This window comes from Lonchura striata, chromosome 10 (assembly GCF_050655825.1).
Source record: "Lonchura striata isolate lonStrDom1 chromosome 10, ASM5065582v1, whole genome shotgun sequence".
In the NCBI taxonomy this organism is placed as follows: Eukaryota; Metazoa; Chordata; class Aves; order Passeriformes; family Estrildidae; genus Lonchura; species Lonchura striata.
In genome coordinates this window covers 2,505,401-2,632,217 of record NC_140712.1, presented here as the reverse complement: position 1 = coordinate 2,632,217, position 126,817 = coordinate 2,505,401, and the positions used below count along the sequence as shown (strand labels likewise).

Genomic DNA, 126,817 nt, shown 5'->3' with positions numbered 1-126,817 from the left:
ACGCTGCCGTAGCCGACCCCGGTGAGCTCCAGCCACTTAACATCAGTGAGCAGCCAAAAGAAGACCCAAACGATGTCTGGTTTGACGAGGATGCCAAGGACTCTGTCTCCCCAGTTTAAGGACTTGTGTTTACCTCCCTCTCCTTCTTTTTCATTTAAACACAAAAGGGGGAGATGTGGTGGTGCGTTTTTATTTATTTTATGTACGGTTTTACAATTTTGTATTTCCCCAATGGTTTGTTCCTGGTTTCCCCTATTTGCTATGTTGGTACATCCTTTTGTTCTGTTTTCCCGCCTGGTCCTCCTTTCCCGCCTTCCCAATACCTGTCCGTCATCCCCAAAACTGCCAAGTCATCCCCCTGTCCCCTCCCAGGTACCTTGTCCGTCACTCGGTGTTCCTTCCCCTCTGTCCAGAAACTTCTCCACTGGGCACCGAGTGATTGGACGAGGGCCTGGGACCACTCCCATGTCCCCTTCCCACTGGGCCAGGCGGAATCACCCCACCGTGGAGCCATTCCCTTTCCCGTCTCCCATTGGTTTTTCCCTCCCTGATGTCCACTCCCATTCCCCTCCTGAAACCTATAATTGCCTGCCCCGAACCCCACTCGGGGTTCCAGCTTGGGGGGGTTTCCAGTTGTGTATCTTCTTTGTGTTGGCCACGTTGGCCCCGGATTAAAGAAGAGTTTTATCCAAGCTGGTTCCGGCTTTTCCTTGCCGCCAATAGGGTAGCCGCTGCTAATTCAGGACCCACGGGGACACCTCTCAAACCCCACTAGGGTGCAGCGAGAGGTGCCTCATTGCCCGTCCTCACCCCAGGTGCCGAGCTAGCCGGGGTTGAGCGAAACATCAGAGGGCATTTGGGGCTGGGGAGCGCGGCAGTCTACCAAAGGGTACTTTCTTAATTAACTAATGGTGATACTGTTTAGACAAGAAAAGCAATTAAAATCAACCTATATCATAACTATCCATAAGAACAATGGGTTTCTTAATAAAGATTATTATTGATCAGACTTCTGAAATATATGGAGTCAGTGATAATGATTACCTGGCTGAGGGCCTGCTCCTACGAAACTAAGACCCTGACCCGGGGGGGAAGCCCCTCCCAGGACAGACTGATGCAGTTCTTGTCTTTACCCCCCACCCTGCAGGGGGACCTGGGCCTTTTGAGATGTGGCTGCTACTGGGCACCCTCCTCTCCCAGCCTTTCCCAGTCTGCTTGGCCGTCCCTCGTGCCTCTGGCCCACAGCCACAGGGACTGAGTGGGATACCCCAGACACAGAGCACAAATGCCGGGAGCAATGGGGAGAAGGGGGTCTCACCTGGCCAGCAGACCCACGGCATAATGGTGGGTGTCAGCACAGAGCAGCGTGTCCCAGCCACGCTTGCGTTCCATTGACACCACCACATCCTCATAGTCCATTTGGCACAGCAGGGACTTCAGGGTCCTCACTGCAAACCTGAGTGCAGAGCAAAGCCCTGGTCACACTGGGAACACTGGCTACTGCCCTGGCCGTGTGGCAGGGACAAAAGGACTGGAATGGAGCACCTGTTGGGGCTGGTGGCAAGGCTGTGTTCTTCCTGGCATCCATTCTAGAAGGTATCACCAACCTCTGGCATCTCCTTGGTGCTGAAGAACACTTGGAAGAGCAGATGTACAAATAACTGCAGGAAATGCTCCACCACTATATCTGGGACACAGCGCTCCTGGAGGATCTTCCATATCACCACAGTTGCCTGCAAAGGACAAAGTCCCCCGAGGCAGCGTTCAGTGCCAAGGTGTCCGTGTGACAGGGCCCGAGCATGGCAGGGAGAGGCCCAGAGAGACACAGGGGGAGCACTGGGCCTGGTGGCCCTGGAGCTGCCCCGAGGCCAGGTTTCAGCCCAGCGCCTGAGGCAGGGAGACGCCGTGGGGGAGGGAGGATGGAGAGCTGCTGGAGAGGTGGCCTTGGGGCTAGCAAAGGCAGACACTCACAGCCAGGGTAATGACACCCATTTTGTCCCCATCGGAGGTGCACGTGCTGTGCTCTGGCCAGCTCCCCAGCACATCCAGGAGTATCTGCTGTGCCAGCTCTGCAGTCCAGGGCGTGCACATGATGCTCTTCCACATGGCCATGGCAGCTCTGCAGGGTTAGAGCTCTGTCTCAGGGCATCTCAGACACAGCACCGTGGTCTGGGCATCTCTAGGGGCCCAGGATGACCGACGGCTCTGCCTTTGCCCACTGCTCCTCTCCAGCAGCAGCCAGGCAGCCCAGCCCTGTGGGGACAGGCCCCTGTGGGGCAGCGAGGGAGCATGGCAGCAGGCTTGGGGCTGACATGCCAGGGCCTGGAAAGGGAGCAGCCAGAGGGCCCTGGGACTCTCTGTGGGTCAGACACCTGGGACAGGCTGTGCAGGGCGATGGGTTGGGGTGAGCCCTGAGCCCTCTGGGCAGACGGGCCCCATACCTGTCACAGGATGGGGCCACACGCAGGAGTGTCATTACTGCGTCATTTGGCTGCGCTTCTGTGAGATACAGCAGGGCCTTGTCCAGCCTGTGCTCAGCAGAATCATTGGCCATGAGCCACTGGTGGATGTACCTCACCATGGCAGGCACCTGGAGAAGGCACAGGGAGACTTGGAAAGCTGCCAGAGGGAGCAGTGTTCCCAGGGTCCCCAGAGAAGTGCTTCCCTTCCCACCGCACTGCGATGGCCTCAAAGGCTCACAGGGGCCAGCACTAGTGGCTTGGGAAGCCGTGTGACTCATGGGGGAATTGAAGCCTGGCCACAGCTGCCTACTTGCTCTGCTCTGGGAACACCCCTCTGCACAAGCAAATCCAGCAGGGTGGCACTGGTCTCATGTCCAAGGAGTTCTGAGTATGCTCTGAGCCCAGGGCCCATGGCGCTGCTCTCTTCCTGCCGAATTCTCTTCATGAATTTGCAAATGAGCTGTAGGAGAAGGGCAAGAAGCCACGGAGTGCTGCAGGTGTGCTGCTGCCTGAGCAGTGCCAGCAGGCCCAGCCCAGGTGGGGATGGCTGCAGGTACCTGTGCTGTTCTGTGGAAGCGGCCACGGGTGCGTTCCTGCTCTCGTGTGCGCTGCACGGCTGCACCTGGCAAAGAGCGAGCGCAGCCCGAGCTGAGGGGCTGCGGGAGAGGCCGGAGAACACAGCCCAGCCCTGCGCTGCCCAGGCAGGGACAGCCCCGCGACGGCCCAGGGCATGGAGCACGGCTGTGGGGTGTCTGCCCGGCCCCTATTCCATCCTGTCCATGGGCACGGTCCCAGGGGAGGGGACGGGACGGGACGGGACGGGACGGGATGGGATGGTATGGGACGGGATGAGGTGGGATGGGGCCAAGCTGGCTGAAGGCACCAGCCCTGCGGCCTGGCTCTGCCACTCACCCTCCTGTGCTGGATGGAACAGCACCACCTCTTCAGTCTCTTGTGGCTGGGGCAGCTCCAGGGCTGCCTTCTTCCTCTTCCATCCAGGTCAGCTTGGGCACTCTCAGGGCTCCCTGCCCCATGTCACTGACCGGATTTCTGGCTACCCTCAGGAGAGATAACTTGGAAAACTCTGGGGTATCAAGTTCCATGCTCTGCCCTCGAGGGCACCTGCAGAATTGAAGCCTCAGAAGGCCACAGGTCAACGAGTCCTGTGGTCTGGCCTCGAGGTCAGCTGCAGGAACAATGCCTCAGGAAAGCTCTGGGTAGGGCAGGAACGAGTGCGCTGTGCGGGGGCTCCTCACAGCACCGCTCTGTCCCGTCCTGTCCCTTCGCCTGCTCCGAGCACTGTGGCGTGCTCTTGCCACTTCCAGCTCCTATGTCAGCACGTGTCACAAAGGGCCCTTGGAAACCCAGCTCCATTCCATGCTGCATGTGTCACAAAGGGCCCTTGGAAACACTGCCACCTGCCCTGGGGCCACACCCTGCCCACCCAAAGTGGTCCAGGTTGGAAGGAATCCCTGGTCTCAAGTGTCTGAGACAGCCCAGCAGGATCTTTAGGAAGGGCTCAGACCATCAGCAAACGCTGCCCTGCTCTGCGGGCTCAGGGCAGCAGAAGGAGCCCCCAGGGCTGCCGACGCAGCCACGCTGGGAAGGGCACAGGGTCTTCCACAGAAGCTGCCACGGCCTCCTCGGGACACGTCCCGGCTCATGGTCATCCCAAACCCGCGAGTGTGACACGGACAAGGAACTGTGGGCCAGGGCAGGAATGCTGCTCTGAGCCCTGGGGCCCGGGGAGCGCTGGCACCAGCAGGTGAGGCAGTCCCTGCCCAAGCAGACCTGCCACCCCCTGAGCCCTTGCAGGGCTGGTGCCGTCTCCTGCCCCAGAGACCTCTGCCCCTGGGGGGCTTCTGTGCCAGAGGGAGCCAAAGCCCAGGGGCACTGGGGGCTGTGCTCCTGCCTGCAGGGGCTGTTGGCAGGAACACCTGGAGCAACTGCTGGCAACAATGAGTAGATGGCAAAATGGTTACCCCTGCCCCGGTGTAGAGATCTAAGTGGCCAATAGAGTACAGCTCTCCCCTCTTGTTCCCTGCAGCAGAATCAGGACCATGAACAGAAACAGTCACAGATATTCTTTCTGCGCCCCATTAGCAAAGCTGTGCAAAACCACAGATGCTGCCTTCAAACTGACTCAGATTCCAGCCTAGACCTCTCACCTCCCAGACAACTCCTTCCCCAACACACCTCCAACACCAACACCCTGCAAACACCGCACAGAAGCCCTCAACATCCCGCCAGGACCCCCAGCTGTCCCTGTCCCTGTCCCTGTCCCTGTCCCTGTCCCTGTCCCTGTCCCTGTCCCACCTTCCCGCAGATGCCCTGGTTCCCTGCACGTGCCGTGGGATGGCACTCAGGAGGATCTGCTCCAAGGCCTTCCCCGGCAGCAAGCTCAGGCTGCCAGGCCTATGGATCCTGGATCATCCTTCCCACCGAGCCTTCCATTGGCACGGCTCTTCCATTGGCACATCTGCGCTCAGCTGGGTCTACTCTGCTTACCCAGGGCTCCTGGTAAAGGATGGAGAACAGCCTGGCAAGCTCTTTCTCCAGCTCCCTCTGTGCTCTTGGGGAAGGTAGAACCTTCCACAGGAAAGCAACTGGTGCCACAAGGAGTGGGTGGCATCAGGCACCTCTGGGGAAGCCCCTCAGGAATGCTGTATCCTGAGGGAACACTGTTGGCCTTGACCTGTTGGCACCTGCAAAAGCTTCAAATCAGCTGCCTCAGCTCCCAGGGCCTCTCTTGGCCAGAATCCTGATGTGGATGCAGGACGGCTGCCAGGCACTGCTGGGACCCAGCGGGACAGGACCGGCTGTCTCGTGTCCAGGCAGCAGCCCTGACACAGCCAGGGCCATCCCGAGAGCAGACAGACGCTCACGGGCCAGCAGAGAGGAGCAAGGAGCCCTGGGCTCCTCTCAGGGTACCTCAGCTGGGCTCGCTCCACAACACGCCCCCATTGGAAGGCCTGCTGATGCCCAGCTGCCAGAAATGCCTCCCTTGTGCTCTCCAAGATGCACAGGGAGAGCCAGTGAGCAGGACACTTGGGAGGCAAACCTTCCAAGCCTTTGCTGAGGCCAGGCACACACCAAGATCAGCCAAGACTCTCCACCACACTGCCTGGCCCTCCCAGCCCAGCTCTGTGCTGGCCCTGGGCCACAGCAGCTCCCAGCAAGCAGGAGGCAAATCTTGCCAAGAGTTGCAACACAGCAGACAGGGAAGATGTGAAAAGTGAGTGTGCAAAGGCCTTTTAATTCACAGCTCCCACAGAGACTTTGGGGCTCGTGGCTGGACAGAGATGGTTCTGCTCACCCCTCTGTCCAAAGGGGGGTAACACACGCTGCTGCAGGTGCTTGGGTTGGTCAAATACCTCCAAATCCCAAATCCTGATGTGTCCAACAACCCCAGCCCCCAAAGTTTGGGGTTAAAACCCCCAAGCCTCGACTCCTGGGGATTGAAATATCTGGGTTGTTCAACCCTCCTCCTCTCCAAAGTTTGGGGTCAAACCCCTCAATTCCCAAACTTTGGGGTCAACCTCCTCAATCCCAAACCCTGGGGTGTCAAATCCCCCTGATCTCCCCCACTTTGGGGTTAAATCCCCCAAAATCAGTTGGTCAATCCCCCCAGTTTCCAAATTTTTGGGTCTAAACCCCCAAACCCCAAATCCTGGGGGTTGAAACACCTGGGTTGTCCAATCACCCTGATCCCAACGTTTGGGGGTGAAACCCCCTGATCCCCAAATCATGGGAAAAAAACCCCAAAATCCCAAACCCTGGGGTGTCGAACTCCCCCAGTTCCCAAAGTTTGGGGTCAAAAACTCCCAAACCCCGAGGTGTCAAACCCCCCTAAACCCCAAATTTTAGGATCAATCCTCCCAGTCCCCAGAGTTTGGGGTCATGACCCCCCCAAATCCACTCCAGCCCTGGGGGACACAGTGGGGTTTGTTTGGGGTTATTTGGGGTTGGTTTGGGGTTATTTGGGGCAGCTCCAGGTGCAATGTCTGCAGGAAGACCCTGGGTACAACACCGGGAAAAAAAGGGGAATGGGTGGGAATTGGGGGATTCAGGATGGGGAAAGATCCTGGGTGGGAAAAGGGGATTTAGGGTGGACTGGGAAGGATTTGGGATGGGAAAAGGGGATTTGGGATGTGGAAAGGGGAACAAGGCGGGGAATTGGGGTGGAAAAGGGAGATTTTGGTATTGGAAAAGGGATTTGGGGACAGACAAAGGATGTGGGGACTAAAAAGGAGAATTTGTCATGGGAAAAGGAGGATTTAGGTTGGGAAAAGGATTTAGGGTCAAAAATACATTAGGGATTAAAAATGATTTTGGGGTTAAAAAAAGGAGGATTTGGAATTAAAAAAATGAGGATTTGGGATAGAAAAGGAGGATGTAGGACAAAAAAGGATTTAGGATAAAAAAGGGAGGATTTGGGCTGGGCTGAGCTGAATTTACCTGGGGGAGTGGGGGCGTGCAGGCAGTTTGGGGCAGGGTCAGGACCATTTCTGGGGCAGTTTTCTGAGATTTTGGAGTATTTTCTTGGGATTTGGCGGGAGGTCTATGGGATTTGGGTGCAGTTTTATGGGATTTAGGGTGTTTAGGGGTGGTTTTGAGGGATTTTCGGGTGTTCCTATGGGATTAGGGAGCACATTTATGGGATTTCAGGGGTTTCTACAGGATTTTGGGGCACTTTGAGGGATTCCAGGGTATTTCTATGAGATTTTTATGTGGTTTGGAGGGACTACAGGGTGTTTCCATGGGATTTTGGGGCAGCTTGAAGGCATTTGAGGTGTTTTGGGGCAGCTTTAGGGTATTCTGGTGCAGCTTTGAAGAATTTTGGGGTGATTTGGAGGGATTTCAGGGCATTCCTCTGAGATTACAGGGTGGTTTGGAGGGATTTGGAGTGTTTGGGGGCACATTTTGGTTATTTAGGGGTGGGTTTGAGGCAGATTTTTAGGGATTTTGGGGTATTTCAGGCCCGTTTTTTGGCATTTGGGGTTATTTTGGTGGGGTTTGGGGTGTTCTGGGTCACTTTTTGGCGAAGGAGATCTCCATGGGTGGCTCTGGGTGATGCTGGAGCCCTGCAGGGCCTCGCGGGCGGCGCCCGCCTGCACCTCGGTGTCCAACTGCAGCGAGGCGATGTCGCGGCGCCCGGGCACCAGCGCAGCTCCTGGAACCCCGGGAACCTGGGATGGGAACGGGGCCAGGAGAGCCCGGAACACCCGGGAACCTTCCCCAGACACCCGGGAACCTTCCCCAGACACCCGGGAATGTTCCCCAGACACCCGGGAATGTTCCCCAAAATCAAGAAATGCTCAAAAAAAAAAAAAAAATCCTAAACATTTCCCCCAGAAATTCAGAAATGTTCCCCAAAGAAATCCAGAAATGTTCCTCAAAAAACTCCTAAAATATTCTCAAAAAACTAGGAAATTTACCCAGAAAATCCAGAAACATTTCTCCCCAAATCCAAACCCAACCCTGTTCCCCATCCGGAATAATTTCCAAACAATACAGAAACATTCCCAAAAAATCCAGAAATTCCCCCTCAAAAAAATCCAAAAATCCCTCCCCAAAAAACCAGAAACTCCCCCACCAAAAAATTTCAGAAATTCCCCCCTAAAAAATCCAGAAATTCGTCCCCAAAAATACAGAAATTTCCCACCAAAACTCCAAACATTTCCTCCCTAAGAAGTCCAGAATTTCCTCCCACTCAAATTTATCATTTTCCTCAAAAAACTCAGAAATTTCCTCCTAAAAATCCAGACATTCCCCCCCAAAATTCCAATATTGTCCAAAAAAAATCCAGCCCCAAGCCCCCTCAGCCTCTCACCCTCCAAGCCCCAAAATCCCGCAGTGCCCCAAAGCCCGGCCGGAATGCCGGGATTGCCCCAGATCTCCCTGGCTGAGGAGCAGGGGGAGCATCAGCTCCTGGGGCTGCTCAGGGAGCTGGGCAGGAACAGGATGTGCTTCGGGGCTTTGCCACAGCTGGGGGACACGGGAGACAAACCCCAAAAGCTGCCCCAGAGCTGCCCAAAGTCACTCTGGATACGCAACACAAAATCTGCCCAAAATCCCAAGAGAAAACACCAAAATCCCAACAAAATCCTGAAAAAAAAAACCACAAAAAAATACCCCACCGAAATATTAATAATTAAAAAAAACTCACAAAAATCTCCCCAAAATCCCCCACAAAAATATCACCAAAATCCCATAAAATCCCCAAAAAAACTACCCAAAATCCAGCAAAAATCTCCCAAAAAACCCCCCAAAACCCCACCAAAATCCAATAAAAATCACTCAAAATCCTCACAAAAAATCCCACCAAAAATACCATTAAAATCACATAAAAATTCCACCATAGAATCCTCGAAAATGCCAGAAAATCCACACAAAATCCCAGGAAAATCTCCACAAAAATTCCACCCAAAAGCCCACAAAACTCACCCCTCCTCACAAAACTCCTCACAAAAATCACCCCAAGGCTCATAGAAATCCCTCAAAATCCCCATAAAAAATTGCCCTCAAAATCCCCAGAAATCCCACAGAAAAATCCCTCAAAAAGTCCCACTAAATTCCCACGAAAATCCCACAGAATCCACACAGAAAAAAGCTGTACAAAAATGCCCCCAAAAATCCCACAATCACACAAAATCCACACAAAAAAATCCCACCAAATCACCCAAAATATCCCACCGAAATTTCCCCAAAAACCCCCCAAAATCCACTCCAAATCCACTCCAAAAATCCGTACCGAAATCCCACCAAACCCCATTCAAATCCCCCAAAAATGCCCCCAAGTCCCTTCACATCCCACCCAAAGCCCGAGGAAATGCACCCAAAAAATCCCCACAGAAACTTCCCTCAAAATCCCAGCCAAACCTCCCAGGAGCAGCCCAGGAATCCCGCCCAGATCGCTGCGAGCGCCCGAATCGCCCGGAACAATCGCCGAGCCATCCCCGCCCGGCCCCGCGCTCCGGCCCCGCTCTCTGTGGGGCCGGGGCCTCTCCCCCCTTGGCTCTGCGCTGGTCCCGTTCGCGCTCCGCTCCCGCTCCCGCCCCACCAGCGCTCCCTGCCCTGGGCCGCGCTGGCCGAGCCCGGCCGGGCGCGCTGGATCCGCTGGGACGGCGCATCCCGGCCCCGGCCCCGGCCCCGCGGGGCTCCCGGGGCAGCTCCGGCCGGGATGCGGCACTGCCGCGGGGCTTTGGGCTTTCCCGGCGCTGCCCGGCGGCTCCCGGGGATCTGCGGCTTCCCGAGGGACTCGGGGAGCTTCCAGAGGGGACCTGGGCTGGCTCCGGGGGGATTTGGGATCAGTCCGGGGGGAGCTGGGGACGGCTCGGGGGGTTTGGGGTTGTTCCCGAGGATTTTGGGGGGATCTGGAAGAGGCTCCAGAGGGGATCTGGGGCTTTCTGAGGGATCTGGGGGAATTCTGAGGGGGTCTGGGGAGGATCTGGGGCTTTCTGAGGGATCTGGGGGAATTCTCAGGGATCTGGGAGAGTTCCAAGAGGGATTTTGGGGTTTTCCAAGGGATTTTCAAGAGTTCTGAGGGATTTGGGGAGGCTCCAGAAGGGATCTGGGGCAGTTCCAGGAGCAATCAGGGACGTTTTTGAGGGATTTTGGCAAGTCCTAGAAGGAATTTGGGGAATTTCAGCAGGATTTTGGGGGAATTTAGAGCAATTTTGGAGGTTCCAACAGGGGTCTGGGGTCATTCCCAGGGGATTCGGGGTGGATTTCTGTTTCTTCCCTGGATTTCAGGCTTTTTCCCAACATTTCCTGTTTTCCCAAGGATCTGTGGATTTTCCCCTGGATTTGGATCTCACTGTGGGGTAGAAGGGGAAGGCTTGGGATATTCAGGGTGAATTCTGGGGGGGTTCCTGGCTGGATTTGGGTGCTTCCCACAGGATTTTGGGTGGGTTCCCAATTGAATTTTGTGCTTTTTTTCCCAGAATTTCAGGATTGTTCCCAAAATTTGGGTATTTTTCTGAAGATTCTGCTGTTACCACGGGTTTATCCCAGAAGGGGAAGCTCTGGGGAGTTTTAGGGTGGATTTTAGGGATAATTGAGGCTGGATTTGGGTTTTTTCCCCAAGGATTTTGGAGTTTTCCCCAGGATTTCAGAATTGTTCCCAAAATTGCAGGACTTCTACTCTGATTTCTCTCTCACCATGGGCTTGTGGTAGAAGGGGAAGCTTTGGGGGGCTCCTGGTTGGATTATGGGGATATTTGAGGCTACATTTTGAGTTTTTCCTCCAGGAATTCAGAATTTCTCCCAGAATTTCAGGATTTTTTCCCCAAAATGTCAGGATTTTCCCAGGGATTTGGATCTCACCATGGACTTGTCATAGAAGGGGAAGCTTTAGGAGGTTCCTGGTTGGATTTAGGGGGTGTTTCCAATTTGACTTCAGGGATTATTGATGGGATTTTGGGGGGAATCCTGGTTGGGTTTGGTTTTTTTCCCCTCAGGATTTTGGTTTTTTTCCCCTGAGAATTCCAGGATTTTCCCCCAGCATTTCTGTCTCACCACGGGCTTGTCATAGAAGGGGAAGCTTTAGGGTGTTCAGGGTGCATTTGGAGGGATTCCAAGCTGGATTTTGGGGATAGCTGAGGCCAGAGTTTGGCGGGTTTTCCCCAGCATTCCAGTTCTTTCCCCAGTGCCAGAACTCCCCCAGTCGCTGTCTCCCCACGGGTTGGCCGCAGGAGGGGAAGCCCTGCAGGGAGCGCAGGGCGTTGGTGGCGCTGCTCATCTCCCTGAAGGTGAGGAAGGCCTGGCCCCGCAGGCCGAGACTGCGCCGCACCAAAATGTCCAAAATCTGCCCAAACGGTGAGGAAACGGCGCAGAGGGACTTCTCCAGCTCGGGGACACCCAGGGGACAGCCTGAGCCCCTGGGGACAGGCACGGACACTCTCAGAGCCCCCAGGACCCCCCAGCCATCCCCGTCCTCCTTGGTGTCCCGGTTCAGGTGGTTGATGGAGATGCTGGGCTGGGGCCGGGGGTCCTGCACCGCCAGGGCCGGGACCCCTCTGTGGGGACAGGGGGGCTTCAGGGGGCGTCTGGGGGGCTGCGACCCCTTCACCCCCTGGCACCCCTTTAGGTGTCCCCAGAGCCCCAAATCCACCCAGACCCACCTAAACCCCCCAGGTACCCTCAGACCCCCCACTTTACCCCAAATTGACCCCAGACCCACCTGAGACCGCCCAAATCCTATCGGACCCGCCCACATCCCCCTTACACCCCTGAATCCTACCTAAACCCTATGAAATCCCCTCAGACCCCCCAAATTCCTTCAGATCCCCTCAGAACCCCCCAGTTCCTCTCACAACCCCCCCAAAATACCCCCAGACCCTCCAATGCCCTTCAGATCTTCCTAAACCCACCTGAGAACGCTCCAGACCCTCTCAAGCTCCCTCCTAAGCTCCCTAAACCCCCTCAGACCCACCAAAGCCCCCTCAGACCCCTCATTCCCCCCAAACCCACCGCACACCCCCTATTTCCCGTCAATCCCCCCAAAATCCCCAATTTCTCCCCAGACCCGCCCCAAACCCCCCCAGCTCCCCCCGGCCCCCCCTCAGCTCCTCCTCAGCCGCGCTCCCCTCACAGTTTCCCGCCTCCGCCGCGCGCGCGGGCTCCCCAGCCAATAGCGGCGCGCCCCGTGCCGAATCGACCAATCAGCGCGCGGATCCCCTCAGCAGAGCCCGCCTCCCCGCGCCGCGGCAGCCAATCAGAGGGAGCCGGGAGCGGGCTCGGGCGGGCCCTGCGGGCGGCGCTGCCAGAGCGGGGGAGGCGCTGGGAGAGGCCGGAGCTGCGGGAGCGGCTGGGGCGGCGCCGCTGGGGAGGGGGCTCCGCACAGGGGCTGGGGCTGGGGGGGCTGGGGAGGGGCTGGGGGGATCGGGGCCTTGGGGGAGGGATCCGGGGGGAGTTTCGGGAGGGGTCTGGGGGGTCCTGGAGGGGTTTTCGGAGGGGTTTTGGGAGGGGTCTTGGGGGTCCTGGGGGAGGGGTCTTGGAGGGGTCTTATGAGGTCTGGGGTGGGTCCTCAGAGGTTTTGGGAGGGGTCTGGGGGGGTCCCGGAAGGGTCCTGGGTGGGGTCTTTGGAAGGGTCTGCGGGGGTCTCAGGGGACATCCTGGGCTGGGCTCGATTGGTGTCTGGGGGCTCTCAGGGGGTCCTGGGCCAACCTTGGGGGTCTCTGGCTGGGTTTTCAGTTCCTGGAGGGGGTCCTGGGGAGATTTGGGGGTCCCGGGGGGTCCCAGGCCCACCCTGAGCCGGGGTCTGGGGGTTTGGGGGAGGAGCACAACAGGGGTTCCCCTGCCCCGATTTTGGGGGTCTCCCATGGTGCCCCCTCCCCAAAAAGCTCCGAGGGCCCCTGAAGTGGCTCCTGTTCCACCGGGCGGTGCCCCTGACCCAGGACAGCCCCCAGTGAGTCTGGCGGGCTCTGGGGGGTTTGGGGGGATTTTGATGGGGTTATTGGGCTTTGGAGGATTTTGTTGGGAGTTTAGGGGGAATTATTGTGTTTTTGGAGAGAATTACTGGGTCTTGTGGCAGATACAGGATTTTTCGGGGTTTTGTGGCTTTGGGGACATTGGATTTTGAGGGATTTTTTTTTAGGGATTTGGGGATTTTTTTGGAGGCTTTATTGAAGTTTTTGAGCGTTTTTTTGAATTGTGGTGGGTTTCACTGGGATTTTGTTGGATTCTTTGTGGTTTTGAAGAGTTTTATTGGGATTTTGGGGTGTTTAAGAAGAATTTTGGGGGGACTTTGCAGTTGTCCCAGGGTGTGGGGAAGGGCTGAGAGGCACCAAAATCTCCTTTAAACCCCTGAAAGTCCCAATAAAACTCCCAAAATCCCAATTAAATCTCACAAAAACCTCATTAAAACACCCCAGAATTCCAATAAAAGCCCAAAAAATCCCAAATAAACCCCACAAATCCCCCCCAAAAATGTACCCAAAACCACAAGAAAATCCCCCCAACACCCAAAGAAATCCTTGCAACACCCAAAACCCCACAAAATCCCCCAAAATCCCACCACAAAAAAACCAAACAAAGCCAAAAACCAAATCCCCAAAGAATGCCATTAAATCCCCCAAAAATTCCAATAAAATGTCCAAAATTCCAGAGTTCCACAAAATATTTAGTTATTACAAAATACACACACCAGCACTGTGAGCTGCCCCCTCCACATACTCGGTTACACCAGAGCCAGGTTGTTTTTGGACAATGCCTCATTTACAATCCAATACATGTGGCTGGTCTGGAGATGGGCTGTCCCAAAAGGCGATTCTGGAACACCTGGGAGCTGATCATGCTGGTAGTGACCCAAGATTGGGATCGCTGGAGTCCTCCAGGCTGATACATCTGAATGCCACGGTTCCCATAACCTCATCAGGAAAAACTGTCCACACCTGGACCTGGATTGTTCAACCCTGGCTCAGAGAAAAGAACTTTATGACTATGTGGGACTCTGAATAGAAAGAAAAGGCAGATGACTGAAATCCTGGCCTCGGGCAGAAAATTTCCTATAAAGAACTGGTGGGTCCAGGAGGGTGGTGTGTGTGTCCAGGGGAACCTCTGCCGAGAGGCTCCTTCCTGTCACGCACCCAGCGCCAAACCCGGGCTCAGCGCTGTCCTTTTCCTTGTGGCTGGCTCAGAGAGAATTCATTCCTAAATAAATTTTATATTATTTCATTTTTAATTTGGCTGGACTAATTTTCATTTATAAAAGGGGAAAGGGGACTGTGGGGAGAACAGAGAACATCTAAACAACAAATCACAATAACATAATTCTACATCAATAAAGCTTCTCTTAAGATACACACAATATTCATCCCTTAATTGCGAGAGCCAATCATCTCATTATCTATCTATTACAGTTTGGATGGAGACCAGAACTAATACCTTGCAAAAGGAAAAGAGGGTACAAAGGTCCCTGCAGTCCCCTGGCCTGGTACCCCAGCCAGTGGGGAAAGGAAGAGGGCAGCATGTGGCCAGGAGTTTAAAAGGAGGCTGTGTCCTCCAAAACTTTGGGAGAGAAAACCCCAGCAGCAGATGTCCCCATGGACTCTCTCCCTTTATTCAAATAAAGATGCAGGGCTCCTCTGGCTCCCTTATGGACACTGGCTTTTCACTGCGTGGTTTGTATGCACACCCATTTCCTTGTATCAGAGTATCACCAGCCTGCAGTGACTCCCTGCCACTCTGGTCTGCAGGAGAAATGGAACTAATACTAAGAACTTTGCAAATGGAGACCAATGAACATTAAACAAATGGGCTTCTGTTGGTTTTGGACTGTAAAAGGTTTGGGCAAAATCTTGTAAAACTCAGGTGTCATGGGATGATTTTCTCAGCCTACCCATGCTATGTGTGGTTGAAATAATTTCTGTTGTACATTCTTGATGCGCCTAACCCTCACAGCCCCCATATCACCAGGCTAGCCCAGATATAAGGGGGGCCTTGAGGGAAGGCGCGTCAGGAGTTGGGCAAAGATTCCAAAGAGGCTTCAATTCCCCTCCTGTGGTTGTCCAAGCTGTTTATTCCATGAGACGAAGGGGAAAAGAGAGAGGACCAGGAAGGGACAAGGCCTCATCTATGCTCAGAACAGGGAAGGCCCTTTGGCCCTTCGCAACCCCGTTGGGGCAGGAAGGAGGGGACCAAACTATCAGATCCCAGTCACAGGGGTCCCTGGAAAGGGAAAAAGCATAGACCGAGAGCAATGCAACACATGGTGGCCAGAACAACATCGTGGCCAGAATAAATGCCTTGATTCTCTGACAATAAAATGTTGACAGAGGGCTTTTTTTATCTTGAGGTTTCAGTGACATCTGGACATGCCAAGCCCAGCACAGTGGGAAAGGGCCCATAGCAGCCTCATTGCCCCATGGCAGCGTCATTGCCCCACTGTTGCTTCCCTAGAGGAAGGAATGGCTCCCTGCCAGCCTCTGCTGCAGGAAGGAAGGCGATGCCAGGCACGGGCACAGGCACAGGAGGTGATTGCAGTGCCGGGCTCAGCCGGGCTCAGCTCTCGGCGGGGCTGTGTGGCAGCAGCTCTTCCCCCAGGCCCTGCCCTTGCACGGCCCAGCAGCAGCCAAAGCTGGAGGCGCCTGGGCTTCCAGGCCTCTGGAGCTCGTTGGCAGCCCCGGGGAATCGGGACTCTGCACCAACGTCCCTCCCGCTGCAGCTGCTCCCACAGCCGCCCTGAGTGCCCAGAGGCCCCAGGCACAGGAGCAGCCCCGGGCGGGAGCCCTGCTGCCAGCCCAGGGCCAGAGCCAGCCCTGGCTCCCGGCTGGGCAGGGGCTGCACTGGCTCCTGACAGGGCCTGGCTCTGTCCCCTGGGGCTGGGGGAGCTGTCCCAGGGCAGGGAGGGCCAGGGCTGGCAGGGGCTGCTCAGGGATGGGTTTGGCCCCTGTCCCTCCAGCAGCCACGGCCCAAGCAGCTGCGCTGGCCCCGGGCTCTCCTCCCGGCCTGCTGGGCTGTGTTGGGTGGCAGGGAGCTGCCCAGAGCCGTCCCCTGCTCGCCGGGGCCTCGAGGGGCAGCTGTGCAGCTGGGCCAAGGTGTGCCAGCCTCTCCAGCCCTGCTGGGGATCCCTGCCAACTCTGGGCCCTGCTGTGCACGAGGGTCCCTGTTGCAGTGTGATTTCATGCTTTAACCCTGAACCCCGCGTTTCTCCCCTGATCATTTCCTCCCTGTCAATCACTCCTCCTTTCCCCACCCTGACCCCTGCCATGCACTGTCTGTCACTTCTGGAATTCCAGAAGGGCATCGAGTGATTGGATAGATTCAAAAGATGCCCTCTACACCCGGGGAGCTTTGGACCATCCAGGTGTCCTTTGTCCCCTGAGACCTCCTCTCCTGATCCTGGTTGTTGGGCCCCCTTACCCCTTGCCTCCACCCTTCCCCGAGGTAAAAGAGACAGCAACTATGGCAAGCACATTTCTCTCCCTCTCAGTATTTTTCATAGAGGTGCACAGAGAGAAATGAAAGAGAAAACAGTTTCTATTTCTGCTCCTTGTTTTTCTTATATGGAATGTGCTTGGAGAATCGTTTACCTGGAATGAGTGCTTGATTGGATTCTGGTGAGGATTGTTTGAGCCTGATGGCCAGTCCAATCCAATCCAATCCAATCCAATCCAATCCAATCCAATCCAATCCAATCCAGTCCACCTGTGTCTGCACTCTCGAGAGAGGGTCACAAGTTGTGTTAGAGTTAGCGAAAGGAGTATGTAGTTTTAATCTCTTCCTTTTTATATAGTATTCTTATAAATGAAAATTTAGTCATCCAAATTAAAAATAAAAATAGTTTTATTAGCAGTCAAATTCTATCTAGCCAGCCACGGGAAAAAAACCAAAACAACACAGTGCCGAGCCCAGGGATCGACCCTGGGTGTGCAACAAGGTGTCAGCCACAGGAGAGTTTTTTTCCCTAAGCCCACACACCTACATCCTGGCACAAGCAGATTTTACAGGGAAAATTCTGCCTGAGGCCAAGATTTCAGCAATCAGTCTTTTGTTCCATTCAGAGTCCATAGGTTAATAAGATTTTCTTTTTTAGTGTTGAGGAAGAACAATTCAGTGTCTGGAGTTGTAGAATCCCCTGACGAAATTTACAGGAATGCTGCATTCACATGTATCTGTCCGAGGATTTCCATGATGTCCATCCCGGGTCGTTCAGGCGATGATCAGCACCTGGGGTCCCGTATCTCTCCAGACATGGCTCATCTCTTGGCCGAGCTACATCCTTTTACTTGTAAATCAGTTTCCAATATACACCCTGTCTCACCTGTGAGGGTGGGGGGGACTAATACAAACGAGCATAATCTAACAAGTATCCAAAATTACACATTTCATACAAGGAATGGTGCGAATTATGTTTACTACACATAACAGTATATTAATGTATATTAGCCATAGTTATAATAAAGAAATCAATCAGCCTTCTGAATTGAGTCAGACATTGTCATTTCTTCCCATTTACAATAAGCAACCATGCAGTCGGAGAGTTCTGTTGGAGCAGTTGCTGGATTCAGACGCCCGCGGGTCAGAATAAAAGCTCTGGATTAAAACCCTCCATCAGAACTGACTCCTTTCCTTCATTTTTCACTTCAAAAGCTTCTCCAGCAGATGGAAACCTGAGGGAGCGGACCCTCTACGAGAGGAAGCTCCATCCCACTGCCACCGGAGCTCTGGCATGCATGGACTTGTCTCCATGTGCCCAGCTGAAACATCCAGCTAGCCAAAAGTGTCTCTGGGGTGAGAGACCACAGTTGCCGCTATTTGGATCAGCCGAAGGGGTCAGACAAGCCAAGGCATGTCCCATCCTCATTATTGGCAATACCAATAGGTCCCAGTGTGCCACTGGCAGCTGGGGCCTCAACCACCTCCTCTCTCCACAGCAGCGCCCGTGCAGCCTCACAAGATTGGACAAAATCTTCACTTGCAGAGACCTGTACCTGCCATCAGCCATCCCCAAGCCAGGTTCCAAGATCTCGTCCACAGCTGCATTATCAGCTTGTTGCTGGGGCATGGTGACACCACCCAGAACAGGACCCTCTGTCCCCGAAGGTGCTGGCCTTGGTGTCTGGCCAGGACTGAAGGGAGGCCCCTCCTGCCAGGGAAGGGCTTGAGCAACATCTTTGGGCTTCAGCTCAGGTGGTGCTACCACCAGCACTGGCAGAGCTGCTAGTCTGGGCACAGCCAGGGGTGGGCAGGCAGCGGCTGGGCAGGGGCTCCTGGGACAGCACGTTTTGGCTTTGCTTTTCATTTTAGAATTTACAAAATTTTAGAAATATTTAGATTTTTACTTTTTTTAGGAAGAAAACCCAAAAAATTTCTTCACTTTTTCTATAGTAGTTTGGATTTTTCGAAGTAGATTTAAAATTTAGAAAAACTTAGAACATTTTTATACTACTAGAGTAAAAACTTGAATTGCATTTAATTGGTCATCTTTTGGGAAGAGCTAAGACAACCCAGGGCACCTAGTCTGCTGGAGAGGCTCTTTTCCCACTGCTGATCTGTACCTAGTCACAACAACTAATGTAAAACCTTTTCCCTGATGTTTTCCAGGATTTCTGACAAGCTCGCCTCTTAGTCTTCAGAGACAAACTTTGAGCACAGTGGGAATCTCCTGCTGTGCAGGTAGGTCTCCTCTTTTTATCTTGATTTAGGGAAAATTTGGGAGATGACCTCCAAAAGGGTTCCTGAGAAAACAGCAGACCTGCCCCCAGCTAGTTTGGAAAAAAGATTTTTTTTTGAGAAAAGTGGAAAAAACCTTTATATTTAACAGGCAAAGCATTCACCGTCAGCTAAAGAAAAAAAAAAAAAAGAACATTATTAAACACTAAAACCTCTCGCCACTTAGAAGAAATGACAAGGTCAGAAAATCCCCTCTGTGGGCTGTGGCTCTGCAAACTCTGGCCATGGAAATGCTGCAGTCCAAGCCCAGCCTGGTGGGCCACAGGTATGAACTGCTGGGGCTCTTCTGGGTGTTCAGTCCAGAGCAGGTTTAAACAGTTCCACGAAAAAAGAAAAACCACAGTCCAGAGAAATTCCCTGCCTCAGCTAGCTAAATGCTAACTAAAAAGCAAAGGAGAGCTCTATCCTGCTGTCTTGTCTGTCCACAGACAGCAGAGTCCAGAAGAAGGATGTGGGGGAGCAAGTGCAGTTTCTGACAACAAGCTCTGTGCTTCTTCTTGCCTCCCCCTTCACTCTTGGAACCAGTCCTAAAGGTGCACAACTTATTTCTTCGCTAATCTGACAAATGGGGATACAAGCATCATAGTCGCCCCAGGACAGTGTCCCAGCTGTAACTGGGGCCTCAGGTACCTCCCCTCTCAGCATCTGCTCCTCAGAATGGGGCAAAGAATTCCAAGAATGGCCAAACAACTCAGTCAGGGACACATCTGCCCTCATTTCCCATCTCCATGCCCATGCCTGATGTCCCTGTCACAGCTGCATTACCAGCTTGTTGCTCTGCAGATGCTGCCTCCACCCAGACAAGACCCTGTGTCCCTGAAGGTTTTTCTGAGCAATGGCTCTTGGATGAAGCAAAACCTTTACAGTCAGGGCAGTCCATTTGTACAGAAGGGGGTACACTCTGGGGGTACAGCTAAGAGCATGAGGTCACAGAGGGCTCTGGGGTCACAGCAGGCTGAGGTCACAGCGGGCTCTGGGTCACAGCAGGCTGAGGTCACAGAGGGCTCTGAGGTCACAGAGGTCCCAGAGCCCCGTGGCTGCACAGCACCACAAGGCCCGAGCAGGCAGTCCTGGAGCACAACTGCTGCGGCAGCAGCGGCGGTGGCAGCAGCGGTGCTGACATTGGGACAGCGGCCTCAGGAGAGTGGTGGCAGCGAGAGCGGTGGGACTGGCACAGGGCAAGGCACCATGGCCCTTGCTCTGCGCCTCCTCCTCCTGCTGCTCCTGGCCGTGGCCCTGCCTGCCAGGGCTGCCCAGGCTGCTCCGCTAAAAGCGGGGGGAATAGGTGAGCCAGCACCTGGCTCCCCCTTCCCGGGACAGCGCTCCCTGCTCCCCGGGAAGCACTGGGGATGGTTTTCCCACGGGCTTTAGGGAGGGTTTCCTCTGTAGGAGGGAGAGAGCCCCCGTGGGCCCTGGGCAGCCCCATTTTCCTCTCCAGGGATGTTACACAGGGCAGGGAAAGAGGGTGGAGAGTGACCAGGAGCCAGCCCAGAGCTCCCCAGGCCCCTGTGCATCTTTGGCCTTGCCCATTGCCACCTGGCTTCCACAGCCTTATTGATCCCATTGCAGTGCCCAGTTCCCTGAGGCAAAAGGGGATCCCAGCACAATGGAAATGGGTCTGGTCTCTGCTTCCCTCTAGATTTGGATCGCGACTTGAATTATTTGCAAGTGATGGTGAATGACACTTTAAAGATCTTGGAGAATGCTGGAGGCAAGTTCTGCATTTCCCTCTTTCCTGACAGCATAATCAGTATTAGTGTGGCAAGAACTCACTAGTGCCATTTTCGTTGAGGGTTGAAGAATTCTTAAAACTTTTCCCTGCTCCCTTTCTGGAGCTGTGAGTGATCCCACAGGATCACTGTCAGTGGGAGGAAGGAGCATTTAGCTGTCAGTTTTCTTCCTGTGTGCAATGCCAGTGTGTCCTTCCGTGTGCTCTGTGCAGCCACAGAGAAGGGCAGAGAGGGAAGGGGCAGAGCCCAGGGCTGTGTCCCAGGGCTGAGCCTTGGGTGCAGCCTGAGGATCTCCTACATTGCCACAGGAGATGTCTGCCCTGCCTTTCTTTGCAGCTGAAACTGTTGGTGAAGGTGGTGCAGCTTCTCCACCCATACCCATTACTGAGCCTCTGAGGGATGCTGAGGGTAGGTCAAGGCCTTTCCTGCTGTGAGAGCTGCCAGCTCAGAGCCCAGAGCTCAGCCAGGGGGCATCGCTGCAGGTGCCAGGACAGAATCACACACATGTGTGCCCTTGCCCTGGGCTCTGTGGCTCAGTGCTGCCCGTGCAGATCTGCAGAGATGGCAGAAGCTTCTGTGGCTGTTGAGTTACAGGTGTGGCTGCAGGGAGGACTTTCCCAGCTCCTTTGCTGGTTACTGCCCACAAGCCCAGCTCCCATCACAGGGGTGAGTAGTGTGTCCCTGCTGATCCCACAGGCTGGGCACTGGTTTTGTGGGATCCCTTCCTGGGAAATGGCATTGTTTTGCTCTAAGGTCCTCCAACAGGAAAGAACAAAGCTACAGGACGCAAGAAACCCCATGAGCCATCCGAAAACATGAGGCAAATGCTGAAGGAAATTCTGCAGGCAGGACAAGGTGGGTGAATCTCCTCAGCCTTCCCCTGGGACTCAGCAGCTGGGGGCTTTCCCTGCACATCTGGACAGGCCGTGGCCGGCCCAGCGGGAAGGGATCCATGGCAGCCTCGCTGCCCCACTGCTGCTCTCATGCCCTGCAAGGCTGTTTCCCAGGCTGGCCTGGCTGCAGCTTCTCCCCAGCCTCTGCAGGAAGGCATTTGGCACCAGCTGACAGGGAGCCCAAATTCCACCACAGCTCATACCCACCCTGAGATCCTCTGCAATTTTCCAGTCTCAAGGCAGATTAGGAGTAGTGGTGGTTTGGAGGAGGGAGTGGGTCGTAGCCTACCCAAAAATTTTATGGGGATTTCCTGATCCTTAACCATGCTTTCCTTTGACAAGCATTGCCTCCTGAAGGTGCCACCTCCACTATGTGGAACAACCCCGCCTGTGTCTTTTCTTTTCTCCAGAAGTGGATGTAGAAGCTGGTCTGAAGGAGGCATTTTCCAGAGGAAGCAGTGGCTCATTGGCAGCCTCTGCTGCAGGAAGGGAGGTGCTGCCAGGCACAGTCACAGGAGGTAATTGCTGTGCCTCTGGGCCTGCGCCCTGCTGAGCCTTGAGCTGCCCTCTCTGCTGCTTGGCAGTGCGGGCACAGCTCAGACAGGGCCGGCACAGCCCAGAGGAATTGTTATGCTCAGGGCACTCGGGTACTGAGCAGTCCTGCTGGGGTCCCTCCGTGGGAAACACGTCCCGAGACCTGGGAGCGACTGCACGGGGTGCCCATGGTGGGGAAAGGGCAGAGGGGGAGAGCAAGGCTCCAGGGTGTCCTGAAAAAGCTCTGCTATCTCCCGTTGTGGCAGGGGAGCTGTTCCAGCAGAAGGACGATGGGCAGTTGGTAGGACAGGAGGGAGGGAGGGAGGGAGTTAGGAAGGGATATTTGCAGCACTGCCTGCTGCAGTTTTCCCCAGGGATTAAAGAGAGTTTCCTTTGTGCAAGTGAAAGAATCCCCATGGGCCCCGTGCTGCTCCATTTCCTCTCCAGGGATGTTGCACAGGGCCTGCAAAGTGGATGGGGATTGACTGGAGCCAGCCCAGAGCTCCCCAGGCCCCTGTGCAACATCGGCCTTGTCCTTTCACATCAGGCTCCCATGACCTTCCCCAACCCCCTGAGGCAGAAGGGGATCCCAGCACACCATGGAAATGGTTCTGATCTTTGCTCCCTTCTAGATTGGGAACAGACCATTGATTATCTGGAAGGCCTGCTGGATTACGGCTTGAGACTCTTGGGAAATGCTGGAGGTAAATTCTTGATGTACCTTTTCTGACAGAATAGGCAGCAACAAGTTGGCAAAAGCTCATACATTTGCCCTTTCCCTTAAGACCATCTCAATTTAGATGGATTTAGGAAAATCAGCCTGCTCCCTTCTCAAACCCTGAGTGATCCCACAGGATCACTGTCAGTGGGAGGAAGGAGCATTTAGCTGTCAGTTTTCTTCCTGTGTGCAATGCCAGTGTGTCCTTCCGTGTGCTCTGTGCAGCCACAGAGAAGAGCAGAGAGGGAAGGGGCCGAGCCCAGGGCTGTGTCCCAGGGCTGAGCCTTGGGTGCAGCCTGAGGATCTCCTAAATTGCCACGGGACCTGTTCTGTCCTGCCTTTCTTTGCAGATAACCCTGCTAGCAAAAGTGATCTGTCTTCCCAACCCACATTCAGGATTGAGCCTCCAGGAGATGCTGAGGGTAGGTCAAGGCCTTTCCCTCTGTGAGAGCTGCCAGCTCAGAGCCCAGAGCTCGGCCAGGGGGGCATCGCTGCAGGTGCCAGGACAGAATCACACACATGTGTGCCCTCGCCCTGGGCCATCCCCTCACTGCTCCTGCGGCTCAGTGCTGCCTGTGCAGATCTGCAGAGATGACAGAAGCTTCTGTGGCTGTTGAGTTACAGGTGTGGCTGCAGGGAGGACTTTCCCAGCTCCTTTGGTGGATGTTGCTCGCAAGCCCAGCTCCCATCGCAGGGGTGAGTAGTGTCTCCCTGCTGATCCCGCAGGCTGAGCACGGGTTTTGTGGGATCCCTTCCTGGGAAATGGCATTGTTTTGCTCTAAGGTCCTCCAACAGGAAAGAACAAAGCTACAGGACGCAAGAATCCCCATGAGCCATCCGAAAACATGAGGCAAATGCTGAAGGAAATTCTGCAGGCAGGACAAGGTGGGTGCATTTCCTCAGCCTTCCCCTGGGACTCAGCAGCCGGGGGCTTTCCCTGCACATCTGGACAGGCCGTGGCCGGCACAGCGGGAAGGGATCCATGGCAGCCTCGCTGCCCCGCTGCTGCTCTCATGCCCTGCAGGGCTGTTTCCCAGGCTGGCCTGGCTGCAGCTTCTCCCCAGCCTCTGCAGGAAGGCATTTGGCACCAGCTGACAGGGACCCCCAATTTCACCACGGGCCATACACACCCTGATGTCCCCTGCAATTTCCCAGTCCCCAGAAGATCAGGAGGGATGGTGGTTTGGAAAAGACAGAGCCCTGTCACAGCCCCAAGAGCCTGGGCCTTTTCCTGATCCTTATCCATGTCTTTGACAAGGATTGCCTCCGGAAGTTTCCAGCCCCCTGATGTGTAATGGTTCCATCTGATTCACCTGTGCCTCTTCCTTTCTTAAGGGATGGACAGAGACGCTCTATGGAAGGCAGCATTTCCTGAAGGAAGGGAGGCGATGCCAGGCACAGGCACAGGCACAGGAGGTGATTGCTGTGCCGGGCTCAGCCGGGCTCAGCCCTCGGCGGGGCTGTGTGGCAGCAGCTCTTCCCCCAGGCCCTGCCCTTGCACGGCCCGGCAGCAGCCAAAGCTGGAGGCGCCTGGGCTTCCAGGCCTCTGGAGCTCGTTGGCAGCCCCGGGGAATCGGGACTCTGCACCAACGTCCCTCCCGCTGCAGCTGCTCCCGCAGCTGCCCTGAGTGCCCAGAGGCCCCAGGCACAGGAGCAGCCCCGAGCGGGAGCCCTGCTGCCAGCCCAGGGCCAGAGCCAGCCCTGGCTCCCGGCTGGGCAGGGGCTGCACTGGCTCCTGACAGGGCCTGGCTCTGTCCCCTGGGGCTGGGGGAGCTGTCCCAGGGCAGGGAGGGCCAGGGCTGGCAGGGGCTGCTCAGGGATGGGTTTGGCCCCTGTCCCTCCAAGCAGCCACGGCCCAAGCAGCTGCGCTGGCCCCGGGCTCTCCTCCCGGCCTGCTGGGCTGTGTTGGGAGGCACAGCCTGTGCCAAGGGGCGGCAAGGTGCCTGCAGGCCCCAGCTCTGGGCAAACAGAGAACGTCCTGGCCGTATGCACCGTGCTGCCAGCTCAGCAGTGCAGCACAGCGCGGGCTCACGCTCCCCATTGCTCCCACAGATGCAGCCGGCCCCACAACACCTGTTCCCGATGCCCAGAACAGCCTCAGAAGTGGTTGCTATTGGGAAACACACTGTGTGCTACAGTTAATTGCAGGTCTGCTTTTTTTGGAGCTTATCTTCATGTTGTCCTGTGTTGGAATCTGGTGTTACTGGAAGAGAAAACAGTGAGTGTTTTCATCATCTTTCCCTCAAACAGTTTCTTTTAAAAGTCTAATGTAGATGGGAAACATTTCCAGTGAGGCTGCAGTGGAGTTGTGGCCAGTCCATGGCTGTCCAAAGCACTCTGCTGAGGGTTCTGCTGCTGCCCAGTGCTTTCCTTGGCCTCTCCATTGCTGGGCCTTGTCCTGGGGGGCCGCTGGGGCTGCAGCCAGTGCTGGCTCCCCCTGGGGCTGCCTGGCCAGGAGCAGCCCCAGGGGCACAGGGCAGAGGCACAGCAAGGTGGGCAGGAGAAAGAGCGGGGACGAGATGGCCCCTGAAAGGCAGAGGCGCTCGGGGGCTGCTCCTGGCCAGGGAGCTGCCCAGAGCCGTCCCCTGCTTGCCGGGGCCTCGAGGGGCAGCTGTGCAGCTGGACCAAGGTGTGCCAGCCGCTCCAGCCGTGCTGGGGAGCCTTGCCAGCTCTGGGCCCTGCTGTGCACGAGGGTCCCTGTGTGCCACTGCCAGCTGGGGCCTCAGCCACTGCTCTCTCCACAGCAGCGCCTCTGCAGCTTCACAAGACCAGACAAAGACTTCAGCCACAGTGACCTGTGCCTGTCATCAGCCATCCCCAAGCCAGTTTCCAACAGCCCTTCCAGAGCTGCATCACCCACTTACTGCTGGGGACATGCTGCCACCACCCATAACAGAACCCTCTGTCCCCAAAGGTGCTGGCCCTGGTGTCCAGCCAGGACAGGAGGTGCAGCCCTCCTGCCAGGGCAGGGCCTGACTCCAGCAGCATCTTTGTGCTTCAGCTCTGGTCCCTGGCTGCTACCACAAGCACTGGTGGAGCTGCTTGTCTGGGCACAGCCAGTGCTGGGCAGGCAGCAGCTGGGCTTTGGGCTCCTGAGACCAGCAGCTACTGCATTTATTTTTCATTTTGCAAGATTTATGAATATTTTTCATAGATAATTCTCCAAATATTTTGTCCCTTTTCCCACAACAGTTCTATATTTTTCAAAGTAGTTTTAGAATTCAGAAAAACTTAGAATATTTTTACACTTCTAGAATAAAAATTAAAATTGTATTTAATTGGTAATCTATGCTCTACTAAAAACTAAGACACCCTATGACTCACAGCCTGCTTTAGAGGCTCTTTTCTCACTGGACACTTGTGCCTAATCACAACAACTAACCTAAAACCTTTTCCCTGATGTTTTCTGGGATTCCGGACAAGCTCACCTCTCAGTCTTCAGAGGCAAACTTTGAGCACAGCAGGAATCTCTACTAGTCACCATCTTTGTTTGCTTCTGCCTGTGTCATAGAGCGGGGGCTTTGCTCAGCTTCCATCCGCCCCGCTCCCTCCAAGCCTGTCCTGAGCCCTCTCCTGCAGCTGCTGCTCTGCCATGGAGCTGCTGTGAAACACAACAGCTCTGCCACACCCGCTCAGCAGGACTGGAGAAGTTTTCTGGACTTGCTTACATTAGGCTGGTGGCTTCTCTAAACACAAGTTGAGCTTTTGAACACTATGTCTCACCTGGCACAGGAACTGATACTGCCTTTCTCATGGAGGCTAAACTCCCATGGGCTTTAAAAGCTTTCTGGCCAGCGTAAGGCTTGGAAAACCATGTAATGCAGCCATATAGTATTGAAAATGTCCGAGTCTATGTATCCAAGTAGCTTGTTTAAATGCTGGAGCCCTCCAGAGCATCCCTCCAGGGCATATCTGTCTCTCCCCCACCTCTGCCTCCATGACTGCCAAACTGCACCTTTGAGAGTTCTTTTCTCCAGAAGCTGAATGGCACCATTTTATTTGGGGGAGGAAAAAAAAAGGAAATGTTCTATGATACTATCATCATCATCATCACAATGAACTGCAAATTAGTTCAATGTCATCAACGACTCAGACTGTGGACTTACTTCTCAGAGTGCAGCACTGGCTTTACTATCCCTTGAATCTGCAGATGTGCTACAGTCTTTAAAATCCGTTTCATGATTACCTAATTTGGAGTGAAGCACAGCTCTGTGAGAGCTTTAGGGATTTGGCCTACCCTGGCACTCTCGTGTGTCTGGAGTAACCTGCCCAAGGCATCTGCCACCTGAAGAGCAAAGCAGGGTACGGAAAAGCACAGGCTGCAGAACAGCTCGAACTGCAGGGAGCCCATTCCTGTCAGGAGTAACACGATGTCATGGTTTGACACTGGCACAATGCCAGTGCCCCCATGAAAATGTAACCTATCAATTGAATGCTGTGAAATGCGATTGAGAACAGAGCAAAGCAGGCCAAACTTAATAACAAGGGGAAAACTTTATTACACTACTACTACTACTACTACTATAAAAGGAAAAAAAAGGGAGGAAAAAAAACACACACAAAATTTGAAATGAAAATCTTTCAAAACATTCCTCCTCCCACCACCCACCTCCAACAAACCACAGCGAGACACGATTGGACCCTTAATCAAGTCTTCACCCTTCAAGAAAATCAATACTGAGTCCATTGGGGGAGAGGGGAGTCCCCCTAGCACCATAGACCCCCAGGAAACACAGCTGCCACCTCTTGTGTTTCCATGTCACACATGGCACCGCCCAAACACACCAAGCCAGTCTGACACTCTCCTCTCCATGTCACAGTGTTCTCACCACCGTGCATGGACAGAGACTGCTTATAGGGCCCCTTTAAGGATGCTTTGCCAAGGACCAACAGGAACAACAGTCCAGTGTCTCATTTTGGGACTACAGTCCCCCCCATTTTCCCCTGAGGCTGGGGGTCCAAGAACAGAGATCACCTTCTCTTCTTCTCTGAAGACGGAGGGCATCCTCACACCCTCCTCTGCTTTCCTCTGTTCATCCTTGAACTGGTAGTTGCTGGTGGAGTTTCTTGGCTCACATTGCGTTCCCCTAAAATGCAGTCTCTCTTGAAGGAAGGATTGGTTCAGTCTATGGCTGACAAGAAGAGTCCAGCCAACAGCCACTCCATCATCTTCCCCAACCTTCTTTCCCTAATAACTGAGGTCCCTGGCTGTCTCTCTTTTTCTTCAAATTGAGGAGGAGCAATATTTCACAAAGCCTTCATTTCACAGGAAGGGTTAAAATTCCCAGACTCCCCAGATGGCTAAAATCTCCAGCTCAGGACGCTGTGCTGTCTCCCATGCTGGGCATCTTCCCCCCCCTCCTCCTTCTCCTCTGCCAGCAAACTCCCGGGTGTCTGCAGGCTCTCTATGTCTTTTTCTCTAGGCTGGGGGGGGGAACAAAGACATCTCAGACGTTCTCCACCCTTCCGTCCGCAGGAACTGGCCCAGCTCAATTCCAGACCCTTCACCCCCTGGCCTACCTCTGCAGGCCACATGGCTTCCCCTTCCCCACCCAGCTCATGGCTGGGCAGGGGAGGTTTGCACTCTGCAATGACCGGAACCAAAGAGAGCGAGTTCTCCTGGGAGTTCTGCTTTTAACCCCTCTGTGTTCTCAGAGGCGTGTCCACCTTCAATTGGTCACCCCAAGTGTCAGTATCCAAACCTGACCCCTGACTGGACTGACCTCTTCCTTCCAAGAAAATTCTTTTCCTGTGTCAAGCCACGACACACAACCATCCCACCTTAGGACTGGGTTTTGTGAGAAACAACTGCTCAATTTATGTTGGCGAGGTGCCACGGGAGACAAGACTTAAGATATCATGATCATCAAGTCTCAGTTTATTGTGACAGATTACACAGTTTATATATACTCGCTAATTAGCTCATGCATATTGTGAAAGCCAAGCTCCTAATTGGTCGCGTAGCCCTTCATACTTTGACTAATTTTACAGTTTCATGTCCCTTTCTATTTAACTATTCTTCTGCCAAGCTCCCTACAAATTTAAAAACTTTAAAATGTTTATTAAACATTTACAAAAACATAAGAGAAGGACTAATAAGGAAGAACAGGCCTGGGAAGGCCCCCTGCCCCATGGCTGCTTGCCAGGTGGCTGCCTCATATTCAAGACTGATGCTTCACCTTTCACATTCCTGGAGGGTGTCTGATGCATCAGACACCCCTGGCCCCTCCCAGAGTCTGTCAGTCAACCCTTCTTTGCCCTTTATTGGTGGAATTTATTTCTTGCAGCTGCATTTGAAGGTCAGGTGTTGTCACATCGCATCCCCCCAGCAACAAGCTTTTCCATTCCTAACTCTCCCATGCAAGGGGTATATGTCGACACCTATTGTGGTGGACCCCCACCTCAGGGAATGACGTGCATTGACTCCATGTTTGCAGAAGGCTGAACAAAAGCTTTATTAAGCTGTCCTATATTACACGATACTAAAACCTATACCACTGCTATACTGAAGAAAAACCCATGACACTTAGAGACAGTCCAACACAGAGTGGCTCCAGTTGGTCAAATTAAATCAAAACACCATCACCAGAGTCCAATGAAGAAATCCCTCTTTGGTAAACAATCTCCATTCCACATGTGCCAAACAACAGATGCAGCAAATGAAGATAATTGTTTTTCTTTCTCTGAGCTTTCTCACAGCCTTCCCCAGGATTTTCCTGGGAAAGTCTGTGTCTCTCACTGTTCAAAGGATATGTGAATATCACACATGCCTTCTTTCTACCTGTCCTAGAAAGCCCAGCTGTTCCAGGTGGGAACAATAGGGAGTGAAGGGGAAGGGGACTGTGGGGAGAACAGAGAACATCTAAACAACAAATCACAAAAACACAACTCTACATCAATAAAGCTTCTCTTAAGATACACACAATATTCATCCCTTAATCGCAAGAGCCAATCCATCTCATTATCTATCTATTACAGTTTGGATGGAGACCAGAACTAATACCTTGCAAAAGGAAAAGAGGGTACAAAGGTCCCTGCAGTCCCCTGGCCTGGTACCCCAGCCAGTGGGGAAAGGAAGAGGGCAGCATGTGGCCAGGAGTTTAAAAGGGGGCTGTGTCCTCCAAAACTTTGAGAGAGAAAACCCCAGCAGCAGATGTCCCCATGGACTCTCTCCCTTTATTCAAATAAAGATGCAGGGCTCCTCTGGCTCCCTTATGGACACTGGCTTTTCACAGCCTGGTTTGTATGCACACCCATTTCCTTGTATCAGAGTATCACCAGCCTGCAGTGACTCCCTGCCACTCTGGTCTGCAGGAGAAATGGAACTAATTTCCATTAAGGCCCTCCCAGAGGGAAGGAAGAGCACACCCAGAGGAGACAAGCAACCCCTGCAGGCATCCAAACTTCTTCACCAGATGCCGAGTGAGTCGCAGAGGGGACGTAGTGGGTGCATTTCCCTCAGCCTTCTCCTGAGACTCAGCAGCCGGGGGCTTGCTCTGCACATGTGTGTTGAATAATATACCAACTTTAATTTTTTTTTTTCATTTCTTTAGTCAGGCTTGTTATGGACAAATTCAATTGGGGAGGCTAATTATAGATAAATCAATTAACATGAATTTATTAAGCAAGTGGTATTAAGCAAAAGAACAGCACTGGGTGGCCGGGGAGTCTCTGTTCTGCCACGGCGCACCTTCCCCCTTTGACCTTTTTGTTTTTATAGTCCCTTTTTTTTTTCTGGTTGACGTATTTTCTCCCGATGTACTCTTCGCAGGTGCAATTGGTTGCTAGGGGGTCTTTTTTCTGCCCTTGGTGGTCATAAGGATGAAGGCTCCTCATCTTCCTTGCAGATTTTCCTTGGCCTAAAAGTTAACTTGTATATAATTAGCTACACAGTCTTCTATGCTAGTTGCATCTGCACAATTCTTAAGCAGAATACTTGCTGTTTTCCCCCATTCTCCTTCTCCTCCCACATCTTGAGATTCCCTACTCCGTTCAGATTCTTATCTCCTTCAATGCTCATTTTGATGAACAAAGACCTTTTTATTTACTACAATCCCTCCTTTTTCTCTTGACCAATTTGTTCATTAAAACACTTTAACTTTTGGTAGCTTAAGACCAGGATTTCATCTACTTTTGAATCTCTGGGCAATGTTTCCTACCTATCTCTAATAAGTGTTAGATGAGCTGCCTCTAATCTTCCTTTTACAATGTCTATGTATTTATTAAGAATGCAAGTTTTAAAGTTAAACTTAGTAACAACAATATTACGGGACCTGCAATCTCCCTTATACAGAATTTCTCCTTGAGTGCCATACTCCAGAATTTTGCACCTCTCAGGGTACCATGAGACCTTTAAAAATTTATCTGGATGGGTGACAGACTAGGCGGTTGCTATGGCTTCACAGCCCTAATACTCACAGATATTCCCCAGGATAATTTCAATATCCCCCCCCAGGTTTGGAACTAGGACACCAATAGGTAGCCCGGAGTTCAGGTTTACTCCATCTCCTCCACACAGAGTTTACCAAGTCCTCATTAGTAACAAAAAAAACATGGGAGTTACAGTGGTGGCATTATGCTTAACAACTTTCCCTTGCTCTATTTTGGTCAGAGTCCAATTAAATGGCTGGTATGCATAGTCCCCTTGACCAGGCCAGGTACAACATATAACTAATATGCACAGAATTTGCCAGCAAGGGTGGAGTCCAAACTGCCCCAGGGTTTGATTATCATTATCTCCCCATTCCCAGTGTTTGTTTTGACATGTTATTGCCGGGCTCACCTTTACCCTTGGGAGATCAGTATCCTTGAGGCAGTTCTTGAAATACTTTGAATTGTCCCAGTCTGAGGGCTCTTTCCTCCACCGCTTCTCATCCCTCTGCCTCGCTCGCCGACTCGGTTGCTCCGAGCCGCGAGGCGCACCATCTTCTCAGCAGCAAGGATATTCTTCAGGAGGACCCTTACTCTGTTTTTGCTGCCTCTTTTTGAATGATTCCCAGCTTTTATCCTTCACTTGTGGTGAGTCACACTGAATCCCAGGTAAAGTTTTCCGGCAATTCCCTTTGATAATTTGAACAACTGGGGGAATTGGTTCATTGGAGTGGAAACAACAATTTTCAGGCCTAGCCCCCTTAGTAAACACCTCCCACCACTCTTGGGATTCCCTTGGTAGGGTCCCGTTCTCTTCTCCAATCCTTAGGACTGACTCTGTCAGTTCTCTTTCTAACTGATAACACCTTTACAAATACCCCTAGGAGGAGTGCCTCTGTAACTATGGACCCACCACCGTTCCTGGCAAATTTTACAAATAGAGCATACAAAAGGGTAACAATTACAATCCTTATTTGCACAATATACTCTAAAATCATTAGTTATAGGATATCCATAGTCCAATATCTCACTCTACCAGCTGGTTTGTACAATTTTTACTGAGTCCATTCAGTCCATTTAAATGTGACCTTAAGGTCCCCGGGCTGGCTGGTTTTTCTCCAGGGCTCTTCGGCAGCAGCAGGAATCGCTCCCTTTATTTGGCTCGCATGGGTCCACCCCTTCTCGGCAGTTCTGACTGCAGTTTCTGTAGTGAGTAAAACAACATAGGGGGCTTCCCAGTTTGGGGGTAGTGAGGTTTTTTTCCAGGTTTTTATTAACACCTTATCACCTGGATTTATATTATGGATTGCTAGCTCTAAAGGAGGTTTTTGCACTAGTAACTCAGCTCTTCTAAGCCCTTCCCAAGCTTTCATAAGTTGCTTGACATATTGGTTAATTTGTTGATTACTCATTTCAGGGTGATCTATAGGAGAATCCATGTCATAAGGCATCCCATAAAGCATTTCAAATGGAGAAATTCCAATATCAGTTCTGGGCTGAGTTCTTATATTTAACAAGGCTAAAGGTAAACATTTTACCCAAGATAAGTGTGTTTTATACATCGATTTAGTTAGTTGTTTCTTAATTTTCCCATTTACACTTTCCACTTTACCCAAGCTTTGTGGATGCCAGGGAGTATGATATTGCCACTTTGTTCCTAGCATTGTAACTACTTCTTTAATTATTTTGGAGGCAAAGTGTGGCCCTCTGTCTGAGTCTATTACTTCTGCTAGTTCATAGCGGGGGATTATCTCTTCTAATAGTATTTTTACTACTGTTTGTGTAGTTGCCCTGGAGGTAAGGAATGTCTCTACAAAGTGAGTCAAGTGATCTATTATCACCAATAAGTGTTTATACCTTCCTACTTTAGGCAAATCAGTAAAATCGATTTGAATGTGGGAAAACGGTCTATGTGCCAATTCCCGTCCCCCCATTTCCCACACCACTCAGGATTTCTCACACCTGGGTCTACTCCTGGGTCAGGGGTCTCTTCAGCCCCGCTAGAAATCTCAGCCCTCATTCTAGAGAGACTGCAGACTGTATAGAGAAAGTTACCAGATTAAACACCAGGAAGATGGTCTCTTTAACAGTCAGGGGAAACAGAACATTCTCTAATAGGGAGCTAAGAGATTCAGAGGAGAAGAAGGAAAGCAAAGGTTTAAAAGCCTCATCCCTTGCTACTCCTCTAACAAACTGGCTGCACAATCATGACCATGATCCATGCATTCCTGGAACAGACTTCAGCACCTTCATAAACTCCCTGCAAGCCATGACACCCAAGCCCAGCCTGATGGGTATTCTGGTCAGTGCTCTTCTACTCCAAAAACTACATATTAGGGACAATACTGGAGCTATTCCTGGATAAAAAAATAAACCTAGGGACCATAGAGGGATTAAGATCTCAAAAAACCCTAGGGACCAGAGACACATGCAAGCCTTCACCCCAAGAGACACTATGAATTCAAACAACATAACCAGTAATTGCTCCATACCAACACAAAGTAATTGGAACCAAAATATGATTACAACAGGGTTTTTTTCCACTCTCTCAAGCCACAAGTTTTGCAGAAAAATACTTGTTCTAGTTTAGAGCAAATTTTAGATAAAACCTCTGAAAGGAGCCCGCAGAAAACAAACCCCCACAACCCATCCCCACCCACCTGGTTCGGGAAGAATTTTCTCGGACAGAAATTGAAAAGAACCTGTTTATTTAACAAACAAAACCCTTCCCAGCACTAAAAAAATGAACAACATCAGATGACAACAAAACTTTTTCACCATTCTGCAGAGATGACAAATCCAGAAAGTCTCTCCTGGGAGTGGTCGCCCGGGTCTGGGCGCTGGGGATTGCTCTGGGCACTGGGGATGGCTGCTGCAGATCACAGAGCGCAGGCTCCCGGTGCTCCTCGGTGTTTAGAGGGTCCCAGTCCTGAGCAGGTTGGATGGTATTCAGGAAAGGGAAAGGGAAAAGAAACAGTCCAGGGAAAGAACTGGACTGCTTAGCTAAACTAATTTAAAAAGCAAAGGCAAAAGCAAAAGCAAGCAAAAAAAAAAGCAAAGCAAAGCAAGCAAAAGCCAGCAAGCAAAGCAAAGCAAGCCAGCCAGCACTGACCTCTTCTAGACAGCAGACCATGGTGGGAGGTGAGCCAGCTGATAACAAGGCAAAACAAACCTTCACTTTCTGAGTCAGTTCTGAGAGCACAGAACAGAATATCAAACACACACAGAACACACAATTGGAGATACAAACACCATAACGTCACTCTCAGACATTCCACCCCTTATCTCCATATCTTCAACATCATGTAAAAACTCCATCAAGTAAAAACTTCCATCTTTCACTTACTCATAAACATTTCCTTCCATCTCATTTACTCAAACTTTTGACATTTACACATTTCCTTCTACTTCACTTGCTCAAACCTTTGACACTTACACATTTCCTTCTGTCTCATGTCTGTGTGTTTTCATGTACAGACACTGGCAGTAACATCCAGCAAACATTGATATTTGCACGAGTCTCACCCCACAGTCAGATCCCCCTGAGGTACACATCGTGTTGCTCCATCTCTCTGCATTATCCACCATGTACAACCTGGTCCCTGAGCAAAGACAATCCCACAAATGGGTTTTCCTTACTTGAGGCAGAATTGATCCACACTGATTTCCCTAACAAACCTCTGGCATGTGCCACTGGGACTTTATCTCCATCTACTATATTCAGGGGCTCAGACTGGGCAGGACCTGCTCGATTGGTGGAACCTCGGCTGTTAACTAACCAGGTGGCCTTTGCTAAATGCTGCTCCCAATTTTTGAAAGAACCCCCACCCAATGCTTTTAAGATTGTTTTTAACAGTCCATTGTGCCTCTCCACTTTGCCTGCAGCTGGTGCATGGTTTGGGATGTGGTACACCCACTCAATGCCATGTTCCCTAGCCCAGGTGTTGATAAGGCTGTTCTTGAAATGAGTCCCATTTGCTGACTCAATCCTCTCAGGGGTACCATGCCTCCAAAGGACCTGCTTTTCAAGGCCCAGGATGGTGTTACGGGCTGTAGCATGAGACACAGGAAAGGCTAGGCTTCCAACCTTCCAGTGGTGGTTTCTACCATGGTGAGCACATAGCGCTTGCCTTGGCGTGTCTGGGGCAGTGTGATGTGGTCAATCTGCCAGGCCTCCCCATAGCTGTACTTGGACCACTGCCGACCATACCACAGGGGCTTCACCCGCTTGGCCTGTTTGATGGCAGCACAGGTCTCACAGTCATGGATCACATGATGGTGATGGAACACTGTCCATGGCTAGATCCACCCCTCGGTCTCATGCCCACTTGTAGGTGGCATCTCTGCCCTGATGACCTGGGGCATCATGGGCCCATCGAGCCAGGAACAACTCCCCCTTGTGTTCCCAATCGAGGTCTATCTTTGATACCCCTATCTTTGCAGTCTGATCTACCTGCTGATTGTTTTGCTGCTCTTCATTAGCTCTGCTTCTGGGGACATGGGCATCTACATGGTGAACCTTCACAGGTAGCTTCTCTACCCAGGTAGCGATATCTTTCCTCTCTTCAGTAGCCCAAATAGGTTTTCCTCTACACTGCCAGTTAGCCTCTTTCTACCTCTCCAGCCACCCCCACAGAGCACTGGCTACCATCCATGAATCAGTGTAGAGGTAGAGCTTTGGCCACTTCTCCCTTTCTGCAATGTCTAGGGCCAGTTGAACGGCTTTGAGTTCAGCAAGCTGGCTTGATCCACCTTCTCCTTCAGTGGCCTCTGCAACCCATTGTGTGGGACTCCATACAGCTGCTTTCCACTTCCGATTCATCCCTACGATGCGACAAGAACTGTCAGTGAATAGAGCCTAATGTGGTTCCTCTGCTGGCAGTTGGTTGTATGGTGGAGCTTCTTCAGCCTGTGTCACTGGTTCTTCTTCTTCATCTGTGACACCAAAACTTTCACCTTCGGGCCAATTTGTAATTATTTCCAAAATCCCAGGGCGATTCAGTTTACCAATATGGGCACGCTGCATGATGAGGGCAATCCACTTGCTCCATGGAGCTCTGGTGGCATGGTGGGTGGAGGGAACCTTTGCTTTGAACATCCACCCCAGCACCGGCAGTCCGGGTGCCAGAAGGAGTTGTGCTTCCATGCCAATCACCTCTGAGGTGGCCTGGACTCCTTCATAGGCAGCCAAGATTTCCTTCTCTGTTGGGGTGTAGTTGGCTTCAGACCCTCTGTAGCTCCAACTCCAAAATCCCAGTGGTCAGCCTTGAGTCTCCCCAGGCACCTTCTGCCAAAGGCTCCAGGACAACCCATGGTTCCCGGCTGCAGAGTAGAGCACATTCTTGACCTCTGGTCCTGTCCTAACTGGGCCAAGGGCTACAGCATGAGCAATCTCCTGCTTGATCTGGGTGAATGTTTGTTGCTGCTCAGGGCCCCAATGGAAATCATTCTTCTTGCGGGTAACCAGGTAGAGAGGGCTCACAATCTGGCTATACTCGGGAATGTGCATTCTCCAGAAACCTATGGCACCTAAGAAAGCTTGTGTCTCTTTCTTGTTGGTTGGTGGGGACATAGCTGTGATCTTGTTGATGACATCTGTAGGAATCTGACCCCATCCATCTTGCCATTTCACTCCCAGGAACTGGATCTCTCAAGCAGGTCCCTTCACTTTACTCTTCTTGATGGCAAAACCAGCTTCCAGGAGGATTCGGATGATTTTCTCTCCTTTCTTGAACACTTCTGCTGCTGTGTTCCCCCACACAATGATATCATCAATATATTGTAGATGTTCTGGAGCTTCACCCTTTTCTAGTGCAGTCTGGATCAGTCCATGGCAGATGGTGGGGCTGTGTTTCCACCCCTGGGGCAGTCGGTTCCAGGTGTACTGCACGCCCCTCCAGGTGAAAGCAAACTGAGGCCTGCATTCTGCTGCCAGAGGAATGGAGAAAAACGCATTAGCAATATCAATGGTGGCATACCACTTTGCTGCCTTGGACTCCAGCTCATACTGGAGTTCCAGCATGTCCGGTACAGCAGCGCTCAGTGGCGGAGTCACTTCATTCAATGCATGGTAGTCCACTGTCAATCTCCATTCTCCTTCAGATTTACGCACAGGCCAGATGGGGCTGTTGAAGGGTGAGTGGGTTTTGCTGAGCACCCCTTGGCTCTCCAGCTCTCAGATCATCTTATGGATGGGAACCACAGCATCTCGAGTTGTTCTGTACTGTCAACGATGCACTGTTGAAGTGGCAATTGGTACCTTTTGTTCTTCTCCCTTCAAAAGTCCTACTGTAGTTGGACTCTCAGACAGTCCAGGCAAGGTGTTCAATTTCTGGATGCCCTCTGTCACTACAGCTGCTCTCCCAAATGCCCACCTGAGTCCCTTTGGGTCTTTAAAATACCCCCTTCAAAGATAATCTATGCCCAAAATACATGGGGCCTCTGGGCCAGTCACAATAGGGTGTTTCTTCCACTCCTTTCCTGCCAGACTTACATCAGCTTCCAGCAAGGTAAAGTCCTGTGATCCCCCTGTCACACCGGCGATAGAGACAGATTCTGCCCCTATGTGTCTCGATGGAATTAATGTGCATTGTGCACCAGTATCGACCAAAGCCTTTTATCTTTGTGGCTCCGATGTGCCAGGCCAGCAAATCCACACAGTCCAGAAAACACGGTTTTCCCTCACCTCTACCTGGCTAGAGGCAGGGCCCCTCTAAGCCTGGCTATCCTTCTTGCCTTGGGCGTATGTCTTAGAGGTTCCTTCAAGGGGATCGGACATGTCATCATCATCATCATGCCTGGCAGTTTGGCTACGGGCAACTGGAGCTGCTCTCCTTTTGGTGGCACTTCTCTCTGGGTCTTGCCTTCCTTCAATTCATGCACCCGTTGTGCCAGAGCAGCAGCAGATTTTCTGTCCCATCTCCTCATGTTTTCTCTGCAGTCATGCAGGAAGAACCACAGCTCAACTCATGGGGTGTACCTTCTCTCACCATCTGAGGAACATCTACATTGGATACCAGAACCTCTGATCTGTACTGCTGAAATTTGGAAAAGGTCCTCCTTAATCTCCTCCCTGAGTCTCTTATGATTCTCTTCTTACCTTCTAATTTCTGCAGATGTGTTTGCACTGCTGCAATTCTGGCATGGGTTGGGCCATGTACAGCATCTGCATATGCTCGGAGTTTCCTTGCCATGTCGAGCAAGGTCTCATCCCTCTCCTCCTGCTTCATTATTGCTAAAGCAGAAGCGTATTCATGTGGCCCAAGCCGTACAAGTTTTTGCCACATCACAGATGTACATGGTGCCAAGCCTGGATTCCTAGTTGTTATTTCATCTGAGAAGATAATCTCTGCCACTGCCATTTCTCTCAGACGTTGGATCCCGTGTTCTATAGTCTTCCACTGGGTCTGCTGCATATAAAGATCATCTGCACACAGGTATCTTTGTGCTACACTTTCCAGAACCCGTGCCCAGAGGCTGTGAGGGTTAGCCCCCGTCATCATTCCTTGATCAATGACAGGATCATGTGACAGGGATCCCAAATGTCTCGCTTCAGTGCCATCCAGAATTGTAGCCTCGCCTGCAGCATCCCAAAGACGGACCAACCAACTAATTACTGACCCCGTGGCTCTCCCAGTCCATCCCAGTCTCTCCCAGTGCCTCCCGGCTGTCCATCTCAGCCTGGCGTGGCGCTGCCGCCCCTCAGCCAATCAGAGCGCGAGTCTCTGATGACTCATCAGTTGCCAGGCAGACCCGCAGCGCCGCGTGCCCCGCGCTGGACTCGGCCTCCCAGTGCCGCGCGCTTCATTCCCAGTTCCTCCCAGTGCCGCCCCAGTCCTTCCCACTCCTTCCCAGCCCATTCCCAGTTCCTCCTAGTGCCGCCCCAGTCCTTCCCACTCCTTCCCAGCCCATTCCCAGTTTCTCCCAGTGCCGCCCCAGTCCCTCCCACTCCTTCCCAGCCCATTCCCAGTTCCTCCCAGTGCCGCCCCAGTCCCTCCCACTCCTTCCCAGCCCATTCCCAGTTCCTCCCAGTGCCGCCCCAGTCCCTCCCACTCCTTCCCAGCCCATTCCCAATTCCTCCCCAGTTCACTCCGAGATCTCCACCCTCTCTGCCAGTGCCCCCCATCCCCTCCCCTCTCTCTGAGTATCATCCCAGTCTTGCCCAGTTCATTCCCAGTCCCTCCCAGTCCATTCCCATTCTGCCCCATAGACACACCACCCCTCCTCTCTCTCTCCACCTTTCTCCCAGCTGATCCCAGTGTGTTCCCGCTCTCTCCCAGTGCCCCCCACCGTGTCCATCTCGCTGGTGCCCTCGAGCTCCCAGCCCAGCCCCGGCATCTGCTCTGCTCCTTGGTGGATATCTACCCTGCCCACACCCAGCTGAGGTGGTTCCAGGGCCAGCAGGAGCTCTCTGTGGTGGCCACCGACATGGTCCCCAATGGGGACTGGACCCACCAGCTCCTGGTGCTGCTGGAAACCCCAACCCGGGCCAGGGTCACCTCCACCTGCCAGGTGGAGCACATCAGCCTGGACCACCCAGTGAGCCAGCACTGGGATACAGGGGAGGAATTGGGGGCGCTGGGAGAACCACTGGGATGTGCTGGGAGCAACTGGGAGGGAGTTGGAGAGATCCTGGTTTCAACTGGGAGAGGAGGTTGTAGGTTTGGAAGGGCTAAGAAGGGGTTTGAAGGATACTGGGGAGGGTGGGATGGGGTTCTGGGGGTCCTGGTGGGCACTGGGAAGAGACTGGGAGAGGATTTGGGGGTCCTGGGGCAGTGGGGGCAACTGGAAGGAGGCTGTGGGATCCTGAGAGGGACAGGAGGGGCTTTGGTGGGTCCTGGGGAGGTCAGGAAGGGATCAAGAGGGAGGTTTCAGGGGATCCTGAGTGGGTTGGGAGCGATGAGGAGGGTGCTTGGAGGGGCCTGGGTGTCTGTGAGAGTTTTTGGGAGATCCTGACCACTGTGGACCACCCAGATGCTGCTGGATGCTGCCGCAGCAAGATGCTGACAGGAACTGGAGACTCCTGAGTTGGGTTTTGTCTTCCTGGCACTGGGATCGGGTTCTACCTGCGCAAGAGAGTCTGGGGGGTCCCGTGAGTCGTGTCCCCCCTCCCCCAGAGTGTGTGTGCTCCCCGGGGCCCCCAGCCCGGTGTCAGCCCCTTTTCTCTGCCCACAGAGCTCCTGAGCCGCTGGCGGCCGCAGCCGCTCCCTGTGACCTCGGGCCCAGCCAGGACCCCCGCTCCATCCCCACGCTGATTTTGGGGGGGTCGAGTGTCCCCCCAGCCCTGCTGTCACTCTGCCCCTGCCCCCTGCTCCCAGTGTTCCCAGTAAAGCTTCCCAGTTAAACCCAGCCCAGTTCCTGGGGGCACTGGGGAGGGACTTGGGGGGACCCCACGGCGGGGCCGGCCCTGGGCAGGGAGGGCGGGTCCAGGTGGGGAACACTGCCTGCTGCGGGTCTGCCCGGCAACTGGTGAGTCATCAGCCCCGCTCTCGCTGATTGGCTGACTCTTCTCCACCGCGTTCTCTCATTGGCTGAGGAGAGGCCCGGCAGTGCAGAGAAGGAACGGGAGAGATCCCGCCCCGAGCACCGGCACGGGGACAACAGACCCGGCCTGGGCACAGGGAGGGAATTTATTACCAACCAAACCACGGCAGCACCAGGAGAAGGGAAAGAAATCCCTCCAGCACCTTCCCCCACCCAACGGGGATCACCCACAACAGAGTTATCCACCATGGAGAGACGGGGACATCCGAGTTTAGACCAAAGCCAATTTTATTGAGTGTACCAGGTGTTTATACAGGGATTTACTTGTATGGTGCTTATAGAGGGCTCTGTTTTTGGTAGCAATTTCCCATTGGTTACACATTCTTCAAGACATCCAGTAACCTGGGAACATTTCTTTTATCACAAAGACTCACACCATGTTGCTTGGCCACTTCTTGCCCAGGGAGACTTCAAGTGTGTCTGTGTCTCCCACAGTTTCTGCTCAGTCAGGCCTCAGATATCAGGCCCCCTTATCAGCTCCATTGCTTTACTCTCTGTTTTATCCCCATACGGGGGCACCAGGGCTCTGCCCCACGGGGGTCACTGGGGATCATCCAGCCCGGATCCTCCCATGGGGGATGGAGCTGCAGCAGCACACCAAGCTCTTCCCTCACTCTCTTCCCTCACTCCAAGCTCTTCCCTCACTCGGGGCACTCACAGGGCTTCCCTTAGTGGCACCTCCGTTGGTGCTGGGTCAAGGCTGAGCTCTGTGAGAAGCTCTTCCCACACTTCCCACACTCGTAGGGCCTCTCCCCGGTGTGGATGCGCCGGTGCACGGTGAGGCTGGAGTTTTGCTTGAAGCCCTTCCTGCAGTCGGGGCAGCGGTAGGGCCTCTCCTCTGTGTGAATCCGCTCATGTAGGAGGACACTGGAGCTGGTCCGAAACCTCTTCCCACACTGGGGACACTCGTAGGGCCTCTCCCCAGTGTGGATGCGCTGGTGTGTTCTCAGGCCTGAGCTCCTCCCAAAGCTCTTCCCACATTCCAAGCACTCATAGGGCCGTTCCCCAGTGTGGATCACCTGGTGTTCAAACAGGCTAGACCTCTGTATGAAGCTCTTCCCACACTTCCCACACTCGTAGGGCCTCTCCCCAGTGTGGATGCGCCGGTGCACCGTGAGGCTGGAGTTGTGCTTGAAGCCCTTCCCGCAGTCGGAGCAGCGGAAGGGCCTCTCCTCTGTGTGACTCTGCTCGTGTCTGAGGAGATGGGAGCTTCTCTGAAACCTCTTCCCACACTCCCCACACTCGTAGGGCCTCTCCCCAGTGTGGATCCTCTGGTGCCGGATGAGGCTGGAGCTCCACCTGAAACCCTTCCCACATTCCAAGCACTTGTGGGGCTTCTCCCTGCCATGAGGCTTCTCCACCAGCTCCGAGCTCCGGCTGGATCTCTGCCTGCCTTCCTGGCTCAGGGGGGCTCTTTCCTCTCCGCAGCTCCCTGGGCTGGGTTTGCAGCTCCTCCTCCTGCAGCATCTCCGGGGCTTTTCCTCCTCCTCCATCCAGCCACACCCTGGAAATGTAAACTCCTGGTTTGGGGAAAAAACAAGAGGAGAGCACCTTGGACTGGAGGTTCCTCCTTGCCCAAGTTCATCTCAGGAAGTCATTGCGAATCTTGTGTCTGTAAGAACCTCCAAAGCACCAAGATTCAGCCCAAAAATCCCATAAACTTCCAAGACACAGAACAAAAACACCCCAAACACCACAGCTCAGCAAATCCTCCTCCAAAAGGTAAAGATTCAGCTGCCACATAAAACCAAAGCACCAACATTTAGCCCAAGAAAACTCAGAAACACCAAGATTCACCCCGTGAAAATCGTGGATCCCCCTCCACAGTCACCTGCTGCATGTGGGGGGAGCAGCACTCCTGGGGCTGGGGGGAGGCTGCACCTATAAGGACTGGTGGAACCTTCTGCTGCTTCCTCTTTCTACTCCTCCTCCTCCTCCTCTTGTGTGCCTGCTCTTCCTCACACTCCTCTTCCTACTGCCATTCCTCCTTATCCTGCAAAATCCCACCTTCTCATGCCACCTGAATCGTTTGACCATTCTGTTCCTCAAGCCTGCTTCTCCTTCCCTTCTCCTCCTGCCCCCAGGCCCAGCACCCACTGCCGGCTCCCTCTTCCCCCCAGCCCCACAGCATCCCAGCGCAGGGGCAGGGATGGAGCTGGGGCAGGTCGGGCTGGGGCAGCGCTGGGCTCTCGGCCGCTCCCGCCCGCACTCGGTCCCCACTGCAGCCGCTCCCGCCAGGACAGCGCGGGGGGGCCCGGCCTTGGCGCTGCCCCACTCCCACCTCCCCAAATTCCCCTCGCGGGGCCATGGGGCCGAGGGGGGGCGCAGGTGGGTCCAGGTGGGGAATGCTGAGATAATTTCAAGAGTGGGTCCCCAAGAAGAAGAATTGGAATTTGTGGTAGACACAGGGGCAGAAAGAACCTTTCTGTTAAATATTCCAAAAGGTTATAGTGTAAGCAAAGATACCGTAATAGTAACAGGAGCAAAAGGAGAGAGTTTCACCGTACCCGTTATTAAAAATGTGGTAATAGAGGGAGAAACTAAATTTTGGATGAGGGATGTTTTCTTGGTCCCAGGGGCAGGTAGCAATTTATTGGGACAAGATTTACAGGTGAAATTAGGAATAGGGGTTGTTCCAGAAGATGGGAAGATGACAGCTAGACTTTTAAAACTAGGCCAGGAGGATGGAAGAAGAATTAACAAGGAAGTTTGGGCTGGGGAGGGAAATAGGGGAAGATTAAATATTGACCCCATAAAGATTACAACTGAGGAAAAAAAAATTGTCCCATACATGTATGGCAGTATCCTGTATCTTTAGAAGGACGGGAATGTTTAAAGCCAGTAATAGAAGGACTAACAAAGGATGGACATTAGAACCTTGTATGTCTCCCCATAATACCCCAATACTCCCAGTAAAGAAGCCTGACGGGAGCTATAGACTGGTACAAGACTTAAGGGAGGTTAACAAAGGAACTCAGACCCGCTATCCAGTGGTACCAAATCCTTACACTCTTTTCAGTAAAGTTCCTCCCCAGCATCAGTGGTTTAGTGTAGTGGACCTTAAAGATGCCTTTTGGGCTTGCCCATTAGCCCAGGAGAGCAAGTTATCTTTGCTTTTGAATGGAAGGACCCACTAACTGGAGAAAACAGCAATTAAGATGGACAAAACGACCACAGGGGCTTACAGAATCCCCAAACTTATTTGGACAAGCTTTAGAAACAATACTACAAACTTTCCCCACTCCCCCTGAAATATAAATTATCCAATAAGTGGATAATCTTTTACTTTCTGGGGAAGCTGAAGCTGGAGAGGCTACTATAAATCTTTTGAATTTTCTTGGGGAAAAAGGATTAAGGGTATCAAAAGGGAAGCTGCAATTTGTAGAATCAGAGGTAAAATATCTTGGACACTTGCTTAGTAAGGGTAGTTGGAAGCTCAACCCAGACTGAAACACAGGGATTCTATCCCTTCCCCCTCCCTCTTCAAAGGGGGAAATCAGAAAGATACTCAGATTATTGGGATATTATAGATTGTGGATTGAAGGAAATACACAGGCAGTAAAATTTTCTAATAAAAAAAACTGACAGAGGGAGATGATATAAAATGGATCAAAAAGGGTAATGAAAAACTAAGAAAAAAGAAGTAAAAACTAGCCCCAACATCAACTTTAAGCTTACCTTCACTAGCAACACTCTTTCATTTGTATGTAAATGAAAAAAAGGGGGTAGCTCATAGGGTTTTGTTTCAAGAGTGGGGAGGAGTAAAGAGACCCGTGGCTTATTTATCAAAGATGTGGGATCCAGTAAATCAAGGCTGGCCAGTGTGTATTCAAGCTATAGCAGCTACTGCAATCCTAGTAGAGGAAAGTCATAAACTGACTTCTAGAGGTAAATTAATTGTAATTGTGTGCACACCTCATGCAGTACTAAATTTCTTCCAATTTGCTTTGTGATTTTTATCTTGAAATACATAACTTACTGTACTCTAGGATTGAAAAACTAGTTTACACCTGTGACATAGCAAAACCTGCTATTAATTTGAGTCAATGCAAGCTGTTCAATCAACTGTTCTCAGTGTGTAAAGTTAAACTAAAGGTAACACCAACTGCTTGGTAGGTCAATGAGAAACAATTTTCCTTCCAACCAGTCCTTTTTCAAGTACCCAAATGTGTTTTGCTTTCTTCGTTTTTTTTGTTTTGTTTGTTTGCTAGTTTTTCTGGAAGTGCTAGCTACTTGCAGTGTATCTAGAACAGCAAATAAAATTGTGCATACAAAACACTTGTAAAAAAATAGGGCTCATTTTTTCCCACAATGGGAGGTGGCTACATATAGAAAAGGGAAACTACAAATCTAAATGAAGAAAAAGTTTCAGTATCTTCTAATGTAAACAATTTGTTACTTCCAGCATCACAGTGGGTGTGTGACACACACATATGAAAAAGATGGTGAGGGAGATCTCTGTTTACTACAGTTTCCTATTTCTTGAATGAGTTAGAGAGCTATGAAGCAATTGTGATTCCTTGTGTGGATTACCCAGGCCTGCAGGGAGGGCTTGGCCATGGTTCCCTCTGTGCTGCAGGCAGCCCTGCAGCGTGGCAGCAGTGGCTTGCCTCTGGTGAGTTTGCAGGCAAGGTGCTCCAGCACTGCAGTGCTCAGGGGCAGTTTCCTATTTTGACAGCAAAGCTTAAATTCAAGAGTGCCTCTTCCCATCCAGTTATTGTTTGTACTGTAAGAACCTCTTCAGAGAGTGTCTCCTGGCAGTCAAAAAGAGAGTATTGCAGAGATAAATTCCTTACTTGCTGTCTCCCCCACTGTATCCACATTTTGTCTATTCCCTCTTCAAATTATAGATTTGTAAAACTCATGCTCTGTGTCCTCAGACGCCCTTCCCAAATCAAACCTTGGCTTCTTTGCAAATTATATTGCACTAACAAGGATTGCCTTAAATTTTTTATTGCAGGCAAGATCACTTCAGAAGTAAGTTTTTGTTTACCTTGTTCCTACAACCCTTTCAAGCTTGTGAATGGAAAATTGTGACAGCAAAATAAGTCTTTAGTTTTAGCACTGTCAGCTGTGGGTAGCTGGTAGCCCTTGGTGGAGGGTGCCGTGAATTAAAGGCCTGCAGAACACACATAACAAAAGTAATTAAATTTGTAAGGAAGTTGAAAAAGGAGGGAGAGGTGATTGGCAGACTCACCTCTCCAGGATGTAGGACTAATGTTAGAAAGTGGACTGATATTGGAATGTGGATGTTGAAATGTGAAGAGAGAAAAAGAGAGCGAAAGAGAGAGAAAGGGAGAAGAGAGAAGAAGAGAGAAGAAGAGAGAAGAAGAAAGAGAGAAGAAGAGAGAAGAAGAAAGAGAGAAGAAGAGAGAAGAAGAGAAAAAGAGAGAAAAAGAGAGAAGAAGAGAGAAAAAGAGAAAAAGAGAGAAAAAGAGAGAAGAGAGAAAAAGAGAGAAGAAGAAAGAAAAAGAGAGAAAAAGAGAGAAGAAGAGAGAAAAAGAGAGAAAAAGAGAAGAGAGAAAAAGAGAGAAAAAGAGAAAAAGAGAGAGAAAGGGAAACAGAGAGAAAGAGAAAGAGGGAGAGCGAAATACACCCCAAAGTCCCCATACCGTCGCTATCTGTGAGTTCTCCTCCATTCCTGCTAGACAGAGTGACAACAAGGGGAGGGGAGTGAGGAAGTACAGACAAAGGCAAAGCTGTGAAAAAGAGGGAGAGCTGGACCACCAATAGAGATAAGATCAAAGCAGAGATAGCTGACTCTCACAATGTGCTTTATTTTCTTAAACAAGACTTCTTTTTTTTTCCTTCTGATTTTTGTTATTAAGGAAAGGAGGCTTTTGTTCTGAAGAATGGGTCTGTAAGACTAAAACAGTTGGATGTTGCCTAAAAAGCAAAAAACCAAGAGATGTGATACATCTTGTGTTAAATTTGGGCTAGTCTTTTTTTTATTTAACTAATTATAGCTCACAAGAAGAAGAATTGGCCTCTGCAGCAATTAGCACAGATGGATACAAGAAGAAGAAGCAGCTATAGAAAAAGTTTTTAGTTAAACCCAGAAAGTTTTGAAGAAAACTAATGGTGAAAGTTAATGCAGTATTGTTTTTCTTTTCTTTTAACACTGTGTTATTAAGAAGTCCTTTCCAGGTACTACTAAAGCAGCAATCCCAACCATGGAAAAGAGGGTGAATTCATGCCAGCAAAATAAAAGAATTTGTGAAGAAACGTGAGGAATGGACTATCACATCTAAACCAGGTGATACCAAATTAACTTTCACCCAGGACTGGGTGGTAATGGTTTAGGAAGACCCAAATGATCCAAGGCAGGTACAAAGAATAACACCTAACTGAGAAATAAGGCAAAGCTTGCATCACTGGTTCTAAGCCCTGCCTGAATAAGCCCTGAGACGCCTCCGACACCTCCTTGGCAGAGGAACACTGCCACTTCAAACAGGAGGATCGGGAGTGTTTGAGTCAAAGAGTTCTGATAGTCTGGCCTTAGCCTGTGGCTTGTACAGGCAAGAAGGGAAATTGCCATTAATACTATGCTGTATACTTTATTTGATTCATCCCCATATTGGACATGGCAGCTGGGTTATAAGTGAATGTTTAAATTATGAGAATAATTGGCATTGTAGCTCACAAAATCTATGTTCTTGTGGCAAGAAGTATTGAGTACTGAATCAATCCCCTATACAGAAAGACCTCAAAAACTGAAGTAATAAATTGCTTTTGTAGATGGGGATTATCAATGCCTGTGGACTGAGAGATACCTGAGGAATGGTGGAAAACCACAGTTAAAAGGTGTCAAAAACAATTTGCCTGGAAATGAGTAAAAAAGGAGTGACAAGGGAAACAGAGGGCAAGCCTGGATTGAGCACTGTACTCACCAGCGAGGAGATCACACGTACTTGCTGTGGGCAGCAGCCCCACAGGCAGGGGAGGTGGGGGTATAAGCCACGCCAGACCTCTGTCATTCCTGTTTCTGTCTCTCATTTGTTGTCTTTTCCCTTCTGAGATAGCAGCAAGATCGTGTCACAAATGCTACAGAAAGTGTTACATGGAAAGAAACCAAAGTTCCTTTTTGTTACACACCCCCATGTCAACAGCCACTGTTATAACCCATCCAAATTAAGTACCTGCAGGAAAAAGGGGGAAAATTATCACATTACAAAGAACTTAGGAAAAAGTAGTAATACTTGGGGCATGGAATGTCCAAAAGGAGAGAGATGGATTTGTTTTACATTTGATCTTAGAAATATAGTCCAAGATTCGGTAAAGAGACATTTAGTAAAAAAAAAGGTAAAACAAGCACAGCAGTCTAGCTCTGTGTTAACCCCAAATTATATCCTCAGTCATATTAAATGACTCCAAGCAGTTATAGAGAAGTTAATAAACAAAGCTGCTCAGGCATTGGAATTAATATTGAGTCTGCAAAGCCAAACATCACCTGCAGTGCATTAAAATAGGTTGGCTTTACGCTATTTATTGGCTAAAGAATGGGGTGTACAGATTGTTGAAAATAGATGGCAATGAGGATGTCATCCTGGAAAAAACAAAGGATATCAGAAAAAAATTATGACCCAGGTATCAGTCCAAAAATGGGAAAATAACGTTAAAAACTAGCAGGTGGGGTAATGTATTGAAAATGGGATGGTGGAAGAAATTAGGATTCTTCCTTTTATGTGTTACAAGTGTTTTGATATTTCTTCTTTGTTTAATCCCATGTTTTATTTGATTACCAACAGAGTCCAAAGAATGCAAGAGGACAGGAAATATTCTTTATAAATCATTTGGCTTGAGCAGTAAGAAGTGGGATTGTGAAAAATGCATATTTATGATTGGCTTTTCGCAAATGGTACAATGAATATTATATGTGTAATGTTAGAAAGTTATGCTGTATTAATTCCCTTACATATTGTGTTAAGTGTAGTTTTAGGTTACAACATAATGTTAAAATAGAGATTATGTATGTGGGGGGAGTTTTCTTTTTAGGAATGAGATGCTCCCTTCGAAGAACACCTAAATCTTCCAAAGGAGAGGAATTTATGGCTTCTGATCAGGAGAAGCTAATTTCTTCAGGCCTTGCTCAGACTTGAAGATACCAGGGGATTAAAGGGAACAGTTGACATATAACAGAGTTTCTTGTTTAGAACAGAATGTATGCATAACCATGAAGGATGTATGACTATGCAACAAGTGTCTTGGTTTAAGGGTGATTCCTTTGTTCACAAGTCAAGCTTCTCTTGACTTAGGGTCCGAGAGCATCTGGACATCCGTAATTCTTTGCTCTTTTTGTCTTGTAATTGTCCTTATTCTAATTGTATTATTATTTTTATAACCATTTTATTATTATTAGACTTTTAAAATTTTAAAAACCAAGTGATTAGAGTTTTTCAAAATTTTCAAAACTAGATGAGATTTAAAGGTGACCCTTTAACTCATGAACAATAAATAGATGATTTGAAGGAAAAAAAAAAGCATCAGATTGTGGGGGGGGGGGCACAACTGAGGCTGCTGAAGGCTGCTGTGGAAGAGAAGCTGCATTCCAGGCACCCAGGAGGAGCTTCAGAAATGCAAATTAACACTGCTGGGGCAAACTGGGGACAATGTACCTGGCTCTTCTTGCCTGGGGCAGGAATTGGCTGATTCCCTCTGCCCCTCACCCCAAGCTCTGCCTGCTTGCACAGATGGATCTGCACAGCTGAAGGCAGAGCCCATGCTGAGGATCTCTGACTCTGAAACAGAAAAGGCTGAAGCTGCAAAGGGAAACAGCAAATGGAGAATGTTGGGAAAACTTCACTAAAATAAGGGGGGGAACATCCCTCTGCCCACTCCAACATCTGCTGTCCCTGTCTGTGCTGTACAGGGTGTATCAGAGCACTGGGGGTTTTGCTAGAACAAGTTCAGGGAAATCAGTTGGAATTCAAGTATATGATGAAGGATTAAGAAAAAAATGGTAAATTGATGCAACTTCAGCTGCAGGGAGCACTCAAAAATGGGGAAAAAGATAAAGGGCCAACAGAACAAATCCTACAACACCATGGACCAGCCCCTGGGAACCAAAAAAATTTTGTGAAAAATGCATGTTATCTGGCTCCACGCAGATAGTTACTATATGTATTATATTACATTGATAAGTTGTGCTGTATTAACATTTTAATAGTATGGTAAATGTATCTTTGAAGATAAAATGAAGCTTTAGTAGTTAAAAGAGAAAATATGCATTGCGGGGGGGGGGGGGTTAAGGAATGAGAACACCTAAATTCACTCAAGGAACACCTAAATTCTCCAGACAAGAGCAATTTATTGTTTTCTTACTAGAAGAAGCTAATTTCTTCAGGCCTTGCTCAGACTGAAGCACGCCGTGGGGATTAAAAAAACAGCTGACATACAACAACAGACAGAGTTTCTTGTTTTAAATAAAATGTATGCATAACCATGAAGGATATATGAATATGCAACAGTGTATTTTTTTAGGGGTGATTCCTTTATTCACAAGGTATGCTTGTTGTGGCTTAAGTGCCCAAGAGAGCATCCTGACATCTGTAAGTCTTTGTTTTTATTGTCTTGTAATCATCCTAACTCTAAATTTTAATTAGTCTAATTGTATTCCTACTTTTAGAACCATTTCACTATTATTAAACTTCTAACATTTAAAAACCAAGTGATTGGCATTTCTCACAAATTCTTACCAGGAGACTGAGAACCCATTTATCATTTCAATGGCATCATTACATTACAAGCTGTCCTCGAAAGAAGAACCAACCAGACAGCTCCAGCTCCTGACCTTCCTGCCGACCAAGCCACTGAAATGAGGAACACAACATTTCACCAGGGGATGGGATCAGATTATCTGTTAGCAGAAAAAGCAGGAGTTTGTGGAAAACTAAATGACTCAAACTGCTGCTGGTAAAGAGATGACAAGGGAAAAGTGGTGAAAAGGATAACAAAGGAAATAGGAGAGCAGTTTATGTATTGGTCAAACACAGAAAGGATGGGAATGGGACACGGTTTCCTGGCTCCCCAGCACACCAGGGGTTAAACGAATGCTGCTTCTCCTCTTCTATGCTGCAGCAACTCTCATCTTTTTACCATGCTCCACACCTTGGCAGTGCAGCTCATCCAGCAGCTGAGCCAGGGCATGCAGGTGGCAGCCAGGCCTCCTGATCCACAAACGGCGACAAAAGGACAGGGAATGAGGGCACCGAGAATAATCCCAAAACCAAAGAGGACCCGGGAAGGACAAAACAGAGTCAAGGAGTGAATCTGCCTGGAGATAGAGCCAGGGAGTTGTAGAGAAGGAAGTAACGGGAGAAACCATCAGTTCCAATAAATGGTACAAATTGACCCAGACAGCTGCTCAAAGTCCCGCTACATTCCCGAAATTCGCCGAGAAGAACAAAGACTTAACAGAGCCATGAATATCGGCTGTTATACAAAAGGAGGGTGCACATTAACGAGGACAGGCTCCAGGCGCATCGGGAAGTCGGAACCTTCCAAGGAACTCAGCCGGTGGGCAAAGGCAGAGGGAGATGCGGCCGGGAAAATGAGGATAAAAAGGAGGCTGCGGACTACAGCCACGGCAGAGAGCGCACGGCAAATGCCCCACGGCCTCTGCCCCTGCTCGGCAATAAAGTCACTTTGACAGGACTCCTCGCTCTCCCCCGGGCACACGAACCTCCGGCGACGGGAATTTCCCCGCCCGCTGCCGGCCGCGGGGCAGCCCCTCTGTCCTACCCACAGCAGCCGGGCCGAGCCAGCGCTGCTCCGGCAGCGGCTCCTGCCCGGCCCCGGCGGGAAGGAGACCGCGGGCAGCCGCTCCCGCAGCGCCCTCAGCCCGGGGCCGGCACGGGCCGGACACGGCACCGGCGAGCCGCCGGAGCCCCCTGCCGCCCCCTCCGCCCGCAGCCAGCCCCGAGCCCCCGCAGAGCCCAGCGCGGCTCCCACCTGCGCCGGGGCCGCCTCCGAGCTCCGCCGCCGCCGCCTCACCGCGCTCCGGCCGCTGCCGCCGCTGCCGGGCCCGCGCAGCCGCTCGGCCAATGGCGGCGCTGCGCGGCCACGGCCGCCCTCAGCCCGCCGCCGGGGCCGCGCCGCGCCCCGCTCCCACCAATCAGCGCGCCGCGACCGCGACTGACGGCACCGGCGGCCAATGGCAGCGAGCTCGGGGCGGGCTCTGCGCACGGCCCCGCCTCGCCCCGCGCTCTCGGCGCCCCCGGGCTGCGTGAGGGGAAAGCCGGAGATGAGGAACAGCCCCGGCACGGGCCCGGCCCGAGCCGGGATTGAGCTGCCCACACAAACAAACTTCTCCGCGCCTCCCGCCACGGCTTTCCCGGCCCTGCGCCTCCCGTGCCTCCGCCTCTGCGGGAAGCCCAGGAGCCTCACTTCTCCTGCCCCTCGTTAGCGCATCAGTGCTTCGCTTTGATTTCCCCGAAAAGGGAAACCTGCCCGAAGCCCTGTGGGTGGGTGGGGCAGGGGAGAGATTTCTGGCAGAAAACTCCAAAGACTCGGAGCAGGAGCAGGAGAAGTCAGTGCAGAGCCTTAAATGCAGCTTTCCCCACGCCTCCCTGCTCCCAGCTGCACCTCCTCCCTCGGCAGGGCAGGAGACAGGGAATGGGGCCATGCTCAGCTCATCCCCCGGGGCTTCTCCCTCTGCTCAGGGACAGGAGTCGTTCCCTGCTGCACCCTGCGCTCTCTCCCGGCCGAGACTTCTCCAGGAACTTCTCGGAGCGGAGTCCATCCCCTGGGCACAGCCCCCTCCGAGTGCTGCAGCGTGGGTCACTGTGCCACGGGCTCAGTCCTGCCAGGACAGGCTGCTCCAGCGGGGCCCCTCTGCCCGCGGGCTCACAGCTCCTCTCAGGCATCGCCGTTGTGAATTAAAATTTTAAATCTTTCCTAATAATAAAATTGTTATAAAAATAATAATACAATTAGATTAATAAAGTTTAGAGTTAAGATAATTATAAGACAATAAAAAGCAAAGAATTACGGACGTCTGGATGCTCTTGCACACTAAGTTACCAAAAGCAGTCTTTGTGGACAAAGGAATAGCTTTAAAAACAATAGCTGGCTGCATATTCATATATCTTCCATGGTTATGCATACATTCTATTTAAAACAAGATCTCTGTCTGTTGTATGTAAACTTTCTTTTAATTCTTAAGGCGTCTTCGACTCTGAGTAAAGCTTGAAGGAATTAGCTTCTTTTGATAACAAAACTATAAATTCTTTTTTTTTTTTTTTAAAGATTTAGGTGTTCTTCAAAGTGAGTTTCTCATTCTAAAAAAATAAAACAAACTCCCACCACATACATAGTCTCTATTTTAATATTATTTTGGAACCTAAAACTTACACCACTAGTTTATTTAACACACTACTTAAGAGAATGAATACAGAATAACTTTCTAACATTACACATATAATATTCATTATAATATTTGTGAAAAGCCAGTCATAAAATATGCATTTTTCACAATCTTTCTTCTTATATTTTATAAATCATTTGGCTTGAACAATATTTTTTATTTACTTGTATTCTTTGGACTCCGTTGGTAATCTAATAAAACATGGGATTAAACAAAGAAGAAACATTAAAACACTTGTAACACATAAAAGGAAGAATTTTAATTTTTTCTACTATTTAATTCTCAATACAGTAACCCACTTCTTAGTTTTTAACATTATTTTCTCATTTTTGGACTGATACCTGGGTCATAATTTTTTTAATATATCTTTTGTTTTTGGGTTTTTTTTTCTTTTCTAGGATGACTTCCCTATTGCTATCTATTTTTAATAATTTGTATACTCTTTTTTTTAGATAATAAATAGTTTAAAGCTAACATATTTTAATACACTGCAGTTTTTGTTTGGATTTCCTGACTTAATATTAATTCTAATGTTTGAGTATCTTTGTTTGTTATCTTCCTTATAACTGTTTGGAGTTTTATAATATGATTTAGTATAAAATTGGGGGTTAATACAGAGTTAGACTGTTGTGTTGGTTTTACTTTTTTTTTGTTTACTAATTGTTTTTTACTGGATTTTGGACTATGTTTTTAAGATTAAATGTAAAACAAATGCATCTCTCTCCTTTTGGATATTCTATGTTTTATGTATTACTATTTTTTCTTAAGTTCTTTGCAATCTAATAATTTTCCCCCTTTTTCCTGCAGGTACTTAATTTGGATGGGTTATAACAGTGGCCAGGAAACCCTCGGCTTCTTCTCTCCACGGGGTTCCTCTTCTTCCTAAGACCCGGTCCCAGTTTCCCCGGGGGGGATTCTCTCTTTTTTATCACTCCCTTGGTCTCTTTACTGGCCGCTTTTCCCACGAAAAAGACGAAAAGCAGCCTGAGGGACTGCAGCAATCACTTGGCAAGTCTGGGGTACCCAGCAGCCTCTGTCACACACATTCATTCCCCCCTTATCCGCCCCATCCCAACAAATACTCACCTGTCCTTTGTCCTTGGGTTTTGGTTCTTCGTGTACACTTTAGTCTCAGAGGCTAATTACCGCAGTTTTAGGGAATCCTTTCCCTTTTCTTTGTTTTATTGTCTCCTTCTGCCCATGGATCATAACCTGTGTCTGTGGTCACACACCAGGGGAACAGAGCGATGCTGCCTAAATAGGGCAGGACCCGTCTTCCTCACCCTGACTCTCCTCAGGCCCCGGCAGAGAGGTGTTAGAAACCATCCTGTGCTACCAGAATTGTGAAAAACGCCAATCACTTGGCTCCCTGGGCTGGGTTTGCAGCTCCTCCTCCTGCAGCATCTCCGGGGTTTTTCCTCCTCTGCCATCCAGCCACACCCTGGGAATGAAAAATCCTGGTTTGGGGAAAACCAAGGTGAGACTGCCTTGGACTGGAGGCTCCTCCTACCCAAGTCCATCCCTAGAACTCAGCAGGACTCTTGTGTCCATGAAAATCTCCACAGTATCAAGGTTTAGCCCAAAACAACTCTCCCAGGAGTTCCCTATCTCTGATCTCGCCACTTTTGGGGTTCCAGAGGTTTCCTTTCCTTGGGATGATGGGGGTCCAATGGCTCCAGGGGTTCCCCGTTCTCAGGTGTCCTGCTTAGGGATGATCCAGGGGCTGTTGGGGCTCCATGGGGTCCCTTTTCCCCTGATGCTCTACTCTGAGATCCCAGGTGTCCCAGGGGTTCCTCCTCTCCAGGCTCCCCCCCTTTCCAGCCAGCCGGGGGTCCCCCAGCTCCAGGATCGCCCCTCTCTGCTCTCCCCACTCCGGGGGTCCCAGGGGTTCCCCTCCTCTGCTCCCCTGGGGGTCCCCAGGACAATGTCCTCCCCCTGGTGACACTGGGCAAGGGCCACATGGACTCCCAAAGATCCCCCAGGGGGCTCAGCTTTGCGGTCCTGCAAGATCCAAACCTACACACACACAGAGAAAAAAACCTCCCGGGGTTTATTTGGGCCTCCCAGACAACATCTGGGGCTGAATTCCACAATCTGCAAGCTCCAAACACACCCCAATAAAAAACCCTCTCAGAGACTCCCCGATATATTTGGGGCGAACTCCCCCTCCCCTCTCACCTGCAGGATGAGCTGGGGGCGATGGTCCCGGGGCCAAGGGTGCTGCGGCCTCAGGGGGCACTGGAACCTCCTGTTTCTCCTCCTTTTCCTGCTCCTCATCCTCATCTTCCTCCTCCTCCTTCCTAATCCCACCTCCTGCCCAGTTCCTGCCTTCTGTATATTTAGAGTGGAGCACCTTGCTTGTTTTTAGAGCGAGAACAAAGATCCCCGCGGGAACACGGCTTGCTGGCTTTAGTCAGAAGTAGCGGTGACTAAAGGTCCTGTTTCCTCTGCTGTGCTCCCGTCCTTGTTCCTCCTCAGTGTTCAGGCTGGGCTATGGGGTGTCCCTGTTTGCTGCATTTTCAGAGCTCCTCCTGGAGCCTTTGGGCAATAGGCTGTGCCCTGGGAGGGTTCTTTGTGCTCCTTTGTGACCCAGGAGAACCTTCCGGGCGGTTTCTGCGTGAGCTGCTGCTGTGATGTCACAGGAGCACTGCCACGTCCCCGAGGTGCTCCCGTGGCTGTGGGACACGGAGGCCTCAGTGTCCCCAGTGGCTCTGGGCACTGCTCCTTGCCGGAGGATCCTCCTGCCCGAGGCATTCTCAGCACCAGCCCAGCCCTGACGGGTGTCCTTGTGTGCTTGCAGGGCTGCAGTCTGCAGACGTGTGCAGCGCAGCCAAAATGATCCAGCACGTGGCTGCTGCAGTTTGCACGCTGTACTCTGTGGCTTATTCGGGGTATTTTTTAACCCACTTGGCACGTAAGTCGAGGTTTTCCCTCGGTGCTGTGGCTTTGGGCTTGCTGTGTGCTTTCTGTTCTTCCTCTGGACCCGAGCTGACTTTGTAACCAAATGGCCATGAAGGCACCATTGCTTTGGGAGAGCTCCTGCCAGCAGCTGCAGCTGAAAAAGGGGGTGTCTGCAGCCAGCGGGGCGTGCACAGCATTTGCAATGAGCCCTGGGGGGTTCTGTTCCCTCCAGCGGGGAGTCTGTGGCAGCAGAGCCGGGAACTCCCTGTCCAGCCAAGAACTGACCCAGCCCAGCATTTTGTGCTGTTCTCTTGCTGTGGGAAGGGACTGTGGCTCCTGGAGGGACGCTGGGAAAGCAAAATGCTCTCTCGGGGTTGCCTTGCACTGTGGCATTTCCCACCACAGGCAGTTTTTTCCTGACAGCATCTGGTTCATGTTCCCTCTCCCGTTGCAGGGCACCTCATGTGTGGATTCCGAGCAGCTCCTCCTCCGGTGAGTGAGAAAGGAACCTTTGGTGTTTGGAATTGTGCAGCAAGCTGTGAGCTCGGCGTGTGGCAGCTGAGTGCCAGCTTAGGAGGCTGAAGGAAAGTTCCTGTCAGAGTCTTTGCAGCAGCAGCAGCAGCAGCAAAGGGATCCCCAGCAGATTTCTCCTTTTCTGCTGCTGAGCTTTTGAAGAGCTGCAGGTCTGGTTTTGCAGGCAGAGGATTGCTTGCTAGCTTTAGCCACAGTGGAATATCGTTTTCCCAACAATAAGTGGCAATGTCGACTTTAGCCCATTGTTAGTTTGAAGGACTCCAAACCCAATTTCTGCTTTGTGCAGCTGGATGTGCAGCTGAAGGTAAATAAGGTGATCACTGAGATAGAACTTCCCGTCCCTCACGCTGCCATCTGTCCACAGGGCACAAAAGCAGCACCAGCCCCTCCTCTGGCTCCCTCTGCTCCCAAAGAGGAGGCCAAAGAGGAGGAAGACAGCAGTGAGCTCCCCGCTGTTCTGGGGGACGCTGGTGAACTTCCCTCGGTGCCGGGAGATGACAGTGAACTTCCCGCTGCTCTGGGAGACAAGGGCGAACATCCCGCGCTGTGGGAATACAGCGGCGAGGCTCCCGCGGCATGGGACAAGGACAGTGGACATCTCCCGGCGTGGGACGAGGGCAGTGGATGTCCCCTGGTGCAGGACGAGGATGGCCAAGCCCCCATGGTGTGGGATGAGGACAGAGGACATCTCCCGCTGTGGGATGAGGACAGAGGACATCCTGTGCCTTGGGAAGAGGAGGGTGGACTTCTCCCAGCATGGGAAGAGGACAGTGAACATCCCCTGGCTTGGAAAGATGATGGCGAACCTGCAGCATTTTGGGAAGAGGACCCAGAACCTCCCTGTGGTTGGGAAGAGGACACTGAACCTCCCTGTGCTTGGGAAGAGGACACGGAACCTCCCTCCGCTGTGGGATCCTGGGCTGAAGGTTCTGACAGCAGCACAGCCCTGCAGCCAGAGGGGAGAGGGGAGTGGTGCCTGGTGCAGCTGAGTACGTCTGCTCTGTTCCTGTGTTCAGAGCAGGGGGCTGTGTGTGTGTCTCGGCATCAGCTGCAGCCAGCGTTGCTCTGCAGCTGAATGTCACAGGGGCATTTATTGTCCTTCCCCAGCTGAGACCAAGGGGCTCACGGCCCCAGGGAGTGGGGCTGCATTCTGGCTCTGCTCTGGCGGGGTCTCGCTCTGGGAGGGAGCCTCTTCCACGTGGTTTCTTTCAGGGAACATCGTGAGCGTGGAGGAGCCTGCTGAGAAATACCTGGAAGTGGAGCAGATTGGCCAAGGATAAGTGCATGGCAGCTACTTCTGCACAAGCAGCCCAGGGGCTGTGCTGGTGCAGGATCATGGGAGAAGTCAGGAGAGCTCCAAACACCTTCAGACACTGGGGTGCCATCCTGCTGTCTCTCAGTCCTGATCAGAATTGAGAACTGTGGTCAGAAGGAGCCGTCACAGGCCCCTGAGGCTGGCAGTGTCCTGCCTGCAGCAAGGAGCAGGACCTGGGAGATCTTCTGTGTCTGGAACTGGATTGCTTAAAAGAGCCACTCACCATCTGGTGACTGTCAGACAACATCTCTCAAGGAGATTTCTTTCAAATATTTTACTTCATAAAATATCTTCCGGTCAGAATTAACAACCTAAAGGTTTAGAAACAGGAACCAGAGATGAACTAATGAGTGCTCTATTCTAGCACAGCTCGTAGAGCCCATACATTCAGGAACAGACACAGAGCTGGTGCACTCTGGGGGAAAATGCATCACCTGCCTGATGGCAGGGCCCTTGTGGATCCTGCAGGTCTTAGGCAGGAAATGGAAAAGGATGAAATGCATTCTTTTCCAGTTCTTTAGACACCCATTGCTCACAACAGGTTTTGAACTAAAGCAATTAAGTGTGGACATTTGGGATTTGCTCCAGCCCAATTCCTTCGTGTTGGGTCTCAGTTTTCTCTTGCACACCTGGCATGGCAGAGGGTTGATGGCTGCTGCGCTGTTGTTGCAAGGGTCGATGCACCCAGGTGTTTGTGAGCGCTGCAGGCAGCAGAGATCTCCTGTCTGGGTTAGCTTTCACTCCCAGGGCCTCAAGCACTGCTTCTTTCTTCTCTGCTGTTTTGTCTCCAGGGCTTTTGGAACTGTTTCCAAAGGACTCGACAGGGCCACTGGAGGAGAGGTCAGTGCCAACACGCCCAGCACGTCTGGCAGCTCTCCAGGGCTCTCCCCTCTGCTGGGAGCTGTGGCTGCAGCTCTGGGGGCCAGCAGAGCTTTCCTGCACAGGCTGCTCCTCTGAAGGCAGAGCAGTGTCAGCCTGCAGAGCACAGCTGGGACACACTCAGTCATTCTGGAGTGCCCAAAGGGATGCAAGGAGGGCAGCGGTGTCTGTCAGAGCAGGACATGCTGGCTTGCTCTTCATATCTAAAAGTGTGAATGGATCAGTGTTGGAGACTGAGGCCCAATTTATCTTCACCCCAGCCGCAGACAGGAACACTATTTAGCAGTTTTTCCATCCTGCCTTTCATCTTCAAAGGGTACCTCAAGGCCTAATTAGGGTGAGATTCTGCTTGGGCTCAATTTGGGACTTTAGTTCCACTTCAGCTGTCCACAGAGAGAGAGGGACAGAAATGAGAAGATGGATGTCCAGAGCAAAGCTCTCTCCTAAACCCTGCAGTTGTGTTTGGGTCTGGGGTCAGTGACAGCCTGTGACAGGGATCACCTGAGCAATGGATGTGTGTGTTTGCTTTGTTGTGCAATCCCAAACAGAGCAGCTGCATCTGAAATCATGACCAAATCCCATGCAATTGCTAAAGGGTTCCCGGCTGTTTTGCTCTGTTTTCACAGAACCAGAATTACCTCCTGCTTGCAAAATGTATTTGAATAATAATGAGAGTGTTGAGGCCATTTGAGAAGACTGTAGGTGCAGAGAATGTGGTTAGAGCTGGGAGGCTGACAGCTGAGGGGCCATTTCTACAGGGCTTGCAAGGCCAAATGTCTCTGGCCATGTGTCCTGTAAGCAGCCCCAGCAAGCAGAGCAATGGGCTGTGGGAGTGGCCCTTGCTGAGTTCTGGTGCCCATCCCAGGGCAGTTTGGCACAGCCCGGCTCCGTCGTTCCAAAAAGCCTCGCCCCGTGTTGGCTGTGGCCTCCTGCCACAGACTCCTCCAGTTAAAGGTCTGCAATGTCCCCTCAGGTGGCCATAAAAGAAAATGAGTCTCAGAGGGCAGAACAGGGAACGTGCTGTGAATGAGCTCCTGCTCCTGAAGGACAAGAAGAACCCCAACATTGTCAACTCTTTGGACAGGTGAGTGCTTCAGGCCTCATCCCGAGCACGGGCCCTTCCTTAACCTTTCCTGGCACCCGTAGTCTGTAGCCTGTTTTGAAAATGCCTGACCTAGCCGTATCTTCCCAAAACAACAGCCTGGCAGTTCGCTCCCTCCATGTGCTTTGGTTGCTTTGGTTTGGTTTTTCCTTCAAGTTGACCCCGTTTTCTGTGTCTTACAACAAGTGCTGATAAACCACAGCAGAAATTATTTCCCTTGACTTCTTCTTCCCAGCCCTTTTGCATTGCTGCAGATGCCAGGAAAAACAGGGCCTTGTTTGCACAAATGCCTCATTTGCCCATTTTTCACTGGCCTTGCCTGTTTCTGAAGGGACCTTCTGAAAGGTTTCTGATTGCTTTTGTCCCAAGTGCTGCACGGCCTCCTCCCCTGGATAACCCTGGGGGTTGTGTTGCCTTGTTCTGCAGGGAATGGTGGAACTGATGAGCTCAGAAGCTGAACCAGCTGGGGGCCAGTGTTGTGGTTCCACACTGATCTGGGCTGTTGCTAAACTGTATTTTTCACCTGCTTGCCATCTAAGGCCTCTCCTTTCTCACAGGGGTCTCCTCCTTTAGACTGTGCAGATTCCAAGGACTCTGCAGCCTGGCAGGAATGTCTCTCCATCTGATTCTGTCCTCATGGACAAGTGACCTGGAAACAAAACTACACTCCAGGCTTTTCCATGGGGGAATTGAACATTACACATTTGTCTCCATGCCACTGCTTTCTTCTTCCAGCTTCCTTGTTGACGGAGATCTCTGGCTGGTGATGGAATACATGGATGGAGGAACTTTGCAGGACGTTGTCAGACAGACACGCATGGCTGAAGGAGAGATGGCAGCTGTCAGTCGGGAGGTGAGGGATCCTGCCTGTGGCTGCCACGGCTTGGACACGATGGTCCTTCCATACAGGCGTGAGAACAGGAGTGGCTCCATGCTCAGGGCTCTGTTTCTCTGTTGTTTTTATGAGCTGGAGAAGAAAGAGCCTCTGCAGTGAACGGCCTGCCAGCATTGCTGCACTTCTGCTCTGTTCTTGCTCTCTTTCCTGCTGTTGTGGCACTCTCTGTCTGTTCTGGATTTGATGTGCTGTTCTCAGCTTTGCCCTGAACCGTTTGCCTGGAGCCTGTCTGCTCTGCACTCCTGGCCTGTCACAGCAAAGCTGCTGCTGGCAGAATTCGGAACTGTCCTTTCTTGTGTGATAGATTCCGGCCACTGGTTTTTGTCCTGGTGTTTCTTGTTCTCTCTCAGTGCCTGCAGGGCCTGGATTTCCTCCATGCGAACCGGGTGATCCACAGAGATCTGAAGAGCTCCAACATCCTCCTGGGCATGGCCGGCTCTGTCAAGCTGGGTGGGTGTTCCTGGCCAGGCACGGCGCTCCCGGGTGCGGCTGTGGGGCTGCTTCCCAGTGCCAGCCAGAGCCCCACGAGGGCTGCTGGGGGCACTGCCCGGCCCCTGCTGCCAGCTGAGAGCGGCTGCCCCTGCAGAGAGCTCCGGAGAGCAGCAGGGTGCCAGGGGTGGCTTTGCTCTGGGTATGGCCCTGCCAGAGGGGCAGGAGTTGGAATCTAAAGCTTCAAGGGAATCAGTAAAAGCCACTGCACGAAAGCTGAGGGTTTCTTTAAGGGTCCAGTTCCACCTTCCCTTGGCTACAGCCCTGAGCACTTTTCCAGCTCACTTCACTACTGCATTCTCAGACTGAGAGTGGGGAGTCTTGGTGCTTGGTTTCCTCATTCCAGCTGCCTTTGACAGTGTTTGTTTCTGTCCTCAGCTGATTTTGGCCTCTGTGCTCAGCTCAGCTCTGAGCAGGACCGGTGCAGCTCCATGGTGGGCACTGCTCACTGGATGGCCCCAGAAGTTGTGACCAGTTCTCCTTATGGCCCCAAGGTGGACATCTGGTCCTTTGGCATTGTGACCATCGAGATGGTGGAAGGAGAACCTCCTTACTTCAAGGAAACGAGGGCCATGGTAAGAGGCAAATTCTCCAGGGGCTGCAGAGCCCTGTGAGCACAGGGTGACCCTGCACTGGGAGCAGCAGCTGGAGGTTTCTGCACCTGGGGAAGGGAATTCCCAGAGCACTCGGGCCTCAACACAGACAAATGTTCTGCAGTCTCCAGCAACAATTTGCTTTGGGATTTATGCTGTTGCAGCTCTTCTGGCTCTGAGGATGACCTGAAAATGTGAATCAAGTGCATCAGCTCTTTCCAATGGCTGTGGCAGCACTAGGGTTTGGGTTTTTTGGTTGGCACAGGACAATGAGCTGTGAGCAGCATCTCTGCCAGGGAGGAAAGTGCCCCTGGAGCTGGGGCTGAGAACCCGGGGTCGCTGTGAGCACCTGTGGGTGGGAAGGAAGCTGGCAGAGCGCTGAGTTTGCTTTTCCTGCAGGCTCGCGCTCTGATCCGGCACAACGGGACCCCGCAGCTGCAGGAGCCCCGGCGCCTGTCGGCTCTGCTGCGGGACTTCCTCGAGTGCAGCCTGGAGCCGGACGAGGAGCGGCGCTGGTCTGCCCAGGAGCTGCTGCAGGTGAATGCCGAGCGGCCGAGGGGAAGCAGCAGCGCCAGGGAGGGGTTTTCTGCTGGGGCCCCTCCGATAGTCTCCAGCCTCGCTGCGTTCCACACGCAAAACAAGCAGAATCCTCGCCGGGTTTGGCTTGGAAGGGTCCTTTCGAGGGCATCTGCCCCTGGTGCCCCACAAGCAGCTGGGCCATCTTCAGGCAGGTCCGGTGCTCAGAGCCCTGCCTGGCCTGAGCTTGGATGTTCCCAGGGAGGAGGCACCTCCCACATCCCTGGGCACCTTCTGTCAGTGTTTCCCCACTCTCCTGGCAAAAAGATTCTGCCTTAGATCTAACCTGAGCCTGCTTCCCTCTCCTGAGTTTCAGACCATTTCCCTTTGTCCTGTTGCAACAGAGCCTGTGAGGAAGTTGCTCTGGAAAGTAACAGTTCATTTTTCTTTTTTATCCTTTGGGCAGCACCCGTTTTTATCATCAGCCAAGCCTCTCTCCAGCCTGACCCCTCTGATCACCGCAGCAAAGCAACTGAGGGAGCAGCGGAGGAGATGAAGCACTGGAGGACAGCTGTTAGTTACAGTAGTTAGTTAGGACAACTAGTTAGTGATGGTAGTTAGCAGTGCTAGTTGGTTATGGTAGTTAGGACAGCCTGTTTGTTACGGCTCTTATGACAGCCTGTTTGGTATGGCAGTTTTTTGAATAAAAACTCTCTTAAGCCTCAACTCCCTTGAGGTGTCCCTTCCTCCTCCCTCCGTGACTCGGCTGCCCGGAGCAATGTGAGGGGAGAGCCTGGCCCAGAGCTGAGCCCCAGCAGAGCCCTGGCAGAGCCCAGAGCAGCCTCGGATCTGCAGAGTCAGCCTGGGAGGAGGCGCTCGGAGCCTTCTGGGCTGCACCCGACTCTTGGTTACAAACTGCGTGTGCTGGAAAATGCCACCGGCTCTGCCAGAGGGCAGAAGGGGCCCGGGGAAGGCCCCAGTGCTCCCTGCAAGGGAAACACCAGCCCTGGGTTTGTTATAGAGAACTATGTAGTTGGTGGCTTTTGCTCTTGTCTTGACTTCTGCAACTTATTCTTAGTCACAACGATTTTGATGCAGTATAGTTTGTAATCACTTTTAACTGCTTTTGCTGTAGTATAATTTGTCAGCTTTTTGTGGCCAATGCCCTGGCCCCTGTGTAGCTCATATCCTCAGAACATCATTCTTGGATGATAGTTTAGTTTGTGCACAGTGTGAAAAACATACATACTAGTTTTGGCTTTTGCAAAATATTGAAGTGGATGCCATGTGTTGTGCAATAGAATGTTAACTTTTGCAGAAGTAGCTGTAGTTGTGAAATAATAAATAATGCTTTTATTTTTGTAACTAACTGACAGTAATAACTCAGAGGTATTTGTGAAACAGCCAATGTTGATTTAAAGTACTTGTGGAAGTAGCTAAAACCGTCTGCATGGCCAGATAACATTTAAGGAACGGGTGTGCTGAGGACCCTGCTGCTGACCCTTCGACTGTCAGGAACTGTTGCCTGCTGATGTGGAAACCCAGGTGTCCCAGGGTGAGGTTCTGGTGTTTGTATCCCCAATCGTGGGTTCTGTTCATGTTTGATATTCTGTTCTGTGCTCTCAGAACTGACTCAGAAAGTGAAGGTTTGTTTTGTCTTGTTATCAGCTGGCTCACCTCCCGCCATGGTCTGTTCTCCACAAGAGGCTTGTGTGGGCTGGCTTGGCTTGCTTTTGCTGGCTTTGTTTGCTTGCTCTTGCTTCCGCTCTTGCCTTTGCTTTTTCCTGTTAGTTAGTTTAACTAGGCAGTCCAGTTTTTTCCCTGGACTGTTTCTTTTCCCTTTCCCTTTCCTGAATACCATCCAACCTGCTTTGGACTGGGACCTGGGAACACCGAGGAGCACCCAGAGCCTGTGCTCTGTGATCTGCAGCAGCCATCCCCAGTGCCCAGAGCAATCCCCAGCGCCCAGACCCAGGCGACCACCCCCAGGAGAGACTTTCTGGATTTGTCATCTCTTCAGAGTGGTGAAAGAGTTTTGTTGTCATCTGGTGTTGTTCATTTTTTTTTAGTGCTGGGGAGTGTTTTGTTTTTTAAATAAAGAGGTTCTTTTCCACTTCTCTCAGAGAAAATTCTTCCCGAATCAGGTGGGTGGGGAGGGGCTGTGGGGATTTGTTTTCTGGGGGCTCCTTCCAGAGGAGGATTTGGGGGATTTGCATTCCAAGAGCACTCAGGGTTGCGGATTGAGGTTATGCCCAAGGGGATCTGGGGTTGGACAACACAGCTGGACTGAGGGTTAAAAATATCCAAGGGGATCTGGGGTTGGAAAACAGTAACACCTAAAATTCTGCTGGGTTGAGAGACATCCAGGATTAAACCTGCTAGGTTGATGGATTAACATTCCATGAGCACTCAGGGTGTAGATATGTAATGTAGACTGTTTGAAAGTAAAAGGTACCTTGTATGTGAGAGTGAGTGAAAAATAAAAGTGAGTAAATGTAGATTAATGGAAGTATATATAATGTAGATTGTTTATTTTGAGCTTTACTTTATCTCCTTGGAGGGAGGTGGATTGTGTTGAATGGTATTGTGAGAGAAAGGACTTTTTGAGTAGTTGAAAGAAGGTGGTATTTAGGTTGTTAGAGAAAGTGGGAAACAGAGGCAGAGGACTTGTGAAGAAACGTGAGGAATGGACTATCACATCTAAAATGGGCAACACCAAAACACACCAAAGGAGTGTTGAAAAGGACTTGCATAGAAAAATCAGCAAAAAGGAGTGACAAGGGAAACAGAGGTCAAGCCTGGATTGAGCACTGTACTCACCAGCGAGAAGATCACACGTACCTGCTGTGGGCAGCAGCCCCACAGGCAGGGGAGGTGGGGGTATAAGCCATGCCAGACCTCTGTCATTCCTGTTTCTGTCTCTCATTTGTTGTCTTTTCCCTTCTGAGATAGCAGCAAGATCGTGTCACAAATGCTACAGAAAGTGTTACATGGAAAGAAACCAAAGTTCCTTTTTGGTACACACACCCATGTCAACAGCCACAGACCCACCCAAATTGAGTACCTGCAGGCAAAATGGGGAAAAACTGCAGTGTACCAGAATAGGCTGGCTTTAGACTGTTTATTGGGTAATGAAGGGGTGTTTGTGGAAAGTTTAATATATCAGACTGTTGAAAATAGATGACAACGGGGAGGTCATCCTAGAAAAAAACAACCCAGACACCAATCCAAATATGGGAAAACAGTGTTAAAAATTAACTGGTGGGGTAATGTATTGAGCATGGGATGGTGGAAGAAATGGGGATTCTTCCTTTTATGTGTTACAACTGTTATAAATGAAAATTTGTCCAGCCAAATTAACATTAAAAAAAAATATATTTATTTTGCAATCAAATTCTATCTAGGCCAGCCACAAGGAAAGAACAGAGCCGAGCCCGGGGTCGGCCCTGGGTGTGCAACAAAGAGGTCAGCCTCAGCACAGGTTTTCCTCTAAGCCCACACACCTCCATCCTGGCACAAGTGGTTTTTATAGGGAAAATTCTGCCTGAGGCCAAGATTTCGGCAGTCAGTGTTCTCTTCAGAGTCCACATGTTAATAAGATTTTCTTTTTTGGTGATGAGGGAGAACAATTCAGTGTCCGGAGTTTGTTGAATCCCTTGATGAAATTTACGGGAGGGAACGCTGCATTCACCTGTGTCTGCCCAAGGATTTCCATGATATCCATCTCGGGTCCTTCAGGCAAGGATCAGCACCTGGGGTTCCCGTATCTCCCCAGCCATGGCCCATCTCCTGGGGAGCCGCACCTTCTCACTTGTAAATCAGTTTCCAATATACACCCGGTCTCACCTGCGAGGGAGGGGGGGAATCCTAATACAAACGTGTAGAGTGTTACAGTGTTCTAACAAATGTAACAAATATTCAATGTCACATATATAATATTAGAAATGGTGCCAATTATATCTGCTACATATAACAGTATGGTAAATGTAGCTTTGTAGATAAAATTAAGCTTTAGTAGTTAAAAAAGAAACTATGTATGTGTGTGTTGCGGGGGGGGGGGGGGGGGGGTTTAAGGAATGAGATACTCGCTTCAAGGAACACGCAAATTCTCCAGAGAAGAGCAATTTGTGGTTTTCTTATTAGAAGAAGCTGATTTCTTCACGCCTTGCTCAGACTCGAAGACCCCGTGGGAATTAAAGAAAGCAGTTGACATACAACAGACAGAGTTTTTTGTTTCAAATATAATGTATGTATAACCATGAAGGATATATGAATATGCAACAGTGTATTGTTTTAGGGGTGATTTCTTCATTCACAAGGTACATTCCTCTTGGCTTAAGTGCCTAAGAGCATCTGGACCTCAGATATTCTTTCTTTTTTATTGTCTTGTAATTGTCTTAACTCTAAATTTTTATCACTCTAATTCTATTCCTATCTTTCTCACCATTTTATTATTATTAAACTTTTAAAATTCTAAAAACCAAATGATTGGCATTTTTCACAAATTCCTATCAGGAGACAGAGAAACCATTTATGATTTCAATGGCATCATTCGATTACAAGCTGTCCTTGGAATAAGGACCAACCAGACAGCTTCAGCTCCTGACCTTCCTGCCGACCAAGCCACTGAAATGAGGAACACAACATTTCACCAGGGGATGGGATCAGATTATCTGTTAGCAGAAAAAAAAGCAGTTTGTGGAAAACTAAATTACTCAAACTGATGTTGGCAAAGAGATGACAAGGGGAAAGTGTTGAAAAAGATAATACAGGAAATAGGAAAGCAGTTTATGTATTGGTCCAAGCATGGAAAGGATGGGAATGGGACACGGTTTCCTGGCTCCCTGGCAGACCAGGGGTTAAACGTTGGGTGTCTCCTGGATTGTCCCCGGAAAAGGCCCATCTCTGCAGAGACACCTTTTTTCATTTGTAAATTAGGTCTTTCTTTCTCTGCCAACTCTGGTTTCTCCAGCCCTGGCTGCAGCCAACGGTCATATAAAACTTTAAGAATCTTTTTCTACAGGCACAACTGACTTAATGTCTATTTTACATAAGCACAAATTATTCCATAACATATATTACAATGGGGCTGCGGAGATCCCCCTGCAGGTCCATGGGGATGCAGAGATCCCCCTGCAGGTCCATGGGGCTGCGGAGATCCCCTGCAGGTCCATGGGGATGCAGAGATCCCCCTGCAGGTCCATGGGGATGCAGAGATCCCCCGCAGGTCCATGGGGATGCAGAGATCCCCTGCAGCCCCTGGAGGAGCCGGGCTGGAGCTCGGCGATGCCCGAGAGGAGGCTGTGAGCCCGCGGGCAGAGGGGCCCCGCTGGAGCAGCCTGTCCTGGCAGGACTGAGCCCGTGGCACAGTGACCCACGCTGCAGCACTCGGAGGGGGCTGTGCCCAGGGGATGGACTCCGCTCCGAGAAGTTCCTGGAGAAGTCTCGGCCGGGAGAGAGCGCAGGGTGCAGCAGGGAACGACTCCTGTCCCTGAGCAGAGGGAGAAGCCCCGGGGGATGAGCTGAGCATGGCCCCATTCCCTGTCTCCTGCCCTGCCGGGGGAGGAGGTGCAGCTGGGAGCAGGGAGGCGTGGGGAAAGCTGCATTTAAGGCTCTGCACTGACTTCTCCTTCTCCTGCTCCGAGTCTTTGGAGTTTTCCGCCAGAAATCTCTCCCCTGCCCCACTCACCCACAGGGCTTCGGGCAGGTTTCCCTTTTCGGGGGAAATCAAAGCGAAGCTCTGATGCACTAACGAGGGGCAGGAGAAGTGAGGCTCCTGGGCTTCCCGCAGAGGCGGAGGCACGGGAGGCGCAGGGCCGGGAAAGCCGTGGCGGGAGGCGCGGAGAAGTTTGTTTGTGTGGGCAGCTCAATCCCGGCTCGGGCCGGGCCCGTGCCGGGGCTGTTCCTCATCTCCGGCTTTCCCCTCACGCAGCCCGGGGGCGCCGAGAGCGCGGGGCGAGGCGGGGCCGTGCGCAGAGCCCGCCCCGAGCTCGCTGCCATTGGCCGCCGGTGCCGTCAGTCGCGGTTGCGGCGCGCTGATTGGTGGGAGCGGGGCGCGGCGCGGCCCCGGCGGCGGGCTGAGGGCGGCCGTGGCCGCGCAGCGCCGCCATTGGCCGAGCGGCTGTGCGGGCCCGGCAGCGGCGGCAGCGGCCGGAGCGCGGTGAGGCGGCGGCGGCGGAGCTCGGAGGCGGCCCCGGCGCAGGTGGGAGCCGCGCTGGGCTCTGCGGGGGCTCGGGGCTGGCTGCGGGCGGAGGGGGCAGCAGGGGGCTCCGGCGGCTCGCCGGTGCCGTGTCCGGCCCGTGCCGGCCCCGGGCCGAGGGCGCTGCGGGAGCGGCTGCCCGCGGTCTCCTTCCCGCCGGGGCCGGGCAGGAGCCGCTGCCGGAGCAGCGCTGGCTCGGCCCGGCTGCTGTGGGTAGGACAGAGGGGCTGCCCCGCGGCCGGGAGCGGGCGGGGAAATTCCCGTCGCCGGAGGTTCGTGTGCCCGGCGGAGAGCGATGAGTCCTGTCAAAGTGACTTTATTGCCGAGCAGGGGCAGAGGCCGTGGGGCATTTGCCGTGCGCTCTCTGCCGTGGCTGTAGTCCGCAGCCTCCTTTTTATCCTCATTTTCCCGGCCGATCTCCCTCTGCCTTTGCCCACCGGCTGAGTTCCTTGGAAGGTTCCGACTTCCCGATGCGCCTGGAGCCTGTCCTCGTCAATGTGCACCCTCCTTTTGTAGAACAGCCGATATTCATGGCTCTGTTAAGTCTTTGTTCTTCTCCTCGAAGTTCGGGAATGTAGCGGGACTTTGAGCAGCCGTCTGGGTCAATTTGTAACACTTATTGGACCTGATGGTTTCTTTAGTTGCTTCCTTATCTACAAGTGCCCGGCCCTATGTCCAGGCAGATTCACTCCTTGACTCTGTTTTGTCCTTCCCGGGTCCTCTTTGGTTTTGGGATTATTCTCGGTGCCCTCATTCCCTGTCCTTTTGTAGCCGTTTGTGGATCAGGAGGCCTGGCTGCCACCTGCATGCCCTGGCTCAGCTGCTGGATGAGCTGCACTGCCAAGGTGTGGAGCATGGTAAAAAGATGAGAGTTGCTGCAGCATAGAAGAGGAGAAGCAGCATTCGTTTGACCCCTGGTCTGCTGGGGAGCCGGGGAACCGTGTCCCATTCCCATCCTTTCCATGTTTGGACCGATACATAAAGTGCTCTCCTATTTCCTTTGTTATCTTTTTTAGCAGTTTTCTCTTGTCATGTCTTTGCCGACTGCAGATTGAGCCACTTTGTTTCCCCCAGACTCCTGTTTTTTCTGCTCACAGATAATCTGATCCCATCCCCTGGTGAAATGTGTTTCTCATTTCAGTGGCTTGGTCGGCAGGAAGGTCAGGAGCTGGAGCTGTCTGGTTGGTTCTTATTCCGAGGACAGCTTGTAATCTAATGATGCCATTGAAATAATAAATGGGTTCTCTGTGTCCTGATATTAATTGATTCGGGTCCCAGGGGCTGGTCCATGGTGTTGTAGGATTTGTTCTGATGGTCCTTTAATTCTTTTGCCCATTTTTGTGTGTTCCCTCCATCCGGGGCTGCGTCAATTGATTGCTTTTTTCTAATTACATTATCAAATAGTTGAATTCCAACTGATTTCCTTGAACTTGTTATAGCAACAACCCCAGTGCTCTGATACACCCTGTACAGCACAGACAGTGACAGCAGATGTTGGAGTGGGCAGAGGGATGATCCCCCCCTTATTTTAGTGAAGTTTTCACAACATTCTCCATTTGCTGTTTCCCTTTGCAGCTTCAGCCGTTTCTGTTGCAGAGTCAGAGATCCTCAGCATGGGCTCTGCCTTCAGCTGTACAGATTCCATCTGTGCAAGCAGGCAGAGCTTGGGGTGAGGGGCAGAGGGAATCAGCCAATTCCTGCCCCAGGCAAGAAGAGCCAGGTACATTGTCCCCACTTTGCCCCAGCAGTGTTAATTTGAATTTCTAAAGCTCCTTCTGGGTGCCTGGAATGCAGCTTCTCTTCCAGAGGAGCTTCAGCAGCCTCACATGTGCCCCCCCCACAACCTGCTGCTTTTTTTTTTTTTCCCCTTCAAATCATCCATTTAATATTTGTGGCTTAAAGGGTGACCTTTAAATCTCTTATATTTTTGCAAAGTACAGCCTAAAGGTGAATGTTGAAAAACCCAGAAAAAAATTTTTGTATCTCTTACAGAAACATACACAAAAAATTCCAAGGCAATTCATTTTTTTTCTACTTCTCCTTGGAGTAAAAATTCATTTTCACATCTCTGACCCAAACATAACCGGCAATATAGAAGAGGGATTATTACAAAAATATACTCTAATTCTCTAAACTTTGCATTGGAACTGCAGGAAAAAGAAAAGCTCCACCAATAGGTTTAGTGTTAGAGTCAAGGCATTCCTTGATTCTGGCCAGGATGTGCAACAGAAATCATTCCATCCCCACACAGCCCGGGTGTGCAAAGAAAATTGTTCCATGACATGTGGGTTTTAGTCTATTTTTCCCAAACTGGATACAGTCTAAATGCATTGGTTTAATGTTCTGTAGTTTCAAGTTGTGCAGTTTTTAGTATTTGGTTTCCAGTTGGACCCGGATTCCTTTGCTTGTGCTGTTAATGAGGTGGGATGTGCTGGATTTCCTTCTCAGGCTTTTGCAGACCAGGTGTCTGCAGCCCTGCCGGGGGCAGTGTCTGGGGTAGGTGTTGGTTGCTGTTTGCTGTTGGGGTTGATGTTTTGCTGCTGGTCGTTGTCTTTGTGGGTCTCTTTTGGGCCATTCCCAGTGTGTTGAGGTGTTAAACTCATCTCCACTGAGTGGTGTAACATCCCTTAACAAAACCTTTAACATTTGTTTCCCCAAGGCCAAGGCAAAGCAAGCCTGAGTAGAGAAATCAAAGGTTAACAATGTTCAAGTCTATGAGCTGGTCTATTTTCCATGGATGCACTGGCAGGCAGGGCAGTGTGTGAGTGTGAGTGAGAGCCAGAGTGGAATTGTCCCGGTGTCTCCCCAGCAGCTGTGGCAGTGCAGGCCCAGCGAGCACTGAAGCTGCAGCAGTGGCAGCAAGGGCTGGCCTCGGTGGCTGGAGCTGCCCAAGGAGGGTGGCCAGGCCGAGGATTTCAGCAGAGGAGGTGTGGGCAGGCCCAGGGCCTTGCCCCGCTGTGGAGCCCTGGCTGCTGCTGCGCTGCCTTCAGTGCAGGCTCAGGGGGGCCTCCCATCCTCCTGCTGCAGGCGGGAAGTGCAAATCTCCGGGGCTGCAGAGACCTGGAGCCCAGGCTGAGGGGTCCCCCCGTGTTCAGCTGTGCTGGCGGCTGTTTCTGGCCTCGGGGCCCCTTGGCATGGGCCACGCCACTTGGCCACCAGTGGTGCTGCTTTGCACTCCTTAGGCAGAGCCCATGTCCTGCTTGGATGTTGGCAACAGCAAAGTGCCAAGGCAAGCTCTGTGCCAGCCCAGCTTCCTGGGGGAGAGATTGCACCAGAGACAGGATTCTGGCCACAGACTGCTTTAAATGTGCATCCCTTATCTCCACCCTGCACTAGGTGGAGAATTACCAGGGTAAGGAATTCCTGATATCAATTGCAAGGGGAAATAATTGAATATGTGCCCTGTGTCTGGCTCTTCTTCTTGCCCAAGCCAATGGCAAAAACCATACCCATGGCATCTTGGTCTCTATCCCCAGCTTCCAAAGGTGTTTCTTTCTTTCCCCTTTCATTCTTTGTACCCAGCCTGAGCTCTGGGGTTGCCAAGAGGTTACGGAGGTCCCATTGTATTCCTAAAGCTTCCATAAGCCCCTGGAGGATCTTTCCTGTAAAATGAGTTCTGCTTCCTGAGTCTGTTGCTTCCACAATCCCTTTTATTGGAATTATGTCTTTTAGAAATGCCTTAGTAAGTGATCCAGTGGTTGCTGAGCAATCAGAATTGCTTTTGCCCCCCTGTTAGGTGAGATGGGGTCACCAGAAGATACTGAAGCCTTCCTGCTCAGGGCATTTCAGTGCCAGGCTCTTACGAGCCACACACAGCTGTGCCAGTTGAGCTGACCATGGGGGTAACCTGCGCTTTGTCTGATACCCCTTTCCTCAATAACAGCGTGTCTTGGAACTCTTTTCCCTTCTGCTGCCCTTGAAGAGCCATCCACCAAGACATTTTCTGCCTCAGGCCAGGCAATGTCTCCTGAATCTCCCCCAGGCTGGGTCTGGAGCTGTGTCACTTGAATGCAGTGCTGGGTTTCTTCCCAGCCCCTCTGTGGGCTGTTCAAACAGGAGGCTGGGTTAAACCCTTCCCCTGTCCTCAGTTCTGAATCCTCCTGTGCCACTGAACAAGTTTCACACTGTAATAACCGAGCACTGCTCATCCATTGCGAGGCTCTTTTGGTGATCAAAGCTTGACCTTGATGGCAGACTGGAACAGTTGGAGATCCTGTTGTCATCAGGTTTTGGGCCTCGGTTCTCGTTGAAGCTGTGGCTACACAATTCTGCAGGCAATGAGGCCACTTTGGCCACTGGGCGAAACATTTTGGCCCAAGAATTCCTTTGGCATGGCCCTGTTTAACATTCACCTACAATTCCAATTTCTTTTCTGAGTCTGGAAGAGCCACAGCTGCAGAATCAATATTTTTAGGTTTTCATTTTCTGAAGTTTTGCTCTCTTTCTCCTGTCCGTACCACAGCATGGAGGCTGTCTGGGGTCAAAAAGTCCTACAATGTTCTGGCTGGAACAGAGAATCCTCAATCCAGGCTGTGTAATTCTGTATTAATCCTCAAAATTGTTTCAGGTCCTTTTTGGTGCTGGGATATGTTACTTCTTAGATTGCCCAGACCCTCTCTAGGTAAATCCACCAGGAATCTTCAGTCCAAATATTTCCAAAATATTTAACCATTTTCTTCTCAATTTGCCTTTTTCTTTTTTCTTTTTCCAGATACTCAAAAGATGTTTTTTGCCAGGAAATTCAGCCATTTCACAGGGCTTTGTCTAGCACTTGTTCTTGTCCTCCTCATTGGAGCCATCTGATTCCCTGACTGGCAGGATAGGAGTGCTGTAGGGAGACATCCCTGGCTCCAAGAGCCCTGCCTTTAGCAGGGACTCCATACCAGGCTGTGAGCCCTTCCTTCCCTCCCCTGGAACAGGGTGTTGCTTTTAGACACCACTTGTCCTGGTTGCTTCCAAGTAACTTGGAGAGGCTCCACATCAAATTTTCCCTCTTTCCCTGGGGCTGCCCACACCTCTGGGTTCCCTTCAGCAGAGGCCTTGCCAGACATTTGACACAAAGGTACAGCAGCAATAGCCTCTGTATCACCTTTTACAATATTACAATGCCACCATCAAATTCCTTCCTAGTTAATTACAATCACAGTAGGAAGAAAAAGAAATTAGTTTATTTCAAATCTATCCTCCACAGCTTGTAATAATAATTGAACAAATTATACCAGCTCGGCTTTCCCATTTATTCCCTTAATAATTAAACATTCCTTTACAATTTTCCCCCCTTAGGTGTAAGATTCAGAGTGGATGGAGAGGCCCCTGTGTCCATCAGGAGAGGCCTCCTCTGGATGCAGACCCAGCCTGAATGTTCTCCAGGGCTCCAGTGTGGTGGGTCCCCGGTGGGATGGGAGCTCAGAGAGCCCTGACAATCCATGTCCATGCAGGGGTGGACTTGCTCCTGCTGAGGGTGCTGCTGTCTGTGCTTGCAGTGTCCTTGTGGGCTGCAGCTGGAGCCCTGACTCCTTCCCAGGGGCTGTTTGGGTGGGCTCTGCCCTGGCCAGGAGGGCAATGCCTCTGCCAGGTGCTTGTGGCCGACCCCGTCATGCCCTGGGTGCTGGGACCCCCTTGGGCCCTGGGGTTGATCCCTCAGGGGCTGTGGGAACTCTGCCGTGGCCTTTGCCTTCAGCTTGGCCTTTTGCTCATCCCTTCTTGCCTTCAGCTGCTGTGCCTTTGTGCCCAAGTGCTGCAGGGCCTTCTTGTGCCACTCCTGCAGCCCCGGTCACTGCCTGTGGGTGCTCATCCTCTGAGAGCTGCTGAGCTTTCTGCAAAACCTTTCCTTTCTGCAGGGACCCAAAGCAAATCCTGAACAGCAAATCCTGATCCTTCATGTGCACTCTGCATTTCCCAGCTGTTCCTTTGTGTTCCCCCTTGTGCTCAGGGTCCCTGCCCAGCCCGTGTGGCAGAGCCGGTGCCTGTCCTGCCGCAGTGTCCAAAGGCGGCCCCCCCGGCGGGCAGGGCCGGCAGCTCCCCGGGGCCGGGCAGCGGCCGGGGCGTCCCGCAGCCTCCTGGGGGCCGGGGGCCACTGCCGGCCCTGCCCGGGGCTGGTGGGGTCAGGCAGCGCCCGGCGCTGAGCCCCGGCTGCCCCACAGCCCCGGCCCGGCCCCGCAGCTCCCCACAGGCCCCAGCCCGTGCTCCCGGTGCCGCACCTCTGCGCCCGGTGCTGCCGCTGCCACCGCAGAGAAACCCCTGGCATCCTGACCTCCTGCTTTTCCTCTCCTGGAAACTGGGAATTCAAAATATTAGCTGGCAAATTGTGAGGTTAAGACTCTGTGGAAAAACATCCCAATCCAGAGTATTTTTCTCTTCCTCCTTTTTTCCCTCATCCTTTTTCTTACCACACAGATTCCTCCTGCTGCTTCTTGCCTGAACCATATTGCTGCACACTCCCCTTCACCTGATTCCTTCCCAGGACACGAACACCATCCATCCCCTGTTGTCTAAATGCCTTCTCCACTTTCCTTGTTGCCTCCCTGGGTGTCCATGTCCTTAATTACCTCTGGGGGAATGTGCAAACTACCTCAACATTCTCCCAAGGGACCCTTCAGAGACATTTTGGGATCATCATCCCTTTGGCCAGGACCCCTCCCTGTCTTTCCCTTTTCTCCCCTCCATGGGTGCCCTGCTATGTTCACTCCCCGAGGATCCCAGGGCACTCACTGATGAGATTTTCAGTGCTCTCTCCCTGCTGACTCTTCACAGACCCCCTGATGTGTCACTCGTCTGTCTCCTGGTCACTCCCGGGTCCCCAGTCAATCCCCGGTGCCGCCGCCAGCCAAGGGAGCCGATCACCCAAAGTGGGTGAGGCACCTTCAGCTGCACTCCCTGCCCGCTGCCCCAGATGGTGGAAGGAATTCGGGATGAGCCCCAGGGTGTGCGGGAAAATTGACATCACCAGACGATTCTGTCCACAGAGCAGACAGAAGAGTCCTGTAAATGGAATTTCATTCCTAAAAATGGGAGAGGCCATGGGACATTCCCCATGGGATATCTCCAATTGTTGGAGGACACAGTCTCTTTTTCATCTGAACTTTCTTGGCCACATCTCCCTCTGCTCTCCCCACTGGCTGAAGCACTTGACAGGTACAGACTTCCCAATCCACCTACTACATACCCACCTTGATATGTTCCCTGCTGTTATATAGCAAACGATATTCATGGCTCTGTTAAGTCTTTGTTGTTCTTCTGGAAGTTCATGAATAGGGAAGGACCTTGGCTGAACAGCAGTTTGTGTCATCAATTGATAACATTTTCTGAAACTGATGGTGTCTCCTGTAATTTCCTTTTTTACAGCTCCCTGGCCCTATCTCCGAGCAGATTCAGAGCATCTGTTTGTAAAGACACTTTCCTGTGGTTCCTTCCATGGGGTCCCCCGTTTGTGGGACATCCCCCCTGGAGCAGGGTGTCCCCTCTGTGCTGCAGCCCCAGGGCTCGGGCCGAGCTCAGCCAATCAGAGCCCGCGGCGCTGATGACTCACCAGTTGCCAGGCAGACTCGCAGCTCCCCGCGTTCCCCACCTGGACCCACCTGCGCCCCCCCTCGGCCCCATGGCCCCGCGAGGGGAATTTGGGGAGGTGGGAGTGGGGCAGCGCCAAGGCCGGGCCCCCCCGCGCTGTCCTGGCGGGAGCGGCTGCAGTGGGGACCGAGTGCGGGCGGGAGCGGCCGAGAGCCCAGCGCTGCCCCAGCCCGACCTGCCCCAGCTCCATCCCTGCCCCTGCGCTGGGATGCTGTGGGTCTGGGGGGAAGAGGGAGCCGGCAGTGGGTGCTGGGCCTGGGGGCAGGAGGAGAAGGGAAGGAGAAGCAGGCTTGAGGAACAGAATGGTCAAACGATGGATGTGGCAAGAGAAGATGGGATTGTGGAGGAGAAGGAAGCATTGCAGGAGGAAGACGAGTGTGAGGAAGAGCAGAGACACAAGAGGAGGAGCAGAAAGAGGAAGCAGCAGAAGGTTCCACCCCTCCCTGTGTCTGCAGCCTCCCCCCAGCCCCAGGAGCGCTGCTCCCTCCACATGCAGCAGGTGACTGTGGAGATGGATCCACGATCTTCACGGGGTGAATCTTGGTGTTTCTGAGCTTCCTTGGGCTAAATGTTGGTGCTTTGGTTTTATGTGGCAGCTGAATATTTATATCCTGGAGGAGGTTTTTCCTGAGTTGTGATGTTTAGGGAGTTTTTGATTCGTGTCTTGGAAGTTTGCTATATTTTTGGGCTGAATCTTGGTGTTTTGGAGGTTCTTACAGACACAAGATTCCAAATGACTTCCTGAGATTAACTTGGGCAAGGTGGAACCTCCAGTCCAAGGTGCTCTCCTCTTGTTTTTTCCCCAAACCAGGATTTGTCATACCCAGGGTGTGCCTGGATGGAGGAAGAAAAGCCCCAGAGATGCTGCAGGAGGAGGAGCTGCAAACCCAGCCCAGGGAGCTGCGGGGAGGAAAGAGCCCCCCTGAGCCAGGAAGGTGGGCGGAGATCCAGCCAGAGCTCGGAGCTGGTGGAGAAGCCTCATGGCAGGGAGAAGCCCCACAAGTGCTTGGAATGTGGGAAGGGTTTCAGGTGGAGCTCCAGCCTCATCCGGCACCAGAGGATCCACACTGGGGAACGGCCCTACGAGTGTGGGGAGTGTGGGAAGAGGTTTCGGACCAGATCCCATCTCCTCAGTCATGAGCGGATTCACACAGAGGAGAGGCCCTACCGCTGCCCCGACTGCGGGAAGGGCTTCAAGCACAACTCCCACCTCATCAGGCACCGGCGCATCCACACCGGGGAGAGGCCGTACGAGTGTGGGAAGTGTGGGAAGGGCTTCATAGACAGGTCTGGCCTGATCTGGCACCAGGTGATCCACACTGGGGAACGGCCCTATGAGTGCTTGGAATGTGGGAAGAGCTTTGGGTGGAGCTCAGGCCTGAGAAGGCACCAGCGCATCCACACTGGGGAGAGGCCCTACAAGTGTCCCCAGTGTGGGAAGAGGTTTCAGACCAGCTCCAATCTCCTCCTGCATGAGCGGATTCACACGGAGGAGAGGCCCTTCCACTGCCCTGACTGCGGGAAGGGCTTCAAGCACAACTCCACCCTCATCATGCACCAGCGCATCCACACTGGGGAGAGGCCCTACATGTGCCCCACTTGTGGGAAGAGGTTTCAGAGCAGCTCAAATCTCCTCCTGCATGAGCGGATTCACACGGAGGAGAGGCGTTTCCTCTGCCCCAACTGTGGCAAGGGCTTCAAGAAGAAGTGCAACCTTGTCAGGCACCGGCACATCCACACTGGGGAGAGGCCATACTTGTGTCCCCAGTGTGGGAAGAGCTTCACCCGGAGCTCTCACTTGACCAAACACCAACAGAGACACTGATAAGGGGAGCCCTGAAAGTTCCCCAGCTGCAGGAAGAGCTTTGTGCACTGCTCCAGCTTCATCCCCCATTGGAGGACCATGTTGGGAAGAGCCCTGGTGATCCATGTTCCCTGTGATCTGTGCTGGGAAGACACCTGACCCTTTTCCCGCCCCTGCCAATGACCTGATGTGGGATTGAAGAACATGAGGGTCTGGCCATGGCCCTGTCACTACATTCACTCCCACCTCAGGTCATTGCCAGGGGCAGGAAAGGGACTCTCTCTCTCTCTTTCCCTGAGGAGAAGGGTGTCCTTTCCATGCAGGAGGAAACATGTGGCCAGGAAGATACAATTGATGGTGATGTAGTTTTCTCTGTAACTAGTTTTTCTTATCCCTTCTGTTGTTAATATTTTTTCTGTTTCTGTTTGTTCCTTATCTCGTTGCTGTTCCCAGTAAATTGTTCTTATCCCAGCCTGAGATCTTTCCCTTTTTTCCTTCAATGGAAGGTGGGAGGGCAATGAGTGCCTGCAGGGTTTGAGCGGGAGCAGGAAATTGAGAAATGCCATTCCTGAACCCCGGCCTGTGGAAACCGAGCATCCCAGCTGGTGCCAGCCCTGGTGGCCATGGCAGCAGCCTTGGGAGCGGGTCCCTGGCTGGGGCTGAGGGAACCTCTTCACTCTGGTGCCCAGGGACAGGAGTGGAAGGAGCAGCTGCAGCTGAGTCGGGGCAGGCTTAGGTTGGATCTCAGGAAAGGGTTTTTGCCCAGAGGCTGCTGGGGCACTGCCCAGGCTCCCCAGGGAAGGGTCCCAGCTCCAGGGCTCTCTGAGCTCCAGCAGCGTTTGGACAGCGCTGCCAGGCCCAGGCTGGCAGTGTTGGGGTGTTCTGTGCAGGGCCAGCAGTTGGACTCGAGGATCCTGATGGGTCCCTCCCAGCTCAGCCAATTCTGTGGTTCTGGGATCCATGACCCTGGGGATGGGAGTGTCAATGGTTGCCATGGCAACGGGCTCCAGGCCTGAGCTGGTGTCCATGGCAACCACCCCTGGCATGGGGTCTCCATGGAGCTGCCCAGGGACTGACCATAGCAACAGGGGCTGGGGATGGTTGGCATGGAAACTGACCATAGCAACAGGGGCTGGGGATGGTTGCCATGGAAACTGACCATAGCAACAGGGGCTGGAGATGGTTGCTATGGAAACTGACCATAGCAACAGGGTTTCCTGGTGATGGTTGCCTCCTTAGAATGAGATTTGTCACTGGACATCAGAGGGGTTCCATGGGGACTTTCCAAGAGTCTCCAGTCTGTTCAAGAGCTGGAATGTCACACACAGAGACAGGGGCTCCATGGAGACCTCCCAAGGGTTTCTGGGGATGGCAAAGAGCCGTGTGGTCAGAGGCAGTCACAGCCATTCCATGGTGACATCCCAGGGCACCTTGGGCTGCAAAGGCACCGATCTGTCACAGGCACTCACGGGGGCTCCACGGTGACATCCCAGGCATCCTCAGGCTGCCAAAGAGCTGGGATGTCACACACACTTCTGCCATGGGCAGAATGGGAGCTTCAGGCAAAAGCTTTATTTCTTTATTGGAGAAACTCCTGCTGAGTCATGAGATGGAGACACCCAGCAGCCACCATGGGTTCTAAAACCCCTGCAGGGCCCCCAGACTTCAAAAATTCCTTTTAAGAGAGGAGACTGGGAGTGACTGGATCCAATCCTGGCCCCAGAATTTGTCAAAGGTTTATGTATAAACGATTGGACAGGTAGAATTGAACAATCTGTCAATGCAATTTGTCCCACAGGATTAATGATGGAATACCAGATATATTTATATAAATACAATCTGATCATTATAAGACAGTAAGCTCTTAACCAGAGTTATTTGCTCCACAGTCCAGAATCTATAACACCTATAGGATATTCTGCTCTAGGAAGCAATTTTGAAGTCAGCAGGGCCTTGCTGGAGTTGTTTGAGCCCATTGCAGGCAGAGCCTCCTGCTCCAGCAGGAACTGCCTTTCCTGTGCCAGGAGCAGGGCAGGTCCCGCTGCAGGAACAGCCCCAGGCCAGCCCCAGCACAGGGAAGGCCTCGGGCACAGGGGCAGAGCGCCGTGCTGGGAGCTGTGCCAGGGACAGCCCGAGGCACCAAAGGCACCTTGGCAGCAGCAGCTGCTTGCAGGGCATGGCCAGAAGCCTCCCTTGCAACCCAGCCTGGTGGCCAGCGCTGCAGAGCTGCTGCCTCAGGGCTCATTTCTGGCTGGGCTCTGAAAAGCCACTTCTGCTCCAGGAGCCTGACTGGGAAGCCATTGGCCCAGCACCTTGGGGACAAGATATTATCAACAAAACTCTTCATGCCAGCAGAGACAAGGCAGAGGCAGAGGAAAGGGGAGAGCCAGGCCCAGGGGACAGGGCTGCCATGGTGATGGCTGTGAGGTCACTGCCCTGCAGCAGCCTGGCTGCCCTCAGCAGACATTCTGGCCAGAAGAGTTGTGAGGACACCCAGCACATCCGAGAACCCACACAACAGGAATTCCATCCTTGGGGAGGGGAGGGGATTTCACTGGGTCAGGTTGCACACACTGCTTGATTTTGGAGCATTCCTGGGATGGGGAATACATCTCTCTGGAAAAACAGTGGCCATTTTGTGTCACTCTCATAATTATAATATATTTTGTCCTTCTAACAAATGTAAATCCACCCTCATTCAGTTTAAAGATACTGATCCTTGTTCTGTGAATGCAAGATTTTGGAAAAAATAACTTTGACTGTTTTTCCATTTTCACAGACTTCGTAGAGGACCCAAAAAACTCCCAAGATGGGTTTTGGAGGCCTCATCACACAACCAGCAGGTAGAGGCTGCAGGCTCTGGTCTCAGTGATATGGTGATTGAGGACAGAACAGGAGTAGCCTGGGAGGGATTGAAGGGTGTTTTCAGAGAGGATGTAGATTTTCTTCCTTGTATAAAACAGTGAGAGAAAGAAATAATGGCACCAAGGACAGCTGGGGAGGACCAGACTGGACACCAGGAGAAAGGAATTTCCCTCCCAGGGCAGGGCTGTGGTGCAACACATCCCCAGCAGAAGCCTGGAGCAGCCCAAGGCTTTGTGTGGCCAGGCAGGGGCAGCAGGAGGCAGAGCTGCCAGCAAAGGAAGGGCCAGCGAGGTGGGGCAGCCGGGGGTGACGACAGCCTGCAGGGACAGAGGTGCAGGGCAGGGACACCGTGGGACAGCCTGGGCTGCAGAGGGCTCAGGGATGTGCAGCAGCTGCAAGGCCCTGACAGAGCCAACCTGTGCAGCCCTTTGGCCATGGCTGCTGGCCCTGGGCCTGAGGCCACCAGGGGACAAGTGACCCTTGCAGCCCTGGGGCGTCAGTGCCTCCTTGTTCCTGCTCAGCAGCCTGGCAGGGGCCGCCCCATGGTCCTGCCCTTGGCACTGCACATCCCCACATGCCAGTGCCCATCCCGGGAAGAGCCCTGAGCAATGAGGGAGGGACAGGATCTGCCTTGCCAGGGGCTGGGGCTCAGGCCTCGGCCCTTTGCATTCCTGAAACACATCCAGGTTTGCTCAGCACCAGAGACACCTTCCCCTTGCTTGTCCCTTGCTGTCATCTCTGCTCCAGCATTATGCTCTACTTGGGGACACTTTCTCAGTCGTTTCCCTCAGTGGGACCCATTAAAAGTCCAAGAAACTTCAGTGTTTCAATCACACTTTGAGTTCTTGAGAAGTTTTTTGAGCACACTCTCTGGGAATGAGACTAATGAAAACAACAGCAGTCCCTGAGAGGGTCATTAAAGTCCTTGTGCTGTGTCTGTGCTGCTGAGCTGGGCTGGGCTCCTGGCACAGAGAGTGATCCTGGTAACCAAGCAGACCTTCAAAAGCACATTTCTCTTGCTGAGCAGCTCTTCTCCCAGCCCAGCAGGGCTGGGGCACTGCCTGCAGCCAGCCCGGGCACAGCACAGAGGCACAGAGAGCTTCAATCAGTCAGGGCTGGGAAGGGGCTGAGAAGTGCCTGGGGCAGAATCACTGCCAGCCCTTGGCACAGGAACCTCTGGCTGCAGGACAATGCAGCTGCAGCTCCTGGAGTGATCTGCTAAAGCTGGAACATCCCAATGCCCACAGACCCTGTGAGTACAACTCTGAGTGTTCTGGTGTAGGGTAGGTGAAATGCTCATGGTGTTCTGACATGCTGAGGGTTTCTGATCAGTCACAGAATATTTCCAAGACAAGGATATTGATAAAAATGAAGAAATTCCCAAAAAGTTTGTATTCAGTTTCCTACCATTGCAGAATGGCAGGGAGGGAGGAATAAATATCAGCAGTTGATTCTGTATTTTGAGAAGTGCCTGAGAAATCTGAACTGTTACTTTTAGTGATCAGTAGGTTCACAGGAGATCCCTAATGTGCTTGCAGCCACTCTGCCCATGGACAGCAGCAGCATCACCTTTGCTGGAGCCACCAGGCTCAGTCTGAGCTGTCCTTTCTCCAAGCTGCAAACAGAACCTGCCCCCAGCCAGTGCCCTGCAAACTGGCAGGGTTCTGTCAGGCCAAGGAGAGTGCACAGAGATTTGGGGTCTGGGAGTGCTGGCAGGGAGAGATGAGGCACAGGGAGACACCTGCAGGAGGAAAATCTCCAGGAAGCAGAGAGAAGATCAGGGAAGGAGAGAAAAGAAAACCCAGAAATGCTGAGGCAGGGAGAGTTTAGAGATGTCCAGAGGATCCCCTCCAGTGCAGCCCCTCCCTCTGCACAAGCCCCCTCCCTCCTGTGCCCCAGCCAAGCCTCTGCCCTCAGGGCCGGGGCTCCAAGGCGTGCAGCCCCTCCTGTGCAGGCAGAGCTGCAGCAGAGCCGTGGGGCAGCTCTGCAGCCCCGGGCCCAGTTCCCTCTGCAGAGCACAGGGCTGGGAGCAGCTGCCCGGCACTGGGGGCTCTGGCAGGGGGCACAGCTGGCTCAGGGTGACACAGCTGTCCCCAGTGCCCGGCTCTGGGCAATGCTGGCAGTGCAGCCAGGGAAGGAGCTGCACCTCCCTTCATCCAGTGCCATCAGAATGACACTTGGAAGTCTCCTTGAGATTTCAGTCCAAGCGGGGAGCTTCAAACATGTCCTAGAGCATCTCTAATTTATAAGATTGATGGGGAAAGGTAGAGGTGTTGTGACACTGAAAATGCTGTTGGGTGGGTGAAATGAGCAAAGTGAGTCCTTGGATCCAAATGTGGAGCTGAGCTGTTGTGGATCCATCTGCTCTCAGCCATGCCTGGTGACATTTTAGGGAAGCATGGGAACGTGATCATCCTCTAACTGAGAGTGGTTAAAGCCCAGAGAAATCTGAAGAGGTGAGAACGACAGGCCATCTCCCCTTACTCTCCACTTATCACTTTGCCTCACAGAAATTGCTTTGTTCACCCTGGGGGAAGCAGAAATGCTAAAGGTTTCTGATTCCAAGAACACCAGGAGAGACATGGGGGGAGCTTAAAAAGTAATCCGCAGGACTCTTGAACACAAAAATATGTCCATGTGTGTCATAGATAAAAGAGGTGTATGTGAAATGCCTTTGATTTTGGTTAAAGGCATCTCCTTTTTCTCTTCACTGTCCTTTCTCCATGAACAGGTGCCCATGTGCAGCCACAGCAAATGTCCAACAGCAGCTCCATCAGCCACTTCCTCCTGCTGGCACTGGCAGACACGCGGCAGCTGCAGCTCCTGCACTTCTGCCTCTTCCTGGGCATCTCCCTGGCTGCCCTCCTGGGCAACGGCCTCATCATCAGCGCCGTAGCCTGCGGCCACCACCTGCACATGCCCATGTTCTTCTTCCTGCTCAACCTGGCCCTCAGCGACCTGGGCTCCATCTGCACCACTGTCCCCAAAGCCATGCACAATTCCCTCTGGGACACCAGAAACATCTCCTACACAGGATGTGCAGCTCAGCTCTTTTTTTTGTGTGTTTTGCACTACCACAGAGTTTTATCTCCTGACCATCATGTGCTACGACCGCTACGTGTCCATCTGCAAACCCCTGCACTACGGGACCCTCCTGGGCAGCAGAGCTTGTGCCCACATGGCAGCAGCTGCCTGGGCCAGTGCCTTTCTCAATGCTCTCATGCACACAGCCAATACATTTTCCCTGCCCCTGTGCCATGGCAATGCCCTGGGCCAGTTCTTCTGTGAAATCCCACAGATCCTCAAGCTCTCCTGCTCATATTCTAAACTCAGGGAACTTGGGCTTCTTGCTGTTAGTATGTCTTTAGGAGTCGGATGTTTTCTGTTCATTGTTTTCTCCTATGTGCAGATCTTCAGGGCTGTGCTGAGGATCCCCTCTGAGCAGGGACAGCACAAAGCCTTTTCCACCTGCCTCCCTCACCTGGCTGTGCTCTCCCTGTTTATCAGCACTGTAATGTTTGCCTACCTGAAGCCCCCCTCGATGTCCTCCCCATCCCTGGATCTGGCCCTGTCAGTTCTGTACTCGGTGGTGCCTCCAGCCCTGAACCCCCTCATCTACAGCCTGAGGAACCAGGAGCTCAAGGCTGCAGTGTGGAGACTGATGACTTTGCCATTTCAGAAACATTAAACTGCTGGACATTTTTTTCAAATCATGTATAATAAAAGTTGTCTTTGATATTTCTTGTTGGCTTCATTTTGCAGATTCTTATTATTTGTTTTAGTTTTTTCATCTTGTCCACAATAAATGAAATTTTTTGAGCCATTTCTCATTTTGTTTCTCTCACTCTTCCCTGTGGCCACAGATTGTTTCAATGAGGGGTTGCGCTCTTGGTGGGTTTCAAGATACTAAAGGATCTGTCAGCAAAGTTTTCTGCAGAGATGCCCTTTTGCTGCATTCTCTGGAGCTGCAGCAGCAATGTCTGTGTGCAGAGCTGGGGCAGATCAGTGCTGGCACAGCACCTCTGGTCCTGCTGGCCACACCATTCCTGATCCAGGTCAGGAGCCATTGGCCTTCTTGGCTACCTGGGCACACTGCTGGCTCATGTCCAGCCTGCTGTCCATCAGTCCCTGCAGGTCCCTTTCTGCCTGGCTGCTGTCCAGCCCCTCTGTCCCCAGCCTGTAGCGCTGCAGGGGTTGTTGTGGCCAAAGTGCACTACCCAGCACTTGGACTTGTTAAACCTCACCTTGTGTGATTTGGGCCCTGGATCCAGCCTGTCCAGGTCCCTGTGCAGAGCCCTCCTACCCTCCAGCAGATCTACACTCACACCCAGCTTGGTGTCATCTGCAAAGCTGTCCTTGGTTCCATGGGCCCCTCAGTGTCACAATGTCCCTTTGGTTACACCAGGCCCTGCACTGTCACACTGGTCTCCTTGGTTCTGTGGAGCTCCAAAATTTGACAATGGACTCCTTGGCTCCATGGGGTTCACAGTGTCACAATGTTCTTGTTGGTGCCACAGTTTCACAGTGGCCCCTTGTTTCCATGGGGCCCCAGGGTGTCACAAAGGCCCCATGGTCACATGAGGTTCCACACTGTCACAATGCTCTCTGTGCTTCTACAAGCCCCTTCAGTGTCACAATATCCCCTTGGTTCCACTGGGCCCTGGACTCTCCCAATGCTCTCCTTGGTTTGGCAGTGTCACAGTGGTGAAACCCCTCGGTCACACGAGGCCCCGCAGTGTCACCATGGCCTCTGTGGTTCCACCAGGACCCAGTGTCACGGGGACTCCCTGGTTCCATTTGGCCCCAGAGCACCCAATGGAGCCCTGGTTCTATGGGGCTGCACAGTGTCACCATGGTCCTCTTAGTTCCACGAGGCCCTGCAGGGTCACAATGGCCCCAGAGTGTCCCAATCATCACAGAATGACAGAATCAAACTGACTGGAAAAGACCTTTGGGATCATCAAGTCCAACCAATGCCCTAATACCGCCTTGTCACCCAGACCATGCCACTGAGTGCCACTGGAGAGGGACAGTGACTCTGCCACCTCCCCCCTGGCCTGCCCATTCCAATGCCCACTCACCCTTTCTGTGAAGAACTTCTTCCTCTTGTCCAGCCTAAACCTCCTCTGGTGCAGCTGGAGGCTGTGTCTTCTTGTCCTGGCCTCAGGCAGATCCACACTCACACCCAGCTTGGTGTCACCTGCAAATTTGGGGATGGTGGGCTCGATCCCCTCCCCCAGATCATCGGTGAAGATGTTAAACAGGACTGGGCCCAACACAGATCCCTGGGGACAGCGCCAGGGACTGGACACCAGCTGGGTGCAGCACCATCCCCACCCCTCTCTGGGCCCAGCCTCCAGCCAGCTCTTCCATCTCCCAGCCAGGAGGGAACCTGCCCAAGCCGTGGGCGGCAGCTTTTCCAAGGAATGCTGTCACAGACAGTGTCCAAGGCTTTGCTGAAGTCCAGATGGACACATCCACAGCCTTTCCCACATCCACAGGTGGGTCACCTGGTTATAAAAGGAGATCAGGTTGCTCAGGCAGGACCTGCCCCTCTTAAATCCACGCTGGTTGGCTGTGATCCATTGGCCATCCTGTGGGTGCCCTGTGGTGGCTCTCAAGGTGATCTGTTCCATAACCTTGCCGGGCACCGAGCTCAGGCTGACAGGCCTGGAGCTCCCCAGATCCTCCTTCCAGCCCTTCTTGGGGATGGGCTCACACTGGCACCTCCAGTGCTCTGGGACCTCCCTGGTGAGCCAGGACTGATGGCAAATGATGGGGAGCAGCTTGGGGAGCTCATCCACCAGCTCCCTCATCCCCCTAGGATGGATCCCATCCCATCCCATCCACCTGTGAGCATCTGAGTGGCTCAGCAGGTCAGCAGCTGCTTCCTCCTGGATTACAGGGGCCTGTTCTGCTCCCTGTGCCCATCTACCAGCTCAGGAGAACTCTTGTCCTGAGGACAACCTGTCCAAATATTGAAAACTGAGACAAACAAGGTCTTAAGTAGCTCAACCTTTTCCTTATCTTTAGTTACTCTATTTTCCAATGCATCCAAAAAAGGGTAGAGGTTCTCCTTATTCCACGTTTTCTTATGAATTTATTCATAGACACACTTTTTATTATTTTTCACAGAAGTGGCCAGGTTAATCTCTTATTGAGATTTTACCTCTTTCCTTTATTTTCCTGCATGACCTAACAACATTCTTAAACAATTCCTAAGCTGCCTGATCTTCTGTCATAAGTTAATGCACCTTCTTCCTTCCCTTGAGTTCCCACAAAAGCTCCATGGGCAACCAGGACAGTCATTTTCCTCACCACCTCATCTTTTGCCACACTAGGACAGGCTGCTCCTTCCCCCTTAAGATTACTGTCTTGAACTGTGTCCATCCTCCCTGGACCCCTTGGTTTTTAAGGGTTGTTTCCCATTAAAAAAATCAGTACCTGATTTGGTACTCCCCAAATCTGCATCCTAAGTAGGCCAAAGTCTGCCCTTCCTCATTCCAGTGTGGAAGTTTTGTTGATGCCCCTCCTTCTTTCACAGATCATTGAAAACTTGATTATTTTATGGTCACTGTTCCCCAGGCAGCCTCCGACCCCCACATCTGCCACCAGCCCTTCTCTGTTTGTGAGCATCAGCAGACAGAGCTTTCCTTGGGAGTGGAGTGTTACCAAAAATTCGCTAAAACAGAAAACTCCTTAACACCAGTGCAGCATTAAGAAGCAGCATTCTTTATTCAGGGGGATGCACGGGGGATAGCTCCTCCCAAATCCGAGCATGCTGAGTACAGGAAAGTTTCTGTTCATCTTCTGTACATACACATATTAATTGATTGTGCTGGACTAAACTCACATCTGATAATCATTTCCCCAGACTCATTAACATATTTCCCCTCCCCTTTACCCATGTGTCCTTCTGTCCTGGGGGTCTCTCTGGTGGTCCCTGGTGGTCGTGAACCCCAATGTTCCCATGGGCCTGGCTGAGCTGGCAGGACACTGAGGCTGGTGAACTTCCAGTTCCCCTTGTCCCACAATGGGCATTGTGTGGTCTCCTTAGGCCTTGGGTTTTGGAGAACAAGCTCCAGGTGTCAGCTCACCTGCTGGAGACAATTTATCATCTGGTTACATGAGGTCAAAGAGTGGGCTATGACATCACATGAGTGATCTGTGACAGAATGGTCCATGACATCACAGAGTGGTTAATGTGGTGTCATCAAGAAGTTATGACATCATAGGCCATCTCTGTGACATCACAGAGCAGGCTTAGAGATCACAGGACAGAGCTCTGAAATTGCAGAGCAGACTGTGACATCACAGAGTTGTCTATGACATCAGAGACCAGCTGTGTGACATTACAGAATGGGCTGTGACATCCCAGAGAGGCTCTGTGACATCCCAGAGGGGCTGTGTGACATCCCAGAGGGGCTGTATGACATCCCAGGAGGGCTCTGTGAGGTCACTGGGTTGGTCACTCCGTCCCAGCTCCCCCTCACAGTTTCTCCCAACAAGTCCAATGCTGTTCATGCCCAGCAGGGTCCCTGTCCCCTGATATCCCCCCGGTCCCCCTGGAGCCACAGCCTCCACCAAATTATGTTCCACAGGATCTACCAAAGAGCCTGACATGGGGACAAGGGGCCAGGGCTGTGTGACCAGGACATCAAGGACGTGGATTATCCAGGTGCCTGTGGCCTGGGTTGGGTTCCCCAGGGCAGGAAAGATGTCTGGCAGCTGGAGCAGGCTTAGGGAAGGGCCTCCAAGGTGGGGCTGGAGCCCTCGGGCTGTGTACAGAGGCTGAGGGACCTGGGCTTGTCCAGCCCAGAGCAGGGAAGGCTGAGGGGCTCCTCATCCCAGCCTGGCAGTGCCAGCGAGGAGGGGATGGAGAACACAGAGCCAGGCTCTTCACCGGTGGCCTGGTGGGAGACAAAAGCCAATGGGTGTAAGGGGAAAGAGGGGAGATCAGCCAGGCCAGGAGGAGATGAAATGAGTCAGGCTGATTTCAGCATTTCCTCAGCACCAAAAGCAGCCTGACCTCCCTTCTCCATCCACCACTGACAGCTTTGCACATCAGGAATTATTTGAGCTGTTTTTCCCCCACTTCAGCATGAGCATCCTGATACAAGAACCTAACTGTGTTTATATCTATCACAGAACCACATTTGTCAGAAATTCATTCTAGCATGAAAATCACTTGTGGATGGTGGACTCATCAGACACTGCTGAGATAATGCACATAGTTCAACCATGGTCTGTTGGCCATGAAGAGAAACTTTCTGTGCCTCTGAGTCTCACCAGTTCCTGACCCCCAAAGGACACAAACCTGATGAGTTGTGGTTCCCACTCCAGTGGTGGCACTGGGCCCTCCTTCCATCCCCAGAGCAGAGCTCCCTTGTCCCAGAAAGTCCCTGGCAATGCAGGGATGAAGGAAACAGGCTGTGGGGATCAGGGGCAGGGCACGGCCAGGGATTTGGGGTGGTTGTGAGCCCAGGGCAGGACCTGGCCCTTGGCCTTGGTGAACCTCATCCCATTGTCCTGGGCCCATGGCTCCAGCCTGTCCAGATCCCTCTGCAGAGCTTCCTGCCCTCCAGCACAGCCACACTCCCACCCAGCCTGGGCTCACCTGGAACTGCCTGAGGGTGCCCTCGATGGCCTCGTCCAGATCAGCAATAAAGAGATTTCACTGACCTGGCCCCAGTCCTGAGCCCTGGGGACACCCCTGGATGTGACGCCATTCCTCAGCTGCTCTGAGTGCCAGGGGGTGGATGGGGGAAATGGTGGGGAGGGGTAGGGACAAACTGTTATTGATTGTCAGTCATGAAGGGTCTTGAGTTTCATATATGTTCAGACAGCGTTAAAAGGTGCTGGGGCTAAATATAAATTGGACATTGCTGATATCAGTCTATTAACAGGAAAATAACAATTCTCTCTGCCCTGTTTTCAATATAGTATATTCCCTTTGTATACATTTCTGAAATCTGTCTAATTAACCACTGAAGAATTGAGGACTTGAATTATTCCCATGGGTTTTTCATTGTTATGGCACTTTGAACAAATGTTTAGAAGCCTTTTGTCACTGAATTCCTGAACTGAAGAGCTCAAGAAAGAAGAGGCCTCTGGAGCAGTAAAATTCATCATCAACCCCCAAGGGGCTGAGGATCCATCCCCATCAGAGCAGCAATGAGCAGAAATGGGCACAGCTCTGTGGCTGCCCCAGCTCTGCGATGGGCCCTGGGCCTGGAGCAGGAGCAGCTCTGGAGGGCCCCAGGGCCGGGGCTCTTGTGCTGGCCTGGGCAGATGGGATGGCAGGAGGGGCTGCAGAGCTCGCAGCACCTCAGGCAGAGGGGAGCAGGGCAGCCAGGGAGCTCCTTTGGCCTTGGCCAAGCCCCTTCCCCCATGGTGGGGCTGAGTCCTGGCTGAGCTGCAGCTGCTGCTGTGCCCTTGGCAGGGGCTGAGGCCGTGGGGCAGTGCCCAGAGCAGCCTGGGCTGAGCAGAGCTGTGGGGCCAGAGCCGGCTGGGCTGTGCTGGGGAGAGGCCCTTGGTGCTGCCCAGAGCTCAGGGCAGCTGGCAGAGCTGGCAGGGAGCTGGGCTGGGCTGGGAGAGCCTGGCACAGAAACCATTAGTGTCCATGGCTGTGCTGGAGACCAAGGCTGGAGCAGGGAAATGCAGGGCTGATGCGCCATGGGGAGGGCATGGAATTCCAACACACACCTCAGCTTTCTGATGGTCCCGGCACTGTGCTGAGCCCTGTTCCAGAATGGAGCAGAGCAGATGTTGATGGCACAGGAGCCCTGCGGGGCTGGCAGGGACCTGCAGCTTGCAAGGTGCTCTGCTCTCCCTCAGCTCCTCTCTGAGAGATCCAGTCCCAGCTCAGCACCTCAGGGCACAAGTGGCACTGCCTGGTCATGGGCACACAGCTGATGTCTGCCTGGAAAAGCGCCACAGATGTTATTACTTGTACATTTCATATTACAAATGGTTATTTTTTTTTTTTTCTGGGTCACTTGAGAATGGTTAAGAAATGGCAAAGTTTTCCCACAAGGATCAGGAATTTCCTGGAAGTGTACTGATGGCATGAGGAGAAATACTGATCTTGCCTTCTATTTGCATCACCAATATTCAATTTATTATATCGCCTCCCTCTTCCTTCAGGATTTTCCAAGTCTTCTGTTGAAATGGGTATGTCTAAGGACATCTCTTCACTAGACCAACTGGATCTATGTCCTTCCTGGTGCTCCCAGATTTCCTCATCTAGGTGCTCTCGGGTCATTCAAGTGCCTCTCCACTGACTGGTTTCATGCTTTGAGCTTCAGGGAGTTGTCCACTCTTTCTAAAGTTCAAATAAATATCACATTAGTCAACATTGTAATTGTGTTTTTGTCCATCACAGAATTGCCTTTTCTTATGTCTTTGTCTAAAACTGTCCCTGTATAGAAATCCCTTGGGGACGGGGAACATGTCAGATGCTGCTGGGACATCCCAGAGAGCTGAGGGAAGAGCTGTGATGATTATTAAATTGTTCAAATGTTCAACTTGTGTTAGCTGACAAGAAACCTTTCTGTGCCTCTGAGTGTCACCAGTCCCTGAGCCCAAAGGTCACAAACCTGATGATTTGTGGCTCCCACTGCAGGGGCTGCACTTGGACCTTGGCTCTGCACAGGAGAGCTCTTCATCCACTTTCCCTCTTTTCCACTCTCTGGGCATGGAGGGAGCTCCTGCCTTCAGCCTGTGACTCGTGTGTGCAAAGAGTAAATCTGGGCAAAATTGGGGCAGGGAGGGTTTAGGGGGACTTTGGGATCTGTGCTGGGCACAGAAGGTGTTTTCCATTGCTCTGAGACTGTCTGCTGTGCACAGTGGATTTAATATCCAGCAGAGGAATGACTTTTGCATTGGATGGAGCTGTGCCTTCCCTTGGCTTTGTTGGCTGGCAATAAATGAACATCCCTCTGTGTCTGGGGCAGCTCCTTCTCCAAGGAAAGCAGGTGGGAGTTGGAGCCAAGGAGCTGAAACCTGCAGGTGCAGCCTGGGCTGGAGGGAGCTCAGATTTGCACAGACTGCTCTGAGTGCCAGGGCTTGGATGGGGGAAATGGTGGGGTGGGGGTAGGGACAGAGTCTGATGGATTGTCAGCCATAAAGGCTCTTGATTTTCATATCTATTCAAACTGCATGAGGAGGTACTTGGATTCAGTGTCAATTGGAGATTGCACATATCAATGTATTAACTAAAAAATCAAAACGGGACCTAAAAATGGTTTCTCTCTCCCTGTGTAAATAAAATTCATTCATTTCAACTACACTAATGGAATCCTCCTAACCAACCACAAAGGATTTGAAAGCTTAAATCAAATTATTTCCAGAGGCTTAGCTTGTTAAGGTGTTCTGAATGTTAATGAGCCCTGGGGCACTGAATTCCTGAAATGAATTCCTGAAGGCTGAAGAAGCCTCTGGAGCAGTAAAATTCAGCAGCAGCCTCCAAGTTGCTGAGGATGTCAGCAGCCCCCACTGAGGCCATCCCTGCCCAGAGGCCCTGGGGGAATGGGCAGACAAGGAGAGCGTCCCTGGGGCTGGGGCAGCAGAACTCAGAGGCACCAGCGGCTCCAGCTGGGAAATGGAGTGTGGGATGGGGCTGTGAAAGCCCTGCCTGGGCTGTGCCAAGCAGGACACACAAGCCCTGACCCTCATCCACTAAAAAACTCTCTCAAGGAGACATTTAAAAGTAATTAAAATGGGTTGTGTCCTCTGAGTTGGATGCACTGGAGAAATACCAAAAAGAGTTTCTCAGGAGCTCAAAACAAACACCAAAGCAGCCTTTACTGGCAACTTTAGGAAATCATAGAAACTTTGGCAAAAGGTTTAAAATTATATTCAGTGAACAAAAAAATAGTTTTCAATGCATTAACTTGGCCCATTCAACTTCACAATCTCTAAGCCTGTTCAATTTTAAGTTAATCAACATCTGCAAGAGGACTGAAATAGAACAAGATAGAGAAAGACAAAAAAGATACAGAGAAGCACACACACAGCTACCAACTCCTGGATTGCAGTGGTGCTCAGATGGAAATTCCAAGAGGAGGTAGGGTTAAGGTGTGTGCTTGCCTTGTGGTCAGCCTTAAATACCCCTTGGTGTTCCTGGGCCTTTCCCCCAGGTGGGACCTGGGGTCATTTGGTCTCTCAGGAGCTGGGCTGGGGCTCCAGAGGTGGCTGTGGAACGTTGCCTGTGCTGTGCCAGGGACTGGCAGACACTGCTGGGCTGGGATAGAGGCTCTGGGGGCATTGGGGTTCCAGGGCAAGGCTGGGCTGAGGTTCCAGGGCAGGGCAAGGCTGGACCTGCCTCTTCCTCCAGCACACATGAAATGTTTCCAGCCAACAATCTCCCCCAGTCTGTCACAATAGGCCATGTTGGAGGTGGAACCCAAATTTGGCCATGAGCACTTGGAAAATGACAGTTCTTTTCCATAGGAAGGAAAGCAGGGAGCCCAAGTGTTTCAGCAGCAGATGAGAAGAGACCCCCCACATGCCAAGGTCAGCTGGACCACTCAGGTGGTCCCCAGGAGGCAAAGCCAGACCTCTTTCACGTTCCCTTGGTTTTATGGTGCCCCATAGTGTCACAGTGGCACCTTGGATCCACAGGGCCCTGCAATGTCCTAACAGGGCCTAGATTCCATTGGCTCCAGCAGTGTCACAATAGCCCTTGGTTCGATGGGCTTCCGCAGTGTGGCAATGGCCCCTAGGTTCCAGCAGGCCCTGCAGTGTCCCAATGGTCCCAACGATTCCATGGGGCCCTGCAGTGTCCCAAAGTTCTCCATGGTTCCCCAGGCCCCACACTGACACATCACTCCTCTGCTCCATGATCACTGCAGTGTCACAATGGACCTCTGGACCCTGGGGCTTTGCTGTGTCACAAAGGTCTCCCGATCTCCCCTGGCTCCACAGTGTCACAATAGACCACTGATGACAGGAGGCCCCTCTGTGTCACTCTGGAGCTTTGGTTCCATGCAGCCCTGTCCTAGATTGCAAGGCAAGATGCATTCCATTGCCATCTGCTAGAGGTGTGGCAGTTATCTTCCCTTAATTGGGCAGTTTTCTTTATCTCTTCCACAAACCAATCCTCCCTCCAGGGAGACATCAGCTGTTAATGGGCTACTGAATGCCACTCCATGACTGAGAAAAGTGACAGCATCCCATTGTGAGATGCTCTGCCCAGAGGGAGGAGCCAAGCATTCCTACCTGCATATATAGTCTTGAGACTCTGGCCTTCCAGCACAGCTTTTTCTGTGATAGGTTTTCTGAGGAGAACAGCTGCCTCTTCCACTGCCTCTTCAAAGGAAGACTACACCCTTTTTCAACAGTATCACTGCTCCAACAGAACCACACCTTACACTCCAGGAGGGTTACAGCCATAATTCCCAGTTGGACTGTGGTCAACACCCTGACCCAGAGGGTGTCAGGTTGTATTCTGACTCTGTCAGTGTTGTTTTGGTTCACTGCATTGTTTATCTTTTTTTTTTTTTTCCCTAATAAAAAACTGTTATTCCTGCTCCCATATTTTTGCCTGAGAGCCCACTTAGTTTCAAATTTATAACAATTCGGAGGGAGGGGGTCTACATTTTTTTTCCCATTACAGTGGAGGCTCCTGCTTTCCTTAGCAGACACCTGTCTTTCCAAACCAAAGAAAGCCCTGCAGTATAACAATGAACCTTTGGCTTGATGGGGTTCCATCATGTCACAATGGCCCCTACGTTCCATGCTGCCCTGTGGTGCCACAATGATCTTCTTTGGTTGCCCAGTGTCACAATGGAGCACTGATGACACGAGGCCCCACAATTTCACAATGGACCTTTGGTTCCACAGCCCTGCAGTGCCACAAAGGCCTCTTGGTTTCACGAGGCCCCACAGTGTCACAATGGTCCTCTTGGTTCTGTGGGGACCCCCAGGGTCACAATGGTCTCACTGGTGCCGTGAGGACTCCCAGTGTCACAATGCTTTGCTTATTCCATGGGGCCTCATAGTGTCCCAATGGTCTCCATGATCCCATGAGTCCCCTCAGTGTCACAATGGCCTCCATAGTTCCCTGGTGCCCCACAGTGTCACACTGGTCCTTTGGTCTCACAGGGCCCCACAGTATCACAATGTCCACAGTGGCAGTGGATTGGAGGATGTAATTGCTACTTCTCTAACTTCACTGGTTAAACTAACAGTCCAGCATTTCTCCCTTCTTATAAAGAAGAATGTACAGCAATTATTATTTACATGAACAGTGCATGAGAAGTCTCGTAGAAATATGTAAAAATTAGGAGGCAGATAAAATTTTAAGGTAACTTTAAAACATTTAAAAGAGCATGTTGATATTACACTGCCTTCCTGTGATATCGCACATGCCTGTGATGTCTCACAGCCTCCTGAGATGTCACAAGGACATTTCTGTGATGTCACACCTCTTCTGATGTCACACTGACATTTCTGTGATGTCACACTGATATCTCTGTGATGTCACACAGCTCTCTGTGATGCCACACAGACATCTCTGTGTTGTCACACTGCCCCTGTGATGTCACATTCACCCTGCAATGTCACAGTCAGTTCTGTGATGTCGCAGCCTGCTGCATGATGTCACACAGCCCCTGAGGTGTCACACAGCATCCTGTGATGACACATGGACATTTCTGTGATGTCACACAACCTCCTGTGATATCACACGGAGTCCTGTGATGACACACTGTTCCTTTGATGTCATACAGCTCTCCGTGATGTCACACAGACATTTATGTGACATCATATTGCCCCTGTGATGTCACACAGCTTCATGTGATGTCACACAGCCCCTGTCATATCATACTGTTGCACTAAACCACAAAATAACTCACATACTCATATGAAGATTAAAAGAGTAAAAGGAAGTAACAATTATTTTTTATTTTTGTACTATATGAAATTTAAAAGCGGCAATGGATTAGAGGATGTAATTGCTACTTCTCTAATTTCACTATTTAAACTAACAGTCCAGCAATTCTCTCTTCTTATAAAGAAGAATGTACGGCAATTAGTATTTACATGAACAGTGTATGAGAAATCTAGAAGACATATATACCATTAGGAGGCATAGAAAACCTTAAAAATAACTTTAAAGCATTTAAAAGAGCATGGTGATATTACACAGCCTTCCTGTGACATCACACAGCCCCTGAGATGTCACACACTCCTGTGATGTCAGACAAACATATCTGTGATGTCACACCCCCATGACATCACACAGCCATCTCTGTCATGTCATACTGTCCCTGTGATGTCACACTGACATCTCTGTGATGTCACACAGACATCTCTGCGATTTCATAAGGACATTTTTTGTGATGTCACACTGTTCCTTTGATGTCACACAGCTCTCTGTGATGTCACACAGACATCTCTGTGATGTCACACAGCCTCTGTGATGTCATAGATCCAGCTCTATGATGTCACCCTGTGATGCCATACAGCAGTGCTGTGATGTCACAGAAGACTCCATGATGTCACAGTAACCCTGCAATGACACAGCCTGCTCTATGATGTCACACAGCCACCTGGTGATGTCACAACCCTCTCTCTGATGCCACAGAGCCACCCTCGATGATGGCAGAGTCTGATCTATGGCCTCACACCATATTCTGTGACATCACAGCCAGCTCTGTGATGTCACAATTGCCTCAGTGATGTCACAAAACCCTCAAGACCTCAGTTACATTGAAACTCCGAAGTTCTTGTACTTTGAAAATATCCCTGTCAGGAACAGGACTGAGAAAGTGTTCCCAGGTTCCAGTCAGAGCAGAACACTGGAGGCACTGGTGACAGCTGGGGACAAGCAAGGGAAAGGTGTCTCTGGTGCTGAGCAAACCTGGATGTGTTTCAGGAATGCAAAGGGCCCAGGCCTGAGCCCCAGCCCCTGGCAAGGCAGATCCTGTCCCTCCCTCATTGCTCAGGGCTCTTCCCGGGATGGGCACTGGCATGTGGGGATGTGCAGCGCCAAGGGCAGGACCATGGGGCGGCCCCTGCCAGGCTGCTGAGCAGGGACAAGGAGGCACTGAGGCCCCAGGGCTGCAAGGGTCACTTGTCCCCTGGTGGCCTCAGGCCCAGGGCCAGCAGCCATGGCCAAAGGGCTGCACAGGTTGGCTCTGTCAGGGCCTTGCAGCTGCTGCACATCCCTGAGCCCTCTGCAGCCCAGGCTGTCCCACGGTGTCCCTGCCCTGCGCCTCTGTCCCTGCAGGCTGTCGTCACCCCCGGCTGCCCCACCTCGCTGGCCCTTCCTTTGCTGGCAGCTCTGCCTCCTGCTGCCCCTGCCTGGCCACACAAAGCCTTGGGCTGCTCCAGGCTCCTTCTGGAGTTGTGTTGCACCACAGCCCTGCCCTGGGAGGGAAATTCCTTTCTCCTGCTGTCCGGTCTGGGCCTCTCCAGCTGCCCTTGGCATTAATTCTTTCTTGCTCTGGCTGTTCTCTGCTATGTCAGAAGGATCCACCATCTCTGCAATCACCCTTCAATCCTTCCCAGGGCTCTCCTCTGCTCTCCTCTGTCTCCACCCCACTGAGCACAGAGCTCCTTTGTCCCTGTAGAGTGGTCAAGTGCCTGAGGCCAAGAGCGCCTGGACAAGAGGGACAGTTCTTTTCTATAGGAAGGAAACCACAGAGCCCCAGGGCTTTGAAGGCTGATGTGAAGCTGTCACCAGAGGCCAAGGCAAGTCTGACCTGTCTGTACCTGCAGCTTCTGTCTGAAAGCAGCCTTCGGATATATGGGGAGTTTTAGGGTTGGAATTCCATTTCAGCTGTGGGTTCCTGGACTGGAATGACAGTTCTCTCATGGGAAGGAAAGGGTGGAGTCCCAGTGTTTCAAAGGCTGATTAGAGGCAGCCCCAAGGAGGGCAAGGCAGCCAGACCTGCCAGCCAGACCTGGGTTCAGGGAAGAATTCTTGGATAGATATAATCTGGGAGGCCAAATCCCACTTTTGACTATGGGCATTGGGACAAGAAGGACAGTTGTGTTCCATACAAAGGAAAGTACACAGCCCCAGTGTTTGAAATGCATATGAGACCTGGCCCAGGGAACCTAGACAGTCCTGGCAGGTTTTGTCTGGGAGCTGTCCATGATATAAGGAATTTTGGAGGTGGATTCTCAATTTTGGCCATGAAAGATATTTTTTTTCCATGGGAAGAAAAGGCACAGCCCCCAGTGTTTTGAAGGCAGATGAGAGGTGGCCCCAAAGAGGCCAAGGCCAGCCCAGAGCTGTCTGTCCTGGCAGCTTTCACATGGGAATAATCCTTGGATATAATCAAATTTAGAGGAATAATCCTAATTTCAGCCATGAACCCCTGGAGGAGAAGGACAGTTCTTCCCACAGGAAGGAAAGCATGGAACTCTAGGGTTTCAGGGACAGATGAGAAACAACCCTCAACACACCAAGGTCACTTGGACCAGTCATGCAACCCCCGGAGGCCCAGCCAGCCAGACCTGTTCCATGTTCTTGGATCCTTGGGGCCCTGCAGCATCACAATTTCCCCTTGGTTACATGAAGGCCTGTAGGATCGCAACAGATATTTGTTTCCATGAGGCCCAGTGATATCACAATGGTCTCCTTGGCTCCACAGTGGCACAATGGCCGCTTGCTTCCATGAGGCCTTGCAGTGTCAAAATGGTTTCCTTGTTTCCATGGGAAAATGCCACAATGGCCCCTTGGTTACATGAGGTCACAGAGTCTCAAAATGGCCCCTTGGTTCTGTTGGGTTCCCCAAGGTCACAATGGCCCCTTGCTTCCACCAGGCCTGGATGTATTTACACTGGCCTCTTGCTTCCATGGGGAAGCAGTGTCACAATGGCCCCTTGCTTCCATGAGACCTGGCAGTGTCACAGTGGTTGCCTTGGTTCTGTGAGGCCCTGTGGTGTCACAATGGCCCCTGGGTTCTATGGGGACGCGGAGTGTCAGAATGGTTTCATTGGTTCCATTGAGCCCCGCAGTGTCACAATGGCCTCATTGGTTCCACAGTGTCACACTGGCACCTTGGTTCCGTGAAGCCCTGCAGTACGGAATGGATCCTTGGTTCCATTGGGCTCCTCACTGTTACACAAGTCCTCAGTGCCACGGAGTCCTGCAGGGTCACAGAGCTCTCCTGGGTTCCATGGTGCCACACAGGGTCTCAAGGGCCCCTCAGTTCTACAAGGCCCCACAGTGTCACAAGGCCCCCTGCTCCCATGAGGCTGGGCCATGTCACAATGGTCTCATTGGTTCCATGAGGCCCTGCAGTTCCATGGTGTCCCTTGAAGTGTCACCATAGTCTCAGCAGGTTCCCCCACGCTTCACAATGGCCTCCTTGGTACCATGATGCCCCATAGTGTAACAATGGTGTCCTTGGTTCCACAATCAGAATGACCCCGTGGTCTCATGGAGACCCACAGCCCCTTATAGAGCCCCATGGCCCTTTATGGAGCCCCATGGCCCCTTATGGAGCCCCACGGCCCCTTATGGAGCCCCACATTGTCACTGTGATCCCCTTGATTCCATGAGGCCATGCCATGCTACAATGACCCTTTGGTTATACAAGTCACCGCAGTGTCACAATGGCCCCTTTGGTTCCAGTGAGTCCTGAAATGTCATAATTTTTGGAGAATGGTTGTTGGAACAAGGCCATGATTCTATGGAATACTTGTTTCAAAAAACCTCTGTTTAAGACCCCAGAATCAGGCTGTGTCTGACCCGGGAACAGAGCTTGGGAACCAGGCTCTGTGTCTAGGCCTGGGAAACCACTTTCTGTACAAGGTCTAGGAATGAGATAATAAGGCCAGGCATAGCCTTGAAGATATGCTTGTACAAGAACAGGCTGTAAGACAAGATATGTTCAACAAAGATGAAATGTCCTTGGAAGACATGACTTAGAGATGAGAACTTAGCTTGAGAAACCTTTCCCTTCCTTTTAATAATCTGTATTGGGACAAATTTCCATGGTTTTTTTTTGGAACCTGCCAGCATCTGAGCTGGAGCTGTGTTGGAACTGATTAAATTTGGAATTGCCAGAGAATTGCTTCTGTTGTTGGTCTATTAATGTTTTGGATTTATTTGTGTTTCCATCAGAAATGACTTGTGGGAAGAGCAAATCTTCCTCAAGGCATTTTATGTAGGGTTAAATTTGATTTCTGCTGAGTTTGTTTTGTCCAGTGTCCAGGGGATGCTCAAGGGGTCTCTGGTTTTGGTTTGGCCCTAATTTACTCCTGATTTGTCTTTATCACTTAAAAACACCTGAAAAATGACTAAAAAGAGTATTGACCAGAGATGTCAAAAGTCCCACCATTTAAGAGGTATTTGAGGTGGAATTTACTGTTTGGGAACATATTCTGGAGGATTTGTGGGTTCTTGGGGGACATCTGGTAGCATTCTCCATATCTTTGCACTCCAAAACCCAAGGTGGATTGGTCTGTCACTTCAAAGTGACTCAATCCTACCTCAAAACGGCTGGTTCCCATCTCAGTCCCATGCCAAAATTGCTTAATTTCTCAGCCCCCAAAATGGGATGGGGTTGGAAGGTGATCGGGAGAAGTGAGATCCAAATTTGAGGTTGTGGGGTCAGGATTGTGTGGGGCTGGGTGGTGTGATTTATTTTTATAATAAATAAAACTATCAGAATTACTGATTTCTGTCCCATTCATTTTCTGTCAGTTCTGATTTGATTTTCAGAGTGCCGCCTTCTCAGCTGATTGTGTTTGTGTTCTCCTGTCCCAGACTGAAAAGCAAGATGTGTTCTATTTGCCATCTGTATGACAGTTGTCCTGTGTTAAGTGGGCAGTTTTTCCTTATCTCTTCCACAATCAATCCTCCCTCAGGGGAGATATCTGCTGATAATGGGCTATTGAATGTCACTGCATGACTGATAAGAACTGTAACATCCCATTGTGAGATGTTCCTCCCAGAGGGAGGAGCCAAGCATTCCTACCTGCATCCAGTCTTGAGATTCTGGCCCACCAACACAGATTTTTCTGTACTGGATTTCCCAGAGGAACAGCTGCCTCTTCCTCTTCAGAGGAAGACTCCCATTCCTAAAGGATCACTTCTCCAACAGAACCACACCTGACACTCCTGGAGGACTGCAGCCACAATTCCAATTGGACTGTGGCTGACACCCTGTCCAACAGGGTGTCAGGTTGTATTCTGACTCTGTAAGTGTTGTTTTAGTTTACTGCATTGCTTATGTTATCTTTTTGTTTTCTTCGCTAATAAAAAGCTGTTATTCCTGCTCCCATATTTTTACCTGACAGGCCCCCTTAATTTCAAATTTATAACAATTCTGAAAGAGTCTACATTTTTCCATTTCAGGGGAGGCTCCTGCTTTCCATAGAAGACACCTGTCTTTCCAAACCAAAACACCTCCTTTCTCTCCTGCCTTCCATTGCCTGCTCTGTTTCTTTCTCTGTGTCTCCCTTGACCCAGGGCAGCTCCCAAGAAAGGCCCTGCCCTGATTTAAATCCCAATGCAGGAGCTACAATGACTACGGGTGAAGTTATAAAGTCTGGCAGTTAAATGTCACCTTAGGATCCTGCTCTACTTGGCTTTTGTGCCTTTCTTAAGAGCTTTGCCTTCAAGGGCAGGAACATCTTTTCCTGGCTGGGAACTGGAATTCCAGCCCTGGGAGTGTGTGCCTTGGATCCCAGAGGGGCATTCCTGAGGCTCCCAGGGTGCTGCTCCTGCCGTGCTTCCCAAGGAGCTGTGCAGGGCAGGGGACAAGGTGCAGCAGCTGTGTTGGTTCTGCAGTGCCACAATGACCCCTGGTTCCAGATGTTTCCGCACTGCCAACAGCAGTTCCTGGGTTCCATGATGCCCTGCTGTGTCCCCATGGATATTTGGTGTCATGAAGTTCTTGAGTGTCACAATGGCCACCTCACTCCATGAGCTTCCACAGTGTCCAAATGGCCTCCTTGGATGGGCAGTGTCACCATGGACCATTGGCTCCATGCAGCCCCACTGGGTCACCATGGACTCCTCGGTCCCATGAGGTTCTGGGGGTGTCTCCATGGTCTCCTTGGATCCACAGTGTCACAATGGACCACTGGATCCACGTGGCCCCGCTGTGTCACTGTGGCCCCTTGGTTCCATGGGACCCCAGGGTCACAATTGACTCCTTGCTTCCACGTCACCCACTCAGTGCCAAAATGGCCGCTTCGTTCCATGGGGAACACAAAAGATTTATAGAAACATTGAGCAAATCCTGCTTAACATATCTGGGAACATCTGTTTGCATTCCAAAGAGAGGTTAAAGGTGAGGCTGGCACCAGCAGCTTCCATCTGCAACATCGATCCAGGAAAAGGACAGGGACAGAGAATTCAGCTGGGAGACTCAGAGAATTCTGTTTCCAGAGATCATTTCTGGTCACACTGTCCCTTGTAGAAAGGTGACACCATTCCAGGCAGCCTGTACTGAGCAGGTGGTTCCTCAGTGGGGTTTGATGTTTAGGAAACCTGCTCAGGCTTTTCCAGTCTTTCTTTCCCAAGAGGAAAACTTCTCCTGGGCCTGTGTGCAGGCAGAGCCCTGAGGAGAGCAGGTGGGACACGGTGCAATGGGCTGGGACATGGAGCTGCAGAGCTCAGGGACAAGGTTCTGCTGCATGGCACAGGGATGTCAGTGCCAGGTGGGCAATGTCAGACATGGTGAGGCTGGTGGTGAGGAGCAGCTTGTCCAAACAGGGTCAGCCATCAAGGAGCTCATATTTCTACATGCCCAGACCTCGTAATGAGACACTGAGCATTAAGGTCTCCTGGGGAATGCTTCTATCTGCTCTTCTCTGAACTGGGAAATAAAAAAACCCACTCATTTGATTGAAGAATAAATGGTTATGAGGTGCACTTAGAAATCTTCCTCTTTAGAAGAACTCCAGACTGACTCCAATCAGCTGCACAAGCCCTGGAGACTTGGAGACAATTGAATGAAGACAAAGCGCTCCTGAGGGCTTTCTGTATTTTAATGATCCCCACAGTTGATTTGGGCCCCTGTCCAGGATCCTGAGGCACTGAGAGAAAGCTGAAGAAGCTGCTCAAGGAGTCAGGAGCAAAACTGCAAGTCCCTTGGAGCATCACTGGGACCCACTGAGGGTAGGGACTGCCAAAGGCTCCCAGGTGAGAGCAGATCCTTGAGGTCAGGATTGCAGGGAGCCCAAGGCTCAGAGCAGGGAACTGCAATGCTGAGCAAGGCCTGGGCTGGCTGGGGGAAGCAGAAAGGCCAAGCCCTGAGCCCAGCCTGGCACAGCAGGGCCTGTCCCTCACGGGTGGCTCGGGGCTGTTTGTGGGGCAGGGGGATGTGAGGGGCAGCAAGGACAAATGTCACAAATCTGTGTGACCCTCCAAATCCTCATGGAACCAAGGGGCTGGTGTGACACTGTGGGAAGTTGTGGAACCAAGGGGATCATTGTGGCACTGTTGGGACCATGGATCCAAGGGGCCAGGTTGACACTGTGGGGCCTCATGGATACAAGAGGCCATTGTGAGCCTGCAGGTCTGTAACACCCCAGAGCACTGAAATGCTGGAGGTCACCAAAGGTTTCTTTACTTGAGTTTGGTGCACAGGAGAAACACCAACCAGATATTCTCAGCATGGATAGATGCAAAGAATATTCTTGGTAGGAAGAGACCCACAAGGATCATCAACCCAAATTCTTTAGTGAATGGCCCACACAGGGACTGAACCTACAGCCTCAGTGATTCCAGCACCATGCTCTAACCAATGGAGCTAAGAGGTCAAAATGACAAAATTTTACTGGCAAAATATAGACAATCAAGGAACTTTAGCAAAGGCTTTAATACATCACCTACTTCAACATAAATCTGTTATCTTAGCATTAACTTCAGTAACTTAATCAATATAACCTAAAAACCTTTAACCCTTAATATGTTAATTTTTCTGAAAATGTTCCCGGTATGTAGGATTAGAAAGAGGAGAAATAGAGAACAGGAGAAAGGCCAGAGATCTATAGAAATACGCACAGAGGCACAAACTGTTTGAGATCCAGCCTTGCTAACAGAGGAACCCCAGGAGAAGGCAGGATCCAGACCACGGGCTGGCCTCGTGCTCCGGCTTTTAACCCCCTGGGCCTCCATGGGCCCGCCCCTGGGGTGGGACTGCCAGGTGATTGCCCAATCAGAGCCAGGGTAGGCACCAGCTGCTGGTGTGTGATTGGTTGACAGCTCAGCCAATCAGCACTGCCCCTACTGTGTGATGGACAGCTCTGCCAGGCCAGGCTGGGGGCGGGGCTCTGTCCCACCACAAACCAAGGCCTGACCCGCCCCCGGCCCCACACGGGCATTCCGAGCATCCCAAGGTGTCTCGGGACATTGATCTCATCCAGCATCTGACAGTGACCATGGTGACACTGGGGAACCTCATGGAACCAAGGGGATCATTGTGGCACTGTACTGCCTCATGGAATCAAGGAGACCATTGTGGAATTCAGAAACCCCTAGGAACAAAGGGTCCACGGTGACCTTGTGCAGCCACAGTGTCACAGAGGAGCCGTTGTGACACAGCGAGGGCACACGGAGCCGAGGGGCCATTGTGACACATCAGGGGTCTTTGGAACTACGAAGCCATTGTGACACTGCAAGGCCTCATGGAAGCACGGGGCTATTGTGACACTGCAGGATCAAGGGGAACATTGAGACACTCCAGGGCCTCATGGAACCAAGGAGACCATTGTGACACTGTGGGGTCCCATGGAACCAAGGGAACATGGAACACGTCTGGCTGGCTGGACCTCCTGGGGACCACCTGACAGGTCTGGCTGACCTTGGCATGTCGAGGGCTGCTTCTCACCTGCCCCTGAAGCACTGGGTCTCTGGGCTTTCCTTTCTATTGGAGAGAACTGTCCTTCTTCAGGGACCCAGGGACAAAACCAGGATTCCTTCTCCAAATTTCCTTATATTGCAAAGATTGTTCCCAGATGAAATCTGCCAGGAGAAACAACTCTGGCTGCCTTGGCCAGCCAAGGGCCACCTCTTATCCGCCTTTGAAACTCTTGGACCATGTGCTTTTCTTTCTTATGGGAAGAAATCATCCATCTCAACTATGCACCCCTGGCCAAAACTTGGCATCTGCCTCCAGAATTTCCTATATCCAAGGATAGCTCCCAGACAAAAGCAGCTAAGATAGGTCAGAGACATGTCTGGCTGGCCTTGGTTTCTGAGGGCTGGCACTCATCTGCCTCTGAAACACTGAGGCTTTGTGCTTTCCTTCCTTATGAAAAGAACTCTTCTTCCTGTCTAGGTGCCCACAGCCAAAATTGAGATTTGCCCTCTAAAATGCCCTGTGTCCAAGGATAGCCCCTAGACGAAAGGTGCCAAGGTCTAGCTGTCTTGGCCTAAGGGGGGCCACCTCTCATCTTCTTCCAGGACACTTGGATTTCACACTTTTTTTTCTTATAGGAAAAAATAATTCATCCTGTCTAGGTACCCATGGACAAAACTGGGATTCCACGTCTGTCCTGGGTTGTAAGATAAGCTTGTATTCTATTTGCCATCTGTCAAAAGGTTGGGCAGGTTTTGTTATCTCTCCCAAAGACAATGGTTTGCCCCGTAGAGGCAATGGTTTGTTTATACACTATTGACTGACTCACTGCCGGGCTGGTAAATGTAACACCGTGAGGGGTCCCACCCAGAGGGGGAAGCCAAGCACTCTATTATTGTTTAAAGGGGTAGCTTTTTGGGGAGACGAGGCAGCTCTCTGGGCGGGACTCCGAGAGAAGCAGCTCGCTCTCTCTCTTCGCGGGATTCCCGGAGAAGCAGCTCTCTCTCTCTTCTTCGCGGGATCTCGCAGCAAAACAGCCGGGGAGGCGGCGGCAGCGGAGCTCAGAGGCAACCCCGGCGCAGAGGAAGACCGGCCCCACTGCCACCAGATCTTCAGAGGAAAACTATACCCTTCTAAAGATCACCACTGCAGCTGCAGTTCATCAGCCACTGCAAGGGGAGCAATCGTCCCAGCAGGACTGCTACTGGCACCCCGAATCCTCAGGTTCTGGACTTTTTCACTGGTTTTGTTTGTACCGATTGCATTTGCCTTTTTAAATTGTTGTCCAGTTTTCTCCTAGTAAAGAATTGTTACTCCCATTCCCATATCTTTGCCTGAGAGCCTTTTGATTTAAAACTCCTAGTAATTCGGAGGGAGGGGGTTTACCTTCTCCATTGCACAGGAGGCTTTAGCCCTCCTTCGCAGATTCCTGTCTTGTCGAACCTAGACAGATTTTGGCGCCCAACGTGCGGCTCGAGGGCATTGAGAGGGAAAAAGGATTAACAGTTCTTAAGTAATTTGGTTTTTTGTTGCGTTTAGAAACATCTCCAGCATCACCATGTGGTCTAGTTTACCTTGGTTTGGGTGGCATGTGATCGTAGCTATACTTTTCCCATTTGCAGACCCTTATCTAAAAATGGGTCCTATAACTAAGGCTACGGTGTCTGTTATCAAGTTTGGCTTCTGGGTTAATTGGGTGAGGAATTAATGGATTTTTAATTTCCTCTGGAAGGCAGGTACATGGATTCATAGCTATCACACATTAACTGTATGTTTTTGGGGTTACTTTAATAACGGTACCTACTGCGAGGAAATAGCGCCTGGGCAAACTTTCTCCCAACCTTTTAACCATCTTTTTGGGTCTGCTCCACCAGTTCTCAAAGGGTTAAGATCCTTTCTAAGTGCTAATGATACCATACAACGGGTGGTGTTGCTGATAGTCCTGTTATATTTAGCATTCAGAGATAAGGGAAGATTAACCTGGATAACTACCCTCACACCTACACCACAGACTCGAGATGCTGCTGCTCCAGAGCCTGACCCTGCCCCAAAGCCCACCTCAGAAATGAACCGCCCAGATTGGGTGAGGGTTCTGGTTAAGGAGATACGAGAGATGCTGAAGGAGTGCATTTCCCCAGCTGGTGAGAAACCGGCCCTTTGCCTTGAGGAGGGACAGTCTAATAGTACAGCTATGGAACCCACAGATGTTACAACTGTCCAGGTTCCAGCTGAACCACAAAGGCAGTCACGGACAACAGCAGTTGCCCCGGTAGAAACAAGGAAGTCTAAGGTGAAAGCAGAGCACCCTGCAGATAGGGACAGGAATGGAGGAACCTCACAACCCACAGGGGAGCCAGAGATTGCTATCATCATCGAGTCCCTGACGTACGAAAGTCTTTGTAATCTGCATAAAGACATTGTGCAACGAGGGCGTGAGGCTTATGCTACCTGGCTACTCCGGGTTTGGGATCTTATGGGTACAGGCGTGCAGCTGGACGGTGGTGAGGCAAGGAACTTGGGACCCTTGACCCAGGACTCGGGTATAAATCAGGTTTTTGTAAGGGAACCAGGGTCCCTTTCTCTCTGGGAGCGGCTCTTAATGAGTGTCAGGGAGAGGTTTGTCCACAGAGAGAGAATGCAAGAGCACCATCATAGAATGCGCTGGAAGACCCTCGAGGCAGGGATCCAACAGCTGAGGGAAGTGGCAGTATTGGAGGTACTCTTTGGGAGGGATGGATGACACAATAATGACCCCGACAAGGTCAGGTGTACGGGACAAATGCTGTGGAGTCTGGCAAACCTTGGGCCATCTCAATACACCACCTTCATTGCAACAATCAATGCTGACACCCACCGGGAGACAGTGGGTTCTGTTGCCAACAAACTTAGGAATTATGAGAGTATGATTAATGGCCCAATGCAGGCTCATATCTCAGCCGTGATTAAGGAGTTTAAAGAGGAGGTGAGGGAGGAGATAAGGAAGGTTAATACAGCACCCGTGAGAGTCACAGGCCCCAGAATCAGCGCCCAACAATCCCCAGCTAGAGAGAGAGGGTACACCCCAAGGGCTAATCTGTGGTTCTTCCTGCGTGACCATGGGGAAGACATGGGGAGGTGGGATGGGAAACCCACTTCTGTCCTGGCAGCACGGGTCCGTCAACTTAAGGAGGGAAACTCTAACCGGGGGAGTTCCACCAAAGTGAAGGTAGCCTCAACCTCCCGTGACCAAGCTTGTGGGTACGATCTGTCAGACCCCCTTGAAGGGACCTCTAGTATGTATGCCCAGGAAAGGAATGATAACCAGTGTTAGAGGGGCCCTGTCTCTAGCCAGGGAGAGGCACGGGAAAACCGGATCTTCTGGACAGTGTGGATCCGATGGCCTGGCACATCAGAGCCACAAAAATATGATGCTTTAGTTGATACTGGTGCACAGTGTACTCTGATACCATCGGGACATGTGGGGGCAGAGCCTGTTTCCATTGCTGGTGTGACAGGGGGATCACAACAATTGACTCTGGTGGAAGCCGAGGTGAGCCTGACTGGGAAGGAGTGGAAGAAACATCCTATAGTGACTGGCCCAGATGCTCAGTGTATCCTAGGCATAGACTTCCTCTGGAATGGCTATTACAAAGACCCAAAGGGACTCAGGTGGGCTTTTGGAATAGCCGCTGTAGAGGCAGAAGACATTAAGCAATTGAACACCTTGCCTGGACTGTCAGAAAACCCCTCTGCAGTAGGACTCCTGAGGGTGGAAGAACAACGCGTGCCAATTGCGACCTCGACAGTGCACCGCCGGCAGTATCGGACGGATCGAGATGCCATGATCCCCATCCACAAAATGATTCGGGAGCTGGAGAGCCAAGGGGTGGTCAGCAAAACCCACTCACCCTTCAACAGCCCCATCTGGCCTGTGCGCAAATCTGACAAAGAATGGAGATTGACTGTGGACTATCGTGGCTTAAATGAAGTGACTCCACCGCTGAGCGCTGCTGTACCGGACATGCTAGAACTCCAGTACGAGCTGGAATCTAAGGCAGCAAAGTGGTATGCCACCATTGATATTGCTAATGCATTTTTCTCCATTCCTCTGGCAGCAGAATGCAGGCCTCAGTTTGCTTTCACCTGGAGGGGCGTGCAGTACACCTGGAACCGACTGCCCCAGGGGTGGAAACACAGCCCCACCATCTGCCATGGACTGATCCAGGCTGCACTAGAAAAGGGTGAGGCTCCAGAACACCTGCAATACATTGATGACATCATTGTGTGGGGGAGCACAGCGGCAGAAGTGTTTGAGAAAGGTGAGAGGATCATCCAGATACTACTAGAAGCTGGCTTCACCATCAAGAAGAGCAAAGTCAAGGGACCTGCCCGAGAAATCCAGTTCCTGGGAGTGAAATGGCAAGATGGATGGCGCCAGATTCCCACTGAGGTCATCAACAAGATCACAGCTATGTCCCCACCAACCAGCAAAAAGGAAACACAAGCTTTCCTGGGTGCCATAGGTTTCTGGAGAATGCACATTCCTGAGTATAGCCAGATTGTGAGCCCTCTTTATCTGGTTACCCGAAAGAAGAATGATTTCCACTGGGGCCCTGAGCAGCAACAAGCCTTCACCCAGATCAAGCAGGAGATCGCTCATGCTGTAGCCCTTGGCCCAGTCAGGATGGGACCAGAGGTCAAGAATGTGCTCTACTCTGCAGCCGGGAACCATGGGTTGTCCTGGAGCCTTTGGCAGAAAGTGCCTGGGGAGACTCGAGGCCGACCACTGGGATTCTGGAGCCAAAGTTACAGAGGGTCTGAAGCCAACTACACTCCCACAGAGAAGGAAATCTTGGCTGCCTTTGAAGGAGTTCAAGCCGCCTCGGAGGTAATTGGCACAGAAACACAACTCCTTCTGGCACCCTGACTACCGGTGCTGGGGTGGATGTTTAAAGGAAAGGTTCCTACTACCCACCATGCCACTGACACCACATGGAGCAAATGGATTGCCCTCATCACTCAACACGCCCGTATTGGAAACCTGAATCGCCCTGGGATTTTGGAGATAATTACGAACTGGCCAAAAGGTGAAAACTTTGGTCTCACTGATGATGAGGAGCAGGTACAAGTGGCAAGGGCTGAAGAAGCTCCACCATACAACCAACTACCAGCAGAGGAGACCTGCTATGCTCTTTTCACTGACGGTTCCTGTCGCATTGTAGGGATGAACCGGAAGTGGAAAGCAGCCGTATGGAGCCCCACACGCCAAGTTGCACAAGCTACCGAAGGAGAAGGTGGATCAAGCCAACTCGCTGAACTCAAGGCCGTTCAGCTGTCCCTGGACATTGCTGAAAGGGAGAAGTGGCCAAAGCTCTACCTTTATACTGATTCATGGATGGTAGCCAATGCTCTGTGGGGCTGGCTGGGAAGGTGGAGGAAGGCCAACTGGCAACGTAGAGGAAAGCCAATCTGGGCTGCTGATATATGGAAAGACATTGCCTCTCGGGTGGAAAAGCTGACGGTGAAAGTCCGTCATGTAGATGCCCATGTCCCCAAAAGTCGGGCTAATGAGGAGCACCGAAACAATGAGCAGGTAGATCAGGCAGCAAAAATAGAGGTGTCAAAGATAGACTTAGATTGGCACCATAAGGGGGAGTTGTTCCTGGCTCGATGGGCTCATGATGCCTCAGGTCATCAGGGCAGAGATGCCACCTACAAGTGGGCACGAGACCGAGGGGTGGATCTAACCATGGACAGTGTTTCCCAGGTTATCCATGACTGTGAGACGTGTGCTGCCATCAAACAGGCCAAGAGAGTGAAGCCCCTATGGTATGGTGGGCGGTGGTCCAAGTACAAGTATGGGGAGGCCTGGCAGATTGACTACATCACACTGCCCCAGACACGCCAAGGCAAGCGCTACGTGTTGACCATGGTAGAAGCCACCACTGGATGGCTGGAGACTTTCCCTGTCCCCCATGCCACTGCCCGGAACACCATCTTAGGCTTGGAAAAGCAAGTCCTGTGGAGACACGGCACCCCTGAGAGAATTGAGTCTGACAACGGCACCCATTTCAAGAACAGCCTTATCAACACCTGGGCCAGAGAACATGGTATCGAATGGATATATCATATTCCCTATCATGCTCCAGCTGCCGGCAAAGTTGAACGGTGCAACGGACTCCTTAAGACTACCCTAAAGGCACTTGGTGGAGGAACATTTAGAAACTGGGAAATTAACCTGGCAAAAGCAACCTGGATGGTCAACACCCGAGGGTCTGTCAATCGATCTGGCCCTGCTCAGTCAGAACCCTTACACACAGTAGATGGAGATAAGGTCCCTGTAGTACATATGAAAGGTATTTTAGGGAAAACTGTTTGGATTAATCCCACCTCAGGCAAAGACCAACCCATTCGTGGGATTGTCTTTGCTCAAGGACCTGGTTACACTTGGTGGGTAATGCAGAAAGATGGGGAGACCCGCTGTGTACCACAGGGAAACTTGGTCTTAAGAGAGAACTGGGTGTAAGATTTCATGGTGTGCAGATGGAAATAGAATAAGGGGTGGATAATGTCCTGGGTTGTAACATAAGCTTGTATTCTATTTGCCATCTGTCGAAAGGTTGGGCAGGTTTTGTTATCTCTCCCAAAGACAATGGTTTGCCCCGTAGAGGCAATGGTTTGTTTATACACTATTGACTGACTCACTGCCGGGCTGGTAAATGTAACACCGTGAGGGGTCCCACCCAGAGGGGGAAGCCAAGCACTCTATTATTGTTTAAAGGGGTAGCTTTTTGGGGAGACGAAGCAGCTCGCTCTCTCTCTTCGCGGGATTCCCGGAGAAGCAGCTCTCTCTCTCTTCTTCGCGGGATCTCGCAGCAAAACAGCCGGGGAGGCGGCGGCAGCGGAGCTCAGAGGCAACCCCGGCGCAGAGGAAGACCGGCCCCACTGCCACCAGATCTTCAGAGGAAAACTATACCCTTCTAAAGATCACCACTGCAGCTGCAATTCATCAGCCACTGCAAGGGGAGCAATCGTCCCAGCAGGACTGCTACTGGCACCCCGAATCCTCAGGTTCTGGACTTTTTCACTGGTTTTGTTTGTACCAATTGCATTTGCCTTTTTAAATTGTTGTCCAGTTTTCTCCTAGTAAAGAATTGTTACTCCCATTCCCATATCTTTGCCTGAGAGCCTTTTGATTTAAAACTCCTAGTAATTCGGAGGGAGGGGGTTTACCTTCTCCATTGCACAGGAGGCTTTAGCCCTCCTTCGCAGATTCCTGTCTTGTCGAACCTAGACAACGTCCAAAACTCTGTACATCCAAGGATGCCCCAAGTGAAAGCAGCCAGGACAGAAAGGTCTGGCTGCCCTTGGTCTCTTCTGAAACACACGGGCTGCCTCTCATCTGCTTTTGAAACACTGGGGCTCTGTGCTTTCCTTCCTATGGAAAAGAACCGTCTTTATCTACAAAGAAATGGTCGTACTTACAGTCATACCTCCCAAATTCCCTATATCCAAATGTTGCTTTCAGACAAAAGCTACCAGGACGGAGAAGTCTGGCTGCCTTAGGGCTATGGTGGCCACCTTTCATCTGCCCCTGAAACACTGGTGTTCTGTACTTTTCTTCCAATGGAAAGAACAGCCGTTCCCCTCCGAGTGTCCATGTCTGAATTTGGGATTCCACCTGTAAAATTCCCTATATCCAAGGGTTGCTCCCAGACAAAATCTGTCAGTACCATCAAGTCTGTCTGGCCTTGGCCTCTGGTGGCTGCCCCTGCCACACTGGGGCTCGGTTCTTTCCTTCCCATGGAGATCACTGTGACACTGTGGGCACCTCATGGAACCAAGGGGATCATTGTGGCACCACTGGAGCCCATGGAACCAAGGGGCCATGGTGACACTGTGGGGCTTCATGGACCCAGAGACCATTATGACTCTGTGGGGCCTGATGGAACCATGGAGACCATTCCGACCCTTCAGGGCCTGGTGTCACCAAGGGGGCATTGTGACACCTCAGGGCCTCCTGGAAACAAGGGACCATTGGGACACTGTGGGGCCCCATGGAAGCAAGGGAACATGGAACAGGTCTGGCTGGCTTGGCCTCCCAGGGGCCACCTGATAGGTCAGGGTGATGTTAGGATGTCAAGGGCTGCCTCTCATCAGATCCTGGAGCACTGGGGATCTGCACATTCCTTGCTATGGAAAAGAACTCTCCATTTTTCAGATGCCCATAGCCAATACTGACATTCTACCTAAAACATGCCCTATAATCAAGGGGCATGCCTGAGAATAAAATCCAGCAGCTTTGGCTGGCCTTGTACTCTGGTGGTCACCTCTCATCTGCCCCTAAAACATTGGGGCTCTGTTCCTTCATTCCTATAGAAAAGAACTGGTCTTCATGTGCAGGGTCCATGGCCAAAATTAGAATTGGCCACCGAGCCCAGCTGGGCTCATGGAACCATCTGCATGCCCTGGGGGGATACTAACCCTTCCAGTGCTGCCATCCTCCCTCCAGTGAGAGTAAAGGACACAGGGCAGGCACACAGAGGAGCAACATGGACACACCAAGGTCAAGGCAGAGGAAGTTGAGACCCAGATGGGAGGGATGAGGAGATGCCTTGATCTAGGGGCTGGAATCCTCTTGTAAAGCTATGGAGAAGGATGTCATTGATACATCAGACTCTCTTTCTCCCTATAAGGCATTGAAAAGTATGGGGAGATGTTTTGTTCAGCAATGACCTCCATGCTAAAGTAAGCAAATGTTGCAGTAGCTCTGATCCCATGAGAAGTTTGAACAGAGAAGGATAGCAGAGTGATGAGACCCTGTGCCCTCAGGGACAGAAGAAGACCTCTGTTCCCAGAGATGAAGATGATTTCAGAAAGAGATTAAGAAATCCTTTGCTCTTAAACAGCTCATCTCGAAACTAATATCCCATAAGTTGGATGGCCCAGAAACACAGCTGTATGAATGGCTGTGAAAAAATGGTAGAGGTGTCATGATTTCACTTTTTCCGAGTGGCTGATATTTGTGGAAATTTAGAGCCACAAGAAAACTGTTTTCATGTGGAGAAGTCTCCATAGCAAGAAAGAGAGACTCCTCTCTCTAAGTGAACTAAAGAATGACTATTCAAGAGGTGGTAAAGTGACTGAAAATATTTTGCTTTGTCCCTTTACATAGTTAGTAAGTAAGAAAAGGTTGTATGGAGAGGGGAAGTATTATGAAATTTTGTTCTGATCCTTATTATTCCTTATTTTAGTTACTGTCAACAAACTTTTCTTTACACTCCTTAAGTCTAAGCCCAATTTGCCTTTCTCCTAATCCTATCTTGCTGCAGGAAATGAGTAAGTATATTCTAGTGGGTGCACTGGTAATTAGTCAGCACTGAACCCACCACACTAATTGATGCCCTGGCCGAGAAATCCCAAATAGGCAAATGAAACCCACCATAGAAATCTTCCTGTTGAACTGCTCCAGACAAGAGGGAAATCAAGGCAGACCCATGGTTTGCCAGGACTTGCTTGATCCTAATGAGACCCATTCTGCATTTGGAGCTGAGCCTTGGAACCTCAGGGCCTGAGAGGAGATTGCACAAACCTTTCCAGGAGTCAAAGTCAGAAGAAAAACCCCAAAGTTTCTTGAGGCATTAATGGACCCACTGAGGTCCATGCCCAACACAGGCTCCTCATGGAGTCCTTAGAGGAGAGAACTGGAGGCCAGGATGGCACAAAAACCTCTTGGAAACTCAAAATGGCACAAAAACCTCTCTGTTTTGAAAGGACAATCCAAAATACCTTAAAAAAAGTTGACTATCTCAAAGCATTAATGAGCCCCACTGAGTGTCAGTACAAAACTCTCAAGGGACTTGTTAAAGCAGATAATTGGAGGCCAGGATTGCAGAAAGCACTCAGAGACTCCAAAGCAAAAGCCAAACCCAAAGTCCTTTGAAGAACCTGCAGTCCCTGGGAGCATGAAGGAGCCCCCAGGGCCATTCCTGACCAAGGCTCCCCAGGGAATCCTTCCAGCAGATCCTTGAGGCCACTGGAATGTGGGCATGGGGGGGATGCTGAGGGCAGGAGCAGGGGCTGACAGTGCCCAGCCTGGCTGGGGCTGTGCCAGGAGGCCCCAGGGCCTCAGGACAAGGTGTCTCCTCACAGCCCTTGGTGGCACAGACCCTGCTGTGCCCCAGGGCACCAAGACTTGGCTTCTCTTTGTCCCCACCTGCCATCAGTGCCTCCAGTTCTCTGCTCTGCCTGGGGCCTGGGGACACTTTCTCAGTCGTGTCCCTCAGAGGGACCCATTAAAAGTCCAAGAAACTTTGGAGCTGGATTGCAACTTGGAGTTCTGGAGAGGTTTCTGCAGCTCCCTCCCAGGGCCTGATGTTCAGGGCCTGAGCACAAAGCCCCAGAGAGTCATTAAAGTCCTTGTGATGTGTCTGTGCTGCTGAGCTGGGCCGGGCTCCTGGCACAGAGGGTGATCCTGGTAACCAAGCAGGGATTCAAAAGCACATTTCTCTTGCTGAGCAGCTCTTCTGCCAGCCCAGCAGGGCTGGGGCACTGCCTGCAGCCAGCCCGGGCACAGCACAGAGGCACAGAGAGCTTCAATCAGTCAGGGCTGGGAAGGGGCTGAGAAGTGCCTGGGGCAGAATCACTGCCAGCCCTTGGCACAGGGACCTCTGGCTGCAGGACAATGCAGCTGCAGCTCCTGGAGAGATCTCCTAAAGCTGGAACATCCCAATGCCCACAGACCCTGTGAGTACTGAGTGTTTCTGGTGCAGGGGAGGTGAAATGCTCATGAAGCTCTGACATACTGAGGGCTTCTGATTAGTCACAGAATATTTCCAAGACAAGGATATTGATAAAAATGTGGAAATTTCCTAAGACTTTGTAGTCAGCTGTCTACTGTTGAAGAGTGGCAGGGAAAGAAGGATAAATATTAAAGGTTGATTATGAATATTGACAAGTGCATGAGACATCTGAACTGTTACTTTTAGTGATCGGTAGGTTCACAGGAGATCCCTAATGTGCTTGCAGCCACTCTGCCCATGGACAGCACCAGCATCACCTTTGCTGGAGCCATCTGGCTCAGTCTGAGCTGTCCTTTCTCCAAGCTGCAAACAGAACCTGCCCCCAGCCAGTGCCCTGCAAACAGGCAGGGTTCTGTCAGGCCAAGGAGAGTGCACAGGGATTTGGGGTGTGGGAATGCTGGCAGGGAGAGATCAGGCACAGGGAAACACCTGCAGGAGGAATATCTCCAGGAAGCAGAGAGAAGATCAGGAAAGGAGAGAAGACAGAACCCAGAAATGCTGAGGCAGGGAGAGTTTAGAGATGTCCAGAGGATCCCCTCCAGTGCAGCCCCTCCCTCTGCACAAGCCCCCTCCCTCCTGTGCCCCAGCCAAGCCTCTGCCCTCAGGGCCGGGGCTCCAAGGCGTGCAGCCCCTCCTGTGCAGGCAGAGCTGCAGCAGAGCCGTGGGGCAGCTCTGCAGTCCCGGGCCCAGTTCCCTCTGCAGAGCACAGGGCTGGGAGCAGCTGCCCGGCACTGGGGGCTCTGGCAGGGGGCACAGCTGGCTCAGGGTGACACAGCTGTCCCCAGTGCCCGGCTCTGGGCAATGCTGGCAGTGCAGCCAGGGAAGGAGCTGCACCTCCCTTCATCCAGTGCCATCAGAAGGACACTTGGAAGTGTCCCTGAGATTTCAGTCCAAGCTGGGAGCTTCAATGCAGGGTGCAAACCTGTCTTAGAGAATGTTTGAGTTTTAAGTTTGATGGGGAAAGACAGAGGTGTTGTGACATTGCAAATGCTGTTGGGTTTGTGAAATAAACAACATGAGTCCTTAGCTCCAAATGAGGAGCTGGGCTGTGGTGGATCCATCAGCTCTCAGCAGTACGTTGTGACATTTTAGGGGATGCATGAGAAGGTGATCACCGTCAAGGTGACAGAGATTAAAGCCCGGAGAAATCTGAACAGGTCAGACCGAGAGATCACCTCCCCTCATTCTCCACTCCTCACTTTGTTTCAGAGAACTTGCTTTGTTCTCCCTGGGGGAACTAGAAATGCAGAGATTTTGATATCCAGTAATACTGTGACAAATATTGTGGACCTTATAAACAAATATATACTCTTAAATAAAAATGTGTGCTCCAGAGTCTGAGTTTGCTCCAGAAAAGAGTGCATGGGAAACGGCTTTGATTTTGGTTACAAGTATCTCCTCTAACCCTTCACTGTCCTTTCTCCATGAACAGGTGCCCAGGTGCCCATGTGCAGCCACAGCAAATGTCCAACAGCAGCTCCATCAGCCACTTCCTCCTGCTGGCACTGGCAGACACGCGGCAGCTGCAGCTCCTGCACTTCTGCCTCTTCCTGGGCATCTCCCTGGCTGCCCTCCTGGGCAACGGCCTCATCATCAGCGCCGTAGCCTGCGGCCACCACCTGCACACGCCCATGTTCTTCTTCCTGCTCAACCTGGCCCTCAGCGACCTGGGCTCCATCTGCACCACTGTCCCCAAAGCCATGCACAATTCCCTCTGGGACACCAGGAACATCTCCTACACAGGATGTGCTGCACAGCTCTTTTTCCTTCTGTTCTTCCTTGGAGCAGAGTATTCCCTCCTGACCATCATGTGCTACGACCGCTACGTGTCCATCTGCAAACCCCTGCACTACGGGACCCTCCTGGGCAGCAGAGCTTGTGCCCACATGGCAGCAGCTGCCTGGGCCAGTGCCTTTCTCAATGCTCTCATGCACACAGCCAATACATTTTCCCTGCCCCTGTGCCATGGCAATGCCCTGGGCCAGTTCTTCTGTGATATCCCACAGATCCTCAAGCTCTCCTGCTCCAATTCCCACCTCAGGGAACTTGGGCTTCTTGTGGTTACTAGCAGTTTATCATTTTGTTGTTTTGTGTTCATTGTTTTCTCCTATGTACAGATCGTCAGGGCTGTGCTGAGGATCCCTACTGAGCAGGGACGGCACAAAGCCTTTTCCACCTGCCTCCCTCACCTGGCTGTAGTCTCTCTCTTTGTCAGCACTGCAGAATTTGCTCACCTGAAGCCTGCCTCGACGTCCTCCCCATCCCTGGATCTGGCCCTGTCAGTTCCGCGCGATGAAATCCTGCTCAGCGTGGGCAACTGAGCCCTTGAAGGACTTAGTGTCAGGTCAAGGCTTGCTTTCCTTCCCAAAGCCTTCCCTTGGCAGCCTTGGGCAGGGGATTCATCCTCCCTCCCTCCTCCTTCCCACAGACCTGCTCGAAACCACTCTGTGGGCATTTTCCATTCTCTGTGTCTGTCCTCAAGTGCATTGCCAACCTGGGTCAGTCCTGGCCCTGTACTGAGCTCCCAGGAGCTCGCAGGCTGAGATGGCAACGCTCAGCCAAACCAGGGCACTGCCCCTGCCAGCAGCACCCCCACAAGGGGCAGCTGCAGCAGCAGCAGCAGCAGCAGCAGCAGCGGCAGCAGCAGCTGCAGTCGCCTCTCAGCTGTTGGTGCCCCTGCACTGCAGCCCCTCCCGCTGGCACCAACGTTCCATTGTGGCCTTGGAGACAGTCCTGAATCCATCCATGGGGTCACAGAGACATGGAATCCCAGAGTTCCAGGTTCCTGGAATCCTAGAGTCATTGAATCTTGAGAACAACACTCAGAGTAGGAGGAGGAGGACGAGGAGGAGGAGGAGGACGAGGAGGAGGAGGATAAGGAGGAGGAGGAGGAGGATAAGGAGGAGGAGGAGGAGTATAAGGAGGAGGAGGAGGAGGAGGAAGAAGAAGAGGAGGAAGAGGAGGAGGAGGAGAAGGAGGAGAGGGAGGAGGAAGAGGAGGAGGACAAGGAGGAGGAGGAGGACAAAGAGAATGAGGAGGAGGACAAGGAGGATGAGGAGGAGGACGAGAAGGAGGACGAGGAGGAGGACGAGGAGGAGGAGGAGGAGGACAACGACGACGACGACGAAGAGGAGGTGGAAGATGAGGAGGAGGAATAGGAGGAGGAAGAGAGAGAACAAGGACAAAGAGGATGATGATGAGGAGGAGGAGAACGAGGAGGAAGAGAACAATGAGGATGAGGAAGTAGAGGAGGAGGAGGAGGACAATGGCAAGGAGGATGAGGAGGGGGAGGAGAAACAGGAGGAGCAGGAGGAGTAAGAAGAGGAGGAGGAGGATGACAAGGGCTAGGGCAAGCAAAAGAAAGATGAGGAGGAGGAGGAGGACAAGGAAGAGGAGGAGGCAGAGAAGCAGGAAGAGGAGGAATAGGAGGAGGAAGAGAGAGGACAAGGACAAGGACGATGATGAGGATGAGATGGAGGAGGACAACGAGGAGGAGGAGGAGAAGGATAAGAAGGATGAGGACGAGGACGAGGCAGAGAAGGATGAGGATGAGGAAAAGGATGAAGATGCAGAGGACAAAGAGGACGAGGAGGAGGACGAGGAGGACGAGGAGGACGAGGAGGAGGACGAGGTGGAGCACGACGACCACGACGATGAAGAGGAGGTGGAAGATGAGGAGGAGGAATAGGAGGAGGAAGAGAGAGAACAAGGACAAGGAGGATGATGAGGAGGAGGAGGAAGAGGAGAAGGAGAATGAGGAGAATGAGGATGAGGAGGACAATGAGGAGGATGAGGACGATAAGGATGTGGAGGATAAGGAGGAGGAGGATGAAAAGGAGGACAAGGAGGAGGAGGACAAGGAGGAGAACGAGGAATAGGAGGATAAAGAGGATGAGAATGAGGATGTGGAGGAGGAGGAGAAGGATGAGGATGAGGAAAAGGATGAAGATGCAGAGGACAAGGAGGATGAGGAGGAGGACAAGGCGGCGGACGGGGAGGACGAGGAGGACGAGGAGGAGGACGAGGAGGAGGACGAGGAGGAGGATGAGGAGGAGGAGGAGGATAACGAGGAATAGGAGGATAAAGAGGATGAGAATGATGATGTGGAGGAGGAGGAGAAGGATGAGGATGAGGAAAAGGATGAAGATGCAGAGGACAAGGAGGACGAGGAGGAGGACAAGGCGGCGGATGAGGAGGACGAGGAGGACGAGGAGGAGGATGAGGAGGAGGACGAGGAGGACGAGGAGGAGGATGAGGAAGAGGACGAGGAGGAGGACGAGGAGGAGGATGAGGAGGAGGACGAGGAGGAGGATGAGGAAGAGGACGAGGAGGAGGACGAGGAGGAGGAGGACTAGGAGGAGGAGGAGGACGACGACGACAATGATGACGACGAAGAGGAGTGGAAGATGAGGAGGAGGAATAGTAGGAGGAAGAGATAGGACGAGGACAAGGAGGATGATGAGGAGGAGGAAGAGAACGAGGAGGAAGAGGAGAATGAGGATGAGGAGGAGGAGGAGGAGGAGGACAATGACAAAGAGGATGAGGATGGGGAGGAGAAAGAGGAGGAGCAGGAGGAGGAAGAGGAGGAGGAGGATGACAAGGACTAGGGCAAGACAAAGGAAGATGAGGAGGAGGAGGAGGACAAGGAAGAGGAGGAGACAGAAGCATGAAGAGGCGGAATAGGAGGAGGAAGAGAGAGGACAAGGACAAGGAGGATGATGAGGATGAGGAGGAGTACAGCGAGGAGGAGTAGGAGGAGAAGAAGGATGAGGACGAGGACGAGGAGGAGAAGGATAAAGATGAGGAAAAGGATGAAGATGCAGAGGACAAGGAGGACGAGGAGGACGAGGAGGAGGAGGAGGAGGAGGAGGAGGAGGAGAAGGACGACGAGGAGGACAAGGAGGACAAGGAGGAGGAGGACGAGGAAGACGAGGAGGAGGAGGAGGAATAGGAGGATAAAGAGGATGAAAATGAGGATGTGGAGGAGGACAAGGAGGAGGAGGAGGAGGAGGAGGAGGATGATGACGAGGATGAGGATGAGGACGAGGAGCAGGAGGAGGAGGAGGAGGACGAGGAGAAGGACAAGGAGGAAGAGGAGGACAAGGAGGACAAGGAGGACAAGGAGGACGAGGAGGAGGAGGAGGAGGACGAGGACGAGGACGAGGAGGACGACGAGGAGGACGAGGAGGATGAGGAGGATTACGAGGAGGAGGAGGAGGAGGAGGACTACAACGACGACGATGACGAAGAGGAGGTGGAATATGAGGAGGAGGAATAGGAGGAGGAAGAGAGAGAACGAGGACAAGAAGGATGATGAGGAGGAGGAGGAGAACGAGGAGGAGGAGGAAGACGAAAAGGACTAGGCAAGCACAAGGAAGATGAGGAGGAGGAAGAGGACAAGGAAGAGGAGGAAGCAGAGAAGCAAGAAGAGGAGGAATAGGAGGAGGAAGAGAGAGGACAAGGACAAGGAGGATGATGAGGATGAGGATGAGGACGAGGAGGAGAAGGATGAGGATGAGGAAAAGGATGAAGATGCAGAGGACAAGGAGGACGAGGAGGAGGAGGAGGAGGAGAAGGAAGATGAACAGGAGGAGGAGGAGGACAAGGAGGAGAATAAAGAGGAAGAGGACAAGGATGAGGAGTACACGAAGGAGAAGGACGAGGAGGATGAGGATGAGCAGGATGGGGAGGACGAGGAGGAGGAAGAGGGGGAAGATGAGGAGGTGGAGAAGGAGCAGAATGAGGATGAGGAGGACAATGAGGAGGATGAGGAGGATAAGGATGCAGAGGATAAGGAGGAGGAGGATGAGGAGGAGGAGGAGGACGAGGAGGAGGACGAGGAGGACGAGGACAAGGAGGAAAAGGATGAGGATGAGGAAAAGGATGAAGATGCAGAGGACAAGGAGGACGTCCTCGTCGTCGTCCTCCTCGTCCTCCTCCTCGTCCTCCTCCTCGTCTTCCTGGTCCTCCTGGTCCTCCTCGTCCTCCTGGTCCTCTTCGTCCTCCTCCTCGTCCTCCCCCTCCTCCTCTTCCTCCTCCTCCTCCTCTTCCTCCTCCTCCTCGTTCTCCTCCTTCTCCTCCTCATCCTCCTTGTCCTCTGCATCTTCATCCTTTTCCTCATCCTCATCCTTCTCCGTCTCGTCCTTGTCCTCATCCTTCTTATCCTCCTCCTCCTCCTCGCTGTCCTCCTCCTCCTCAACCTCATCATCCTCCTTGTGCTCATCCTCTCTCTTCCTCCTCCTATTCCTCCTCTTCATGCTTCTCTGCCTCCACCTCATCCTTGTCCTCCTCCTCCTCCTCATCTTCCTTGTGCTTGCCGTAGTCCTTGTCGTCCTCCTCCTCCTCCTCTTCCTCCTCCTCCTCCTCCTCCTCCTCATTCTCCTCTTCCTCCTCCTTCTCCTCCTCCTCCTCATCATCCTCCTTGTCCTCGTTCTCTCTCTTCCTCCTCCTATTCCTCCTCCTCCTCTTCCACCTCCTCTTCCTCATTGTCGTCGTCCTTCTCGTCCTCTTCCTCGTCCTCCTCGTCCTCCTCGTCCTTCTCCTCGTCCTCCTGCTCCTCCTCCTCGTCCTCCTCGTCCTCCTTGTCCTCCTTGTCCTCCTCCTCGTCCTCCTCCTCCTGCTCATCTTCCTTGTGCTTGCCCTAGTCCTTGTCGTCCTCCTCCTCCTCTTCCTCATCCTCCTCGTCCTCCTCCTCCTCATCCTCCTCCTCCTCCTCTTCATCCTCCTTGTCCTTGTTCTCTCTCTTCCTCCTCCTATTCCTCCTCCTCTTCTTCCACCTCCTTTTCGTCGTCGCCGTCGTCATCGTCGTCCTCCTCATCCTCCTCGTCCTCCTTGTCCTCTGCATCTTCATCCTTTTCCTCATCTTCATCCTTCTCCTCCTCGTCCTCATCCTCATCTTTCTTCTCCTCCTCCTCCTCGTTGTCATCCTCCTCCTCATCCTCATCATCCTCCTTGTCCTTGTTCTCTCTCTTCCTCCTCCTATTCCTCCTCTTCCTCCTCTTCCACCTCCTCTTCGTCATCGTCGTCGTCGTCGTCCTCCTCCTCCTCGTCCTCCTCCTCATCCTCTTCTTCATCCTCATCCTCATCATCCTCCTCGTCCTCCTCGTCCTCCTCCTCATCCTCTTCGTCCTCCTCGTCCTCCTCGTCCTCGTCCTCCTCGTCCTCCTCCTCCTCGTCCTCCTCCTCCTCATCCTCCTCGTCCTCCTCATCCTCCTCCTCCTCGTCCTCCTCCTCCCCGTCCTCCACCTACTCATCCTCCTCATCCTTGTCCTCCTCGTCCTCGTCCTCTTCGTCCTCGTCCTCCTCCTCCTCGTCCTCCTCCTCCTCCTCGTCCTCGTCTTCCTCCTCCTCTTCCTCCTCCTCCTCGTCCTTCTCCTCCTCGTCCTTCTCCTCATCCTCGTCCTCGTCCTCGTCCTCCTCCTCCTCCTCCTCCCCCTCCTCCTCCTCCTCCTCCTCCTCTGTGTGTGGTTCTCAAGATTCAATGACTCTAGGATTCCAGGAACCTGGAACGCTGGGATTCCATGTCTCTGTGACCCCATGGATGGATCCATGTCTGTGTCCAAGGCCACAATGGAACGTTGGTGCCAGCGGGAGGGGCTGCACTGCAGGGGCACCAACATCTGAGTGGCGACTGAGCTGCTGCTGCTGCTGCTGCTGCTGCTGCTGCTGCTGCTGCTGCTGCTGCTGCTGCTACTGTTCTTGGAGGTGCTGCTGGCATGGGCAGGGCCCTGGTGTGGCTGAGCATTGCCATCTCAGCCTGTGAGCTCCTGGGAGCTCAGGACAGGGCCAGGACTGACCCAGGTTGGCACTGCACTTGAGGACAGACACAGAGAATGGAAATTGCCAACAGAGTGGTTCCGAGCAGGTCTGTGGGAAGGAGGAGGGAGGGAGGATGAATCCCCTGCCCAAGGCTGCCAAGGGAAGGCTTTGGGAGGGAAAGCAAGCCTTGACCTGACACTAAGTCCTTCAAGGGCTCAGTTGCCCACACTGAGCAGGATTTCATCGCGCAGAACTGACAGGGCCAGATCCAGGGATGGGGAGGACATTGAGGCAGGCTTCAGGTGAGCAAATTCTGCAGTGCTGACAAAGAGAGAGACTACAGCCAGGTGAGGGAGGCAGGTGGAAAAGGCTTTGTGCCGTCCCTGCTCAGAAGGGATCCTCAGCACAGCCCTGACGATCTGTACATAGGAGAAAACAATGAACACAAAACAACAAAATGATAAACTGCTAGTAACCACAAGAAGCCCAAGTTCCCTGAGGTGGGAATTGGAGCAGGAGAGCTTGAGGATCTGTGGGATATCACAGAAGAACTGGCCCAGGGCATTGCCATGGCACAGGGGCAGGGAAAATGTATTGGCTGTGTGCATGAGAGCATTGAGAAAGGCACTGGCCCAGGCAGCTGCTGCCATGTGGGCACAAGCTCTGCTGCCCAGGAGGGTCCCGTAGTGCAGGGGTTTGCAGATGGACACGTAGCGGTCGTAGCACATGATGGTCAGGAGGGAATACTCTGCTCCAAGGAAGAACAGAAGGAAAAAGAGCTGTGCAGCACATCCTGTGTAGGAGATGTTCCTGGTGTCCCAGAGGGAATTGTGCATGGCTTTGGGGACAGTGGTGCAGATGGAGCCCAGGTCGCTGAGGGCCAGGTTGAGCAGGAAGAAGAACATGGGCGTGTGCAGGTGGTGGCCGCAGGCTACGGCGCTGATGATGAGGCCGTTGCCCAGGAGGGCAGCCAGGGAGATGCCCAGGAAGAGGCAGAAGTGCAGGAGCTGCAGCTGCCGCGTGTCTGCCAGTGCCAGCAGGAGGAAGTGGCTGATGGAGCTGCTGTTGGACATTTGCTGTGGCTGCACATGGGCACCTGTTCATGGAGAAAGGACAGGGACAAGTCAGGAGAGGCTGCTCGGAGCCAAACCTGGGCCATTCCCTGCAGCCTGTCCTGCTGGAACTCACCCACCCTTGTTCCTGCTCTGGGAAAACCTTCACCCAGGTCCCTGCCTGAGCTCCAGTTGTGCTGGCTGAGTGTGCCAGGAGCAGTCAGGGCAGTGCATGAGGGCTCTTGAGGAGCCATCCCTGCCCTGCTGCCCTGGGTTTGTGGCCATTTGGCAGAGGGACAAGGGTGGATATTCAGGATTTTTCAGGGGAATCACTCCTACTGCAGAAAGGCTTGCTACCATCTGCACTCCCAGATCAAAAGGATTGGAGGAGTTGGCTTTATGAATTGTTTTCCTACCCACTCACCATTGCATGCTCTCTGAGGTCAGAAATCCCCAGCATTCCTGCTGCACTCAGAGTTTGCCACTGAGAGATGTGAGAGGCAAAGGATTCCCTCTGGCTGAGGGCAGGTGAGGGGCTGGATGGGCTTGTTCCCCCAGCACTGCTCTGTTCAGCCCCCTCTGCTTCCCTGAGCATCTCCCTGGGCCTGGACATCCCCTCCTGAGAGGTGCCTTGTCCCTGCCAGCGCTCACTGAGCCCATCCCACCCTGTGTGCCCTCAGCCCAGCCCTACAGAAACCTGCCTGTGTGCAGGGCCCTGGCTGGGGCAGGCTCTGTGTGCAGCTGGGCAAGGGCAGCTCAGGAGAGCCCTGCTGGGCCCTGCAGAGGTGATGCTGCTGCTGCCCAGGGCTGAGGAGTGGCTGAAGGTTCTTTGGGAGGCTCCCAGCAGAGACACTGACCACCCAAAGCCACAGTTCTGGAGTCTCTGTACATGTTCAAACATTCCATTGATGATCCTGTGTGTCCCTTTCAACTCCGAATGTTCTGTCATTCTGGGATTTCAATTCCTGTTCTGCTTCTATCATCGCCCTGTTGTCTATAGTCCAAAGAGAAAAAAAACCCCTTGCAACAGTGTTAGAACAGCAAAGGAAAAATCAGACATTTATTGGAAGGCTCCATGTGTCCCAGGGGAAATGGGGAATGCCCTGCCCCTGATTTCAACAATTCATTAAGGCTGATTAATTAGGACGTGTAACGGGAACATCCAATAGGAGATTCAGTTGCCCCAATTACACAACCAATTGGAGTAGGTCCAAGGGCTTCTTAGCCCCAGTTTTTGTTATTTCTGCTTACATTCAAAAACCAACATGTACTTCTTGTAGGTCCTCCTCCTGATAATCAGACTATATTATATTTTAAAATATATTTAGACAGCTTATTGTTCTAAAATCTAAGAGAAAGGTAAGGAAACATATTGAAGTTAATTAAGGATTATAACTATTTTAAGTATATAATAGCAGTTAAATAGAGTTAATTAAAGGTTTAATGGAGTCAGGTAAGGATTATAGATTTATAACTATAAAATAGTAATTAACAGAGCTATGAATGTAAAAAAAATACATAAAAAGCAAAAATCTTTTTGTCACCAAACCAACTGTCCCATCCTGCTCCAAGCAGGAAATAGAAACACTCTCAGGAAAGCTCCTGATCTTTACAGCAATCCCAGGCTTACCTTATTAGGGAAGTGTCCTCCGGAGCTGGCTAGTCTGGAGCTGGGAGCAGCTCTGCCCCAGCCAGCCCCTCTCAGCAGCAGCACCTGCCCTGCTCAGGGTGGCTCCTTCCCCCCACAGCTCCTGGCCAGCTCTGGGAGCAGCTCCAGGGCTGGCTGAGAGCTGTCCCTGGCAGGCAGCAGAGTCCCTGGCCCAGCACAGCGCCCTGGGCTGCAGGACCCTGCTCTGCAGGACAGCCCTGGGCACCCCTGGCTGCTCTGCACAGGAGATGAGCAGAGAATGCACTCACAGGCTCTGTGGGCATTGGGATGTTCCAGCTTTAGCAGATCTCTCCAGGAGCTGCAGCTGCATTGTCCTGCAGCCAGAGGTTCCTGTGCTAAGGGCTGGCAGTGATTCTGCCCCAGGCACTTCTCAGCCCCTCCCCAGCCCTGACTGATTGAAGCTCTCTGTGCCTCTGTGCTGTGCCCAGGCTGGCTGCAGGCAGTGCCCCAGCCCTGCTGGGCTGGCAGAAGAGCTGCTCAGCAAGAGAAATGTGCTTTTGAAGCTCTGCTTGGTTACCAGGATCACCCTCTGTGCCAGGAGCCCGGCCCAGCTCAGCAGCACAGACACAGCACAAGGACTTTAATGACCCTCTGGGGCTTTGTGCTCAGGCCCTGAACATCAGGCCCTGAGAGGGAGCTGCAGAAACCTCTGCAGAACTCCAAGTCAGAATCCAACTCCAAAGTTTCTTGGACTTTTAATGGGTCCCTCTGAGGGACACGACTGAGAAAGTGTCCCCAGGCCCCAGGCAGAGCAAAGAACTGGAGGCACTGATGCCAGGTGGGGACAAAGAGAAGCCAAGTCTTGGTACCCTGGGGCACAGCAGGGTCTGTGCCACCAAGGGCTGTGAGGAGACACCTTGTCCTGAGGCCCTGGGGCCTCCTGGCACAGCCCCAGCCAGGCTGGGCACTGTCAGCCCCTGCTCCTGCCCTCTGCATCCCCCCCTAGCCCACATCCCAGTGGCCTCAAGGATCTGCTGGAAGGAGTCCCTGGGGAGCCTTGGTCAGGAATGGCCCTGGGGGCTCCTTCATGCTCCCAGGGACTGCAGGTTTTTCAAAGGACTTCGGGTTTTGCTTTTGCCTTGGAGTCTCTGAGAGCTTTCTACAATCATGGCCTCCAATATTCTGTTTTAACGAGTCCCTTGTGAGCTTTGTACTGACACTCAGTGGGGCTCATTAATGCTTTGAGATACTCAACTTTTTTAAGGTATTTTGGATTGTCCTTTCAAACCTGAGAGGTTTTTGTGCCATTTTGAGTCTCTGAGAGGTTCCCTCCTCCAAGGAGTCCATGAGGAGCCTGTGTTGGGGATGGACCTCAGTGGGTCCCATTAATGC

The 126,817-nt window shown here is 51.9% G+C and overlaps 2 protein-coding genes and 1 pseudogene across 2 annotated transcripts; 2 read left to right on the top strand and 1 right to left on the bottom strand.

Moving 5' to 3' along the window:
- Window positions 1-40,641: 40,641 nt before the first annotated feature.
- Window positions 40,642-50,876, bottom strand: LOC146766473 (uncharacterized). The gene is made up of 2 exons (XM_085588401.1): window positions 47,320-50,876; window positions 40,642-41,949 (listed from the first exon to the last, which is right to left on the bottom strand). Exons 1-2 carry the CDS (start codon window positions 47,404-47,406, stop codon window positions 41,098-41,100), a joined length of 939 nt encoding a protein of 312 aa, XP_085444527.1. The 5' UTR covers window positions 47,407-50,876; the 3' UTR covers window positions 40,642-41,097.
- A 3,288-nt stretch (window positions 50,877-54,164) lies between these two features.
- LOC146766472 (serine/threonine-protein kinase PAK 3-like) lies at window positions 54,165-62,573 on the top strand (annotated as a pseudogene).
- Window positions 62,574-68,128: 5,555 nt separating this feature from the next.
- Window positions 68,129-78,057, top strand: LOC146766471 (uncharacterized). The gene is made up of 2 exons (XM_085588400.1): window positions 68,129-68,219; window positions 76,594-78,057. Exon 2 carries the CDS (start codon window positions 76,621-76,623, stop codon window positions 77,605-77,607), a length of 987 nt encoding a protein of 328 aa, XP_085444526.1. The 5' UTR covers window positions 68,129-68,219; window positions 76,594-76,620; the 3' UTR covers window positions 77,608-78,057.
- The last annotated feature ends 48,760 nt before the right edge of the window (window positions 78,058-126,817 follow it).

Bases quoted from the DNA above. Each gene is read 5' to 3' on its own strand.
- LOC146766473 (XM_085588401.1), bottom strand. From the start codon at position 47,406: ATGACAGAGGTCTGGCGTGGCTTATACCCCCACCTCCCCTGCCTGTGG. The intron at 41,950-47,319 runs GTGAGTACAGTG...TCCCCAAACCAG, and splicing joins TACGTGTGATCTCCTCGCTG to GAGTTTACATTTCCAGGGTG.
- LOC146766471 (XM_085588400.1), top strand. From the start codon at position 76,621: ATGGAGGAAGAAAAGCCCCAGAGATGCTGCAGGAGGAGGAGCTGCAAA.